This window comes from Ascaphus truei, unplaced genomic scaffold (genome assembly GCF_040206685.1).
Source record: "Ascaphus truei isolate aAscTru1 unplaced genomic scaffold, aAscTru1.hap1 HAP1_SCAFFOLD_1185, whole genome shotgun sequence".
Classification (NCBI taxonomy): domain Eukaryota; kingdom Metazoa; phylum Chordata; class Amphibia; order Anura; family Ascaphidae; genus Ascaphus; species Ascaphus truei.
The window spans coordinates 5,001-106,640 of NW_027454055.1; the positions used below are offsets into that span (position 1 = coordinate 5,001).

A 101,640-nucleotide genomic window follows, 5' to 3' on the forward strand; every position below is an offset into this window, starting at 1 on the left:
GCTCGCTCATTCTGTGAGTGTCACACTGTCACACACAGGGTCTCCCTCATTCTGTGAGTGTCACACTGTCACACACAGGGTCTCCCTCATTCTGTGAGTGTCACACTGTCACACACAGGGGCTCCCTCATTCTGTGAGTGTCACACTGTAACACACATGGGCTCCCTCAGTCTGTGAGTGTCACACTGTCATACACAGGGTCTCCCTCATTCTGTGAGTGTCACACTGTCACACACAGGGGCTCCCTCATTCTGTGTCACACTGTAACACATAGGGCGTCCCTCAGTCTGTGTCACACTGTAACACATAGGGGTCCCTCATTCTGTGAGTGTCACACTGTCACACACAGGGTCTCCCTCAGTCTGTGAGTGTCACACCACGGTCACACACAAACTCAGTCTGTGAGTGTCACACTTTCACACACAGGGTCTTCCCTCATTCTGTGAGTGTCACACTGTCACACACAGGAGCTCCCTCAGTCTGTGAGTGTCACACTGTCACACACAGGGGCTCCTCAGTCTGTGTCACACTGTCACACACAGGGTCTCCCTCATTCTGTGAGTGTCACACTGTCACACACAGGGGCTCCCTCATTCTGTGAGTGTCACACTGTCACACACATGGGCTCCCTCAGTCTGTGTCACACTGTCACACACAGGGGCTCCCTCATTCTGTGAGTGTCACACTGTCACACACAGGGGCTCCCTCAGTCTGTGTCACACTGTCACACACAGGGGCTCCCTCATTCTGTGAGTGTCACACTGTCACACACAGGGGCTCCCTCAGTCTGTGAGTGTCACACTGTCACACACAGGGGCTCCCTCAGTCTGTGAGTGTCACACTGTCACACACAGGGGCTCCCTCATTCTGTGAGTGTCACACTGTCACACACAGGGCTCACTCAGTCTGTGTCACACTGACACACAGAGGCTCCCTCAGTCTGCGAGTGTCACACTGTCACACACAGGGGCTCCCTCAGTCTGTGAGTGTCACACACAGGGTCTCCCTCATTCTGTGAGTGTAACACACAGGGGCTCCCTCATTCTGTGAGTGTCACACTGTCACACACAGGGGCTCCCTCATTCTGTGAGTGTCAACACTGTCACACACAGGGGCTCCCTCAGTCTGTGTCACACTGTCACACACAGGGGCTCCCTCAGTCTGTGAGTGTCACACTGTCACACACAAGGGGCTCCCTCAGTCTGTGAGTGTCACACTGTCACACACAGGGGCTCCCTCATTCTGTGAGTGTCACACTGTCACACACAGGGGCTCCCTCAGTCTGTGTCACACTGTCACACACAGGGGCCCCCTCAGTCTGTGAGTGTCACACTGTCACACACAGGGGCTCCCTCAGTCTGTGTCACACTGTCACACACAGGGTCTCGCCTCATTCTGTGAGTGTCACACTGTCACACACAGGGGCTCCCTCATTCTGTGAGTGTCACACTGTCACACACATGGGCTCCCTCAGTCTGTGTCACACTGTCACACACAGGGGCTCCCTCATTCTGTGAGTGTCACACTGTCACACACAGGGGCTCCCTCAGTCTGTGTCACACTGTCACACACAGGGCTCCCTCATTCTGTGAGTGTCACACTGTCACACACAGGGGCTCCCTCAGTCTGTGAGTGTCACACTGTCACACACAGGGCTCCCTCAGTCTGTGAGTGTCACACTGTCACACACAGGGGCTCCCTCATTCTGTGAGTGTCACACTGTCACACACAGGGGCTCACTCAGTCTGTGTCACACTGACACACAGAGGCTCCCTCAGTCTGCGAGTGTCACACTGTCACACACAGGGCTCCCTCAGTCTGTGAGTGTCACACACAGGTCTCCCTCATTCTGTGAGTGTAACACACAGGGGCTCCCTCATTCTGTGAGTGTCACACTGTCACACACAGGGGCTCCCTCATTCTGTGAGTGTCACACTGTCACACACAGGGGCTCCCTCAGTCTGTGTCACACTGTCACACACAGGGGCTCCCTCAGTCTGTGAGTGTCACACTGTCACACACAGGGGCTCCCTCAGTCTGTGAGTGTCACACTGTCACACACAGGGGCTCCCTCATTCTGTGAGTGTCACACTGTCACACACAGGGGGCTCCCTCAGTCTGTGTCACACTGTCACACACAGGGGCCCCCTCAGTCTGTGAGTGTCACACTGTCACACACAGGGGCTCCCTCATTCTGTGAGTGTCACACACAGGGGCTCCCTCATTCTGTGAGTGTCACACTGTCACACACAGGGGCTCCCTCAGTCTGAGTCACACTGTCACACACAGGGGCTCCCTCAGTCTGTGAGTGTCACACTGTCACACACAGGGGCTCCCTCAGTCTGTGTCACACTGTCACACACAGGGGCTCCCTCAGTCTGTGTCACACTGTCACACACAGGGTCTCCCTCATTCTGTGAGTGTCACACTGTCACACACAGGGTCTCCCTCATTCTGTGAGTGTCACACTGTCACACACAGGGGCTCCCTCATTCTGTGAGTGTCACACTGTCACACACAGGGGCTCCCTCAGTCTGTGAGTGTCACACACAGGGTCTCCCTCAGTCTGTGAGTGTCACACTGTTACACTGCCTGCGCTAGCTGTCACCAGCACGGTATGTTAGCAGACTCCTTGTTTCACGCTCTCTCTCGCACGTTTAGATAAGAGGTGCTTATCTCTCGCACGTTTAGATAAGAGGTGCTTATCTCTCGCACGTTTAGATAAGAGGTGCTTATCTCTCGCACGTTTAGATAAGAGGTGCTTATCTCTCGCACGTTTAGATAAGAGGTGCTGCCGGAGAGTGCAGTATGGAAGGGAGATAAATAAATGCCAAATAAGGCAGAGAGACAGAGTTACACCAGGGGAAGGGACCGGCTATCCAGGCATCCAATCGTCTAAATAACTTCCTGGAACGGCCTCGTACGGCGTCCAAACATTTCTGCATGTATTCAATAGCCCTTCCCATGATTTCTACCACTAACTATTCTTCCTCCCTCACTGTGAGGGGCAGTTCAGGCAGTGTCGGTGCCAGGTGTCCAGTATTGAACCGGACTGTCCTGTATTTGGACACTCTGTCCAGTAAAACAGAGGTAATACTGGACATGTATGTGTCCGGTATTACCTCTCTGGACATGTATGTGTCTGGTATTCCCTCTCTGGACATGTATGTGTCCGGTATTACCTCTCTGGACATGTATGTGTCCGGTATTTGCCTCTCTGGACATGTATGTGTCCGGTATTGCCTCTGGACATGTATGTGTCCGGTATTACCTCTCTGGACATGTATGTGTCCGGCATTGCCTCTCTGGACATGTATGTGTCCAGTATTGCCCTCTCTGGACATGTATGTGTCCGGTATTGCCTCTGGACATGTATGTGTCTCGTATTACCTCTCTGGGCATGTATGTGCCTGGCATTGCCTCTCTGGACATGTATGTGTCCGGTATTACCTCTCTGGACATGTATGTGTCCGGTATTACCTCTCTGGACATGTATGTGTCTGGTATGACGTCTCTGGACATGTATATGTCCGGTATTATCTCTCTGGACATGTATGTGTCGGGTATTACCTCTCTGGACATGTATGTATCCGGTATTACCTCTCTGGACATAGTGACCTGACTGGCTTGGGGGGCCATGGGATTTCCCAGAGCAGGGCTGTTGCTAAGGGGACGGAGCAGCTTGCTCCATCCTGATTGGCTGCATTACCAGGCAGCAGCAGCCAATCAGGAGGTGGTGTCAGGAGCGTGGGGGTGGGGACAAGGAGAAGAGGAAACCACATGGAGCAGAGAGAGGGGTGTGTGTATGTCTCGTACGCGTCACACCTTTCACCATTGTGTACAGTATTTTTGGAGAAGCCACCTGGCCAGCCTATATGTGTGTGAGGGGAAGTTTAGTGCAGTGCTGGGGTATATATGTGTGTGTGAGGGGCAGTTCAGGCAGTGCTGGGGTATATATATGTGTGTGAGGGGCAGTTCAGGCAGTGCTGGGTATATATATGTGTGTGGGGGGCAGTTGAGGCAGTGCTGGGGTATATATGTGTGTGAGGGGCAGTTCAGGCAGTGTTGGGGTATATATAGGTGTGTGAGGGGCAATTCAGGCAGTGCTGGGGTATATATAGGTGTGTGTGAGGGGCAGTTCAGGCAGTGCTGGGGTATATATGTGTGTGAGGGGCAGTTCAGGCAGTGCTGGGTATATATATGTGTGTGAGGGGCAGTTCAGGCAGTGCTGGGGTATATATATGTGTGTGAGGGGCAGTTCAGGCAGTGTTGGGAGTATATATATGTGTGCTAGGGGCAGTTCAGGCAGTGTTGGGGTATATAGGTGTTTATGAGGGGCAGAGGTTATATATCTGCAGGAGGGGCTGTTACTGACAGCACTGAGGTACAGCTGCATGTAAGGGGCGGTTACTTCCTAGCAGTATTGGCACAGCACTCCGGCCATACCCAGCATATTACTTTGTTTAGTTTCTGTGCGCAAAGTCTCCTGACTTTTATTTTTTTAATCTCCGTTGGGCAACCTTTCAACTATGCGCTCTTAAAGAGAGACAGAGAGACAGAGAGACAGAGAGAGAGAGAGACACTGAGAGACACTGAGAGACACTGAGAGACAATCAGACACTGAGAGACAGAGACAGACACTGAGAGACAGAGACAGAGAGAGACACTGAGAGACAGACAGACACTGAGAGACACTGAGAGACAGACAGACACTGAGAGACAGAGACAGACACTGAGAGAGAGAGACACTGAGAGACAGAGACAGACACTGAGAGACAGAGACAGACACTGAGAGACAGAGAGAGGCCTGGCAGTGTTAACCCTCTCCTGCATGGAGGTTGCATTACTGGACTTTGTTTCGTTGTATAACGTTCCTATATATTTGGGACGTTCTGTGCCTCATATTAAATCCATATTTCTTTCTCTACCCGCCCTGCAAACCTCAGAGCTCCTGAGCCGGAGGAAAGCGCCAGAGGCTGAATTGTTTACCAGTTGGCAGCTCACCATTGCATTATATTCCAGCTCACGCACTGGCAGTATAACATTGTGTCTCTGCAGCTCACCATTGCATTATATTCCAGCTCACGCTCACACACTGGCAGTATAACATTGTGTCTCTGCAGCTCACCATTGCATTATATTCCAGCTCTCGCTCACGCACTGGCAGTATAACATTGTGTCTCTGCAGCTCACCATTGCATTATATTCCAGCTCTCGCTTACGCACTGGCAGTATAACATTGTGTCTCTGCAGCTCACCATTGCATTATATTCCAGCACTCGCTTACGCACTGGCTATTTATTGTGTAAATAATAACACACAGAGATATAATAACACGCAGAGCGATATAATAACACGCAGAGCGATATAATAACACACAGAGATATAATAACACGCAGATTATATAATAACGTGCAGAGCGATATAATAACACGCAGAGCGATATAATAACACGCAGAGCAATATAATTATACGCAGGACAATATAATAACACGCAGAGCGATATAATAACACACAGAGATATAATAACACACAGAGATATAATAACACGCAAAGCGATATAATAACACGCAGAGCGATATAATAACACGCAGAGAGATATAATAACACACAGAGTGATATAATAACACGCAGAGCGATATAATAACACGCAGAGCGATATAATAACACGCAGAGAGATATAATAACACGCAGAGTGATATAATAACACGCAGAGCGATATAACACGCAGAGCGATATAATAACACAGAGCGATATAATAACACTCAGAGCGATATAATAACACACAGAGATATAATAACACGCAGAGCGATATAATAACACGCAGAGCGATATAATAACACGCAGAGCGATATAATAACACACAGAGCGATATAATAACACACAGAGCGATATAATAACACAGAGCGATATAATAACACTCAGAGCGATATAATAACACGCAGAGAGATATAATAACATGCAGAGAGATATAATAACATGCAGAGAGATATAATAACACGCAGAGCGATATAATAACACGCAGAGAGATATAATAACACGCAGAGAGATATAATAACACGCAGAGCGATATAATAACACGCAGAGCGATATAATAACACGCAGAGCGATATAATAACACGCAGAGTGATGTAATAACATGCAGAGCGATATAATAACACAGAGCGATATAATAACACGCAGAGCGATGTAATAACACAGAGCGGTATAATAACACGCAGAGCGGTATAATAACACAGAGCGGTATAATAACACAGAGCGGTATAATAACACAGAGCGGTGTATTACTTTATAATGGGGCTAGCATTGACTACTAGAAGTGCTACTTCTCACTGCGCGGAATCAATATCATCCCTTCTTTGTTCACGTGAAAGCGTGTGATCTGGTGAGCTTAGCCAACAGCCATTACACGCATGATCTCCAGTCACGTGTTACATTACAGCAAAGCCGTGTCGCCTGTATTTTACGTGGGGCTAAGTCATATTTAGGCTGTAAATAGAAAGAAGGAAACATTTCACTGAGAAATCCAAATTTTGTTTGTTTAAAATATTAAAAGAGGAGGAATGGCAGGTTTTAAATGAAAAGTAGGGGTACGGCCGGTGTGAAAATTACATTTTTTTAGCCCTTTATCCCCCAGGCCAGGGGACGGCCAACGCCAGTCCTCAAGGGCCACCAACAGGTCAGGTTTTCCAGATATCCCTGCTTTAGCACAGGTGGCTCAATCAGTGGCTCAGTCGAAGACTGAGCCACTGATTGAGCCACCTGTGCTGAAGCAGAGTCTGATTGAGCCACCTGTGCTGAAGCAGGGACTGATTGAGCCACCTGTGCTGAAGCTGGGATATCCTGAAAACCTGACCTGTTGGTGGCCCTTGAGTACTGAAGTGGGCCGCCCCTGCCCCAGTACCATCGCATGCCACTGATAGTTACTGATACCTGGGTCGAATTGGGAATGTCTTCTAACGGCGTGTTTGTTTCTCTCGTGTCCCAGGAGTGACCGTGTCCCGCTGAGGATGCCTCCTCTTCTTGTCCTGCACCTCCTCCTCTCGTCCTTCCCCTCGCTCCTTCACTCCGCGGCCGCCCCTTTCTCCGGGCAGCAGCAGCACCCCATCCCGGACCCCTGCTACGACGAGCATGGCTTGCCCCGGCGCTGCGTGCCCGAGTTTGTCAACGCGGCCTTCGGCAAGGAGGTCCAAGCGTCCAGCACCTGCGGTCGCCCGGCCACACGCCAGTGCGACGCCTCTGACCCGCGCCGGGCCAATCCCCCCTCCCACCTCACCGACCTCAACACGGCCGGCAACATGACCTGCTGGAGGTCGGAGAGCTTCCCCCGGCACTCGCCGCAGAACGTCAGCCTCAGCCTCGCGCTGGGCAAGAAGTTCGAGGTGACCTACGTGAGCCTCCAGTTCTGCTCTCCCCGGCCCGAGTCGGTGGTCATCTTCAAGTCTATGGATTACGGCAAGAGCTGGGTGCCGTATCAGTACTACTCGTCCCAGTGCCGCCGGTTGTACGGCAAACCCAGCCGCGCAAGCGTCACCAAGCAGAACGAGCAGGAGGCGCTGTGCACGGACGGTCACACGGACCTCTACCCGCTCACCGGCGGGCTCATCGCCTTCAGCACCCTGGACGGGCGACCCTCCGCCCAGGACTTCGACAGCAGCCCCGTGCTGCAGGACTGGGTGACTGCCACGGATATCCGGGTGGTCTTCAGCCGCCCGCACCTGACGGGGAGCAGGGACGCCGAGGTGGCAGAGGAAGGGCCCGGCTTCTTCTACTCGGTGGGCGAGTTCCAGGCGGGCGGCAGGTGCAAGTGCAACGGGCACGCGTCCCGCTGCGGCAAGGACAAGGACGGACGGCTGGTGTGCGACTGCAAGCACAACACGGAGGGGCCGGAGTGCGACCGGTGCAAGCCTTTCCACTACGACCGGCCGTGGCAGAGAGCCAACGCCCGCGAAGCCAACGAGTGTATGGGTGAGTACCTGGCAGCATTGCCGGCTGGCGTCCGCCTATTCCATAGTTGGGTTAAGTTGGTAATAGGAGAATGACCTTGAAATAGTAGTGCGCGCATGTAACAGCTTCCCAGGAGAGATGGGCAGAGGCGGATGATGTGTTCAACGTTGTTTGGGTAGCACAGAGGGAGGATAATGGTGTCTTCGTGGGGCCAAATGTTTTACAACATGTAGAGTTAAAGGGCTAGGTGGGTGGTATGTGTGATAACTTCCGCTAATCTCTACCCCCCTGTATAATATGGTGAGATCTGGGGTATAGAGGACGCCCTGGATCAGGTGAATTAACTTACAGGTAAGGATCCCCTAACTTCTATAGTGATAGACTAGTAGTTGAGGTTGAAATGATATCTTTTCATCAAGATAAATGTACTTGTGGGTACGATGTGGGATTTATATATGGAGTAACACAGGAGGGAGCGGGAGGGAACGGGAGGGAGCGGGAGGGAACGGGAGGGAGCGGGAGGAGCGGGAGGGAATGGGAGGAGCGGGAGGAGCGGGAGGGAGCGGGAGGAGCGGGAGGAGCACCTACTCCCTCTCCCTCCTGTATACATACCCCCTACTCCCTCTCCTCCTGTATACATACCCCCTACTCCCTCTCCTCCTGTATACATACCCCCTACTCCCTCTCCTCCTGTATACATACCCCCTACTCCCTCTCCTCCTGTATACATACCCCCTACTCCCTCTCCTCCTGTATACATACCCCCTACTCCCTCTCCCTCCTGTATACATACCCCCTACTCCCTCTCCTCCTGTATACATACCCCCTACTCCCTCTCCCTCCTGTATACATACCCCATCCTCCCTCTCCCTCCTGTATACATACCCCATCCTCCCTCTCCTCCTGTATACATACCCCCTACTCCCTCTCCTCCTGTATACATACCCCCTACTCCCTCTCCCTCCTGTATACATACCCCATCCTCCCTCTCCCTCCTGTATACATACCCCATCCTCCCTCTCCTCCTGTATACATACCCCCTACTCCCTCTCCTCCTGTATACATACCCCCTACTCCCTCTCCTCCTGTATACATACCCCCTACTCCCTCTCCTCCTGTATACATACCCCCTACTCCCTCTCCTCCTGTATACATACCCCCTACTCCCTCTCCCTCCTGTATACATACCCCCAACTCCCTCTCCCTCCTGTATACATACCCCCTACTCCCTCTCCCTCCTGTATACATACCCCCTACTCCCTCTCCCTCCTGTATACATACCCCCTACTCCCTCTCCTTCCTGTATACATACCCCCTACTCCCTCTCCATCCTGTATACATACCCCCTACTCCCTCTCCCTCCTGTATACCTACTCCCTACTCCCTCTCCCTCTCCCTCCTGTATACATACCCCCTAATCCCTCTCCCTCCTGTAGACATACCCCCTACTCCCTCTCCCTCCTGTATACATACCCCCTTCCCGCTCTCCCTCCTGTATACATACCCCCTACTCCCTCTCCCTCCTGTATTCATACCCCCTACTCCCTCTCCCTCCTGTATACATACCCCCTTCCCGCTCTCCCTCCTGTATACATACCCCCTACTCCCTCTCCCTCCTGTATTCATACCCCCTACTCCCTCTCCCTCCTGTATACATACCCCCTACTCCCTCTCCCTCCTGTATTCATACCCCCTACTCCCTCTCCCTCCTGTATTCATACCCCCTACTCCCTCTCCCTCCTGTATACATACCCCCTACTCCCTCTCCCTCCTGTATACATACCCCCTACTCCCTCTCCCTCCTGTATACATACCCCCTACTCCCTCTCCTCCTGTATACATACCCCCTACTCCCTCTCCCTCCTGTATACATACCCCTACTCCCTCTCCCTCCTGTATACATACCCCTACTCCCTCTCCCTCCTGTATACATACCCCTTACCCCCTCTCCTTCCTGTATACATACCCCCTACTCCCTCTCCCTCCTGTATACATACCCCCTACTCCCTCTCCTCCTGTATACATACCCCCTACTCCCTCTCCCTCCTGTATACATACCCCCTACTCCCTCTCCTCCTGTATACATACCCCCTACTCCCTCTCCCTCCTGTATACATACCCCCTACTCCCTCTCCTTCCTGTATACATACCCCCTACTCCCTCTCCCTCCTGTATACATACCCCCTACTCCCTCTCCCTCCTGTATACATACCCCCTACTCCCTCTCCTTCCTGTATACATACCCCCTACTCCCTCTCCCTCCTGTATACATACCCCCTACTCCCTCTCCTTCCTGTATACATACCCCCTACTCCCTCTCCCTCCTGTATACATACCCCCTACTCCCTCTCCCTCCTGTATACATACCCCCTACTCCCTCTCCCTCCTGTATACATACCCCCTACTCCCTCTCCCTCCTGTATACATACCCCCTACTCCCTCTCCCTCCTGTATACATACCCCCTACTCCCTCTCCCTCCTGTATACATACTCCCTACTCCCTCTCCCTGCTGTTTTACTACATGGAAGAAAGGACCAAGATGGTGACCCAGCCGTTTCTGCTGAACATTTACATATAGGATTTATATAAAATCCCAATAGAACATTTGTCAATGACGTCTTATTATAAGGGGTTACGTTCCCTCCTGACCCCAGCATGGTACACAGGGACACCGCGTTCCCCGCTGCAGCACAGACAGGAACACCGCGTTCCCCTCTGCAGCACAGACAGGGACACCGCGTTCCCTGCTGCAGCACAGACAGGAACACCGCGTTCCCCGCTGCAGCACAGACAGGAACACCGCGTTCCCTGCTGCAGCACAGACAGGGACACCGCATTCCCCGCTGCAGCACAGACAGGAACACCGCGTTCCCCGCTGCAGCACAGACAGGAACACCGCGTTCCCTGCTGCAGCACAGACAGGGACACCGCATTCCCCGCTGCAGCACAGACAGGAACACCGCGTTCCCCGCTGCAGCACAGACAGGGACACCGCATTCCCCGCTGCAGCACAGACAGGAACACCGCGTTCCCCGCTGCAGCACAGACAGGGACACCGCGTTCCCCGCTGCAGCACAGACAGGAACACCGCGTTCCCCGCTGCAGCACAGACAGGGGCACCTCGTTCCCTGCTGCAGCGGGAAGGGGAGTCAGACAGGCAAAACATTGTGTGCCCGTACAAAATGTGACCCCTTGCCTGTGCTGCCAGAGGCGCCAGACATGCAGTGCGTGCTCCCATTAATAGTTACTTACCCAGAGCGCCGCCAATAGATAACACACTGATACACACAGACACTGATACACACATTAACACAGACATTAACACATACACAAATACATTGATACACACACATTAACACACTGAGACACATACTGTACTGATACAAAGACCCACAGATACTGATACATACAAATGAATACACTGATGCACACACTAACACAATGATACACACTAAGACACAAACACTGATACAGAGATACAATATTAACACCTTGAGAGACAGATTAACAGACTGATACACACATTAACACACTGAGATACACAGATACTGTCAGTATCTGTGTGTCTAGGTGTGTGTATCAGTGTATATGTGTGTATCAGTATCTGTGTATCTCGGTGTGTTTGTGTGTATCAATGTCCATGTCTGTGTTAATGGGTGTGTGTATCAGTATTCATTTATATCAGTATCATACAGATCCAAATAATACACTGATACACATTAACACAATGATACACAGAGACACTGATATGCACACGCATTGATACACTGATACACAGCTACAGACACAGTAACACACTGAGACACATAGATACTGATACAGACACATTAACACACTGATACACACAGACTCTGTCTAATATACACACATATGAATACACTGCTACACACTAATACGCCCAGCCTAAAAACAAACACCCTGATATATACTGCACTACACACCAATTGGTACACTCCTCCCAGATACACACACATGATATACAGGCATACCCCGCATTAACGTACGCAATGGGACCGGAGCATGTATGTAAAGCGAAAATGTACTTAAAGTGAAGCACTACCTTTTCCCCACTTATTGATGCATGTACTGTACGGCAATCGTCATATACGTGCTTAACTGATGTAAATAACACATGTGTAACAGGCTCTATAATCTCCCCGCTTGCGCACAGCTTCGGTACAGGTAGGGAGCCGGTATTGCTGTTCAGGACGTGCTGACAGGCGCATGCGCGAGCTGCCGTTTGCCTATTGAGCGATATGTACTTACTCGCGAGTGTACTTAAAGTGAGTGTTCTTAAACCGGGGTATGCCTGTACTGTTATATATATACACTGTTGGCAGGGGAAGGCCGAGCTGCTGGCAGGGCTGAGCGGGGCACACACTCTCCCCCTGCCTTCTCTCCCTGTGACAGGGCTGAGCGGGGCACACACTCTCCCCCTGCCTTCTCTCCCTGTGGCAGGGCTGAGCGGGGGCACACACTCTCCCCCTTCTTTCCCTGTGGCAGGGCTGAGCGGGGCACACACTCTCCCCCTGCCTTCTCTCCCTGTGGCAGGGCTGAGCGGGGGCACACACTCTCCCCCTGCCTTCTCTCCCTGTGGCAGGGCTGAGCGGGGCACACACTCTCCCCCTGCCTTCTCTCCCTGTGGCAGGGCTGAGCGGGGGCACACACTCTCCCCCTGCCTTCTCTCCCTGTGGCAGGGCTGAGCGGGGCACACACTCTCCCCCTTCTCTCCCTGTGACAGGGCTGAGCGGGGCACACACTCTCCCCCTTCTCTCCCTGTGGCAGGGCTGAGCGGGGCACACACTCTCCCCCTGCCTTCTCTCCCTGTGGCAGGGCTGAGCGGGGCACACACTCTCCCCCTGCCTTCTCTCGCTGTGGCAGGGCTGAGCGGGGCACACACTCTCCCCCTGCCTTCTCTCCCTGTGGCAGGGCTGAGTGGGGCACACACTCTCCCCCTGCCTTCTCTCCCTGTGGCAGGGCTGAGCGGGCACACACTCTCCCCCTTCTCTCCCTGTGGCAGGGCTGAGCGGGGCACACACTCTCCCCCTGCCTTCTCTCCCTGTGGCAGGGCTGAGTGGGGCACACACTCTCCCCCTGCCTTCTCTCCCTGTGGCAGGGCTGAGCGGGCACACACTCTCCCCCTTCTCTCCCTGTGGCAGGGCTGAGCGGGGCACACACTCTCCCCCTGCCTTCTCTCGCTGTGGCAGGGCTGAGCGGGGCACACACTCTCCCCCTGCCTTCTCTCCCTGTGGCAGGGCTGAGTGGGGCACACACTCTCCCCCTGCCTTCTCTCCCTGTGGCAGGGCTGAGCGGGCACACACTCTCCCCCTTCTCTCCCTGTGGCAGGGCTGAGCGGGGCACACACTCTCCCCCTGCCTTCTCTCCCTGTGGCAGGGCTAAGCGGGGCACACACTCTCCCCCTTCTCTCCCTGTGGCAGGGCTGAGTGGGGCACACACTCTCCCCCTGCCTTCTCTCCCTGTGGCAGGGCTAAGCGGGGCATACACTCTCCCCCTTCTCTCCCTGTGACAGGGCTGAGCGGGGCACACACTCTCCCCCTTCTCTCTCTCTGTGGCAGGGCTGAGCGGGGCACACACTCTCCCCCTGCCTTCTCTCCCTGTGGCAGGGCTGAGCGGGGCACACACTCTCCCCCTGCCTTCTCTCCCTGTGGCAGGGCTGAGCGGGGCACACACACTCCCCCTGCCTTCTCTCCCTGTGGCAGGGCTGAGCGGGGGCACACACTCTCCCCCTGCCTTCTCTCCCTGTGGCAGGGCTGAGCGGGGCACACACTCTCCCCCTGCCTTCTCCCCCTGTGGCAGGGCTGAGCGGGGCACACACTCTCCCCCTGCCTTCTCTCCCTGTGACAGGGCTGAGCGGGGCACACACTCTCCCCCTTCTCTCCCTGTGGCAGGGCTGAGCGGGGCACACACTCTCCCCCTGCCTTCTCCCCCTGTGGCAGGGCTGAGTGGGGCACACACTCTCCCCCTGCCTTCTCTCCCTGTGACAGGGCTGAGCGGGGCACACACTCTCCCCCTGCCTTCTCTCCCTGTGACAGGGCTGAGCGGGGCACACACTCTCCCCCTTCTCTCCCTGTGGCAGGGCTGAGCGGGGCACACACTCTCCCCCTGCCTTCTCTCCCTGTGGCAGGGCTGAGCGGGGCACACACTCTCCCCCTGCCTTCTCTCCCTGTGACAGGGCTGAGCGGGGCACACACTCTCCCCCTTCTCTCCCTGTGGCAGGGCTGAGCGGGGCACACACTCTCCCCCTGCCTTCTCTCCCTGTGGCAGGGCTGAGCGGGGCACACACTCTCCCCCTGCCTTCTCTCCCTGTGGCAGGGCTGAGCGGGGCACACACTCTCCCCCTGCCTTCTCTCCCTGTGGCAGGGCTGAGCTGGGGCACACACTCTCCCCCTGCCTTCTCTCCCTGTGGCAGGGCTGAGCGGGGCACACACTCTCCCCCTGCCTTCTCTCCCTGTGACAGGGCTGAGCGGGGCACACACTCTCCCCCTGCCTTCTCTCCCTGTGGCAGGGCTGAGCGGGGCACACACTCTCCCCCTGCCTTCTCTCCCTGTGGCAGGGCTGAGCTGGGGCACACACTCTCCCCCTGCCTTCTCTCCCTGTGGCAGGGCTGAGCGGGGCACACACTCTCCCCCTGCCTTCTCTCCCTGTGGCAGGGCTGAGCGGGGGCACACACTCTCCCCCTTCCTTCTCTCCCTGTGGCAGGGCTGAGGGGGGGCACACACTCTCCCCCTGCCTTCTCTCCCTGTGTCAGGGCTGAGCTGGGGCACACACTCTCCCCCTGCCTTCTCTCCCTGTGGCAGGGCTGAGCGGGGCACACACTCTCCCCCTTCCTTCTCTCCCTGTGGCAGGGCTGAGGGGGGGCACACACTCTCCCCCTGCCTTCTCTCCCTGTGGCAGGGCTGAGCGGGGGCACACACTCTCCCCCTTCTCTCCCTGTGACAGGGCTGAGTGGGGCACACACTCTCCCCCTTCTCTCCCTGTGACAGGGCTGAGCGGGGTACACACTCTCCCCCTTCCTTCTCTCCCTGTGGCAGGGCTGAGCGGGGCACACACTCTCCCCCTGCCTTCTCTCCCTGTGGCAGGGCTGAGCGGGGCACACACTCTCCCCCTGCCTTCTCTCCCTGTGGCAGGGCTGAGCGGGGGCACACACTCTCCCCCTGCCTTCTCTCCCTGTGGCAGGGCTGAGCGGGGCACACACTCTCCCCCTGCCTTCTCTCCCTGTGGCAGGGCTGAGCGGGGCACACACTCTCCCCCTTCTATCTCTCTGTGGCAGGGCTGAGCGGGGCACACACTCTCCCCCTGCCTTCTCCCCCTGTGGCAGGGCTGAGCGGGGCACACACTCTCCCCCTGCCTTCTCTCTCTGTGACAGGGCTGAGCGGGGCACACACTCTCCCCCTTCTCTCCCTGTGACAGGGCTGAGCGGGGCACACACTCTCCCCCTGCCTTCTCTCCCTGTGACAGGGCTGAGCGGGGCACACACTCTCCCCCTGCCTTCTCTCCCTGTGGCAGGGCTGAGCGGGGGCACACACTCTCCCCCTTCTCTCCCTGTGGCAGGGCTGAGCGGGGCACACACTCTCCCCCTGCCTTCTCTCCCTGTGGCAGGGCTGAGCGGGGGCACACACTCTCCCCCTGCCTTCTCTCCCTGTGGCAGGGCTGAGCGGGGCACACACTCTCCCCCTGCCTTCTCTCCCTGTGGCAGGGCTGAGCGGGGCACACACTCTCCCCCTGCCTTCTCTCCCTGTGGCAGGGCTGAGCTGGGGCACACACTCTCCCCCTGCCTTCTCTCCCTGTGGCAGGGCTGAGCGGGGCACACACTCTCCCCCTGCCTTCTCTCCCTGTGACAGGGCTGAGCGGGGCACACACTCTCCCCCTGCCTTCTCTCCCTGTGGCAGGGCTGAGCGGGGCACACACTCTCCCCCTGCCTTCTCTCCCTGTGGCAGGGCTGAGCTGGGGCACACACTCTCCCCCTGCCTTCTCTCCCTGTGGCAGGGCTGAGCGGGGCACACACTCTCCCCCTGCCTTCTCTCCCTGTGGCAGGGCTGAGCGGGGGCACACACTCTCCCCCTTCCTTCTCTCCCTGTGGCAGGGCTGTGGGGGGGCACACACTCTCCCCCTGCCTTCTCTCCCTGTGGCAGGGCTGAGCTGGGGCACACACTCTCCCCCTGCCTTCTCTCCCTGTGGCAGGGCTGAGCGGGGCACACACTCTCCCCCTTCCTTCTCTCCCTGTGGCAGGGCTGAGGGGGGGCACACACTCTCCCCCTTCCTTCTCTCCCTGTGGCAGGGCTGAGGGGGGGCACACACTCTCCCCCTGCCTTCTCTCCCTGTGGCAGGGCTGAGCGGGGGCACACACTCTCCCCCTTCTCTCCCTGTGACAGGGCTGAGTGGGGCACACACTCTCCCCCTTCTCTCCCTGTGACAGGGCTGAGCGGGGTACACACTCTCCCCCTTCCTTCTCTCCCTGTGGCAGGGCTGAGCGGGGCACACACTCTCCCCCTGCCTTCTCTCCCTGTGGCAGGGCTGAGCGGGGCACACACTCTCCCCCTGCCTTCTCTCCCTGTGGCAGGGCTGAGCGGGGGCACACACTCTCCCCCTGCCTTCTCTCCCTGTGGCAGGGCTGAGCGGGGCACACACTCTCCCCCTTCTCCCCCTGTGACAGGGCTGAGCGGGGCACACACTCTCCCCCTTCCTTCTCTCCCTGTGGCAGGGCTGAGCGGGCACACACTCTCCCCCTGCCTTCTCTCTCTGTGACAGGGCTGAGTGGGGCACACACTCTCCCCCTTCCTTCTCTCCCTGTGGCAGGGCTGAGGGGGGGCACACACTCTCCCCCTGCCTTCTCTCCCTGTGGCAGGGCTGAGCGGGGGCACACACTCTCCCCCTTCTCTCCCTGTGGCAGGGCTGAGCGGGGGCACACACTCTCCCCCTGCCTTCTCTCCCTGTGGCAGCGCTGAGCGGGGCACACACTCTCCCCCTTCTCTCCCTGTGGCAGGGCTGAGCGGGGGCACACACTCTCCCCCTGCCTTCTCTCCCTGTGGCAGGGCTGAGCGTGGGCACACACTCTCCCCCTTCTCCCCCTGTGACAGGGCTGAGCGGGGCACACACTCTCCCCCTGCCTTCTCTCCCTGTGGCAGAGCTGAGCGGGGCACACACTCTCCCCCTGCCTTCTCTCTCTGTGGCAGGGCTGAGCGGGGCACACACTCTCCCCCTTCTCTCCCTGTGGCAGGGCTGAGCGGGGCACACACTCTCCCCCTTCCTTCTCTCCCTGTGGCAGGGCTGAGCGGGGCACACACTCCCCCCCTGCCTTCTCTCCCTTTGGCAGGGCTGAGCAGGGCACACACTCTCCCCCTTCTCTCCCTGTGACAGGGCTGAGCGGGGGCACACACTCTCCCCCTGCCTTCTCTCCCTGTGGCAGGGCTAAGCGGGGCACACACTCTCCCCCTGCCTTCTCTCCCTGTGGCAGGGCTGAGCGGGGCACACACTCTCCCCCTGCCTTCTCTCCCTGTGACAGGACTGAGCGGGGCACACACTCTCCCCCTTCTCTCCCTGTGACAGGGCTGAGTGGGGGCACACACTCTCCCCCTGCCTTCTCTCCCTGTGGCAGGGCTAAGCGGGGCACACACTCTCCCCCTGCCTTCTCTCCCTGTGGCAGGGCTGAGCGGGGCACACACTCTCCCCCTGCCTTCTCTCCCTGTGGCAGGGCTGAGCGGGGGCACACACTCTCCCCCTTCCTTCTCTCCCTGTGGCAGGGCTGAGGGGGGGCACACACTCTCCCCCTGCCTTCTCTCCCTGTGGCAGGGCTGAGCTGGGGCACACACTCTCCCCCTGCCTTCTCTCCCTGTGGCAGGGCTGAGCGGGGCACACACTCTCCCCCTTCCTTCTCTCCCTGTGGCAGGGCTGAGGGGGGGCACACACTCTCCCCCTGCCTTCTCTCCCTGTGGCAGGGCTGAGCGGGGGCACACACTCTCCCCCTTCTCTCCCTGTGACAGGGCTGAGTGGGGCACACACTCTCCCCCTTCTCTCCCTGTGACAGGGCTGAGCGGGGTACACACTCTCCCCCTTCCTTCTCTCCCTGTGGCAGGGCTGAGCGGGGCACACACTCTCCCCCTGCCTTCTCTCCCTGTGGCAGGGCTGAGCGGGGCACACACTCTCCCCCTGCCTTCTCTCCCTGTGGCAGGGCTGAGCGGGGGCACACACTCTCCCCCTGCCTTCTCTCCCTGTGGCAGGGCTGAGCGGGGCACACACTCTCCCCCTTCTCCCCCTGTGACAGGGCTGAGCGGGGCACACACTCTCCCCCTTCCTTCTCTCCCTGTGGCAGGGCTGAGCGGGCACACACTCTCCCCCTGCCTTCTCTCTCTGTGACAGGGCTGAGTGGGGCACACACTCTCCCCCTTCCTTCTCTCCCTGTGGCAGGGCTGAGGGGGGGCACACACTCTCCCCCTGCCTTCTCTCCCTGTGGCAGGGCTGAGCGGGGGCACACACTCTCCCCCTTCTCTCCCTGTGGCAGGGCTGAGCGGGGGCACACACTCTCCCCCTGCCTTCTCTCCCTGTGGCAGCGCTGAGCGGGGCACACACTCTCCCCCTTCTCTCCCTGTGGCAGGGCTGAGCGGGGGCACACACTCTCCCCCTGCCTTCTCTCCCTGTGGCAGGGCTGAGCGGGGCACACACTCTCCCCCTTCTCCCCCTGTGACAGGGCTGAGCGGGGCACACACTCTCCCCCTGCCTTCTCTCCCTGTGGCAGAGCTGAGCGGGGCACACACTCTCCCCCTGCCTTCTCTCTCTGTGGCAGGGCTGAGCGGGGCACACACTCTCCCCCTTCTCTCCCTGTGGCAGGGCTGAGCGGGGCACACACTCTCCCCCTTCCTTCTCTCCCTGTGGCAGGGCTGAGCGGGGCACACACTCTCCCCCTTCTCCCCCTGTGACAGGGCTGAGCGGGGCACACACTCTCCCCCTGCCTTCTCTCCCTTTGGCAGGGCTGAGCAGGGCACTCTCCCCCTGCCTTCTCTCCCTGTGGCAGGGCTAAGCGGGGCACACACTCTCCCCCTGCCTTCTCTCCCTGTGGCAGGGCTGAGCGGGGCACACACTCTCCCCCTGCCTTCTCTCCCTGTGACAGGGCTGAGCGGGGCACACACTCTCCCCCTTCTCTCCCTGTGACAGGGCTGAGTGGGGGCACACACTCTCCCCCTGCCTTCTCTCCCTGTGGCAGGGCTAAGCGGGGCACACACTCTCCCCCTGCCTTCTCTCCCTGTGGCAGGGCTGAGCGGGGCACACACTCTCCCCCTGCCTTCTCTCCCTGTGACAGGGCTGAGCGGGGCACACACTCTCCCCCTTCTCTCCCTGTGACAGGGCTGAGCGGGGGCACACACTCTCCCCCTTCTCTCCCTGTGGCAGGGCTGAGGGGGGGCACACACTCTCCCCCTGCCTTCTCTCCCTGTGGCAGGGCTGAGCGGGGGCACACACTCTCCCCCTGCCTTCTCTCCCTGTGACAGGGCTGAGCGGGGCACACACTCTCCCCCTTCCTTCTCTCCCTGTGGCAGGGCTGAGCGGGGCACACACTCTCCCCCTTCTCTCCCTGTGACAGGGCTGAGCGGGGGCACACACTCTCCCCCTTCCTTCTCTCCCTGTGGCAGGGCTGAGCGGGGCACACACTCTCCCCCTGCCTTCTCTCCCTGTGGCAGGGCTGAGCGGGGGCACACACTCTCCCCCTTCCTTCTCTCCCTGTGACAGGGCTGAGCGGGGCACACACTCTCCCCCTGCCTTCTCTCCCTGTGGCAGGGCTGAGCGGGGGCACACACTCTCCCCCTTCCTTCTCTCCCTGTGGCAGGGCTGAGCGGGGCACACACTCTCCCCCTGCCTTCTCTCCCTGTGGCAGGGCTGAGCGGGGGCACACACTCTCCCCCTTCCTTCTCTCCCTGTGGCAGGGCTGAGGGGGGGCACACACTCTCCCCCTGCCTTCTCTCCCTGTGGCAGGGCTGAGCGGGGGCACACACTCTCCCCCTTCTCTCCCTGTGGCAGGGCTGAGCGGGGGCACACACTCTCCCCCTGCCTTCTCTCCCTGTGGCAGGGCTGAGCGGGGCACACACTCTCCCCCTTCTCCCCCTGTGACAGGGCTGAGGGGGGGCACACACTCTCCCCCTGCCTTCTCTCCCTGTGGCAGGGCTGAGCGGGGCACACACTCTCCCCCTTCTCTCCCTGTGACAGGGCTGAGCGGGGTACACACTCTCCCCCTGCCTTCTCTCCCTGTGGCAGGGCTGAGCGGGGCACACACTCTCCCCCTTCTCCCCCTGTGACAGGGCTGAGGGGGGGCACACACTCTCCCCCTTCTCTCCCTGTGACAGGGCTGAGTGGGGCACACACTCTCCCCCTTCTCTCCCTGTGACAGGGCTGAGCGGGGTACACACTCTCCCCCTTCCTTCTCTCCCTGTGGCAGGGCTGAGCGGGGCACACACTCTCCCCCTGCCTTCTCTCCCTGTGGCAGGGCTGAGCGGGGCACACACTCTCCCCCTGCCTTCTCTCCCTGTGGCAGGGCTGAGCGGGGGCACACACTCTCCCCCTGCCTTCTCTCCCTGTGGCAGGGCTGAGCGGGGCACACACTCTCCCCCTTCTCCCCCTGTGACAGGGCTGAGCGGGGCACACACTCTCCCCCTTCCTTCTCTCCCTGTGGCAGGGCTGAGCGGGCACACACTCTCCCCCTGCCTTCTCTCTCTGTGACAGGGCTGAGTGGGGCACACACTCTCCCCCTTCCTTCTCTCCCTGTGGCAGGGCTGAGGGGGGGCACACACTCTCCCCCTGCCTTCTCTCCCTGTGGCAGGGCTGAGCGGGGGCACACACTCTCCCCCTTCTCTCCCTGTGGCAGGGCTGAGCGGGGGCACACACTCTCCCCCTGCCTTCTCTCCCTGTGGCAGCGCTGAGCGGGGCACACACTCTCCCCCTTCTCTCCCTGTGGCAGGGCTGAGCGGGGGCACACACTCTCCCCCTGCCTTCTCTCCCTGTGGCAGGGCTGAGCGGGGCACACACTCTCCCCCTTCTCCCCCTGTGACAGGGCTGAGCGGGGCACACACTCTCCCCCTGCCTTCTCTCCCTGTGGCAGAGCTGAGCGGGGCACACACTCTCCCCCTGCCTTCTCTCTCTGTGGCAGGGCTGAGCGGGGCACACACTCTCCCCCTTCTCTCCCTGTGGCAGGGCTGAGCGGGGCACACACTCTCCCCCTTCCTTCTCTCCCTGTGGCAGGGCTGAGCGGGGCACACACTCCCCCCCTGCCTTCTCTCCCTTTGGCAGGGCTGAGCAGGGCACACACTCTCCCCCTTCTCTCCCTGTGACAGGGCTGAGCGGGGGCACACACTCTCCCCCTGCCTTCTCTCCCTGTGGCAGGGCTAAGCGGGGCACACACTCTCCCCCTGCCTTCTCTCCCTGTGGCAGGGCTGAGCGGGGCACACACTCTCCCCCTGCCTTCTCTCCCTGTGACAGGGCTGAGCGGGGCACACACTCTCCCCCTTCTCTCCCTGTGACAGGGCTGAGTGGGGGCACACACTCTCCCCCTGCCTTCTCTCCCTGTGGCAGGGCTAAGCGGGGCACACACTCTCCCCCTGCCTTCTCTCCCTGTGGCAGGGCTGAGCGGGGCACACACTCTCCCCCTGCCTTCTCTCCCTGTGACAGGGCTGAGCGGGGCACACACTCTCCCCCTTCTCTCCCTGTGACAGGGCTGAGCGGGGGCACACACTCTCCCCCTTCTCTCCCTGTGGCAGGGCTGAGGGGGGGCACACACTCTCCCCCTGCCTTCTCTCCCTGTGGCAGGGCTGAGCGGGGGCACACACTCTCCCCCTGCCTTCTCTCCCTGTGACAGGGCTGAGCGGGGCACACACTCTCCCCCTTCCTTCTCTCCCTGTGGCAGGGCTGAGCGGGGCACACACTCTCCCCCTTCTCTCCCTGTGACAGGGCTGAGCGGGGGCACACACTCTCCCCCTTCCTTCTCTCCCTGTGGCAGGGCTGAGCGGGGCACACACTCTCCCCCTGCCTTCTCTCCCTGTGGCAGGGCTGAGCGGGGGCACACACTCTCCCCCTTCCTTCTCTCCCTGTGACAGGGCTGAGCGGGGCACACACTCTCCCCCTGCCTTCTCTCCCTGTGGCAGGGCTGAGCGGGGGCACACACTCTCCCCCTTCCTTCTCTCCCTGTGGCAGGGCTGAGCGGGGCACACACTCTCCCCCTGCCTTCTCTCCCTGTGGCAGGGCTGAGCGGGGGCACACACTCTCCCCCTTCCTTCTCTCCCTGTGGCAGGGCTGAGGGGGGGCACACACTCTCCCCCTGCCTTCTCTCCCTGTGGCAGGGCTGAGCGGGGGCACACACTCTCCCCCTTCTCTCCCTGTGGCAGGGCTGAGCGGGGGCACACACTCTCCCCCTGCCTTCTCTCCCTGTGGCAGGGCTGAGCGGGGCACACACTCTCCCCCTTCTCCCCCTGTGACAGGGCTGAGGGGGGGCACACACTCTCCCCCTGCCTTCTCTCCCTGTGGCAGGGCTGAGCGGGGGCACACACTCTCCCCCTGCCTTCTCTCCCTGTGACAGGGCTGAGCGGGGCACACACTCTCCCCCTTCCTTCTCTCCCTGTGGCAGGGCTGAGCGGGGCACACACTCTCCCCCTTCTCTCCCTGTGACAGGGCTGAGCGGGGGCACACACACTCCCCCTGCCTTCTCTCCCTGTGACAGGGCTGAGCGGGGCACACACTCTCCCCCTTCCTTCTCTCCCTGTGGCAGGGCTGAGCGGGGGCACACACTCCCCCTGCCTTCTCTCCCTGTGGCAGGGCTGAGGGGGGGCACACACTCTCCCCCTGCCTTCTCTCCCTGTGGCAGGGCTGAGCGGGGGCACACACTCTCCCCCTTCTCTCCCTGTGGCAGGGCTGAGCGGGGGCACACACTCCCCCTGCCTTCTCTCCCTGTGGCAGGGCTGAGCGGGGCACACAATCTCCCCCTGCCTTCTCTCCCTGTGGCAGGGCTGAGGGGGGGCACACACTCTCCCCCTGCCTTCTCTCCCTGTGGCAGGGCTGAGCGGGGGCACACACTCTCCCCCTTCTCTCCCTGTGGCAGGGCTGAGCGGGGGCACACACTCTCCCCCTGCCTTCTCTCCCTGTGGCAGCGCTGAGCGGGGCACACACTCTCCCCCTTCTCTCCCTGTGGCAGGGCTGAGCGGGGGCACACACTCTCCCCCTGCCTTCTCTCCCTGTGGCAGGGCTGAGCGGGGCACACACTCTCCCCCTTCTCCCCCTGTGACAGGGCTGAGCGGGGCACACACTCTCCCCCTGCCTTCTCTCCCTGTGGCAGAGCTGAGCGGGGCACACACTCTCCCCCTGCCTTCTCTCTCTGTGGCAGGGCTGAGCGGGGCACACACTCTCCCCCTTCTCTCCCTGTGGCAGGGCTGAGCGGGGCACACACTCTCCCCCTTCCTTCTCTCCCTGTGGCAGGGCTGAGCGGGGCACACACTCCCCCCCTGCCTTCTCTCCCTTTGGCAGGGCTGAGCAGGGCACACACTCTCCCCCTTCTCTCCCTGTGACAGGGCTGAGCGGGGGCACACACTCTCCCCCTGCCTTCTCTCCCTGTGGCAGGGCTAAGCGGGGCACACACTCTCCCCCTGCCTTCTCTCCCTGTGGCAGGGCTGAGCGGGGCACACACTCTCCCCCTGCCTTCTCTCCCTGTGACAGGGCTGAGCGGGGCACACACTCTCCCCCTTCTCTCCCTGTGACAGGGCTGAGTGGGGGCACACACTCTCCCCCTGCCTTCTCTCCCTGTGGCAGGGCTAAGCGGGGCACACACTCTCCCCCTGCCTTCTCTCCCTGTGGCAGGGCTGAGCGGGGCACACACTCTCCCCCTGCCTTCTCTCCCTGTGACAGGGCTGAGCGGGGCACACACTCTCCCCCTTCTCTCCCTGTGACAGGGCTGAGCGGGGGCACACACTCTCCCCCTTCTCTCCCTGTGGCAGGGCTGAGGGGGGGCACACACTCTCCCCCTGCCTTCTCTCCCTGTGGCAGGGCTGAGCGGGGGCACACACTCTCCCCCTGCCTTCTCTCCCTGTGACAGGGCTGAGCGGGGCACACACTCTCCCCCTTCCTTCTCTCCCTGTGGCAGGGCTGAGCGGGGCACACACTCTCCCCCTTCTCTCCCTGTGACAGGGCTGAGCGGGGGCACACACTCTCCCCCTTCCTTCTCTCCCTGTGGCAGGGCTGAGCGGGGCACACACTCTCCCCCTGCCTTCTCTCCCTGTGGCAGGGCTGAGCGGGGGCACACACTCTCCCCCTTCCTTCTCTCCCTGTGACAGGGCTGAGCGGGGCACACACTCTCCCCCTGCCTTCTCTCCCTGTGGCAGGGCTGAGCGGGGGCACACACTCTCCCCCTTCCTTCTCTCCCTGTGGCAGGGCTGAGCGGGGCACACACTCTCCCCCTGCCTTCTCTCCCTGTGGCAGGGCTGAGCGGGGGCACACACTCTCCCCCTTCCTTCTCTCCCTGTGGCAGGGCTGAGGGGGGGCACACACTCTCCCCCTGCCTTCTCTCCCTGTGGCAGGGCTGAGCGGGGGCACACACTCTCCCCCTTCTCTCCCTGTGGCAGGGCTGAGCGGGGGCACACACTCTCCCCCTGCCTTCTCTCCCTGTGGCAGGGCTGAGCGGGGCACACACTCTCCCCCTTCTCCCCCTGTGACAGGGCTGAGGGGGGGCACACACTCTCCCCCTGCCTTCTCTCCCTGTGGCAGGGCTGAGCGGGGGCACACACTCTCCCCCTGCCTTCTCTCCCTGTGACAGGGCTGAGCGGGGCACACACTCTCCCCCTTCCTTCTCTCCCTGTGGCAGGGCTGAGCGGGGCACACACTCTCCCCCTTCTCTCCCTGTGACAGGGCTGAGCGGGGGCACACACACTCCCCCTGCCTTCTCTCCCTGTGACAGGGCTGAGCGGGGCACACACTCTCCCCCTTCCTTCTCTCCCTGTGGCAGGGCTGAGCGGGGGCACACACTCCCCCTGCCTTCTCTCCCTGTGGCAGGGCTGAGGGGGGGCACACACTCTCCCCCTGCCTTCTCTCCCTGTGGCAGGGCTGAGCGGGGGCACACACTCTCCCCCTTCTCTCCCTGTGGCAGGGCTGAGCGGGGGCACACACTCCCCCTGCCTTCTCTCCCTGTGGCAGGGCTGAGCGGGGCACACAATCTCCCCCTGCCTTCTCTCCCTGTGGCAGGGCTGAGCGGGGGCACACACTCTCCCCCTTCCTTCTCTCCCTGTGACAGGGCTGAGCGGGGCACACACTCTCCCCCTGCCTTCTCTCCCTGTGGCAGGGCTGAGCGGGGGCACACACTCTCCCCCTTCCTTCTCTCCCTGTGGCAGGGCTGAGCGGGGCACACACTCTCCCCCTGCCTTCTCTCCCTGTGGCAGGGCTGAGCGGGGGCACACACTCTCCCCCTTCCTTCTCTCCCTGTGGCAGGGCTGAGGGGGGGCACACACTCTCCCCCTGCCTTCTCTCCCTGTGGCAGGGCTGAGCGGGGGCACACACTCTCCCCCTTCTCTCCCTGTGGCAGGGCTGAGCGGGGGCACACACTCTCCCCCTGCCTTCTCTCCCTGTGGCAGGGCTGAGCGGGGCACACACTCTCCCCCTTCTCCCCCTGTGACAGGGCTGAGCGGGGCACACACTCTCCCCCTGCCTTCTCTCCCTGTGACAGGGCTGAGCGGGGCACACACTCTCCCCCTGCCTTCTCTCCCTGTGACAGGGCTGAGCGGGGGCACACACTCTCCCCCTGCCTTCTCTCCCTGTGACAGGGCTGAGCGGGGCACACACTCTCCCCCTGCCTTCTCTCTCTGTGACAGGGCTGAGCGGGGCACACACTCTCCCCCTGCCTTCTCTCCCTGTGGCAGGGCTGAGCGGGGCACACACTCTCCCCCTTCTCTCCCTGTGGCAGGGCTGAGCGGGGGCACACACTCTCCCCCTTCCTTCTCTCCCTGTGACAGGGCTGAGCGGGGCACACACTCTCCCCCTTCTCTCCCTGTGGCAGGGCTGAGCGGGGCACACACTCTCCCCCTTCTCTCCCTGTGGCAGGGCTGAGCGGGGGCACACACTCTCCCCCTGCCTTCTCTCCCTGTGGCAGGGCTGAGCGGGGCACACACTCTCCCCCTGCCTTCTCTCCCTGTGACAGGGCTGAGCGGGGCACACACTCTCCCCCTTCCTTCTCTCCCTGTGACAGGGCTGAGCGGGGCACACACTCTCCCCCTTCCTTCTCTCCCTGTGACAGGGCTGAGCGGGGCACACACTCTCCCCCTTCTCTCCCTGTGGTAGGGCTGAGTGGGGCACACACTCTCCCCCTGCCTTCTCTCCCTGTGACAGGGCTGAGCGGGGGCACACACTCTCCCCCTGCCTTCTCTCCCTGTGGCAGGGCTGAGCGGGGCACACACTCTCCCCCTGCCTTCTCTCCCTGTGACAGGGCTGAGCGGGGCACACACTCTCCCCCTTCCTTCTCTCCCTGTGACAGGGCTGAGCGGGGCACACACTCTCCCCCTTCTCTCCCTGTGGCAGGGCTGAGCGGGGGCACACACTCTCCCCCTGCCTTCTCTCCCTGTGACAGGGCTGAGCGGGGCACACACTCTCCCCCTTCTCTCCCTGTGGCAGGGCTGAGCGGGGCACACACTCTCCCCCTGCCTTCTCTCCCTGTGACAGGGCTGAGCGGGGCACACACTCTCCCCCTTCTCTCCCTGTGGCAGGGCTGAGCGGGGCACACACTCTCCCCCTGCCTTCTCTCGCTGTGGCAGGGCTGAGCGGGGCACACACTCTCCCCCTTCCTTCTCTCCCTGTGGCAGGGCTGAGCGGGGCACACACTCTCCCCCTTCCTTCTCTCCCTGTGACAGGGCTGAGCGGGGCACACACTCTCCCCCTTCTCTCCCTGTGGTAGGGCTGAGTGGGGCACACACTCTCCCCCTGCCTTCTCTCCCTGTGACAGGGCTGAGCGGGGCACACACTCTCCCCCTGCCTTCTCTCCCTGTGGCAGGGCTGAGCGGGGCACACACTCTCCCCCTTCTCCCCCTGTGACAGGGCTGAGCGGGGCACACACTCTCCCCCTTCTCCCCCTGTGGCAGGGCTGAGCGGGGCACACACTCTCCCCCTTCCTTCTCTCTCTGTGGCAGGGCTGAGCGGGGCACACACTCTCCCCCTTCTCTCCCTGTGGTAGGGCTGAGTGGGGCACACACTCTCCCCCTGCCTTCTCTCCCTGTGGCAGGGCTGAGCGGGGCACACACTCTCCCCCTGCCTTCTCTCCCTGTGGCAGGGCTGAGCGGGGCACACACTCTCCCCCTTCCTTCTCTCCCTGTGGCAGGGCTGAGCGGGGCACACACTCTCCCCCTGCCTTCTCTCTCTGTGGCAGGGCTGAGCGGGGGCACACACTCTCCCCCTTCTCTCCCTGTGGTAGGGCTGAGTGGGGCACACACTCTCCCCCTGCCTTCTCTCCCTGTGGCAGGGCTGAGCGGGGCACACACTCTCCCCCTGCCTTCTCTCTCTGTGGCAGGGCTGAGCGGGGCACACACTCTCCCCCTGCCTTCTCTCCCTGTGACAGGGCTGAGCGGGGCACACACTCTCCCCCTGCCTTCTCTCCCTGTGGCAGGGCTGAGCGGGGCACACACTCTCCCCCTGCCTTCTCTCCCTGTGGCAGGGCTGAGCGGGGCACACACTCTCCCCCTGCCTTCTCTCCCTGTGGCAGGGCTGAGCGGGGCACACACTCTCCCCCTGCCTTCTCTCCCTGTGACAGGGCTGAGCGGGGCACACACTCTCCCCCTTCCTTCTCTCCCTGTGACAGGGCTGAGCGGGGCACACACTCTCCCCCTTCCTTCTCTCCCTGTGACAGGGCTGAGCGGGGCACACACTCTCCCCCTTCTCTCCCTGTGGTAGGGCTGAGTGGGGCACACACTCTCCCCCTGCCTTCTCTCCCTGTGACAGGGCTGAGCGGGGGCACACACTCTCCCCCTGCCTTCTCTCCCTGTGGCAGGGCTGAGCGGGGCACACACTCTCCCCCTGCCTTCTCTCCCTGTGACAGGGCTGAGCGGGGCACACACTCTCCCCCTTCCTTCTCTCCCTGTGACAGGGCTGAGCGGGGCACACACTCTCCCCCTTCTCTCCCTGTGGCAGGGCTGAGCGGGGGCACACACTCTCCCCCTGCCTTCTCTCCCTGTGACAGGGCTGAGCGGGGCACACACTCTCCCCCTTCTCTCCCTGTGGCAGGGCTGAGCGGGGCACACACTCTCCCCCTGCCTTCTCTCCCTGTGACAGGGCTGAGCGGGGCACACACTCTCCCCCTTCTCTCCCTGTGGCAGGGCTGAGCGGGGCACACACTCTCCCCCTGCCTTCTCTCGCTGTGGCAGGGCTGAGCGGGGCACACACTCTCCCCCTTCCTTCTCTCCCTGTGGCAGGGCTGAGCGGGGCACACACTCTCCCCCTTCCTTCTCTCCCTGTGACAGGGCTGAACGGGGCACACACTCTCCCCCTTCTCTCCCTGTGGTAGGGCTGAGTGGGGCACACACTCTCCCCCTGCCTTCTCTCCCTGTGACAGGGCTGAGCGGGGCACACACTCTCCCCCTGCCTTCTCTCCCTGTGGCAGGGCTGAGCGGGGCACACACTCTCCCCCTTCCTTCTCTCTCTGTGGCAGGGCTGAGCGGGGCACACACTCTCCCCCTTCTCTCCCTGTGGTAGGGCTGAGTGGGGCACACACTCTCCCCCTGCCTTCTCTCCCTGTGGCAGGGCTGAGCGGGGCACACACTCTCCCCCTGCCTTCTCTCCCTGTGGCAGGGCTGAGCGGGGCACACACTCTCCCCCTTCCTTCTCTCCCTGTGGCAGGGCTGAGCGGGGCACACACTCTCCCCCTGCCTTCTCTCTCTGTGGCAGGGCTGAGCGGGGGCACACACTCTCCCCCTTCTCTCCCTGTGGTAGGGCTGAGTGGGGCACACACTCTCCCCCTGCCTTCTCTCCCTGTGGCAGGGCTGAGCGGGGCACACACTCTCCCCCTGCCTTCTCTCTCTGTGGCAGGGCTGAGCGGGGCACACACTCTCCCCCTGACTTCTCTCCCTGTGACAGGGCTGAGCGGGGCACACACTCTCCCCCTGCCTTCTCTCCCTGTGGCAGGGCTGAGCGGGGCACACACTCTCCCCCTGCCTTCTCTCCCTGTGGCAGGGCTGAGCGGGGCACACACTCTCCCCCTGCCTTCTCCCCCTGTGGCAGGGCTGAGCGGGGCACACACTCTCCCCCTTCTCTCCCTGTGGCAGGGCTGAGCGGGGCACACACTCTCCCCCTTCTCTCCCTGTGGCAGGGCTGAGCGGGGCGCACACTCTCCCCCTTCTCTCCCTGTGGCAGGGCTGAGCGGGGCACACACTCTCCCCCTTCTCTCCCTGTGGCAGGGCTGAGCGGGGCGCACACTCTCCCCCTGCCTTCTCTCCCTGTGGCAGGGCTGAGCGGGGCACACACTCTCCCCCTTCTCTCCCTGTGGCAGGGCTGAGCGGGGCACACACTCTCCCCCTTCTCTCCCTGTGGCAGGGCTGAGTGGGGCACACACTCTCCCCCTGCCTTCTCTCCCTGTGGCAGGGCTGAGCGGGGCACACACTCCCCCTGCCTTCTCTCCCTGTGGCAGGGCTGAGCGGGGCACACACTCTCCCCCTGCCTTCTCTCCCTGTGGCAGGGCTGAGTGGGGCACACACTCTCCCCCTTCTCTCCCTGTGACAGGGCTGAGCGGGGCACACACTCTCCCCCTTCCTTCTCTCCCTGTGGCAGGGCTGAGCGGGGGCACACACTCTCCCCCTGCCTTCTCTCCCTGTGGCAGGGCTGAGCGGGGCACACACTCTCCCCCTGCCTTCTCTCCCTGTGGCAGGGCTGAGCGGGGCACACACTCTCCCCCTTCTCTCCCTGTGGCAGGGCTGAGCGGGGCGCACACTCTCCCCCTTCTCTCCCTGTGGCAGGGCTGAGCGGGGCACACACTCTCCCCCTTCTCTCCCTGTGGCAGGGCTGAGCGGGGCGCACACTCTCCCCCTGCCTTCTCTCCCTGTGGCAGGGCTGAGCGGGGGCACACACTCTCCCCCTTCTCTCCCTGTGACAGGGCTGAGCGGGGCACACACTCTCCCCCTTCTCTCCCTGTGGCAGGGCTGAGCGGGGCACACACTCTCCCCCTTCTCTCCCTGTGGCAGGGCTGAGTGGGGCACACACTCTCCCCCTGCCTTCTCTCCCTGTGGCAGGGCTGAGCGGGGCACACACTCCCCCTGCCTTCTCTCCCTGTGGCAGGGCTGAGCGGGGCACACACTCTCCCCCTGCCTTCTCTCCCTGTGGCAGGGCTGAGCGGGGCACACACTCTCCCCCTGCCTTCTCTCCCTGTGGCAGGGCTGAGCGGGGCACACACTCTCCCCCTGCCTTCTCTCCCTGTGGCAGGGCTGAGCGGGGCACACACTCTCCCCCTTCTCTCCCTGTGACAGGGCTGAGCGGGGCACACACTCTCCCCCTTCCTTCTCTCCCTGTGGCAGGGCTGAGCGGGGCACACACTCCCCCCCTGCCTTCTCTCCCTTTGGCAGGGCTGAGCGGGGCACACACTCTCCCCCTTCTCTCGCTGTGACAGGGCTGAGCGGGGGCACACACTCTCCCCCTGCCTTCTCTCCCTGTGGCAGGGCTAAGCGGGGCACACACTCTCCCCCTGCCTTCTCTCCCTGTGGCAGGGCTGAGCGGGGCACACACTCTCCCCCTGCCTTCTCTCCCTGTGACAGGGCTGAGCGGGGCACACACTCTCCCCCTTCTCTCCCTGTGACAGGGCTGAGCGGGGGCACACACTCTCCCCCTGCCTTCTCTCCCTGTGGCAGGGCTAAGCGGGGCACACACTCTCCCCCTGCCTTCTCTCCCTGTGGCAGGGCTGAGCGGGGGCACACACTCTCCCCCTGCCTTCTCTCCCTGTGACAGGGCTGAGCGGGGCACACACTCTCCCCCTTCTCTCCCTGTGACAGGGCTGAGCGGGGGCACACACTCTCCCCCTTCTCTCCCTGTGGCAGGGCTGAGGCGGGGCACACACTCTCCCCCTGCCTTCTCTCCCTGTGGCAGGGCTGAGCGGGGGCACACACTCTCCCCCTGCCTTCTCTCCCTGTGACAGGGCTGAGCGGGGCACACACTCTCCCCCTTCTCTCCCTGTGGCAGGGCTGAGGGGGGGCACACACTCTCCCCCTTCCTTCTCTCCCTGTGGCAGGGCTGAGCGGGGCACACACTCTCCCCCTTCTCTCCCTGTGACAGGGCTGAGCGGGGGCACACACTCTCCCCCTTCCTTCTCTCCCTGTGGCAGGGCTGAGCGGGGCACACACTCTCCCCCTGCCTTCTCTCCCTGTGGCAGGGCTGAGCGGGGGCACACACTCTCCCCCTTCCTTCTCTCCCTGTGACAGGGCTGAGCGGGGCACACACTCTCCCCCTGCCTTCTCTCCCTGTGGCAGGGCTGAGCGGGGGCACACACTCTCCCCCTTCCTTCTCTCCCTGTGGCAGGGCTGAGCGGGGCACACACTCTCCCCCTGCCTTCTCTCCCTGTGGCAGGGCTGAGCGGGGGCACACACTCTCCCCCTTCCTTCTCTCCCTGTGGCAGGGCTGAGGGGGGGCACACACTCTCCCCCTGCCTTCTCTCCCTGTGGCAGGGCTGAGCGGGGCACACACTCTCCCCCTTCTCTCCCTGTGGCAGGGCTGAGCGGGGGCACACACTCTCCCCCTGCCTTCTCTCCCTGTGGCAGGGCTGAGCGGGGCACACACTCTCCCCCTTCTCCCCCTGTGACAGGGCTGAGCGGGGCACACACTCTCCCCCTGCCTTCTCTCTCTGTGGCAGGGCTGAGCGGGGCACACACTCTCCCCCTTCTCTCCCTGTGGCAGGGCTGAGCGGGGCACACACTCTCCCCCTGCCTTCTCTCCCTGTGGCAGGGCTAAGCGGGGCACACACTCTCCCCCTGCCTTCTCTCCCTGTGACAGGGCTGAGCGGGGCACACACTCTCCCCCTTCTCTCCCTGTGACAGGGCTGAGCGGGGGCACACACTCTCCCCCTGCCTTCTCTCCCTGTGGCAGGGCTAAGCGGGGCACACACTCTCCCCCTGCCTTCTCTCCCTGTGGCAGGGCTGAGCGGGGCACACACTCTCCCCCTTCTCTCCCTGTGACAGGGCTGAGCGGGGGCACACACTCTCCCCCTTCTCTCCCTGTGGCAGGGCTGAGGGGGGGCACACACTCTCCCCCTGCCTTCTCTCCCTGTGACAGGGCTGAGTGGGGCACACACTCTCCCCCTTCTCTCCCTGTGACAGGGCTGAGCGGGGGCACACACTCTCCCCCTTCTCTCCCTGTGGCAGGGCTGAGGGGGGGCACACACTCTCCCCCTGCCTTCTCTCCCTGTGGCAGGGCTGAGCGGGGGCACACACTCTCCCCCTGCCTTCTCTCCCTGTGACAGGGCTGAGCGGGGCACACACTCTCCCCCTTCCTTCTCTCCCTGTGGCAGGGCTGAGCGGGGCACACACTCTCCCCCTTCTCTCCCTGTGACAGGGCTGAGCGGGGGCACACACACTCCCCCTGCCTTCTCTCCCTGTGACAGGGCTGAGCGGGGCACACACTCTCCCCCTTCCTTCTCTCCCTGTGGCAGGGCTGAGCGGGGGCACACACTCCCCCTGCCTTCTCTCCCTGTGGCAGGGCTGAGGGGGGGCACACACTCTCCCCCTGCCTTCTCTCCCTGTGGCAGGGCTGAGCGGGGGCACACACTCTCCCCCTTCTCTCCCTGTGGCAGGGCTGAGCGGGGGCACACACTCCCCCTGCCTTCTCTCCCTGTGGCAGGGCTGAGCGGGGCACACACTCTCCCCCTGCCTTCTCTCCCTGTGGCAGGGCTGAGCGGGGGCACACACTCTCCCCCTTCCTTCTCTCCCTGTGACAGGGCTGAGCGGGGCACACACTCTCCCCCTGCCTTCTCTCCCTGTGGCAGGGCTGAGCGGGGGCACACACTCTCCCCCTTCCTTCTCTCCCTGTGGCAGGGCTGAGCGGGGCACACACTCTCCCCCTGCCTTCTCTCCCTGTGGCAGGGCTGAGCGGGGGCACACACTCTCCCCCTTCCTTCTCTCCCTGTGGCAGGGCTGAGGGGGGGCACACACTCTCCCCCTGCCTTCTCTCCCTGTGGCAGGGCTGAGCGGGGGCACACACTCTCCCCCTTCTCTCCCTGTGGCAGGGCTGAGCGGGGGCACACACTCTCCCCCTGCCTTCTCTCCCTGTGGCAGGGCTGAGCGGGGCACACACTCTCCCCCTTCTCCCCCTGTGACAGGGCTGAGCGGGGCACACACTCTCCCCCTGCCTTCTCTCCCTGTGACAGGGCTGAGCGGGGCACACACTCTCCCCCTGCCTTCTCTCCCTGTGACAGGGCTGAGCGGGGGCACACACTCTCCCCCTGCCTTCTCTCCCTGTGACAGGGCTGAGCGGGGCACACACTCTCCCCCTGCCTTCTCTCTCTGTGACAGGGCTGAGCGGGGCACACACTCTCCCCCTGCCTTCTCTCCCTGTGGCAGGGCTGAGCGGGGCACACACTCTCCCCCTTCTCTCCCTGTGGCAGGGCTGAGCGGGGGCACACACTCTCCCCCTTCCTTCTCTCCCTGTGACAGGGCTGAGCGGGGCACACACTCTCCCCCTTCTCTCCCTGTGGCAGGGCTGAGCGGGGCACACACTCTCCCCCTTCTCTCCCTGTGGCAGGGCTGAGCGGGGGCACACACTCTCCCCCTGCCTTCTCTCCCTGTGGCAGGGCTGAGCGGGGCACACACTCTCCCCCTGCCTTCTCTCCCTGTGACAGGGCTGAGCGGGGCACACACTCTCCCCCTTCCTTCTCTCCCTGTGACAGGGCTGAGCGGGGCACACACTCTCCCCCTTCTCTCCCTGTGGCAGGGCTGAGCGGGGGCACACACTCTCCCCCTTCTCTCCCTGTGGCAGGGCTGAGCGGGGCACACACTCTCCCCCTTCTCCCTCTGTGACAGGGCTGAGCGGGGCACACACACTCCCCCTGCCTTCTCTCCCTGTGGCAGGGCTGAGCGGGGGCACACACTCTCCCCCTGCCTTCTCTCCCTGTGGCAGGGCTGAGCGGGGCACACACTCTCCCCTTGCCTTCTCTCCCTGTGACAGGGCTGAGCGGGGCACACACTCTCCCCCTTCCTTCTCTCCCTGTGACAGGGCTGAGCGGGGCACACACTCTCCCCCTTCTCTCCCTGTGGCAGGGCTGAGCGGGGGCACACACTCTCCCCCTGCCTTCTCTCCCTGTGACAGGGCTGAGCGGGGCACACACTCTCCCCCTTCTCTCCCTGTGGCAGGGCTGAGCGGGGCACACACTCTCCCCCTGCCTTCTCTCCCTGTGACAGGGCTGAGCGGGGCACACACTCTCCCCCTTCTCTCCCTGTGGCAGGGCTGAGCGGGGCACACACTCTCCCCCTGCCTTCTCTCGCTGTGGCAGGGCTGAGCGGGGCACACACTCTCCCCCTTCCTTCTCTCCCTGTGGCAGGGCTGAGCGGGGCACACACTCTCCCCCTTCCTTCTCTCCCTGTGACAGGGCTGAGCGGGGCACACACTCTCCCCCTTCTCTCCCTGTGGCAGGGCTGAGGGGGGGCACACACTCTCCCCCTGCCTTCTCTCCCTGTGGCAGGGCTGATAGGGGGCACACACTCTCCCCCTGCCTTCTCTCCCTGTGACAGGGCTGAGCGGGGCACACACTCTCCCCCTTCCTTCTCTCCCTGTGGCAGGGCTGAGCGGGGCACACACTCTCCCCCTTCTCTCCCTGTGACAGGGCTGAGCGGGGGCACACACACTCCCCCTGCCTTCTCTCCCTGTGACAGGGCTGAGCGGGGCACACACTCTCCCCCTTCCTTCTCTCCCTGTGGCAGGGCTGAGCGGGGGCACACACTCCCCCTGCCTTCTCTCCCTGTGGCAGGGCTGAGGGGGGGCACACACTCTCCCCCTGCCTTCTCTCCCTGTGGCAGGGCTGAGCGGGGGCACACACTCTCCCCCTTCTCTCCCTGTGGCAGGGCTGAGCGGGGGCACACACTCCCCCTGCCTTCTCTCCCTGTGGCAGGGCTGAGCGGGGCACACACTCTCCCCCTGCCTTCTCTCCCTGTGGCAGGGCTGAGCGGGGGCACACACTCTCCCCCTTCCTTCTCTCCCTGTGACAGGGCTGAGCGGGGCACACACTCTCCCCCTGCCTTCTCTCCCTGTGGCAGGGCTGAGCGGGGGCACACACTCTCCCCCTTCCTTCTCTCCCTGTGGCAGGGCTGAGCGGGGCACACACTCTCCCCCTGCCTTCTCTCCCTGTGGCAGGGCTGAGCGGGGGCACACACTCTCCCCCTTCCTTCTCTCCCTGTGGCAGGGCTGAGGGGGGGCACACACTCTCCCCCTGCCTTCTCTCCCTGTGGCAGGGCTGAGCGGGGGCACACACTCTCCCCCTTCTCTCCCTGTGGCAGGGCTGAGCGGGGGCACACACTCTCCCCCTGCCTTCTCTCCCTGTGGCAGGGCTGAGCGGGGCACACACTCTCCCCCTTCTCCCCCTGTGACAGGGCTGAGCGGGGCACACACTCTCCCCCTGCCTTCTCTCCCTGTGACAGGGCTGAGCGGGGCACACACTCTCCCCCTGCCTTCTCTCCCTGTGACATGGCTGAGCGGGGGCACACACTCTCCCCCTGCCTTCTCTCCCTGTGACAGGGCTGAGCGGGGCACACACTCTCCCCCTGCCTTCTCTCTCTGTGACAGGGCTGAGCGGGGCACACACTCTCCCCCTGCCTTCTCTCCCTGTGGCAGGGCTGAGCGGGGCACACACTCTCCCCCTTCTCTCCCTGTGGCAGGGCTGAGCGGGGGCACACACTCTCCCCCTTCCTTCTCTCCCTGTGACAGGGCTGAGCGGGGCACACACTCTCCCCCTTCTCTCCCTGTGGCAGGGCTGAGCGGGGCACACACTCTCCCCCTTCTCTCCCTGTGGCAGGGCTGAGCGGGGGCACACACTCTCCCCCTGCCTTCTCTCCCTGTGGCAGGGCTGAGCGGGGCACACACTCTCCCCCTGCCTTCTCTCCCTGTGACAGGGCTGAGCGGGGCACACACTCTCCCCCTTCCTTCTCTCCCTGTGACAGGGCTGAGCGGGGCACACACTCTCCCCCTTCTCTCCCTGTGGCAGGGCTGAGCGGGGGCACACACTCTCCCCCTTCTCTCCCTGTGGCAGGGCTGAGCGGGGCACACACTCTCCCCCTTCTCCCCCTGTGACAGGGCTGAGCGGGGCACACACACTCCCCCTGCCTTCTCTCCCTGTGGCAGGGCTGAGCGGGGGCACACACTCTCCCCCTGCCTTCTCTCCCTGTGGCAGGGCTGAGCGGGGCACACACTCTCCCCTTGCCTTCTCTCCCTGTGACAGGGCTGAGCGGGGCACACACTCTCCCCCTTCCTTCTCTCCCTGTGACAGGGCTGAGCGGGGCACACACTCTCCCCCTTCTCTCCCTGTGGCAGGGCTGAGCGGGGGCACACACTCTCCCCCTGCCTTCTCTCCCTGTGACAGGGCTGAGCGGGGCACACACTCTCCCCCTTCTCTCCCTGTGGCAGGGCTGAGCGGGGCACACACTCTCCCCCTGCCTTCTCTCCCTGTGACAGGGCTGAGCGGGGCACACACTCTCCCCCTTCTCTCCCTGTGGCAGGGCTGAGCGGGGCACACACTCTCCCCCTGCCTTCTCTCGCTGTGGCAGGGCTGAGCGGGGCACACACTCTCCCCCTTCCTTCTCTCCCTGTGGCAGGGCTGAGCGGGGCACACACTCTCCCCCTTCCTTCTCTCCCTGTGACAGGGCTGAGCGGGGCACACACTCTCCCCCTTCTCTCCCTGTGGTAGGGCTGAGTGGGGCACACACTCTCCCCCTGCCTTCTCTCCCTGTGACAGGGCTGAGCGGGGCACACACTCTCCCCCTGCCTTCTCTCCCTGTGGCAGGGCTGAGCGGGGCACACACTCTCCCCCTTCCTTCTCTCTCTGTGGCAGGGCTGAGCGGGGCACACACTCTCCCCCTTCTCTCCCTGTGGTAGGGCTGAGTGGGGCACACACTCTCCCCCTGCCTTCTCTCCCTGTGGCAGGGCTGAGCGGGGCACACACTCTCCCCCTGCCTTCTCTCCCTGTGGCAGGGCTGAGCGGGGCACACACTCTCCCCCTTCCTTCTCTCCCTGTGGCAGGGCTGAGCGGGGCACACACTCTCCCCCTGCCTTCTCTCTCTGTGGCAGGGCTGAGCGGGGGCACACACTCTCCCCCTTCTCTCCCTGTGGTAGGGCTGAGTGGGGCACACACTCTCCCCCTGCCTTCTCTCCCTGTGGCAGGGCTGAGCGGGGCACACACTCTCCCCCTGCCTTCTCTCTCTGTGGCAGGGCTGAGCGGGGCACACACTCTCCCCCTGCCTTCTCTCCCTGTGACAGGGCTGAGCGGGGCACACACTCTCCCCCTGCCTTCTCTCCCTGTGGCAGGGCTGAGCGGGGCACACACTCTCCCCCTGCCTTCTCTTCCTGTGGCAGGGCTGAGCGGGGCACACACTCTCCCCCTGCCTTCTCCCCCTGTGGCAGGGCTGAGCGGGGCACACACTCTCCCCCTTCTCTCCCTGTGGCAGGGCTGAGCGGGGCACACACTCTCCCCCTTCTCTCCCTGTGGCAGGGCTGAGCGGGGCGCACACTCTCCCCCTTCTCTCCCTGTGGCAGGGCTGAGCGGGGCACACACTCTCCCCCTTCTCTCCCTGTGGCAGGGCTGAGCGGGGCGCACACTCTCCCCCTGCCTTCTCTCCCTGTGGCAGGGCTGAGCGGGGCACACACTCTCCCCCTTCTCTCCCTGTGGCAGGGCTGAGCGGGGCACACACTCTCCCCCTGCCTTCTCTCCCTGTGGCAGGGCTGAGTGGGGCACACACTCTCCCCCTGCCTTCTCTCCCTGTGGCAGGGCTGAGCGGGGCACACACTCCCCCTGCCTTCTCTCCCTGTGGCAGGGCTGAGCGGGGCACACACTCTCCCCCTGCCTTCTCTCCCTGTGGCAGGGCTGAGCGGGGCACACACTCTCCCCCTGCCTTCTCTCTCTGTGGCAGGGCTGAGCGGGGCACACACTCTCCCCCTGCCTTCTCTCCCTGTGACAGGGCTGAGCGGGGCACACACTCTCCCCCTGCCTTCTCTCCCTGTGGCAGGGCTGAGCGGGGCACACACTCTCCCCCTGCCTTCTCTCCCTGTGGCAGGGCTGAGTGGGGCACACACTCTCCCCCTGCCTTCTCTCCCTGTGGCAGGGCTGAGCGGGGCACACACTCCCCCTGCCTTCTCTCCCTGTGGCAGGGCTGAGCGGGGGCACACACTCTCCCCCTGCCTTCTCTCCCTGTGGCAGGGCTGAGCGGGGCACACACTCTCCCCCTGCCTTCTCTCTCTGTGGCAGGGCTGAGCGGGGCACACACTCTCCCCCTGCCTTCTCTCCCTGTGACAGGGCTGAGCGGGGCACACACTCTCCCCCTGCCTTCTCTCCCTGTGGCAGGGCTGAGCGGGGCACACACTCTCCCCCTGCCTTCTCTCCCTGTGGCAGGGCTGAGCGGGGCACACACTCTCCCCCTGCCTTCTCCCCCTGTGGCAGGGCTGAGCGGGGCACACACTCTCCCCCTTCTCTCCCTGTGGCAGGGCTGAGCGGGGCACACACTCTCCCCCTTCTCTCCCTGTGGCAGGGCTGAGCGGGGCGCACACTCTCCCCCTTCTCTCCCTGTGGCAGGGCTGAGCGGGGCACACACTCTCCCCCTTCTCTCCCTGTGGCAGGGCTGAGCGGGGCGCACACTCTCCCCCTGCCTTCTCTCCCTGTGGCAGGGCTGAGCGGGGCACACACTCTCCCCCTTCTCTCCCTGTGGCAGGGCTGAGCGGGGCACACACTCTCCCCCTGCCTTCTCTCCCTGTGGCAGGGCTGAGTGGGGCACACACTCTCCCCCTGCCTTCTCTCCCTGTGGCAGGGCTGAGCGGGGCACACACTCTCCCCCTGCCTTCTCTCCCTGTGGCAGGGCTGAGCGGGGCACACACTCTCCCCCTTCTCTCCCTGTGACAGGGCTGAGCGGGGCACACACTCTCCCCCTTCCTTCTCTCCCTGTGGCAGGGCTGAGCGGGGGCACACACTCTCCCCCTGCCTTCTCTCCCTGTGGCAGGGCTGAGCGGGGCACACACTCTCCCCCTGCCTTCTCTCCCTGTGGCAGGGCTGAGCGGGGCACAAACTCTCCCCCTTCTCTCCCTGTGGCAGGGCTGAGCGGGGCGCACACTCTCCCCCTTCTCTCCCTGTTGCAGGGCTGAGCGGGGCACACACTCTCCCCCTTCTCTCCCTGTGGCAGGGCTGAGCGGGGCGCACACTCTCCCCCTGCCTTCTCTCCCTGTGGCAGGGCTGAGCGGGGGCACACACTCTCCCCCTTCTCTCCCTGTGACAGGGCTGAGCGGGGCACACACTCTCCCCCTTCTCTCCCTGTGGCAGGGCTGAGCGGGGCACACACTCTCCCCCTTCTCTCCCTGTGGCAGGGCTGAGTGGGGCACACACTCTCCCCCTGCCTTCTCTCCCTGTGGCAGGGCTGAGCGGGGCACACACTCCCCCTGCCTTCTCTCCCTGTGGCAGGGCTGAGCGGGGCACACACTCTCCCCCTGCCTTCTCTCCCTGTGGCAGGGCTGAGCGGGGCACACACTCTCCCCCTGCCTTCTCTCCCTGTGGCAGGGCTGAGCGGGGCACACACTCTCCCCCTGCCTTCTCTCCCTGTGGCAGGGCTGAGCGGGGCACACACTCTCCCCCTTCTCTCCCTGTGACAGGGCTGAGCGGGGCACACACTCTCCCCCTTCCTTCTCTCCCTGTGGCAGGGCTGAGCGGGGGCACACACTCTCCCCCTGCCTTCTCTCCCTGTGGCAGGGCTGAGCGGGGCACACACTCTCCCCCTGCCTTCTCTCGCTGTGGCAGGGCTGAGCGGGGCACACACTCTCCCCCTTCTCTCCCTGTGGCAGGGCTGAGCGGGGCACACACTCTCCCCCTGCCTTCTCTCCCTGTGACAGGGCTGAGCGGGGCACACACTCTCCCCCTTCCTTCTCTCCCTGTGGCAGGGCTGAGCGGGGCACACACTCTCCCCCTGCCTTCTCTCGCTGTGGCAGGGCTGAGCGGGGCACACACTCTCCCCCTTCTCTCCCTGTGGCAGGGCTGAGCGGGGCACACACTCTCCCCCTGCCTTCTCTCCCTGTGACAGGGCTGAGCGGGGCACACACTCTCCCCCTTCCTTCTCTCCCTGTGACAGGGCTGAGTGGGGCACACACTCTCCCCCTTCCTTCTCTCCCTGTGGCAGGGCTGAGCTGGGGCACACACTCTCCCCCTGCCTTCTCTCCCTGTGACAGGGCTGAGCGGGGCACACACTCTCCCCCTTCTCTCCCTGTGGCAGGGCTGAGCGGGGCACACACTCTCCCCCTGCCTTCTCTCCCTGTGGCAGGGCTGAGCGGGGGCACACACTCTCCCCCTGCCTTCTCCCCCTGTGGCAGGGCTGAGCGGGGCACACACTCTCCCCCTGCCTTCTCCCCCTGTGGCAGGGCTGAGCGGGGCACACACTCTCCCCCTTCTCTCCCTGTGGTAGGGCTGAGCGGGGCACACACTCTCCCCCTGCCTTCTCTCCCTGTGGCAGGGCTGAGCGGGGCACACACTCTCCCCCTGCCTTCTCTCCCTGTGGCAGGGCTGAGCGGGGGCACACACTCTCCCCCTGCCTTCTCCCCCTGTGACAGGGCTGAGCGGGGCACACACTCTCCCCCTGCCTTCTCTCCCTGTGGCAGGGCTGAGCGGGGGCACACACTCTCCCCCTGCCTTCTCCCCCTGTGGCAGGGCTGAGCGGGGCACACACTCTCCCCCTTCTCTCCCTGTGACAGGGCTGAGCGGGGCACACACTCTCCCCCTGCCTTCTCTCCCTGTGGCAGGGCTGAGCGGGGCACACACTCTCCCCCTGCCTTCTCTCCCTGTGGCAGGGCTGAGCGGGGCACACACTCTCCCCCTTCTCTCACTGTGGCAGGGCTGAGTGGGGCACACACTCTCCCCCTTCCTTCTCTCCCTGTGGCAGGGCTGAGTGGGGCACACACTCTCCCCCTGCCTTCTCCCCCTGTGGCAGGGCTGAGCGGGGCACACACTCTCCCCCTGCCTTCTCTCCCTGTGACTGGGCTGAGTGGGGCACACACTCTCCCCCTGCCTTCTCTCTCTGTGGCAGGGCTGAGCGGGGCACACACTCTCCCCCTTCTCTCCCTGTGGCAGGGCTGAGTGGGGCACACACTCTCCCCCTGCCTTCTCTCCCTGTGACAGGGCTGAGCGGGGGCACACACTCTCCCCCTTCTCTCCCTGTGGCAGGGCTGAGCGGGGCACACACTCTCCCCCTGCCTTCTCTCCCTGTGGCAGGGCTGAGCGGGGCACACACTCTCCCCCTGCCTTCTCTCCCTGTGGCAGGGCTGAGCGGGGCACACACTCTCCCCCTTCTCTCCCTGTGACAGGGCTGAGCGGGGCACACACTCTCCCCCTTCTCTCCCTGTGGCAGGGCTGAGCGGGGCACACACTCTCCCCCTTCCTTCTCTCCCTGTGGCAGGGCTGAGCGGGGCACACACTCTCCCCCCGCCTTCTCTCTCTGTGGCAGGGCTGAGCGGGGGCACACACTCTCCCCCTGCCTTCTCTCTCTGTGGCAGGGCTGAGCGGGGCACACACTCTCCCCCTGCCTTCTCTCGCTGTGGCAGGGCTGAGCGGGGCACACACTCTCCCCCTTCTCTCCCTGTGACAGGGCTGAGCGGGGCACACACTCTCCCCCTGCCTTCTCTCGCTGTGGCAGGGCTGAGCGGGGCACACACTCTCCCCCTTCTCTCCCTGTGACAGGGCTGAGCGGGGCACACACTCTCCCCCTTCTCTCCCTGTGACAGGGCTGAGCGGGGCACACACTCTCCCCCTTCTCTCCCTGTGGCAGGGCTGAGCGGGGCACACACTCTCCCCCTGCCTTCTCTCCCTGTGGCAGGGCTGAGCGGGGCACACACTCTCCCCCTGCCTTCTCTCCCTGTGACAGGGCTGAGCGGGGCACACACTCTCCCCCTGCCTTCTCTCGCTGTGACAGGGCATGAACGGGGGCACACACTCTCCCCCTGCCTTCTCTCGCTGTGGCAGGTCTGAGCGGGGCACACACTCTCCCCCTGCCTTCTCTCTCTGTGGCAGGGCTGAGCGGGGCACACACTCTCCCCCTGCCTTCTCTCCCTGTGGCAGGGCTGAGCGGGGGCACACACTCTCCCCCTGCCTTCTCTCCCTGTGACAGGGCTGAGCGGGGCACACACTCTCCCCCTGCCTTCTCTCGCTGTGACAGGGCTGAGCGGGGCACACACTCTCCCCCTTCTCTCCCTGTGGCAGGGCTGAGCTGGGGCACACACTCTCCCCCTGCCTTCTCCCCCTGCCTTCTCCCCCTGTGGCAGGGCTGAGCGGGGCACACACTCTCCCCCTTCTCTCCCTGTGGCAGGGCTGAGCTGGGGCACACACTCTCCCCCTGCCTTCTCCCCCTGTGGCAGGGCTGAGCTGGGGCACACACTCTCCCCCTGCCTTCTCCCCCTGTGGCAGGGCTGAGCGGGGCACACACTCTCCCCCTTCTCCCCCTGTGACAGGGCTGAGCGGGGGCACACACACTCCCCCTGCCTTCTCTCTCTGTGGCAGGGCTGAGCGGGGCACACACTCTCCCCCTGCCTTCTCTCCCTGTGGCAGGGCTGAGCGGGGCACACACTCTCCCCCTGCCTTCTCTCTCTGTGGCAGGGCTGAGCGGGGCACACACTCTCCCCCTGCCTTCTCTCCCTGTGACAGGGCTGAGCGGGGCACACACTCTCCCCCTGCCTTCTCCCCCTGTGACAGGGCTGAGCGGGGGCACACACTCTCCCCCTGCCTTCTCTCGCTGTGGCAGGGCTGAGCGGGGCACACACTCTCCCCCTTCTCTCCCTGTGGCAGGGCTGAGCGGGGGCACACACTCTCCCCCTGCCTTCTCTCCCTGTGGCAGGGCTGAGCAGGGGCACACACTCTCCCCCTTCCTTCTCTCTCTGTGGCAGGGCTGAGCGGGGGCACACACTCTCCCCCTTCCTTCTCTCCCTGTGGCAGGGCTGAGCGGGGGCACACACTCTCCCCCTGCCTTCTCTCGCTGTGGCAGGGCTGAGCGGGGCACACACTCTCCCCCTTCTCTCCCTGTGACAGGGCTGAGCGGGGCACACACTCTCCCCCTGCCTTCTCTCGCTGTGGCAGGGCTGAGCGGGGCACACACTCTCCCCCTTCTCTCCCTGTAACAGGGCTGAGCGGGGCACACACTCTCCCCCTTCTCTCCCTGTGACAGGGCTGAGCGGGGCACACACTCTCCCCCTTCTCTCCCTGTGGCAGGGCTGAGCGGGGCACACACTCTCCCCCTGCCTTCTCTCCCTGTGGCAGGGCTGAGCGGGGCACACACTCTCCCCCTGCCTTCTCTCCCTGTGACAGGGCTGAGCGGGGCACACACTCTCCCCCTGCCTTCTCTCGCTGTGACAGGGCATGAACGGGGGCACACACTCTCCCCCTGCCTTCTCTCGCTGTGGCAGGTCTGAGCGGGGCACACACTCTCCCCCTGCCTTCTCTCTCTGTGGCAGGGCTGAGCGGGGCACACACTCTCCCCCTGCCTTCTCTCCCTGTGGCAGGGCTGAGCGGGGGCACACACTCTCCCCCTGCCTTCTCTCCCTGTGACAGGGCTGAGCGGGGCACACACTCTCCCCCTGCCTTCTCTCGCTGTGACAGGGCTGAGCGGGGCACACACTCTCCCCCTTCTCTCCCTGTGGCAGGGCTGAGCTGGGGCACACACTCTCCCCCTGCCTTCTCCCCCTGTGGCAGGGCTGAGCTGGGGCACACACTCTCCCCCTGCCTTCTCCCCCTGTGGCAGGGCTGAGCGGGGCACACACTCTCCCCCTTCCTTCTCTCTCTGTGGCAGGGCTGAGCGGGGGCACACACTCTCCCCCTTCCTTCTCTCCCTGTGGCAGGGCTGAGCGGGGGCACACACTCTCCCCCTGCCTTCTCTCGCTGTGGCAGGGCTGAGCGGGGCACACACTCTCCCCCTTCCTTCTCTCCCTGTGGCAGGGCTGAGCGGGGCACACACTCTCCCCCTTCCTTCTCTCCCTGTGGCAGGGCTGAGCGGGGGCACACACTCTCCCCCTTCCTTCTCTCCCTGTGGCAGGGCTGAGCGGGGGCACACACTCTCCCCCTGCCTTCTCTCGCTGTGGCAGGGCTGAGCGGGGCACACACTCTCCCCCTTCCTTCTCTCCCTGTGGCAGGGCTGAGCGGGGAACACACTCTCCCCCTTCCTTCTCTCCCTGTGACAGGGCTGAGCGGGGCACACACTCTCCCCCTTCCTTCTCTCCCTGTGACAGGGCTGAGCGGGGGCACACACTCTCCCCCTTCCTTCTCTCCCTGTGACTTCTTAACATGACACCTCGCCCGCCTCCCTGAACAGATGCTGCAATTAGCACCAATTAAAGGAATCCTCTCTGGTCTTGGCGGGGGGTCCTTTCTCACAATGTGCTCCACTCAGCCGAAAGGGAACCATCTGGGTGGGAGGCCGCAGCCACTACTGGCCACGGGAGCGAGAGTCTGGCACTGGCCACGGGAGCGAGAGTCTGGCATTGGCCACGGGAGCGAGAGTTCTGGTACTGGCCACGGGAGCGAGAGTTCTGGTACTGGCCCACTATCCAGACAGTCTGAACTGTGAGGCAATGATGATGGTGAATGTTATTTTATAAAAGTGTTTATACATTTAACCTCTGATGGGGAGGAATCCTCTTTAAAAAAGGAAATCTTTTGTTTTATTATACGCCGCCTTTGATTGCCTTTATTGAAATCGAATTACCGAAGCTGCCGCTCGATTCGTTCTCCCGTGATCGGTTAGCAAAGATCCTGCTTCCCCCAGGGTTCACTTAATGGCCGCCTTTCAGTTTCAACCAATCCTTCAGCCAGTGTAACTCAGCAGCTACCATGTATTCTTCTATTACTAAGGTAACATTATCTATTGTTACAGTTTGCAGCTCAAACTGCTGGGAACATTGGCAACAAATGATCGCAAACAGGAAAGTGTTGCAAATTTCTTGCACTGCTGGGGAGGCGAGCTAACCCTGCTATAGAAAACAAAGAATGCTCGGTGTAACTCGTTAAAAATGGCATTAAAAGTTGAATAAAACATTTTTTTAAAAGTAGTATTCTTTAATACTAAAGAATGATTTATTTAAAAATACACACGTGTTGGATATTGCGGGCATTGCTCCTTTAGAAAGCCGTTTACAAATAAAAAGTAGTGGTACTCTCTTTGCCCCCTGACACCATCGCACTTGGATCACTCCCCTACATGGCGATTCAGCGATGCTCTGCAGATCTCCATGGCGGTTGAAAAGAGCAATGCTCTGCAGAAACAGAATCCCACCAGAAGGTGGCGTCCCGGGGATTAATAGGATGACCACCTAGAATGGGCCATTAATACGTGTGCTCACTCGGGGGGCCCCTAGCAAGGTTACCAAACGCATTACAGGTTAATAGGACTAATGAACCACTCCCCTGGGTCACTGGGGGGCCGAGCGAGCCAGGGACCGCAGCACGGCAATGCCCGAGTGCCTTATTGCTTCATACTTCCTCTGCCAGCAACGCACGGATACACAAGCATCGGTGGAAGAGTAACCACCACTTTGTTACTTTGGGAGTAGCACTAGGTTTTTAGTTACAACCCCACAGCACCGCTACTTTCTGTACTGACAGTCGGCATACAGCGCTATACAGGTACTCCTCGCTCTCCGACGCTTCACTTTACAACGCATGGCATATCCAACGCCACCCTACGGGCCGTTATCCGACGCCTGAATGCGCTATCCAACGCCACCCTACGGGCCGTTATCCGACGCCTGAATGCGCTATCCAACGCCACCCTACGGGCCGTTATCCGACGCCTGAATGCGCTATCCAACGCCACCCTACGGGCCGCTATCCGACGCCTGAATGCGCTATCCAACGCCACCCTAAGGGCCGCCATCCGACGCCTGAATGCGCTATCCAACGCCACCCTACGGGCCGTTATCCGACGCCTGAATGCGTTATCCATCGCTCGCCGCCACCGATTAACACGGGACTCACTTTACACCGGTTTCACTACCCAACGCCACTTCCAGAACGGGTTTCGTTGGATAACCGAGGACCGCCTGTATAAGGGGGAAAAGTGATATTTCTGCCCCCTGTGCATGGGACACCCACGCTCCTATTTAACACGCTGTAAAGCCGCGTCCCCGCGCTAGACAAGCTACAAGCACCGGAATTTGATGGGACTTATCTAAGCTCCACCGAGATTGGAGAATGTCACGAATAAATCTATATTCAAACACGCTCCCGTCCCTGAAATAGCCCTCCCTCTCTCCAGAAACCCCAAACATAATGTTTCAGGCTGTGAGACGGGGTTGGTCTTTCACTGGGTGACCTGCTTGCAAACGCTTAAAGTTGCACCAATGTTCTTTGGCGGGGGAAGAGAGGGCAGACTTTGCACGGCTTGCGAACTAGGAAGAAAAGTTTGCACATTTCTTATATCTACTTTATATCACTCATGTTTCACTAGCAGACGTGCCATCGCCCCGAATTTCAGAGGGTCTCGCTGATTTGGAGTCAGTGTCACAATTGGTTTTTTTTTATCATAGACATCAATGAGAATGTCACTGATAAAAAAAAAAATCAGCACTTTTCCATTAAAATACCATTTTTTGTTCCGGAACTTCCCCCAAATAGTTGACATCTCTGTAGCTGGTTAGTAAAAAGTGCCCGGAGGGGAGGTTTGGAAATTAGGAGGAATTGGACATTATAAAGGTCGTTTAAGGACAAATAAGGAGTTATCCCCGTGTGGAATATAATGAAAAATGGAGCGACGCTCAGTGTGAATATCCAGTGGCGTGAAAACGTATACAGCAGGAGAGGCCAACTCATACTGCTACCAACAGGCCAGGTTTTCAGGATATCCCTGCTTCAGCACAGGGGGGTGCAGACGAAGACTGAGCCACTAATTCCGCCGCCTGTGCTGAAGCAGGGATATGCTGAAAACCTGACCTGTTGGTGGCCCTTGAGTACTGGAGTTGTCCACCCCTGGTATACAGTAACCTAACCCTTTGAGTGCCAGACACAAGTGCCACCGGTCTTCCCGGATCGCAACCACGTAAACCGCTTGCGTCAGCAATTCCCCGCGGTCGCCCCCCCGGGAGAGAGGGGTCCACTTCCGTTTCGATCGCCCTCGACGCTCCGCCATCTCCCCCTGCATGTGTATAGCGCGACCTGCCCCCCCCCCCCGCACCTCGTATAAATGGCGTTCGCTGTGCAACGTCAGGCACTCCAGCGGTTAAACCCGTGCGCCGCCCTGACCATTGTTCGGGATTGTAATGTCCCCGAGAGACGAGGAGACTTTGGCGACAACAGAGAAAATGAACCTTCCAGGCCCACCCTTCAAAAAAGCCCTACAGAATTTATGACGGCCGTTAAGGACATGGCAGATCCACTTTGAATATTTGAAGTGCTTTTAATTTCGCCCATCGATCCCCCTGGGTCGTTAAAGCCAGAACCATTAAGTACTGTAGTACTGGGGGAACAGCAGGTTCGATATCTCCATGGGCCCTCCTAATGTCCCCCTCCCCCCCAGGGACTGGACGCCTCCACTACTGGTCACCCTGCCACTCGCCTCCTGGGTGCCTGAACAAATTGCTCCTCTCCTGGGATGCTAAATCTTTTTACCCTGACATGTTAATGAATTTCCCCGCCGCTGTGTGTCTGGAAAAACTCTCACCTTCTGCCGGGGCTTTTCAGGAAGGGGAGAGGGGAAAGGGTAGGGGGGCCTCGCAGGCAGAAGGAAATCTTGTTTTCATTATCCGGGCGTTAAAATAGTCACAGAGGTGGGGATGGGGATGGGGGAGATGGGGATGGGGGGGTGTAGGAGGTGTGGGCCCGCACTGCTGACTTTTTATATTACACATGTGGCTTGTGAAGCAATCAGGTTCCTAACAGCTGTAAAAAGGGCCCGAAATTGGAAATGAGTTTAACAGGGCAGGCGTTGGTGCGGGTGTACACTGGCGCTGGCATAGGCTCCATATTATCACAGTGTTGCACTGTGTATGAAGGACCAGACGTAGTGTCGCAGAGATGTCCCCCCCCCCAAGAGCTGACAATCACCCCTGGTCTCTGGCTCTCCTCCCCTCTCGTTTCTGGCCCCTCTCCGTTCATTCCTGTCCCTGCCTTCCTCCCCACTGCTGACCTCCCCAGCACCTGGCGCTGTGGGGTGCTCAGAACACCCAACATCTGGACCACAGACCCGACACACACACGAATATACAGACATATACACAGACAGACACTGAGATGTATATACAGGCACGCACATATCTATATACTGTATGTACATACTGACGGATTTAGGACTATATATATATATATATATATATATATATATATATATATAGGCATATACATCTAAATATACAACACATACATATATGCATATATCTGTATCTACACATTATATATATATATATATATATATATATATATATATATATATATACAGTATATATTCCATACTTGCAGGGTCATATGGTCTTGCTGTACAAGGCATGACTAACGTGACCCAGTTTTTAAAAACAAAAAAAGAAAACAAACACAAAATGTAGCATAAGTAGCAAAAAAAATCAGTACATTTTTTTTAACATAAAAAAACAATAAAACCAGAAAAATATGCACGAAAATTCGCGAACCAACACTTGTTTTCGTGCACAGAGAAAGATAATGCGTCTCTATAATACACTACATATACTGTACCTCTATTAGTATATAGTGTGTGCGTGTATATTTCACTTCCTACTATATATATATATATATAAATGTAACACCATGCACAGACATGCAGCTTGTTAAACTCCATCATCATATAAAGAAATAATTGCATATATACATTTATGTGCACAAAGCCACACACACAGAAGACATTTAAACAGACACACATGGACAAGTACACACAAACACAGGTGTGCTTTGCCAAACATGCTGCCACAAAGGCAGACTGACAGACATATACACACACAGGCTGCAAGTGGAGGGCCGGGCAGCCAGCGCGGTGTGAGAGCGGCTTTTAACATACCTGCTCCGTATATAAATATACATTTACAGGTTTTATGTGTAAGAGGAGGGGGGGATGAGGGAGAGGGGAGGGGTAGAGGAGGATAGGGGGGGAGAGAAAGATGGGCGGAATGAGGGGAGGTTGGGTGGAAAGGAGGGGGGCTGAGAGATGGGAGGGTGAGGTGGGGGGGATGAGGAGTGGAGGAGAGGTGGGGGGGGAGAGGAGGTGGGGAGGGGTGGGGAGGGGTGGGGGGAGAATGGAAGGGGGAAGAGGGGAGGCTGGAGGGGAGGGGGGAGAGGAGGATGGGGGGGAGGATGGGTGGAAAGTAGGGGGGTAGGAGATGGGGGGTGAGGAGTGGAGGAGAGGCAGAGGAGAGGTGGGGGAGGGGGAGGAGTGGAGGAGAGGTGAGGTGGGGGAAGAGGAGGTGGGGAGGGGTAGGAGGAGGGGGGAGGGAAGGAGAGGAAGAGTGGAAGGGGGGGAGAGGGGACAGGGGGAGAGCCTGTGTTTCTGCTACAGACACCAGGGCATATGTATCATAGTGACATCCTGTGTCCATTATCAGGCACAGCCAGGACTTGGCCAGTGGAAAGGCTCTGCGCTGAACAAGTGGGGCACAGCGTCTACCTTTTTTCGACCCATCCACCCTTGCTCTAACCCAGCAGTTCCCAGCCTGTCTTACACTGTGCTCCCCCTGCTAGAAAATATGAGTTCCCCGAATACCTAATTAATCTTATTGTCGACTGATGAGACCATCGCTACCAGACTGTGTGACCGGTCCCAGGCAGGATAGTGTCCTGAGCTTGTGGGGGTAACACACGCTTAATAAGACCCCAAACTGCCCCTCAGTGTGTACAGGCAGCATGGGGGGGGGGGGGGGGAAGTACAGCTCTCCCTCACTGCGGGTGCTTCCAAAGTCACGTCCCACAATGCCTTGCTGCTGTGGATGCAAAGCATTGTGGGGAGCGACTTTGGAAGCTCCTGCTGTGACAACTATACCCCCCCACACCAAGGTGCAGTTTGGGGCCTAAGTGTGCAGTCCCCACACGGGCTGAAGACCCTGCTATATACTGCCTGGGATCCGCCATTTCAGATTTCCTTGTCCGTACCCACTTGGAGACCCCTCACAAACTCCTAGGGGTCCCCGAGCCCCCTGTTGGATAGCCAGCAGGCGGGTACACCTTGTGCCACAATGAATTTCTGGGGCCCTGCCTCCCAGGGCTTTGCGGTGATTGGCAGTTACAACCTGTATCTGCCAGGATGCCGGCAAGTCCCAGAATCCCTTGCAGCAGCACGAGACTCCCGGACGTTAAGTCGATGCTGTGCTGGTGGGCATGATTTCATTTGTGAAACTCCTTGTTTTTAATTACAAATAATACAATGCTGAAGTAAAAGATGAACAGCTACAGTTTAATATTAATATTCAGAGCAGAACCAAAAGGTGCAACTCAATCCATATTAACCCAGAGTAAAAGGCCAGAAGAGGCACAGGCCTATATCTGTACTAAGTAGTTTGTCAGCCATAAGACACCTACTAGGCCATTGACTTGATTGTACTGTAATGTGCCTTCTAGCCCCAAAAGGCGTCTTATACAAGAAGGCTGCTTAGTAAACATGGCCCGTAATCAATAAGATCAAATGTGGCAAAAAATAATAGAACAGAAAAGTTAACACTTACTTATGTATGTGTATCAGTGCATGTATGTGTGTATGTATCAGTGTGTGTGTATCACTGCATGCATGTGTATCACTGTATGTATGTGTATCACTGTATATATGAGTGTATGTGTATATCAGTGTATGTGTGTATCAGTGTGTGTGTGTATGTGTGTGTATCACTGTATGCATGTGTATGTATGAGTATATGTGTGTATCAGTGTATGTGTGTATAAGTGTGTGTGTGTGTGTCTGTGTCACTGTATGCATGTGTGTATCACTGTATGCATGTGTATCACTGTATGTGTGTGTGTATGTGTGTGTATCACTGTATGCATGTGTATGTATGTGTATCTGTGCATTAGTGTATGTATGTGTATGTATGAGTATGTGTCGGTGTGTGTGTGTCGGTGTGTGTGTGTGTGTGTGTCTGCCCTGTGTGTATCAGTGTGTATGTGAGTGAGTTTGCTCTGTGTGTATCAGTGTGTGGGTGTGGGTGTGTGAGTGTGTGTGAGTCAGTCTGCCCTGTGTGTATCAGTATATGTGTGTATGTGAGTGAGCTTGCTCTGTGTGAATCAGTGTGTGTGTAAGTCAGTCTGCCCTGTGTATCAGTGTGCGGGTGTGGGTGTGTGTGTGTGTGTGTGTGTGAGTCATTCTGCCCTGTGTGTATCAGTATATGTGTGTATGTGAGTGAGTTTGCTCTGTGTGAATCAGTGTGTGTGTAAGTCAGTGTGCCATGTGTGTATCAGTATATGTGTGTATGTGAGTTAGTTTGCTCTGTGTGAATCAGTGTGTGTGTAAGTCAGTCTGCCCTGTGTGTATCAGTATATGTGTGTATGTGAGTGAGTGTGCCCTGTGTGTATCAGTATATGTGTGTATGTGAGTCAGTCTGCCCTGTGTGTATCAGTATATGTGTGTATGTGAGTGAGTTTGCTCTGTGTGAATCAGTGTGTGTGTAAGTCAGTCTGCCCTGTGTGTATCAGTATATGTGTGTGTGTGTAAGTCAGTCTGCCCTGTGTGTATCAGAATATGTGTGTATGTGAGTGAGCTTGCTCTGTGTGAATCAGTGTGTATGTGAGTCAGTGTGCCCTGTGTGTATCAGTGTATGTATGTATGTGAGTCAGTCTGCCCTGTGTGTATCAGTATATGTGTGTATGTGAGTGAGTGTGCCCTGTGTGTATCAGTATATGTGTGTATGTGAGTCAGTCTGCCCTGTGTGTATCAGTATATGTGTGTATGTGAGTGAGTTTGCTCTGTGTGAATCAGTGTGTGTGTAAGTCAGTCTGCCCTGTGTGTATCAGTATATGTGTGTGTGTGTAAGTCAGTCTGCCCTGTGTGTATCAGTATATGTGTGTATGTGAGTGAGCTTGCTCTGTGTGAATCAGTGTGTATGTGAGTCAGTGTGCCCTGTGTGTATCAGTGTATGTATGTATGTGAGTCAGTCTGCCCTGTGTGTATCAGTATATGTGTGCCTGTGTCAGTATACTATCAGTGTATGTATCTATGTATACATGAGTAAATGGATATATGAGCACGCCCTACAATAACATGCTTTGTCCTTTATGGCCATAGATTTGCCCCTATAACCTGTGGGCCTTTGATCCCCCGCCCGACATTGACCCTGTCCCTCTGCGTCTCTCCCGCAGCCTGCACCTGTAACCTGCACGCCCGCCGCTGCCGCTTCAACATGGAGCTGTACAAGCTGTCGGGACGCAAGAGCGGCGGCGTGTGCCTAAACTGCCGACACAACACGGCGGGGAGGCACTGCCACTACTGCAAGGAGGGCTTCTACAGGGACGTCAGCCGGCCCATCTCAGAGCGCAGGGCGTGCAAAGGTGAGACGGCCTGCAGAGGTCTCCAGCAGGGGACGGGGTAAAGGGAGCAATGCAATGAGGCCGGGGTTTGCAGGATATCCCAGCTTCAGGGCCTCTGGTTGAGCATATGGAGCGAGCCTCTGCACTGGCAGGCAGCCCCCCTCAATTGAGTGGGTCTCCCCATACAGCACCTCATTGGGAGGGAGTCCTGTTTGTTTCTACTGTCTCACTCATCGAGTGGCAATGTTCACTCATTGGGAGTAAGTGCAACTCATTGGAAAGCAGCCTCACGTATTTTGAGCGAGTCCCCCTCACTGGAAGGCTGTGTCACCCACATAGAGCAAGTCTCACTCAACTCAACTCAACGCACCCCACTCAACACAAGTCTCATCTGGAGCGAGTCTAGCTCATTTCAAATAAGTCTCTTCGGGAGAGCAGCTTCCCTCACTGGGAGTAAGTGTCACTCACCGGAAAGCAGCCTCGCTCATTTTTAGCCCCACGTGGCCTTACAGACCTGTTCTCCATCTAGGAATTCTTAACCCCGTGGTTACATGTACCCATGCGGGAACCTCTCACCCCCACACCCACTTCGACTGAGCCACTGATTGAGCCACCTGTGCTGAAGCAGGGATATCCTGTTGAGGACTGGTGTTGAGAACCCCTGCCCTAAGCATCCTATTCTACATTCCCCGAGGCAGCCGGGCCGTTTTCAGGTGGAATTCCTCATCCACTTCAATGAGAAATTTCTGCCGAAAATCGCCCGATCACCCACTACGCAGCATACAGCATTTACCCCCAAATCCCTCTGCATCCCCTCCACCTTGTCACACTCCCTCCCCCTTTCTCTCTCTTTTTCCTAATTTCCTAACACGGTTTTTTTTTTCCACCGTTAAAAACGAAAACTCCTGGAAAGAATTTCCCCCCCTTCTTTCTCTCCCCCCTTCTTTCTCTCTCCCCCTTCTTTCTCTCCCCCCCTTCTTTCTCTCTCCCCCCTTCTTTCTCTCTCCCCCCTTCTTTCTCTCTTCCCCCCTTCTTTCTCTCCCCCTCCCCCCCTTCTTTCTCTCCCCCTCCCCCCCTTCTTTCTCTCCCCCCCCCTTCTTTCTCTCCCCCCCTTCTTTCTCTCCCCCCCCTTCTTTCTCTCCCCCCCCTTCTTTCTCTCCCCCCCCCCTTCTTTCTCTCCCCCCCCTTCTTTCTCTCCCCCCCTTCTTTCTCTCCCCCCCCTTCTTTCTCTCCCCCCCCTTCTTTCTCTCCCCCCCCTTCTTTCTCTCCCCCCCCTTCTTTCTCTCCCCCCCTTCTTTCTCTCCCCCCCCCCTTCTTTCTCTCCCCCCCCCTTCTTTCTCTCCCCCCCCCTTCTTTCTCTCCCCCCCCTTCTTTCTCTCTCCCCCCCCCCTTCTTTCTCTCCCCCCCCCCTTCTTTCTCTCCCCCCCCCCTTCTTTCTCTCCCCCCCCCCCTTCTTTCTCTCTCCCCCCCTTCTTTCTGTCTTCTCCCCCTTCTTTCTCTCCCCCTCCCCTTCTTTCTCTCTTTCCCCCCCTGTCCCATAACAAGGTGGCAATTAGTTTCTGGTAATGAGCCTTAACGCGCTCCCCTCCCCCTCTCCGGCTCACGCTTGCCAGTTTGCTATTGGTGAAATGATTGCACCAGCTGTGCACTTTGGGCTCTGTCTAAATTCCTCCCATTTTTCACACGGAAAATGCAACTTTCTCCTGTAAACAGCTGCAGCTGAGGGAGCTGGTGCGAGAGGGTCTACAAACAGCTGCTCGAGGGTCTCCCACATTATAATGTTTTTCCTTGTGTACTGAGCTTTCCAAACCTCACCGGTCTCTTCTTCACGTGTACAGAGCTTGCCAAAACTCACAGGTCTCTTCTTCACGTGTACGGAGCTTGCCAAACCTTACATGTCTCTTTTTCACATGTACGGAGCTTTCCAAACCTCACAGGTCTCTTCTTCACATGTACAGAGCTTTCCAAACCTCACCGGTCTCTTCTTCACGTGTACAGAGCTTGCCAAAACTCACAGGTCTCTTCTTCACGTGTACGGAGCTTGCCAAAACTCACAGGTCTCTTCTTCACATGTACGGAGCTTGGCAAACCTCACAGGTCTCTTCTTCACATGTAAGGAGCTTGCCAAACCTCACAGGTCTCTTCTTCATGTGTACAGAGCTTCCCAAACCTCACAGATCTCTTCTTCACGTGTTCGGAGCTTTCCAAACTTCACAGGTCTCTTCTTCACGTGTACGGAGCTTGCCAAACCTCACAGGTCTCTTCTTCACGTGTATAGAGCTTTCCTAACCTCACGGGTCTCTTCTTCACGTACACAGAGCTTTCCAAACCTTACAGGTCTCTTCTTCACATGGGTCCCAAAGACTTCCAGTAATATCCCAAACAATGTGTCCTCCTGCTGCTCGATACTCTCCCGTGATCAACTGACCAACTACAGCATACAAAACACAAAGATAGAGCACATAGAGAGACACAGACAATAAAGAGGAATAGGGCTTTATGTAAAAGAATAGACAAGTTAAAAACCTACAGATATAGTATTATTAAATGATCCCCCCCCTCCCCCCCCCACACAGGATATGATGGCATAGCCAGAACTTCCAGGGGGGAGATGTTCTTGTATCCCAAAGCATTAGAGTCCCAAGCAATGTCCCGGTTCTTTTTGGGGAAAGCTGCCACTCGCATGCAGTAGCTGTACTGCCGATGTTAGCGACCTCGTGGGTGGGGGATGGCGTCGGGCGTCTGTCGTCACAGCGTCTGATGTTTCATAGAACGTGATGAACCAAGACCTCAGCGCGTTTCGCGTCGTATGATGCTTCATCAGGGGGGTCTTCTTCACATGTGCAGAGCGTTCCAAACCTCACAGGTCTCTTCTTCACATGTGCAGAGCGTTCCAAACCTCACAGGTCTCTTCTTCACATGTGCAGAGCGTTCCAAACCTCCCTGGTCTCTTCTTCACATGTACAGAGCTTTCCTAGCCTCACAGGTCTCTTCTTCACATGTACAGAGCTTTCCAAACCTCACAGGTCTCTTCTTCACATTTACAGAGCTTTCTAAACCTCACAGGTCTCTTATTCACATGTACAGAGCTTTCCAAACCTCACAGGTCTCTTCTTCACATGTACAAAGCTTTCCAAACCTCACAGGTCTCTTCTTCACATGTGCAGAGCCAGCCAAACTTCGCAGGTCTCCTCTTCACATGTACAAAGCTTTCCAAACCTCACAGATATCTTCTGGACAGACAGGATATTCACCCTCTAAACTACTTCACTAAAAACCTGAATTAAAAAATGGGCTTGTTTGCAATGAAACTGCTAATTGATCTCCTCATACATTGCGTAACTTTGTAAAGAGCTTTTCCCAGAGCACAGAACAGTTAAAGTTTCCGGTTATAGAAGATGGCTTTGAACAAATCAGTATTATATATATCAGATCAACACCACGTTCAAAAAAGAAGGTTACCTTCTTTTATATGTTGATCCCTTTTATATGTTGATCCCTTTTATATGTTGATCCCTTTTATATGTTGATCCCTTTTATATGTTGATCCTGTATGTTGGTTTTCCCCAAGTTCAACCTTCCATTTTGGTTTTTATTGTACTCTCACCATCTTGACACTTCTGCCCAGCGATAGTCTTCCTTTCTTGCAGTATGTCTGCTACAAGTCCACTTTACCATGGCCCCCCAAAGGGAGCGACACTAGATGTTATATGACCTTCAGGGAACGTCATGAGGTGTCTTCTCATGTCTAGTGTTGATGGCAGCCTCGGCTCTCTGAGACCCACAGCTGCGATTGGACCAGCAGAGGTGGGCTTCCTCTTCCATTCCTGCAGCCAATGGCAGGTCAGACCCAAGAACCAGAATGTCCGAGGTACTCTTCTACTATGGACAGCCCTCCAAGAGAAGCCTTGGCTCCAGAATCACTCGCTCATCTTCCCGTCTGCTCGGAATTCTCATGGTGCCTCTTGCCAAGTTGTCTGGAGCATCTGAAAATTGGGGGATTCATTCATCAAAAATCTCTGGGGGCCAAAACTGGCACGAAGCAAATAAATCAGCACCAGATTTACCAAAGGAAACCAATGTCCTGAGGGCGACAGAGCATGTTTCTGTACTAAAGCCGGACTCGTTTGTTTTGTTCTGCTTCTGTATTCTCACCAGTTTAGCCGAATGGAGATGACACGTGAGCACCTTCCATATCTATAGGTGAACACAGAATGCTGTATGTTCATGCATATGGTGGTGCCTAAGGATGTCATCATACCCACACCCCGTGTAACATGTGCAGCTGGTAGGTCTGCGAGAGGGGAGGGCATATAGATCTGATTGCGCCTATATCTCTTTCAGCCTGTGACTGCCACCCGGTGGGAGCAGCTGGTAAAACCTGCAACCAGACCACGGGTCAGTGCCCGTGTAAGGATGGCGTGACCGGCCTCACGTGTAACCGATGTGCCAAGGGATACCAGCAGAGCCGCTCGCCCATCGCTCCCTGTATCAGTGAGTCCTTCCCACCTCCCAACCCACGAGTAATGTGCCCTTCTACTATCCCGCGTAACCCCCTCTCTCCTGTATAGACGACACCCCCTCTCCTGCCTCGTGTAACCCCCTTCTTATTCCGTGTAACCCCATTCCTATCCCCTGTAACCTCTCCCTATCCCATGTAACCCTCTCCCTATCCCCTGTAACCTCTCCCTATCCCCTGTAACCTCTCCCTATCCCCTGTAACCTCTCCCTATCCCCTGTAACCTCTCCCTATCCCCTGTAACCGCTCCCTATCCCCTGTAACCCCATTTTCCTCTCCCATGTGATCCTCGCCGTCCCGTCCAACCCACCCTCCTGCCCCAATGCACGACAGGCCTCCCTGGTGGCAAAAGGGGTTAAGAAGACACTGGTTATTCACCCAAAGTCTCTTTATCCCCCCAGAAATCCCAGCAGTGGTCCCAACCCCAGCGCTCCCGAGTACAGAGGAGCCAGCTGGTAAGTTATCTGCTTCTCTTCTCAGGGTGGCCACCGCTCCGGGTTTGACCTGGAGACTGCGGGTTCCAGGTGCTCACCTCCGGGCCCGTCAATCTCCACATGGCGGCATCTCCGGTATTCTGCTCCTTCAGATTTCAGTGTTTCCCCTGCAGCTCCTTTCAACGTCCTGTGACATTTATATATTATACCACGCCATGCAGGAATTGAACCCGTGATCGTTTCTTATACCACTCCACCACTCTAAGCACCACACCACGGTGTGGATGGGCGGTTATCCTCTTTAATCAACCCTATGGTTGTTTGGAAGGTATATTCCAATTGGGGGATGGACTGCACTCTGTAGTATATGTTAAGTTTGTTTAACGAGTCAGTTTCATCACATGTAGCAGGTAGAGAATTGCACTAGCATATGAAGTATCATGGGTTCAATTCCGCAGGGTGTAGTATAATTGATATATTATTGTATTATATACTTTATTATAATCCACCAGGCAGGGAGCGGACCCTTGGTTGTTTCATATACCAGACCACTGCTCTAAGCACGACACCACAGAGGGAAATGGAGCATCAGGTGTTATCTGATGTAGTAGGCTATAGTACAGGTCTCACTACTACTGAGGTTTACTTCAGGCTGGGTCCCCAGTAAATGCTGCAGCGTGCGCTACACGAACAAGACCCGCCCCTCAATGTACCTTGGCGCACGTTTGTCAGCCGCGCTCTATGACAAGTTTTTGCAAAGACAACAAAATTGTCTTTTCAACTTGTGAAGGGGGGGGGGGGGCTAGACACGCCGCCCCCACCCCCTCCCCCACTGGCGGTTCCGCCAATAAGGGCGAAACAGCTGCGTGAGGTTATGGCCACGCCAGAGAAGCTATATGTTAGGATTGTGGTGCAGAGAAGCTGTATGTTAGGATTGTGGTGCAGAGAAGATGTATGTTAGGATTGTGGTGCAGAGAAGCTGTATGTTAGGATTGTGGTGCAGAGAAGATGTATGTTAGGATTGTGGTGCAGAGAAGATGTATGTTAGGATTGTGGTGCAGAGAAGCTGTATGTTAGGATTGTGGTGCAGAGAAGATGTATGTTAGGATTGTGGTGCAGAGAAGATGTATGTTAGGATTGTGGTGCAGAGAAGATGTATGTTAGGATTGTGGTGCAGAGAAGCTGTATGTTAGGATTGTGGTGCAGAGAAGATGTATGTTAGGATTGTGGTGCAGAGAAGATGTATGTTAGGATTGTGGTGCAGAGAAGATGTATGTTAGGATTGTGGTGCAGAGAAGCTGTATGTTAGGATTGTGGTGCAGAGAAGATGTATGTTAGGATTGTGGTGCAGAGAAGCTGTATGTTAGGATTGTGGTGCAGAGAAGCTGTATGTTAGGATTGTGGTGCAGAGAAGATGTATGTTAGGATTGTGGTGCAGAGAAGATGTATGTTAGGATTGTGGTGCAGAGAAGATGTATGTCAGGATTGTGGTGCAGAGAAGCTGTATGTTAGGATTGTGATGCAGAGAAGATGTATGTTAGGATTGTGGTGCAGAGAAGATGTATGGTAGGATTGTGGTGCAGAGAAGATGTATGTCAGGATTGTGGTGCAGAGAAGCTGTATGTTAGGATTGTGGTGCAGAGAAGCTGTATGTTAGGATTGTGGTGCAGAGAAGCTGTATGTCAGGATTGTGGTGCAGATAAGCTGTATGTTAGGATTGTGGTGCAGAGAAGCTGTATGTCAGGATTGTGGTGCAGAGAGCTGTATGTCAGGATTGTGGTGCAGAGAAGCTGTATGTTAGGATTGTGGTGCAGAGAAGCTGTATGTTAGGATTGTGGTGCAGAGAAGCTGTCTGTTAGGATTGTGGTGCAGAGAAGCTGCATGTTGGGATTGTGGCGCAGAGAAGCTATATGTTAGGATTGTGGTGCAGTTTTATTCAGCATGATTGGTGATTTCCTTATTGTTTCTGGGGGCGCGGCGAGGTGGCGAGTAGCTTTTTTGGTTGGGGCGCGTAGCTTTTTGGGTAATTTGTCAATTTGTATAATTGATATATTATTGTATTATATACTTTATTATAATCCACCAGGCAGGGAGCGGACCCTTGGTCGTTTCATATACCAGACCACTGCTCTAAGCACGACACCACCGAGGGAAATGGAGCATCAGGTGTTATCTGATGTAGTAGGCTATAGTACAGGTCTCACTACTACTGAGGTTTACTTCAGGCTGGGTCCCCAGTAAATGCTGCAGCGTGCGCTACACGAACAAGACCCGCCCCTCAATGTACCTTGGCGCACGTATGTCAGCCGCGCTCTACGACAAGTTTTTGCAAAGACAACAAAATTGTCTTTTCAACTTGCGAAGGGGGGGGCTAGACACGCCGCCCCCACCCCCTTCCCCCCCTTGCGGTTCCGCCACTAAGGGCGAAACCGCTGCGTGAGGTTATGGCCACGCCAGAGAAGCTATATGTTAGGATTGTGGTGCAGAGAAGCTGTATGTTAGGATTGTGGTGCAGAGAAGATGTATGTTAGGATTGTGGTGCAGAGAAGATGTATGTTAGGATTGTGGTGCAGAGAAGCTGTATGTTAGGATTGTGGTGCAGAGAAGCTGTATGTTAGGATTGTGGTGCAGAGAAGCTGTATGTTAGGATTGTGGTGCAGAGAAGATGTATGTTAGGATTGTGGTGCAGAGAAGATGTATGTTAGGATTGTGGTGCAGAGAAGCTGTATGTTAGGATTGTGGTGCAGAGAAGCTGTATGTTAGGATTGTGGTGCAGAGAAGATGTATGTTAGGATTGTGGTGCAGAGAAGCTGTATGTTAGGATTGTGGTGCAGAGAAGCTGTATGTTAGGATTGTGATGCAGAGAAGATGTATGTTAGGATTGTGGAGCAGAGAAGATGTATGTTAGGATTGTGGTGCAGAAAAGATGTATGTTAGGATTGTGGTGCAGAGAAGCTGCATGTTGGGATTGTGGTGCAGAGAAGCTGTATGTTAGGATTGTGATGCAGAGAAGATGTATGTTAGGATTGTGGAGCAGAGAAGATGTATGTTAGGATTGTGGTGCAGAAAAGATGTATGTTAGGATTGTGGTGCCGAGAAGCTGCATGTTGGGATTGTGGTGCAGAGAAGCTGTCTGTTAGGATTGTGGAGCAGAGAAGATGTATGTTAGGATTGTGGTGCAGAGAAGATGTATGTTAGGATTGTGGTGCAGAGAAGCTGTCTGTTAGGATTGTGGTGCAGAGAAGCTGCATGTTGGGATTGTGGTGCAGAGAAGCTGTATGTTAGGATTGTGGAGCAGAGAAGATGTATGTTAGGATTGTGGTGCAGAGAAGATGTATGTTAGGATTGTGGTGCAGAGAAGCTGTCTGTTAGGATTGTGGTGCAGAGAAGCTGCATGTTGGGATTGTGGTGCAGAGAAGCTATATGTTAGGATTGTGGCGCAGAGAAGCTATATGTTAGGATTGTGGTGCAGTTTTATTCAGCTTGATTGGTGATTTCCTTATTGTTTCTGGGGGCGCGGCGAGGTGGCGAGTAGCTTTTTTGGTTGGGGCGAGTAGCTTTTTGGGTAATTTGTCAAGCTCTGGTCATGACATCACGTAGCGTCCCATTGCCATGGCAACACGGCATCATTTGATGCCCCTTTGCCGTGACGCCACACCGCCATGCTCACCGCAGTTGGAGGGGAAGTTGCAGCAGGATGCCGGTAGACGCCGCCGCAGCACACCGCCAAGTAAGGGAATTTGTACATTTTCTCCGGGTTGGCCATCAATTGAAGGCGGCCACCCTTCCTCTTCTGGATGACTGGAAGGGGTGGGGGGGGGGGGCGTAAGGGACTCTCGTTTGAACGCAACCCTTGAAAGTTAACACCGCTGCCAGGTTTCTCCGTCGGGAGGAAGACGGAGATGCCAAAACGTTTTAAAGCGAGCATCAAAACGTTGGGATCTCCCCCCCCCCCCCCCCACTTCTCCCTTCTTCTTTCTTTCTGCTTTTTCCTGAAAGAAAGAGAGAAGCCAGCGAGGAGACACGTTTTCCAGGCGGCAAGCCAGAGAATATGCCAGGCCACGGGGGGTGAAGTGCCGGCAGACCCAAGGGTTAACCGCGGCTGGCGTCTCTCCCTAGGTTCGAGGGAAGGCGTAGGCGTGACGGAGGGGGACAGGGGAAAGGGGATATTCGGGGTGAGGTGGAGCATTGGAGGACAAGGAGATGCTGTGGTTGCGGATTCCTGTCCCAGAATCCTCTGCTTGCCTCCTCACGGTGAGGGCAGGGAGATGCTGAAGCTTCACCTGACCCCCATCTGCCATATTGTTCTATCCCGGGCAGCAGGGATCCTCTCCCAGGCCCAGGAGGAAGCTTTCAATGCAGCTGCCGGCATGTGAAGAGATCTACATTTTTTCAATCATCTTTTTATTTATTTTTTAACTTTTCCATAGTGAACAAAAGCTTTGGAGGGTTATCATAATCTTTATTTAATGTCTTTTGGTGATAAGACTGTTTGTCAGTCTTCAAAGCCACCAGTTGATTGCTGGGGTTGCTCTAGTGTGTGTGTGTGTGTGTGTGTGTGTGTGTGTGTGTGTGTGTGTGTGTGTGTGTGTGTGTGTGTGTGTGTGTGTGTGTGTGTGTGCGAAGTAATTACAAAGCCGTCGTTAATCAAGCAGATAAACGGACGTAGCGCATATGTTTGAATAATTCAGGGTTCCCAGAGAAAAAGCGAAACAGGTTGATTTTTCTCCGGTTACAAATAAGTCAGACAGTTACTTTACAGGGGGGTAACAAATGACACGAGAAGTTATTTTTTTGGAGGGGACTGCCCCTTCCCAAGCTTGGCTTGGCTGTGGGGGAGCGCAGTGCAGCCGCTGCCCCCCCTGGGGGACCCCTCTCTGTTACGGGCGGGGGTTATTATCGCAGGGCAGCTCTTTCCCCGCAGTCACGCGGCTGACGTTGGCGTTTCGTCTCTCTCTGATGTTCCGTGTGAGGGGGCGGCTGGTCAGGCTTCTTACACGGAGCATTTCTGTGGTCGGGAAATATTTTCCCCCTGGTAATTTTTCTTTTCCACATTTTTTGGTTTTGTTTATCTGGCTAGTCGGACAGGTTTGGGGAGGCCCGCGCTCTCGCACGCACGCGCTGCGCTCTCGCACGCGCGCGCTGCGCTCTCGCACGCGCGCGCTGCGCTCTCGCTCGCACTCAGGCGCTGCACTCTCACACTCGTACACACACTCAGCGCTCTTACAGTCATACACACACTTGGCACTCTGACCCTTGTACTGTACACACTCGGCGCTCTCTCTCTTGTAAACACTCAGAACTCTTTCACACATACTCCATGCTCTCTCTTGTACACACCCTCAGCGCTCTAACCCATGTACACATACTCCATGCTCTAACTCTCGCACACACTCAGCGATAATACCCTTACACGCCCGCTCTGCGATATTACTCTTGCACGCGCATTCAGCGACATTACTCTTGCACACACGCGCTCAGCAACATTACTCTCACACACACACACACACAGCGAAACTACTCGCACACATGCGCTCAGCGACATTACTCTTGCATACGCGCTCAGCGACATGACTCTCGCACACACACTCAGCGACATTACTCTTTCACACACGCGCTCAGCGACATTACTCTCACACACACGCTCAGCGACATTACTCTCACACACACGCTCAGAGACATTACTCTTGCACACATGCGCTCAGCGACATTACTCTTGCACACATGCTCAGCGACATTACTCGCACAAAAGCGCTCAGCGGCATTACTCTCGCACACACGCTCAGTGACTACTCTCGCACACACATGCGCTCAGCGGCATTACTCTTGCACACACGCATTCAGCGACATTACTCTTGCACACACGCATTCAGCAACATTACTCTTGCACACGCGCTCAGCGACATTACTCTCGCACACACACTCAGTGACATTACTCTTGCACACGCGCTCAGCGACATTACTCTTGCACACACGCTCAGCGACATAACTCTTGCAGACGTGCTCAGCGACATTACCCTTGCACACATGCTCAGCGAGATTACTCTTGAACACACGTGCTCAGCGACATTACTCTCGCACACACATGCTCAGCGACATTACTCTTGCACACAAGCGCTCAGCGACATTACTCTCGCACACACGCGCTCAGCAACATTACACTCGCCCACACGCGCTCAGCTACATTATTCTCGCACACACAGGCTCAGCTAAATTACTCTTGCACACACACGCTCAGCGACATTACTCTTGTAGACGTGCTCAGCGACATTACCCTTGCACACACATGCTCAGTGACATTTCTCTTGCACACACACGCTCAGCGACATTACTCTTGCACACACACGCTCGGCGAGATTACTCTCGCACAGACACACTTAGCGACATTACTCTTGCACACACACACTCAGCGACATTACTCTGGCACACACACACTTAGCGACATTACTCTTGCACACACACACTCAGCGACATTACTCTCGCACATACATGCTCAGCAACATTACTCTCGCACACACACGCTCAGCGACATTACGCTAGCACACACACGCTCAGCGACATTACTCTTGCACACACACACACACACTCAGTGACATTACTCTCGCACATACACACAGCGACATAACTCTTGCACACACTCAGCGACATTACTCTCGCACACACACGCTCAGCGACATTACTCTTGCACACACACGCTCGGCGACATTACTCTCGCACAGACACACTTAGCGACATTACTCTTGCACACACACACACACACTCAGCGACATTACTCTCGCACACACACTTAGCGACATTACTCTTGCACACATACACTCAGCGACATTACTCTCGCACATACACGCTCAGCAACATTACTCTCGCACACACACGCTCAGCGACATTACTCTTGCACACACACGCTCAGCGACATTACTCTCGCACACACACACACTCAGCGACATTACTCTCGCACATACACACTTAGCGACATTACTCTCACACAGACACGCTCAGCAACATTACTCTCGCACACACACGCTCAGCGACATTACTCTTGCACACACACGCTCAGCGACATTACTCTTGCACACACACGCTCAGCGACATTACTCTTGCACACACTCAGCGACATTACTCTCGCACACAATCAATATTTTTTTTATAGCGTGTAAGTGTAATGCATAACATAGAAAAATACAGTGAAATTAAAAATGACGGTGTATTGAGCCCCCACATTTTCACAAGGAGAGCCCCAGTAATTTGCCGTAGGATTCCAGGTTCCTGGGCGGGACAAGGTCTCCCCCAGATGGGATAATGAGGCCCCCGCCTCCCTGGGTTTTCCTGCTCGGCAGGCAGGGAGGAGACCTGCTCGGCTCTATTTGCATTGACATTTTTTGCGAGGTTCACCTCTCATTTTCTGAAACCGAATCTCGCGGCGGGGAGGAAATAATTATCCACATTAACCCCTCGGGCGCTGGGCGGGAACGCATTGCTGCTGGCCCCATCCAGCGCGGGAGAGAAAGAGAGCAGTGTTTATACATTAAATGCTGCACTTTATAGTGGTGCGGAGTATCTCTTGGCACTGCCAGTCATGTTATAAATCTGTTGTCTTAAAGACATTTCTACCCCTCCGCTGGCAGAACAAAGAGGTTCAGAGTCCCAGCGAGGGCTGCTGACGGGGCAAATATTAAGGAAGCACAAACATAACAAGCGATATAATAACACGCAGAGCGATATAATAACACGCAGAGCGATATAATAACACGCAGAGTGATATAATAACACACACAGAGATATAATAACACGCAGAGCGATGTAATAACACGCAGAGCGATATAATAACACGCAGAGTGATATAATAACACACACAGAGATATAATAACACACAGAGCGATATAATAATACGCAGAGAGATATAATAACACACAGAGAGATATAATAACAGGCAGAGCGATATAATAATACGCAGAGAGATATAATAACACACAGAGAGATATAATAACACGCAGAGTGATATAATAACACGCAGAGTGATATAATGACACGCAGAGTGATATAATAACACACAGAGTGATATAATAACACGCAGAGCGATATAATAACACGCAGAGCGACGTAATAACACACAGAGCGATATAATAACACGCAGAGCGATATAATAACATGCAGAGCGATATAATAACACGCAGAGCGATATAATAACACGCAGAGAGATATAATAACACGCAGAGCGACATAATAACAAGCAGAGCGATATAATAACACGCAGAGAGATATAATAACACGCAGAGCGATATAATAACACGCAGAGCGATATAATAACATGCAGAGCGATATAATAACACGCAGAGCGATATAATAACACGCAGAGAGATATAATAACACGCAGAGCGACATAATAACAAGCAGAGCGATATAATAACACGCAGAGAGATATAATAACACGCAGAGCGACATAATAACATGCAGAGCGATATAATAACATGCAGAGAGATATAATAACATGCAGAGAGATATAATAACACACTGAGCGATATAATAACAGGCAGAGCGATATAATAACACGCAGAGAGATATAATAACAGGCAGAGAGATATAATAGCATGCAGAGAGATATAATAACACACAGAGCGATATAATAACATGCAGAGAGATATAATAACACACAGAGCGATATAATAACATGCAGAGCAATATAATAACACACAGAGCGATATAATAACATGCAGAGAGATATAATAACACACAGAGCGATATAATAACATGCAGAGAGATATAATAACACACAGAGCGATATAATAACATGCAGAGCAATATAATAACACACAGAGCGATATAATAACATGCAGAGAGATATAATAACACGCAGAGCGATATAATAACATGCAGAGAGATATAATAACACGCAGAGCGATATAATAACATGCAGAGCGATATAATAACATGCAGAGAGATATAATAACACACAGAGCGATATAATAACATGCAGAGAGATATAATAACACACAGAGCGATATAATAACATGCAGAGCAATATTTTTACCACACTGATACACACACGTACACTTACATTAATACACACACATTAACACACTGATACACACACTAATACACTTACATTAATGCACTGATACACACACATTACCTCACTGATACACACTTATACACGTACATTAATACATGGATAAACACACATTAAAATACGGATACACTCACATTAATACACTGATACACACACAGATACACTGATGCACATCAACATTAACACACTGATACACACTGATACACACTGATACCACATTGATACACAGACACCCATATTAACACACTGATACACACTGATACACACTGATACACACCAATACACACCGATACCACATTGATACACACCGATACACACTGATACACAGACACTGACACCCATATTAACACACTGATACACACCGATACCACATTGATACACACCGATACACACTGATACACAGACACTGACCCCCATATTAACACACTGATACGCACCGATACCACATTGATACACAGACACTGACACCCATATTAACACACTGATACACACTGATACACACCGATACACACCGATACCACATTGATACACAGACACCCATATTAACACACTGATACACACCGATACCACATTGATACACAGACACTGACACCCATATTAACACACTGATACACACAGAAACAAAGTACAGACACACTGATGTACACGGTGATACAGCGTTGCGCACGTACACATTATACTTTTGATGACATGTGCAATGTGTTACAGGACACTCTCGCAGTGACACGTTACAGGACACTCTCGCAGTGACACGTTACAGGACACTCTCGCAGTGACACGTTACAGGACACTCTCGCAGTGACACGTTACAGGACACTCTCGCAGTGACACGTTACAGGACACTCTCGCAGTGACACGTTACAGGACACTCTCGCAGTGACACGTTACAGGACACTCTCGCAGTGACACGTTACAGGACACTCTCGCAGTGACACGTTACAGGACACTCTCGCAGTGACACGTTACAGGACACTCTCGCAGTGACACGTTACAGGACACTCTCGCAGTGACACGTTACAGGACACTCTCGCAGTGACACGTTACAGGACACTCTCGCAGTGACACGTTACAGGACACTCTCGCAGTGACACGTTTCAGGACACTCTCGCAGTGACACGTTACAGGACACTCTCGCAGTGACACGTTACAGGACACTCTCGCAGTGACACGTTACAGGACACTCTCGCAGTGACACGTTACAGGACACTCTCGCAGTGACACGTTACAGGACACTCTCGCAGTGACACGTTACAGGACACTCTCGCAGTGACACGTTACAGGACACTCTCGCAGTGACACGTTTCAGGACACTCTCGCAGTGACACGTTACAGGACACTCTCGCAGTGACACGTTACAGGACACTCTCGCAGTGACACGTTACAGGACACTCTCGCAGTGACACGTTACAGGACACTCTCGCAGTGACACGTTACAGGACACTCTCGCAGTGACACGTTACAGGACACTCTCGCAGTGACACGTTTCAGGACACTCTCGCAGTGACACGTTACAGGACACTCTCGCAGTGACACGTTACAGGACACTCTCGCAGTGACACGTTACAGGACACTCTCGCAGTGACACGTTACAGGACACTCTCGCAGTGACACGTTACAGGACACTCTCGCAGTGACACGTTGCAGGACACTCTCGCAGTGACACGTTGCAGGACACTCTCGCAGTGACACGTTTCAGGACACTCTCGCAGTGACACGTTACAGGACACTCGCAGTGACACGTTACAGGACACTCTCGCAGTGACACGTTACAGGACACTCTCGCAGTGACACGTTGCAGGACACTCTCGCAGTGACACGTTGCAGGACACTCTCGCAGTGACACGTTGCAGGACACTCTCGCAGTGACACGTTACAGGACACTCTCGCAGTCACACGTTGCAGGACACTCTCGCAGTGACACGTTTCAGGACACTCTCGCAGTGACACGTTGCAGGACACTCGCAGTGACACGTTACAGGACACTCTCGCAGTGACACGTTGCAGGACACTCTCGCAGTGACACGTTGCAGGACACTCTCGCAGTGACACGTTGCAGGACACTCTCGCAGTCACACGTTACAGGACACTCTCGCAGTGACACGTTACAGGACACTCTCGCAGTCACACGTTGCAGGACACTCTCGCAGTGACACGTTGCAGCTGCAGTCCCACTGACTCCAGCGCTGGTTAATCAGCACGATACAAGGTGATCCGTCCCCTCGCAGCCTAACTCTGGCTCCTTAACGAGCAGAGAGCTGATTACTGTACCTGCCTGTGCCCGGCGCTCGCCTGGCATGTGACAGGATTTCCAGTGTCACCCTGGCACAGGTCCCTGGCACACTTTGCCCCCTCCACCCTAGAACAGATGGCCCAGAGCTTCCACAGCAGGGGGGGAGGGGGTTCTGCCTAATTTCTTTGGTCCAATAGACCCCGGACCCCCGGATGCTTAGAATTAACCCTTCGTCTGCTCAGCAGAGACCTGAGGTGCATATGTCAAGAGCGCTTTCAATTCACTCTTGCGCTGCCAGTCACAATAACTACAGTATATTCATTATATATATATAGTAATGGAGTCCGGGCACATAATAACCGTAATAATCCAAAAGACTGGAGCGGGGCTTCTGCTAACGGACTAAACTGTACGGGGTACGAGGGCCATCAAAGCCGGCACACAGGAACAAGGCTCCAGCGGGAAGCTGGTAAAGGTGCCTTATTGCATGTGAGTGAGTGAGTGAGTGAGTGAGTGAGTGAGTATGTGTATATATATATATACACACAGTGGTTGACAAATCACCAAAAAATCTACTCGCCACACAAAAAAATCTACTCGCCACCTAGTACCAAACGTGTGCTGCTTGGGCCAATATTTACTCGCCCGGGGGTTAAATCCACTCGCCCGGGGCGAGCAAATGTATAGGTTTGTCGAACACTGTATATATATATATATATATACACACACACACACATACAATAAGCCACATATATATATATATATATATATATATATATATATATATATATATATATTATACACATATACACAGTATATACAGCATATTTATATATATATATATATATATATATATATATATATATATATATATATATATATAGAATCAAATGCACAGCCGGCACACCATATGCAAGTAAATAAGTTTTGGTGCTTATCCCATAAAGCAATAACAGACCATACGATACCGGTTGCAACACGACATCAAGGGACAGCACGCAGGTAAGTAAATCATGAATTTTCTATATTTGATAGAAGACACAAAAAACGACGTTTCGGTCCCCCAGTGGGACCTTTCTCAAGGTGGTGCGTCACCTTGAGAAAGGTCCCACTGGGGGACCGAAACGTCGGTTTTTGTGTCTTCTATCAAATATAGAAAATTCATGATTTACTTACCTGCGTGCTGTCCCTTGATGTCGTGTTGCAACCGGTATCGTATGGTCTATATATACTGTATATATATACACATACAATAAGCACCTTGATATATATAGGTGATAGTGGGTGAAAGGCAGGGTTGCAGACCTGTCTAAGACATGTGAATGTGCTCACAAGTGATATTCTTTATTGGCTATATGCTAACAGTGGAGGTTTTTTGTCGCCTTTTCAACCCACCATAAATTAAAATGTATATGGTGAACCTACCCAGCCTAGAAATATTGCAAAGCAAGTACAGGAGGGCCCCACTAATACGGCGGGTTCCGTTCTGAGGACCCGCCGCAAAGCGAAAATCGCCGGCAATGCGCGACAGAAGGAAACCCCTCCGTTCCGCGCATGCGCGACCCCGGGCCGGTCCGTTCTGCACATGGCGGCGACGTGGCGGCCCCATTCTCGGCACCGCCGTATTGGCGGATCGCCGAAAAGCGGGGTCCTGCTGTATAAACCAAAATCACACTGATGATACCCATCAAGGTTGAAACATGTCTGTGAGTGGTTTGACTTGCTTTGCTAGTCCCATGCTGTGTTTAAAAGCTGTGTGAACGGCGATGCATCAGCTTAAATGGGCTCCATGTGAATGGATATTCCAGGCAAAAGGTGACACATTGTGTGCTCATTTGCATGTCATTTCCCAGAATCCCTTGCTGCAGTGGGAGCACTGTATGCTAGGTGATAATGGTTGAAAGGCAGGGGTGCAGACCTGTCTAAGGCTGGGGCCATAGAAGGGGAAGCAGGGCTGGACCGCGCTGACGCTGAGGCTCGCCTGCTGAAATCTGCGCGATTTCATGCCCATGCCGGCGAGCCAGCGGGCGCGATCGGAGGCGGGGCAGTGATGTCGCTGGGCCAATCACCCGCGACGCACCGACGTCAAAGTCACGGCGCCGTGACGTTGACGCTGCTCCGCGCTGATTGGATGTTTTCAGCCGACAGCGCTCTGAAAAACAGCTTGGCTGTCGGCTGAAAAATCCAGCGCCTCAGCACGCCTGCGGACGCTCGCGTGAGCCCCCTCTCAAGGCATCCTCATGGAGGATGCAGGGGCTCAGCGCGGAGCGTCCGCACGGCTCAGCGCTGCCTGTCCTTCTATGGACTCGGCCTAAGACATGTGAATGTGCTCACAAGTGACATTCTTTATTGGATATATATATTTGTGTAAATAAATATGTGTATGTGTACATATATGTGTGTACAGATAGATATACTAGAAATAATCTCTCTCCTCCCCCCCCATGTTTAACAGGTTTATAACTGCCTGACATCTTACCCCGATAACAGCAGCAGTAGTTTCTATATAAGCCCCTCTGAGCACTGAGATGTTAACTAATTGTTACCGTCTTGTTATTAGATTGTGAGCAGTACTGCAAGCCGCCCAAAGGCAACTACAAGATCAACCTGAAGAAATACTGCAAGAAAGACTACGGTAAGGACCGCTGTACGCTTCTCTGGGAGGGAGAGCAGACAAGGATTCTGGGTAGTGACATGTAAATGAGCACACTTGGCGTGTCATATTTGAGCTTCCTATCCATTTTAAACATGGACGTTTCCCTGGAGCCCTTCCCTGCTACAGGAGTGTGTACAGCAAAGTGCAAAGTCAGAAAACCCACTCAGAGACAGGTGTTTTACCTTAAATTGAGCATGTTTACTGATTGTGCAAAAAATAAAGAGGATGCCTTGTTAGCCGTTCTGGCACAATAGGGGTTAAAGGCAAGTAGCATTTTATGCTTAAAGGGTTAACCGGCTTTATCAGCTGTAACCTGTGGATCCCGCCAACAATGGTTTTTGTGTCACTGTGCAAGAAATAAATGATGCATGGAAGTGTGGAGACATACCCACTCTCACTTTATAATGCAGAGGTCAGTATGAGTGCAAGGGGTCAGTGAGAGAGTGTGGTTGCAGGGGTTTGTATGAGTGTAAGGGGTCAGTGAGAGAGTGTGGGGGCATGTGTCAGTATGCATGCAGGGGTCAGTGAGAGAGTGTGGGTGCAGGGGTCAGTGAGAGAGTGTGGGTGCAGGGGTCAGTGATAGAGTGTGGGTGCAGGGGTCAGTGAGAGAGTGCGGGGGCATGTGTCAGTGTGCATGCAGGGGTCAGTGAGAGAGTATGGGTGCAGGGGTCAGTGAGAGAGTGCGGGGGCATGTGTCAGTATGCATGCAGGGGTCAGTGAGAGAGTGTGGGTGCAGGGGTCAGTGAGAGAGTGTGGGTGCAGGGGTCAGTGAGAGAGTGCAGGTGCAGGGGTCAGTGGGAGTGCGGGAGCATGTGTCAGTATGCATGCAGGGGTCAGTGAGAGAGTATGGGTGCAGGGGTCAGTGAGAGAGTGCGGGGGCATGTGTCAGTATGCATGCAGGGGTCAGTGAGAGAGTGTGGGTGCAGGGGTCAGTGAGAGAGTGTGGGTGCAGGGGTCAGTGAGAGAGTGCAGGTGCAGGGGTCAGTGGGAGTGCGGGAGCATGTGTCAGTATGCATGCAGGGGTCAGTGAGAGAGTGTGGGTGCAGGGGTCAGTGAGAGAGTGCGGGGGCATGTGTCAGTATGCATGCAGGGGTCAGTGAGAGAGTGCGGGGGCAGGGGGCAGTGAGAGAGTGTGGGTTCAGGGGTCAGTGAGAGAGTGTGGGTGCAGGGGTCAGTGAGAGAGTGTGGGTGCAGGGGTCAGTGAGAGAGTGTGGGTGCAGGGGTCAGTGAGAGAGTGTGGGTGCAGGGGTCAGTGAGAGTGCGGGAGCATGTGTCAGTATGCATGCAGGGGTCAGTGAGAGAGTGTGGGTGCAGGGGTCAGTGAGAGAGTGTGGGTGCATTGGTCAGTGAGAGAGTGTGGGTGCAGGGGTCAGTGAGAGTGCGGGAGCATGTGTCAGTATGCATGCAGGGGTCAGTGAGAGAGTGCGGGTGCAGGGGTCAGTGAGAGAGTGGGTGCAGGGGTCAGTGAGAGTGCGGGGGCATGTGTCAGTATGCATGCAGGGGTCAGTGAGAGAGTGTGGGTGCAGGGGTCAGTGACAGAGTGTGGGTGCAGGGGTCAGTGAGAGAGTGCGGGTGCAGGGGTCAGTGAGAGAGTGGGTGCAGGGGTCAGTGAGAGTGCGGGGGCATGTGTCAGTATGCATGCAGGGGTCAGTGAGAGTGCGGGAGCATGTGTCAGTATGCATGCAGGGGTCAGTGAGAGTGTGGCGGCAAGGGTCAGTGAGAGAGTGTGGGTGCAGGGGTCAGTGAGAGAGTGTGGGTGCAGGGGTCAGTGAGAGAGTGCGGGGGCATGTGTCAGTATGCATGCAGGGGTCAGTGAGAATGGTTGCAGAGGGCTGTATGAGTGCAGTGGTCAGTTTGTGTGTGTGTCAGTGTCTTTGAATTTTATGGGATCAGTGGGTGTGTGTGTGTGTGTGTGTGTGTGTGTGTGTGTGTGTGTGTGTGTGTGTGTGTGTGTGTGTGTGTGTGTGTGTGTGTGTGTGTGTGTGTGTGTGTGTGTGTGTGTGTGTATATTTATACACACATTACACTCACCACTGAATATTCAGAGACACTGACACACATATACACAATATTAATATACACAAGCATAAACTTTTAAGGACATTAATACAATGTAAACCAATTACACATATATATATATATATATATATATATATTTAAATAAATAAACACCTCTACACATACACACATACTGTATATAGACAGCAGGCTACATGTTTTGTGCCTTCTATACCGCATAAGGTTGGGCACCTATGTGCTGTCCTTGTACTGACAGTGTTTCGATATTCCAGGTCCCTCTAGCAGTGAAGGTGTTAAATGAGGAACAGAGCAGTGAGGGGGGGGGGGAGGGAGAGGCAGCTGGGTTATAAAAGGACTCTGTCCACATTAGGGTGAGAGAAGGAGGGGGGGGAGAAACGCTCTCGCCTGTTAATTCATGGGACTGTCTCATCCCGCCTCTCTCTTTCTCAAATGCCCCTCTCCCTCTCTTTCTTTTCACTCGACCCTTTCTCCGTCTGCCAGATATGCTAAAAAGGATATCTCCTTCAAAAAGAGGCCGCCAAAAAAATAACGCTACCCGTGGGAGGGAACGCTATGCTAATCAGATGCTAATTCTCACCTGGCTGCACTGCCATTGGCCGGCGGCTGATGGCCCCTAATCAGTATGACACGGTCACCATTCATCCTGAGCGCGGAGGGGAAGCGGACACATTGATGTATGGCAGGGCCTCTTGGCTTGTGGAGAATAGAGAAGGCGTTATGGATCTGCGAGACGAGAGAGCCTGAACCAGGCCTCCCCAAGCTGTCCTTGTCAGCGAGACAAAGACCCCTGGCTGATAAATGGAGGTTTTGGATGTGGGGGGTAGCGATCTTCTACCATAACCTCATTCACGGTCACCTCCCCTTGTCCTAACGAGAGACAATGTGTGTGCTTGGGATGGGGTTTTCCAATTCTCGGTTGGGTTGTATATCTAAGGTGCTGTCTTGGCGAGTTGCAGCGCTGCCTCGCTGAGCCTGCAGGCGATATGTTCCCCGGGGACATGGGGTTATGGGCAGGATTTATCCTGGTACGTGAGAAGACTTGTCCTTACGGAAGATGCTTGGAGATTATTGGCGAGACCTCACCCAGTCCAGTGTTCAGTTCTGGAGACCGTATCTCCGGGATGACATACATAAACTGGAGATTGTGCAGGGAAGGGATGCTGAAATGACACATGGTCTACAGCAGGGGTGCGCAAAGTGGGGGGGGGGGGAGCGCGCAAAGTGGTGGGGGCACGGCTGTTAGGGAGGCCCCGCGCTTCCCCCGAAAGCAATTAAAATAAATGGCGAGGATCGCACGAGGCTTCTGCAACTTCTTACTTCCCTTGCCTTCCAGCGACGTGTCTCCATGGCAACCCAGCGTCAAATGATGTTGCAGGGTCACGTGACATCACGTTGCCATGGCAATGCGATGTCACATGACCCCGCGACGTCATTTGACGCCGGAGCTGTGCAGGGAGGGGCGGGGGGGGGGCGTGAGCCGGAGCAGAGAGGAGACAGTGGGGCGCATGTAGGAAACTTTGCGCGCCCCCGGTCTACACTGTAACACTGATCATGAAAGACTAACGGACCTTCATATATACACTGTAACACTGATCAGGAAAGACTAACGGACCTTCATATATACAGTGTAACACTGATCAGGAAAGACTAACGGACCTTCATATATACAGTGTAACACTTATCAGGAAAGACTAACGGACCTTCATATATACAGTGTAACACTGATCAGGAAAGACTAACGGACCTTCATATATACACTGTAACACTGATCAGGAAAGACTAACGTACCTTCATATATACAGTGTAACACTGATCAGGAAAGACTAACGGACCTTCATATATACACTGTAATACTGATCAGGAAAGACTAACGGACCTTCATATATACACTGTAACACTGATCAGGAAAGACTAACGGACCTTCATATATACAGTGTAACACTGATCAGGAAAGACTAACGGACCTTCATATATACACTGTAATACTGATCAGGAAAGACTAACGGACCGTCATATATACACTGTAACACTGATCAGGAAAGACTAACGGACCTTCATATATACACTGTATCACTGATCAGGAAAGACTAACAGACCTTCATATATACACTGTAACACTGATCAGGAAAGACTAACGGGCCTTCATATATACAGTGTAACACTTATCAGGAAAGACTAACGGACCTTCATATATACAGCGTAACACTGATCAGGAAAGACTAGCGGACCTTCATATATACACTGTATCACTGATCAGGAAAGACTAACGGACCTTCATATATACACTGTAACACTGATCAGGAAAGACTAACGGACCTTCATATATACACTGTAATACTGATCAGGAAAGACTAACGGACCGTCATATATACACTGTAACACTGATCAGGAAAGACTAACGGACCTTCATATATACACTGTATCACTGATCAGGAAAGACTAACAGACCTTCATATATACACTGTAACACTGATCAGGAAAGACTAACGGGCCTTCATATATACAGTGTAACACTTATCAGGAAAGACTAACGGACCTTCATATATACAGCGTAACACTGATCAGGAAAGACTAGCGGACCTTCATATATACACTGTATCACTGATCAGGAAAGACTAACGGACCTTCATATATACACTGTAACACTGATCAGGAAAGACTAACGGACCTTCATATATACACTGTAACACTGATCAGGAAAGACTAACGGACCTTCATATATACACTGTAACACTGATCACGAAAGACTAACGGACCTTCATATATACACTGTAACACTTATCAGGAAAGACTAACGGACCTTCATATATACACTGTAACACTGATCAGGAAAGACTAACGGGCCTTCATATATACAGTGTAACACTGATCAGGAAAGACTAACGGACCTTCATATATACACTGTAACACTGATCAGGAAAGACTAACGGACCTTCATATATACAGTGTAACACTGATCAGGAAAGACTAACGGACCTTCATATATACACTGTAACACTGATCAGGAAAGACTAACGGACCTTCATATATACAGTGTAACACTGATCAGGAAAGGCTAACGGACCTTCATATATACAGTGTAACACTGATCAGGAAAGACTAACGGGCCTTCATATATACACTGTAACACTGATCAGGAAAGACTAACGGACCTTCATATATACACTGTAACACTGATCAGGAAAGACTAACGGACCTTCATATATACACTGTATCACTGATCAGGAAAGACTAACAGACCTTCCTATATACACTGTAACACTTATCAGGAAAGACTAACGGACCTTCATATATACAGTGTAACACTGATCAGGAAAGACTAACGGACCTTCCTATATACACTGTAACACTTATCAGGAAAGACTAACGGACCTTCATATATACAGTGTAACACTGATCAGGAAAGACTAACGGACCTTCCTATATACACTGTAACACTTATCAGGAAAGACTAATGGGCCTTCCTATATACACTGTAACACTTATCAGGAAAGACTAACGGACCTTCATATATACAGTGTAACACTGATCAGGAAAGACTAACGGGCCTTCATATATACACTGTAACACTTATCAGGAAAGACTAACGGACCTTCCTATATACACTGTAACACTGATCAGGAAAGACTAACGGACCTTCCTATATACACTGTAACACTGATCAGGAAAGACTAACGGACCTTCATATATACACTGTAACACTTATCAGGAAAGACTAACGGACCTTCATATATACAGTGTAACACTTATCAGGAAAGACTAACGGACCTTCATATATACAGTGTAACACTGATCAGGAAAGACTAAGGGGCCTTCATATGTACAGTGTAACACTGATCAGGAAAGACTAACGGGCCTTCATATATACAGTGTAACACTGATCAGGAAAGACTAACGGACCTTCATATATACAGTGTAACACTGATCAGGAAAGACTAACGGACCTTCATATATACACTGTAACACTGATCAGGAAAGACTAACGGACCTTCATATATACAGTGTAACACTGATCAGGAAAGACTAACGGACCTTCATATATACAGTGTAACACTGATCAGGAAAGACTAACGGACCTTCATATATACACTGTAACACTTATCAGGAAAGACTAACGGACCTTCATATATACAGTGTAACACTTATCAGGAAAGACTAACGGGCCTTCATATATACAGTGTAACACTGATCAGGAAAGACTAACGGACCTTCATATATACAGTGTAACACTGATCAGGAAAGACTAACGGGCCTTCATATATACAGTGTAACACTGATCAGGAAAGACTAACGGGCCTTCATATATACAGTGTAACACTGATCAGGAAAGACTAACGGACCTTCATATATACAGTGTAACACTTATCAGGAAAGACTAACGGACCTTCATATATACACTGTAACACTGATCAGGAAAGACTAACGGGCCTTCATATATACAGTGTAACACTGATCAGGAAAGACTAACGGGCCTTCATATATACAGTGTAACACTGATCAGGAAAGACTAACAGACCTTCATATATACAGTGTAACACTGATCAGGAAAGACTAACGGACCTTCATATATACACTGTAACACTGATCAGGAAAGACTAACGGACCTTCCTATATACACTGTAACACTGATCAGGAAAGACTAACTGACCTTCCTATATACACTGTAACACTGATCAGGAAAGACTAACGGACCTTCATATATGCACTGTAACACTTATCAGGAAAGACTAACGGGCCTTCATATATACACTGTAACACTGATCAGGAAAGACTAACGGGCCTTCATATATACAGTGTAACACTGATCAGGAAAGACTAACGGACCTTCATATATACAGTGTAACACTGATCAGGAAAGACTAACGGACCTTCATATATACAGTGTAACACTGATCAGGAAAGACTAACGGACCTTCCTATATACACTGTAACACTTATCAGGAAAGACTAACGGACCTTCATATATACAGTGTAACACTGATCAGGAAAGACTAACGGACCTTCCTATATACACTGTAACACTTATCAGGAAAGACTAATGGGCCTTCCTATATACACTGTAACACTTATCAGGAAAGACTAACGGACCTTCATATATACAGTGTAACACTGATCAGGAAAGACTAACGGGCCTTCATATATACACTGTAACACTTATCAGGAAAGACTAACGGACCTTCCTATATACACTGTAACACTGATCAGGAAAGACTAACGGACCTTCCTATATACACTGTAACACTGATCAGGAAAGACTAACGGACCTTCATATATACACTGTAACACTTATCAGGAAAGACTAACGGACCTTCATATATACAGTGTAACACTTATCAGGAAAGACTAACGGACCTTCATATATACAGTGTAACACTGATCAGGAAAGACTAAGGGGCCTTCATATGTACAGTGTAACACTGATCAGGAAAGACTAACGGGCCTTCATATATACAGTGTAACACTGATCAGGAAAGACTAACGGACCTTCATATATACAGTGTAACACTGATCAGGAAAGACTAACGGACCTTCATATATACACTGTAACACTGATCAGGAAAGACTAACGGACCTTCATATATACAGTGTAACACTGATCAGGAAAGACTAACGGACCTTCATATATACAGTGTAACACTGATCAGGAAAGACTAACGGACCTTCATATATACACTGTAACACTTATCAGGAAAGACTAACGGACCTTCATATATACAGTGTAACACTTATCAGGAAAGACTAACGGGCCTTCATATATACAGTGTAACACTGATCAGGAAAGACTAACGGACCTTCATATATACAGTGTAACACTGATCAGGAAAGACTAACGGGCCTTCATATATATAGTGTAACACTGATCAGGAAAGACTAACGGACCTTCATATATACAGTGTAACACTTATCAGGAAAGACTAACGGGCCTTCATATATACAGTGTAACACTGATCAGGAAAGACTAACGAACCTTCATATATACACTGTAACACTGATCAGGAAAGACTAACGGACCTTCCTATATACAGTGTAACACTTATCAGGAAAGACTAACGGACCTTCATATATACAGTGTAACACTGATCAGGAAAGACTAACGGGCCTTCATATATACAGTGTAACACTGATCAGGAAAGACTAACGGGCCTTCATATATACAGTGTAACACTGATCAGGAAAGACTAACGGACCTTCATATATACAGTGTAACACTTATCAGGAAAGACTAACGGACCTTCATATATACACTGTAACACTGATCAGGAAAGACTAACGGGCCTTCATATATACAGTGTAACACTGATCAGGAAAGACTAACGGGCCTTCATATATACAGTGTAACACTGATCAGGAAAGACTAACAGACCTTCATATATACAGTGTAACACTGATCAGGAAAGACTAACGGACCTTCATATATACACTGTAACACTGATCAGGAAAGACTAACGGACCTTCCTATATACACTGTAACACTGATCAGGAAAGACTAACTGACCTTCCTATATACACTGTAACACTGATCAGGAAAGACTAACGGACCTTCATATATGCACTGTAACACTTATCAGGAAAGACTAACGGGCCTTCATATATACACTGTAACACTGATCAGGAAAGACTAACGGGCCTTCATATATACAGTGTAACACTGATCAGGAAAGACTAACGGACCTTCATATATACAGTGTAACACTGATCAGGAAAGACTAACGGACCTTCATATATACAGTGTAACACTGATCAGGAAAGACTAACGGACCTTCATATATACAGCGTAACACTGATCAGGAAAGACTAACGGACCTTCATATATACAGCGTGTAGGATTAAAGGGAGTGGGGGGATAAAGAAGAACAGAAGCAGAAAACACAGAGGTGTTCTCAAAAGAGTTCCCTTTGTCGCACCCCGCCAGAAAAGGGTCATATATAACTTTTATTAATATTAAAGGTGAAGGATTACATGAAAAAGATATCACCGTATAAGTATGAACAGTGATTAAAAGAATATACAAAGTGTAAGGACGGCGTGGCCACCACAGCGTCTTCATTTAACTGGTGTAAATAGCGCCCGCGTAGGAAGCCGTAGATTGAGTAGACGTTATTAATGTGACAAATACCATCACAATGGGAGACAATGTGGCATCGGTGGCCGATGATGATGATGATGATGGTATATAGATCGCATGACACGCTAAGGTGGCGCACGTGAATGAGATCCCCTGATAAGAGGGGCCACCAAGCCACGAGCAAACTATGGGGATGAGACCCACATCATGTATTGCAAACTAGTTTGTCTTCTTTGCTCTCCCATCAGTTGCATATTTAATAAATGTGCTACATCTTGTTCCCCGCCCCGGGGGCCCGTTATGGGGTCTCTCTGCATCTTGTCTCACGGGATGTGCCTCTTTCTCTCTCTCGTTGTTATAACTGCCTCCTTCCTCCAGGGAGCGCCACTGGTATTTTATACGTTCGGGTGGGGTTTTATGATCAATTTGGTAATAGCGCTGTCCTCCGCCCTTTGTTCCCACATAACGTACGGCAGGGGAAGCCTCGTAGGCACGTATAAATACGTTTAATAACGTCGGCAGCAATGCCAACGAGGATCCATCAATGTAACCAAGAGGTGGCTCAGGGGCGAAGGTATTAAAGTCACTCCTAATAAGTGCGCCGTGTAACAACGATACATATAGCAATAAGTTGCAATGTAACACAATGGTACACTAATACCTCTGTATCTTGATATAACCAATAGTCTGGTTGATTAGTGACTAGTAAGTCAATGAAAGGTCCACATAGATAGTCAAAGTAATATAAAAGCTAAACTAGACCTGAATACGTGTTCCTCACAGTATCCCTGCGCTGCCTGTGTCTGGGTGTTTTCCATACCTTAGCTCACCGTGTGCACCCACCATTCTCTATTATTAGTTTGCTATCACCTTGGGCTGCTAGTTAGGTGATTGAGTTGATCATTAGCCTCTCCGTGTCCTTGTCGAGAGGGGGAATAAGAATGAAACTTTCAAATGTAGCAAGGGTTTTTTGTTACCAGGCGCAGGAGGGGCCGCGTATTCCAGAGGAAGAGGAGAGCTGGAACAAGAGGCCGCTCTCTGACGCTGGAGGGTGGGAGGCTCGGGGGAGGTGTGAGGAAGTAACCGAAAGGGTGGTGGATGCATGGAATAGTGTCCCAGCAGAGGTGATAGAGGCCAATGCAGCAAGGGAATTCACACGTGTGGGATAGACACAAGGTTCTCCTAAATATGATAGGGCCGAGGATCCGATAGGGTCTGAGGTGTGACAGCGAGTGGGAGAATGGGCAGACGCGGTGCGACACGAGGTTCTAACACGAGATTCTAGCTTCCTCCGCTTCCCCTGTTCTTAGCTGTAGCAGATAAAGCCAGATACTATATATGAACAAGTGGGAACCCTTATGGGTTTAGAGTATCATTTGACCACTTGAGAGATCATAATATAAATAATATCTGTGGTTGCTCTTTGTAATATATATGTGTGTGTGTGTGTATATATGTGTGTGTGTTTGTCTGTGTGTGTGTGTGTGTGTGTGTGTGTGTGTTTGTGTGTGTGTGTATATATACACATACATACATACCTGCATTACTCTTACAATTCCATTAATATATCTTACTCGAAATCAATCATCGACATTCCTTGTATATTATTTATCTTGTGAGAATAAGGAGGGTGCAATAAAGAGAGCACGTATGGGTCATTGATTTATTATTATTTAATCTCCCTGACATCAGCACTCCAAAAAAACGGAACATCCCAAACGCTGCTAATTTATCATTATTTAATAATGCTAATTATCATTATTTATTTACATGGCGCCAGCATAATCTGCATTGCAGTACAGTGATTGGGTGAACACAATAGCAGCAACATTGCAACATTGACATACACTGGTGCAGTAGGTGGGGTGGGTTCTTGTCCAAGGAGCTTACACTCTATAACGAAGGTAGATGCAAGATTTGAGAGCCTCTAGTCTTAGGTAGCTAATCCCTTACAGTCAGAAGCAAAATGCCTTGTTGGCAGTGAAGGGGTTAGGGCAGGGGTGGGCAACTCCAGTCCTCAGGGGTCACCAAGTGGTCAGGTTTTGATGATATCCCTGCTGCAGCAATGCACAATGACCGAGCCACTGATTGAGCCACTTGTGCTGAAGCAGGGATATTCTTCAAACCTGACTGCACCAATCAGTCCTTGACTGAGCCACCTGTGCTGAAGCATGGATATCCTGAAAATCTGACCTGTTGGTGGCCCTAGAGGACTGGCGTTGTCCAGCCCTGGGTTAAGGGAATAGGAACACCGCCCGCCTAGCAGTGTACCATAAGAGGAAGCCGATTTATTGGTCACTGGTTTATAAACCTTTAGCTGCAAGAGGGGCCAGCAATGCATCTACGGCTCCCCCAGCAAAGAGACAACAGCTTCACAGCACATTGAACACAGCCTTACAGTAGCTTCCAGCCTTCATTGGACATTCCCCTCTCACTCTCTTTCTTCCGCAGTGGTCCAAGTGAACGTCCTGGAGATGGAGATGGTGGGATCCTGGGCGAAGTTCACTGTCAATGTGCTCTCCGTGTACAAGTGCCGAGACGACCGGGTAAAACGTGGGGACAACTTTCTGTGGATCCACATCAAGGACCTGTCCTGCAAATGCCCCAAGGTCCTACTGAGCCGCCGGTACCTGGTGATGGGCAGCACTGAAGGACCCGGAGAGAGGCCAGGACTCACGGCAGACAAGAACAGCCTGGTCATCCAGTGGAGGGACGCGTGGACCAGGCGCCTCCGGAAACTTCAGCGCAGAGAGAAGAAAGGGAAGTGCGTGAAACCGTGAAGGACGTCACGAGGGCGAGGACTTTAAGAATTCTGTATATACAAGACCTAATGCTTGGAACAATGGACATCTTGGGCGTCTCCGAGGATTGACGGGTCCCCCAACAGGAGGGGTGTTGAGAGTGCAGTCCATGCAAGATTTACTTACCTGGAGCGGGACATCTTCTTGGAGGACCATAGACTTGTGTCGCCCACTGAAGCAAAAGTCATTACATTAATAATCCATTACTAGGCCTAAAACAATGGGAGAACGTCCCACTCACATACCTGCTGACTAACTGCATGTTAATAGTGTGGTAAGGATCCAGTCAAGGGTTTGCTGACAGCAAACATGATATTTTTATATTCATGATAGAAGCAGAGGATCACGGGAAAGACCATGCCAGTCACCAATTCTACTAAACAAATTGGGCCATATTTACTATAGACACCTTACAGCCCATTAACTTTTCCACTTCCATAAAGGGCCATATTTAGTGAGCCGTGCTGAATGGTGCCTTATGGCATAGCACAGCGTACTGAATATGGCCTGATATAATTTGACACAGGCCTTAAACAAGTGGCTAATTGGGTTGATTTTGGCCAGTGACGTATTGTGTTGCCAGAGGTTATCTGGAAAGCTCTGAAAAATTCTTGAAGACTGAGGTTTGAAGTGATGTGAATATGGCCAGAGCCCCATTTACATAACGTTAGCCATTCCATGTCTTTCTATGCAGATCCCGAGGTCTGATACTTTAGTGCAGCCCTCATTCTGTACTTGTGCCATCCTAATAACCCATTGCCCCAGAATAAGAAGCATACTGCCGTTACTCTCGCTTCAACCGGTCTGCAGACCGGGACTCTATTATCCTCCTACATTAGTCTTCCGTCTCTCTACAGCACATCTCTTCAATTAGCTTTCCCACCTTCAACGACCTGCAGAGCATTGTACAGTGACCCAGTCTCTGCCAAAGAATATAATGCAGCATCTCTCTCTTAACTCCTGCCCTGGGCAGAAAGCCATGTAGGGCAGCAGAGCAAAGGACTATGGAACGCAGATGCCCACCGAGTGTGTAAAAAATTGTTCTGATATGCAAAATAGTGTAACATATGAGATGGGTACGTTACCTTGTGTTATTATGCGTCCGATTAAAACCTGGTCATTGCTGCGGGGGCCTGAAACGCAAAGCGCAGCCGTGGGTCGCAGGTCTCTGCGGCAGTGGAGTGGTGACTAACATTTCTTGTGTGTTTTGTAGTAATACACGCCTAATTTTAACCCGCCTGGGTACTTATAAGTGCTATATGTGTTCAGTATGTAAAAAATGTATGTAGATTCCATGTCAGCTCACCTCCTACGCCACCCCGAACCCCTTTCTGCTCCCATTCTCCGTCCACTTTTATACCAAACTCAATGCATCTGCAAGAGATACACAGTGTCTCCTCTAGGGATGGACAGCTTAAAGGATGTTTGGGGGGGGGGGGTGTACAGAGCTGATCACCCATAAAACTGCGGCCCATATTTACTAAGCTGGTTTTGGCCAAAACATTGATTTAAATGGGCTGGTAGGTGTCTCATGGCTTAGCAAGGCTTAGTAATTGGGCCCCGGTCTTATGGCTGATCTAGTCTGTATTCCTCCGGCCATTCTTTAAATATGGGCCTGGATGTCTCAGGGGAGGGATATGACAATATCTAGCCTGTGACCTCTAGGTCTGGTCATCTTAAAATGCTGACCAGGAAACCTGTAGGATGGGTCGACTGACGCATCTCCTCTAGGACAGCACAGCTTTTATAATGGGTGCAGATATATTAACCTGGCCATCTCTACACTTGGACAACTTGGGGGGTGGCCGCAGAGGCATTGACCGGTCGTCTGTAGGGTTAGTCGGCTTTAGCAGTGGGTGCAGTAACTTGACCGATCACCTCTACAACGGGACATCCAATTGGATGGATGCAGATTTACTAAACCAGCTACCTCTAGGACTGATCAGCTTAGTGGGTGGGTGGGTGCGGAAGCTCCTGAGGTCACCATAGAGGTCAGACATAAATCCGCTGCTCCCCGCTCTGTACGTGTTCTGTGTATAGCAACAGAGCTTAGCACGGCAAGGTGTCAAGGAGTTCTGAGCACTGCCATACATCCTACTAGAGTGCTATCATGCTACAGGGCACACACATCCTGGGGAGTCGGTGTGTCCCCTCGCTTCCTCTTGTGTTAAATGCCTTCTGTAGCTCAGTGCTCCTGTTGCCAACTTCAGTAACCCCTTCCCTGCCAGAGAAAACCTCTGGCAGCAACGGTGTTAACTCCCAACCCTGCAAAGGATTGTGGGTCTGATTACCCCTTTTATGCATGACCATAAGTGGTTAATTATTGTGGTCTCCTTAGGCCCAGCTCCTGAGTGCCTTATTGCATCCTGTGCATTACAGCTGTAGGACCCATACACATTTAGTAAATGAACATGTCCTGATGATTTCCCAAACCATGGCTTCCCCCAGCTTAAGCACCTGTGTTATTGCCTGTGTAATAAAACGATTACATACGCCAGGAGTGGCCAACTCCAGTCCTCAAGGGCCACAAACAGGTCATATTTTCAGGATATCCCTGCTTCAGCAAAGAGTGAGCCACCAATTGAGCCACCTGTGCTGAAGCAGGGATATCCTTAGGGACTGACCTGTTGGTGACCCTTGAGGACTGGACTGGGCCACTCCTGACCTAGAGTCATTACCACATCCTAAATTCAAACATAGGTATGGATATCCGCGCTGGTGCTGACCCCCGTGCTGCAATCCGCAGGTAGTACCCCAATATCCCCTAATACAGTGAGCTGCCAGATGGGAACTCCCCGTGACATAGAGTGATAGAAAGCACGAAGCGCGCCGAGGAGACGTGCGCTAAAAGGGTTCTATTGATTTTTTTTTAAAAGCCCTCTAAAGGACAACAAATCTCTGAAAAAAATGACACATGCCTATAATACAGAGCAAAACGTGCACATGTGCAAACCCGGGAGGTCAGAGTGCACAGCTGGCGGATGATGTAGCAGTGGGTCCGGACCAAGTGCGAAACGCGTGTAGGTCCCGTGAGGTTGCTGCGCACATTCCGATTGGCTGAGCTGTGTACCGGTGCAGAGATGTTTAAACACCATGCACAGCTGATGGTGTTCATGGTCGGGACCCACTGCTACATCACCCGTCAGCTGCGCACATTAACCATCCATCTTCCACTTTGCAGATATGTACATTTGGCTATATATTCTATGTATGTTTCATTTTTTATATATTTATATTTGTTGTCTTTTAGCTGGCTTTTGTAAATCAATACAAGCCTTTTCCCCAGGCGTATCCTCAGTGCGCTTTGCGCTTTCTTACAGGCGAGATTCCCTCTTTGCGTTGGGTTTGGAGCAGGCTCCAGCCTTATACACACCTTTCCCACATGGGAACACATTTAATAAAAAGATTTATCTGACCTTCCTCCTGGTGAACGCTGTTTTCTTTGTGTAAGGATAATAATGTGCTCTGTGTATCAAGGCCCAGCGTCGCCTCATTAACACTGAAGGTATCCTCCTCACTGGAGAAGATCATGCTTTTTCTTACAGCGCTGACAATATACACAGTGCTGCACATAGAATATTGGAGGGACAGTGAGCTCCTAGTCCCAGAGACCAGTCTCCTTTCGCCACCTTGAGAACCAATGGAAGATAAAGAAACTAGCCCACGGCAGATTGATACTGGGATGTGAACAGGTTTCACCCACTTCAAAGACAGCGTTGTAACCACTGAGCCACTCTGTCAGTCCATGTCGAGTTGAATGGGGCTTATATCTTCCCTTGCCAGGAGAAGACCCCTTGTGGGCGCCTTTGTACTAACCAGAAATGTCTCGATCTGCTCCATCCACGTAAGTATTTTTTCTCATTGTTTTGTCTCCCAGAAATGGGCTGCGCTGGGCAAACCCATGTGGGCGGGATGTATTCAAAAGAATGGTTCCAGGCGTCCAAAAACAGGAACATGTCCATCAAAAACGAGTTCAACCTGGTGTAACCCCTCAAAATACTGTCACTGGCGTTAACGCAGAATGAAGGTGCTATGTATAAACCCCAAAAATATATTTGACGCAGCGCGGATGTTTCATTGTATAGGTGACCAAAATGGATTCTTTTCACAGTATAGCTACTATAATGTGACACTAATAATGTATATGTACTAACAGGAAATAAGAAAAGGCACATCTTCCCCGGCTTTCATTGAAATTACACCATCGTGTATTAGACACGACGCGTCAAACGTCATTTCAACTAACAGCGCGTCACGTGTTAAGACGTCGTACAGCGCACGTTTGACGAAGGTTTGTATTAGCGCAGAAACGTTGGCGCACAATTGAAAAAAAGAAATCCATAGCATCTTAGTACGCCCGTCCCAGAGGGTTTGGGAACGTAGGGACGGGCTTTTAATCCGGAAAAAAATATATTGTTTTCGGTAAAAAAAAAATTGTCGAAGTCAAAAAAATGTGTCCAAGTTCCCCTTTCAGCTGGATTTAATGTCACCTAAAGAAAATAGTGGGGGGAGGAGGGGGGGGGGGTAATTTCTAAGAGTGGCCAACTCCTGCCCTCAAGGGACACCAACAGGTCAGGTTTTCAGGATATACCTGTTTCAGCACGGGTGGCTCAATCAGTGGCCACTGCTGGAGCCACCTGTGCTGAAGCTGGGACTGGTTGAACCACCTGTGCTGAAGCTGGGACTGGTTGAGCCACCTGTGTGGAAGCAGGGATATCCTGAAAACCTGACCTGTTGGTGGCCCTTTAGAACCGCCGTTGGCCCCCCTGCTCTCGTCTATCACGTTTTCCAATTTTGATATTTCTTTCATCCTCTCGATTTCTCCGAATGGCTTTTTCCTCAATACTTAGCATTATTTCCTACGCAGAGAGGAGAGAGGTAGGAGAGGGGGGATGAAGTGAGGAGAGAGGTAGGAGAGGGGGATGAAGTGAGGAGAGATGGGGACAGAAAAACAGGTGGAAAGATAAAATGTGGAGACCTTATACAACGGGAACGAGGGAGAGGAGAGACGAGGGGGGAACGTTCAAGGGAAGAGAGTGAGAGAGAACAGATTTGAAGGGGATGAGAAGGTCATTCATCACATTATCATCAGCCGCACACCTGCGCTCGGGAGCCGGCGGGTGGACAGAGGGTGACCGGGGAGAGAGGGAGGAGTGGAACAGATTCACGCAGTGACTGTGACAGAGTGGGGTACACAGGGAATGCTTAGTGTCCTACGCAGTGAGGGGAACAGCCTTATGTATATATCTTTATATAGCGTCATCTATGTACATAGCGACAGAGCAGTAACACAGCGTTACCAGGTGTTCAGTATTGAACAGGACTGTCCTGTATTTCAACACTCTGTCCAGTAACAAATTAGAGGTAATACTGGACATGTATGTGTCTGGCATTATCTCTCTGGACATGTATGTGTCCGGTATTACCTCTCTGGACATGTATGTGTCCGGTATTACCTCTCTGGACATGTATGTGTCCGGTATTACCTCTCTGGACATGTATGTGTCCGGTATTACCTCTCTGGACATGTATGTGTCCGGTATTACCTCTCTGGACATGTATGTGTCCGGTATTACCTCTCTGGACATGTATGTGTCCGGTATTACCTCTCTGGACATGTATGTGTCCGGTATTACCTCTCTGGACATGTATGTGTCCGGTATTACCTCTCTGGACATGTATGTATCCGGTATTACCTCTCTGGACATAGTGACCTGACCGGCTTGGGGGGCAGCGGGATTTCACCGAGCAGGGAGAGAGCAGGGCTGTTGCTAGGGGGCTGCAGCCAATCAGGAGGAGGTGTCAGGAGCCTGGGGGTGGGGCCCAGGAGAGGAAGAAACAGCATGGAGCGGGGAGAGATGAGAGGGGTGCGCGTGTGTCAAATGCATCGCACCTTTCACCATTGTGTCCAGTATTTTTGGAGAAGCCGCCTGGCCGCCCTAGCTACACACGGACACAATAATATAACAAATATTGGGAATACGCGCTTCAGACATAAAACTAACATCAGCAAAAGGAGTTCCTGCCCCAAAGAGCTTACAATCTAAGTGCTAAGTAGGGAGAACTTGCACAGGCGGTAGGAGGGTATTTTGACACGGGTGTATAACGTGACCGCAGGGTGCCCTAGCACCTCGCTGTAGTGACGCAGCGCACACGGGAATGGGGCGTCCTGCCTGGGTTTGTGCCGGGGTGGCGTGCCCGGGCCCCACCTCGGTTTCCTCGCCTCGCTGTAGTGACGCAGCGCACACGGGAATGGGGCGTCCTGCCTGGGTTTGTGCCGGGGTGGCGTGCCCGGGCCCCACCTCGGTTTCCTCGCCTCGCTGTAGTGACGCAGCGCACACGGGAATGGGGCGTCCTGCCTGGGTTTGTGCCGGGGTGCCGTGCCCGGGCCCCACCTCGCCCCCGTGCACTTTCCAGGGTCTGAGAAGTCATTTCTCAGCAGGCCATAAAAGCGGAGGAAGTGTCAGGCCCGGCGGTGCGGTGAGCTCCGGGCCGGGATGTTAGCCAGCGCTCTGCAGAGCAGGCCCGGCGGTGCGGTGAGCTCCGGGCCGGGATGTTAGCCAGCGTTCTGCAGAGCAGGCCCAGCGGTGCTGTGAGCTCCGGGCCGGGATGTTAGCCAGCGTTCTGCAGAGCAGGCCCAGCGGTGCTGTGAGCTCCGGGCCGGGATGTTAGCCAGCGTTCTGCAGAGCAGGCCCAGCGGTGCTGTGAGCTCCGGGCCGGGATGTTAGCCAGCGTTCTGCAGAGCAGGCCCGGGGGGGAGCGGCGCAGCAATGCTCTGCATCGGGGAGTGGCTCAGCTCTGCAATGCTCTGCATCGGGGAGCAGCTCTGCATCGGGGGCAGCTCTGCAATGCTCTGCATCGGGGAGCGGCTCAGCTCTGCAATGCTCTGCATTGGGGAGCAGCTCTGCATCGGGGGCAGCTCTGCAATGCTCTGCATCGGGGAGCAGCTCAGCTCTGCAATGCTCTGCATCGGGGAGCGTCTCAGCTCTGCAATGCTCTGCATCGGGGAGCGGCTCAGCTCTGCATCGAGGAGCGTCTCAGCTCTGCAATGCTCTGCATCGGGGAGCGGCTCAGCTCTGCAATGCTCTGCATCGAGGAGCGTCTCAGCTCTGCAATGCTCTTCATCGGAGAGCGGCTGAGCTCTGCAATGCTCTGCATTGGGGAGCGGCTCTGCAATGCTCTGCATCGGGGGCAGCTCTGCATCAGGGAGCAGCTCTGCATCGGGGAGCAGCTCTGCAATGCTCTGCATCGGGGAGCAGCTCTGCAATGCTCTGCATCGGGGAGCAGCTCTGCAATGCTCTGCATCGGGGAGCAGCTCTGCAATGCTCTGCATCGGGGGCAGCTCTGCATCGGGGAGCAGCTCTGCAATGCTCTGCATCGGGGAGCAGTTCTGCATTGGGGAGCAGCTCTGCAATGCTCTGCATCGGGGGCAGCTCTGCATCGGGGAGCAGCTCTGCAATGCTCTGCATCGGGGAGCAGCTCTGCAATGCTCTGCATCGGGGAGCAGCTCTGCAATGCTCTGCATCGGGGAGCAGCTCTGCAATGCTCTGCATCGGGGAGCAGCTCTGCAATGCTCTGCATCGGGGAGCAGCTCTGCAATGCTCTGCATCGGGGAGCAGCTCTGCAATGCTCTGCATCGGGGAGCAGCTCTGCAATGCTCTGCATCGGGGAGCAGCTCTGCAATGCTCTGCATCGGGGAGCAGCTCTGCAATGCTCTGCATCGGGGGCAGCTCTGCATCGGGGAGCAGCTCTGCAATGCTCTGCATCGGGGAGCAGTTCTGCATTGGGGAGCAGCTCTGCAATGCTCTGCATCGGGGGCAGCTCTGCATCGGGGAGCAGCTCTGCAATGCTCTGCATCGGGGAGCAGCTCTGCAATGCTCTGCATCGGGGAGCAGCTCTGCAATGCTCTGCATCGGGGAGCAGCTCTGCAATGCTCTGCATCGGGGAGCAGCTCTGCAATGCTCTGCATCGGGGAGCAGCTCTGCAATGCTCTGCATCGGGGAGCAGCTCTGCAATGCTCTGCATCGGGGAGCAGCTCTGCAATGCTCTCATAGACACACACACAGACTCTGAGTGTAACAGATTTGGGGTCTCCCTGAGCGCGTTCCCCCCCCCCCCCCCGACACCCCCTTTTTCTCCCTAGTGTAGCCCTGTATCGGAAGGACGGGCCCGTTTCAGACCCCTCCGGGCAGCGAAAGGTTTACCCCCGGAGTCCTGCAGGGGCCGCGAGGGACAGCGTCCGTGGGGGAGGCACCTGCGGGGTTAATGCTCGCGGTTTTCCTGGCGGGTGTTGGGGGGGGAAGGGGGGACAGGTGCAGAGGGGGGGGACAGGTGCAGGGGGGGGAGAGGGGGGACAGGTGCAGGGGGGGGGGACAGGTGCAGGGGGGGGAGGGGGGAGGACAGGTGCAGGGGGGGGGCTGTTTTATTCCCTTTCATTCCGAGGGGAAGAATTGAGCCTTGTGGCTGGGACCGGATTCCTCCCGTTCTTCTCATCGCTGCCAGTAACCCAACGCCAGGATAAAGGGGCCGCCCTCCCCCCCGGGGCCGCCCTCCCCCCCCCCCCCCGGCCGCCCGCGCTCACACCTGCACTCTGACAGCTCCTTGGAAACAGGCAGACCCCTTACTTTATATTTCAGTTACGCTCCTAATACACAGACATCAGGGACACACACCTCTCACCCCCTCCTAATACACAGACATCAGGGACACACACCTCTCACCCCCTCCTAATACAGAGACATCAGGGACACACACCTCTCACCCCCACCTAATACACAGACATCAGGGACACGTACCTCTCACCCCCTCCTAATACACAGATGTCAGGGACACGTACCTCTCACCCCCTCCTAATACACAGATGTCAGGGACACGTACCTCTCACCCCCTCCTAATACACAGACATCAGGGACACACACCTCTCACCCCCTCCTAATACACAGACATCAGGGACACACACCTCTCACCCCCTCCTAATACACAGACATCAGGGACACACACCTCTCACCCCCTCCTAATACACAGACATCAGGGACACACACCTCTCACCCCCTCCTAATACACAGACATCAGGGACATGTACCTCGCACCCCCTCCTAATACACAGACAGCTGGGACATGTACCTCTCGTCTCCTAATACACAGACATCTTTCTGCACTAGCAGAGAAAGGGTTAAGAAATTGATGCTCTGTTGTGAGTCTGCCTGTGCATTTTTGACCTGCTCAGGATCTGGCCGTGGTCACATGTCCTGTTTTGATTGGCTGGCCGTGCGTCCACCCCCGGGAGATGCAGCCATCTTGGAAACTGATCAGATGTTTTGCCCTAAATGAGGCAAGAATGTGCAAATAACAGAGCCGGAAAAGTTCAAACTGCGGCTGTTTGCAGAGCAGAGCGTGACTGCCGAGCGGGGCGGAGTGCAGCACAGGGGACCACGCCGTGTGCAACGGGAGGGAGCTACGTTACTGTATATCACACATACACACAGTATATCACACACACACACAGTATATCTCACATACACACAGTATATCTCACATACACACAGTATATCTCACATACACACACAGTATATCTCACATACACACAGTATATCTCACATACACACACAGTATATCTCACATACACACACAGTATATCTCACATACACACACAGTATATCTCACATACACACAGTATATCTCACATACACACACAGTATATCTCACATACACACAGTATATCTCACATACACACACAGTATATCTCACATACACACAGTATATCTCACATACACACACAGTATATCACACACACACACACACACAGTATATCTCACATACACACACAGTATATCTCACATACACACACAGTATATCTCACATACACACACAGTATATCTCACATACACACAGTATATCTCACATACACACAGTATATCTCACATACACACACAGTATATCTCACATACACACAGTATATCTCACATACACACACAGTATATCTCACATACACACAGTATATCTCACATACACACACAGTATATCTCACATACACACAGTATATCTCACATACACACACAGTATATCTCACATACACACAGTATATCTCACATACACACACAGTATATCACACACACACACACACACACACACACACACACAGTATATCTCACATACACACACAGTATATCTCACATACACACACAGTATATCACACATACACACACAGTATATCTCACATACACACAGTATATCTCACATACACACAGTATATCTCACATACACACACAGTATATCTCACATACACACAGTATATCTCACATACACACACAGTATATCTCACATACACACAGTATATCTCACATACACACACAGTATATCTCACATACACACAGTATATCTCACATACACACACAGTATATCACACACACACACACACACACACACAGTATATCTCACATACACACACAGTATATCTCACATACACACAGTATATCTCACACACACACACAGTATATCTCACACACACACACACAGTATATCTCACACACACACACAGTATATCTCACACACACACACACAGTATATCTCACATACACACAGTATATCACACACACACACACACAGTATATCTCACATACACACAGTATATCACACATACACACACAGTATATCACACACACACACACACACACAGTATATCTCACATACACACAGTATATCTCACATACACACACAGTATATCACACACACACACACACAGTATATCTCACATACACACAGTATATCTCACATACACACACAGTATATCTCACATACACACACAGTATATCTCACACACACACAGTATATCTCACACACACACAGTATATCTCACATACACACACAGTATATCTCACATACACACAGTATATCTCACATACACACACAGTATATCTCACATACACACACAGTATATCTCACATACACACACAGTATATCTCACATACACACACAGTATATCTCACATACACACTGTATATCACACATACACACAGTATATCTCACATACACACAGTATATCTCACATACACACACAGTATATCTCACATACACACACAGTATATCTCACACACACACAGTATATCTCACACACACACAGTATATCTCACATACACACTGTATATCACACATACACACAGTATATCTCACATACACACAGTATATCTCACATACACACAGTATATCTCACATACACACAGTATATCTCACATACACACACAGTATATCTCACATACACACACAGTATATCTCACATACACACAGTATATCACACATACACACACAGCATATCTCACATACACACAGTATATCTCACATACACACAGTATATCTCACATACACACACAGTATATCTCACATACACACAGTATATCACACACACACACACAGTATATCACACATACACACAGTATATCTCACATACACACACAGTATATCTCACATACACACAGTATATCACACACACACACACAGTATATCACACATACACACAGTATATCACACATACACACACAGCAAATCTCACATACACACAGTATATCTCACATACACACAGTATATCTCACATACACACACAGTATATCACACATACACACACAGTATATCTCACACACACACACAGTATATCTCACACACACACACAGTATATCACACACACACACATAGTATATATCACATACACACAGTATATCTCACATACACACACAGTATATCTCACATACACACAGTATATCTCACATACACACAGTATATCTCACATACACACAGTATATCTCACATACACACACAGTATATCTCACATACACACACAGTATATCTCACATACACACACAGTATATCTCACATACACACACAGTATATCTCACATACACACAGTATATCTCACATACACACAGTATATCTCACATACACACACAGTATATCACACATACACACACAGTATATCACACATACACACACAGTATATCTCACATACACACAGTATATCTCACACACACACACACACAGTATATCTCACATACACACAGTATATCTCACATACACACAGTATATCTCACATACACACAGTATATCTCTCACACACACACAGTATATCTCACATACACACACAGTATATCTCACACACACACAGTATATCACACATACACACACAGTATATCTCACACACACACAGTATATCTCACATACACACAGTATATCACACATACACACACAGTATATCTCACATACACACAGTATATCACACATACACACAGTATATCTCACATACACACAGTATATCTCACATACACACACAGTATATCTCACATACACACACAGTATATCTCACATACACACAGTATATCTCACATACACACACAGTATATCTCACATACACACAGTATATCTCACATACACACAGTATATCTCACATACACACAGTATATCACACATACACACAGTATATCTCACATACACACAGTATATCACACATACACACAGTATATCTCACATACACACAGTATATCACACATACACACAGTATATCTCACATACACACAGTATATCTCACATACACACAGTATATCTCACATACACACAGTATACCACACATACACACAGTATATCTCACATACACACAGTATATCACACATACACACACAGTATATCTCACACACACACAGTATATCTCACATACACACAGTATATCACAGATACACACACAGTATATCTCACATACACACAGTATATCACACATACACACAGTATATCTCACATACACACAGTATATCTCACATACACACACAGTATATCTCACATACACACACAGTATATCTCACATACACACAGTATATCTCACATACACACACAGTATATCTCACATACACACAGTATATCTCACATACACACAGTATATCTCACATACACACAGTATATCACACATACACACAGTATATCTCACATACACACAGTATATCACACATACACACAGTATATCTCACATACACACAGTATATCACACATACACACAGTATATCTCACATACACACAGTATATCTCACATACACACAGTATATCTCACATACACACAGTATATCACACATACACACAGTATATCTCACATACACACAGTATATCACACATACACACAGTATATCACACATACACACAGTATATCTCACATACACACAGTATATCTCACATACACACAGTATATCACACATACACACAGTATATCTCACATACACACACAGTATATCTCACATACACACAGTATATCACACATACACACAGTATATCTCACATACACACAGTATATCTCACATACACACAGTATATCTCACATACACACAGTATATCACACATACACACAGTATATCTCACATACACACAGTATATCACACATACACACAGTATATCACACATACACACAGTATATCTCACATACACACACAGTATATCTCACATACACACAGTATATCTCACATACACACACAGTATATCTCACATACACACAGTATATCTCACATACACACACAGTATATCTCACATACACACAGTATATCTCACATACACACGGTATATCTCACATACACACACAGTATATCTCACATACACACACAGCATATCTCACATACACACACAGCATATCTCACATACACACACAGCATATCTCACATACACACAGTATATCTCACATACACACAGTATATCTCACATACACACACAGTATATCTCACATACACACACAGTATATCTCACATACACACACAGTATATCTCACATACACACAGCATATCACACATACACACACAGCATATCTCACATACACACAGTATATCTCACATACACACAGTATATCTCACATACACACACAGTATATCTCACATACACACACAGTATATCTCACATACACACACAGTATATCTCACATACACACACAGTATATCTCACATACACACACAGTATATCTCACATACACACACAGTATATCTCACATACACACACAGTATATCTCACATACACACAGTATATCACACACACACACACAGTATATCACACATACACACAGTATATCACACATACACACACAGCATATCTCACATACACACAGTATATCTCACATACACACAGTATATCTCACATACACACACAGTATATCACACATACACACACAGTATATCTCACACACACACACAGTATATCACACACACACACATAGTATATATCACATACACACAGTATATCTCACATACACACACAGTATATCTCACATACACACACAGTATATCTCACATACACACAGTATATCTCACATACACACAGTATATCTCACATACACACAGTATATCTCACATACACACACAGTATATCTCACATACACACAGTATATCTCACATACACACACAGTATATCTCACATACACACAGTATATCTCACATACACACAGTATATCTCACATACACACACAGTATATCTCACATACACACAGTATATCTCACATACACACAGTATATCACACATACACACACAGTATATCTCACATACACACAGTATATCTCACACACACACACACAGTATATCTCACATACACACAGTATATCTCACATACACACAGTATATCTCACATACACACAGTATATCTCTCACACACACACAGTATATCTCACATACACACACAGTATATCTCACACACACACAGTATATCACACATACACACACAGTATATCTCACACACACACAGTATATCTCACATACACACAGTATATCACACATACACACACAGTATATCTCACATACACACAGTATATCACACATACACACAGTATATCTCACATACACACAGTATATCTCACATACACACACAGTATATCTCACATACACACACAGTATATCTCACATACACACAGTATATCTCACATACACACACAGTATATCTCACATACACACAGTATATCTCACATACACACAGTATATCTCACATACACACAGTATATCACACATACACACAGTATATCTCACATACACACAGTATATCACACATACACACAGTATATCTCACATACACACAGTATATCACACATACACACAGTATATCTCACATACACACAGTATATCTCACATACACACAGTATATCTCACATACACACAGTATACCACACATACACACAGTATATCTCACATACACACAGTATATCACACATACACACACAGTATATCTCACACACACACAGTATATCTCACACACACACAGTATATCACACATACACACACAGTATATCTCACATACACACAGTATATCACACATACACACAGTATATCTCACATACACACAGTATATCTCACATACACACACAGTATATCTCACATACACACACAGTATATCTCACATACACACAGTATATCTCACATACACACACAGTATATCTCACATACACACAGTATATCTCACATACACACAGTATATCTCACATACACACAGTATATCACACATACACACAGTATATCTCACATACACACAGTATATCACACATACACACAGTATATCTCACATACACACAGTATATCACACATACACACAGTATATCTCACATACACACAGTATATCTCACATACACACAGTATATCTCACATACACACAGTATATCACACATACACACAGTATATCTCACATACACACAGTATATCACACATACACACAGTATATCACACATACACACAGTATATCTCACATACACACAGTATATCACACATACACACAGTATATCTCACATACACACACAGTATATCTCACATACACACAGTATATCACACATACACACAGTATATCTCACATACACACAGTATATCTCACATACACACAGTATATCTCACATACACACAGTATATCACACATACACACAGTATATCTCACATACACACAGTATATCACACATACACACAGTATATCACACATACACACAGTATATCTCACATACACACACAGTATATCTCACATACACACAGTATATCTCACATACACACACAGTATATCTCACATACACACAGTATATCTCACATACACACAGTATATCTCACATACACACACAGTATATCTCACATACACACAGTATATCTCACATACACACGGTATATCTCACATACACACACAGTATATCTCACATACACACACAGCATATCTCACATACACACACAGCATATCTCACATACACACAGTATATCTCACATACACACAGTATATCTCACATACACACACAGTATATCTCACATACACACACAGTATATCTCACATACACACACAGTATATCTCACATACACACAGCATATCACACATACACACACAGCATATCTCACATACACACAGTATATCTCACATACACACACAGTATATCTCACATACACACACAGTATATCTCACATACACACACAGTATATCTCACATACACACACAGTATATCTCACATACACACACAGTATATCTCACATACACACACAGTATATCTCACATACACACACAGTATATCTCACATACACACACAGTATATCTCACACACACACACAGTATATCACACACACACACACACAGTATATCTCACATACACACAGTATATCTCACATACACACAGTATATCTCACATACACACACAGTATATCTCACATACACACAGTATATCTCACATACACACAGTATATCTCACATACACACAGTATATCTCACATACACACAGTATATCTCACATACACACAGTATATCACACATACACACACAGTATATCTCACACACACACACACACACAGTATATCTCACATACACACAGTATATCTCACATACACACAGTATATCTCACATACACACACAGTATATCTCACATACACACAGTATATCTCACATACACACAGTATATCTCACATACACACAGTATATCTCACATACACACAGTATGTCTCACATACACACAGTATATCTCACATACACACAGTATATCTCACATACACACAGTATATCTCACATACACACAGTATATCTCACATACACACAGTATATCTCACATACACACAGTATATCTCACATACACACAGTATATCTCACATACACACACAGTATATCTCACATACACACACAGTATCTCACATACACACACACAGTATATCTCACATACACACACAGTATATCTCACATACACACACAGTATATATCACATACACACAGTATATCTCACATACACACAGTATATCTCACATACACACAGTATATCACACACACACACACAGTATATCACACACACACACACACAGTATATCTCACATACACACAGTATATCTCACATACACACAGTATATCTCACATACACACACAGTATATCTCACATACACACAGTATATCTCACATACACACAGTATATCTCACATACACACAGTATATCTCACATACACACAGTATATCTCACATACACACACAGTATATCACACATACACACACAGTATATCACACATACACACACAGTATATCTCACATACACACAGTATATCTCACACACACACACACAGTATATCTCACATACACACAGTATATCTCACATACACAGTATATCTCACATACACACAGTATATCTCTCACACACACACAGTATATCTCACATACACACACAGTATATCTCACAACACACACAGTATATCACACATACACACACAGTATATCTCACACACACACAGTATATCTCACATACACAGTATATCACACATACACACACAGTATATCTCACATACACACAGTATATCACACATACACACAGTATATCTCACATACACACACAGTATATCTCACATACACACACAGTATATCTCACATACCACACAGTATATCTCACATACACACAGTATTCTCTCACATACACACAGTATATCTCACATACACACAGTATATCTCACATACACACACAGTATATCTCACATACACACAGTATATCACACATACACACAGTATATCTCACATACACACAGTATATCTCACATACACACAGTATATCTCACATACACACAGTATATCTCACATACACACAGTATATCTCACATACACACAGTATATCTCACAATACACACAGTATATCTCACATACACACAGTATATCTCACATACACACAGTATATCTCACATACACACAGTATATCACACATACACACAGTATAGACTCACATACACACAGTATCTTCACATCACACACCACTGTATACTCACAACACACACT

At 53.9% G+C, this 101,640-nt stretch overlaps 1 protein-coding gene across 1 annotated transcript; it reads left to right on the forward strand.

The window, feature by feature from the left end:
- The first annotated feature begins 6,993 nt into the window (after positions 1-6,993).
- On the forward strand, positions 6,994-84,588 carry LOC142475357 (netrin-3-like). The gene is made up of 6 exons (XM_075581271.1): positions 6,994-7,968; positions 52,419-52,607; positions 56,931-57,080; positions 57,507-57,560; positions 71,394-71,468; positions 83,047-84,588. Exons 1-6 carry the CDS (start codon positions 7,011-7,013, stop codon positions 83,373-83,375), a joined length of 1,755 nt encoding a protein of 584 aa, XP_075437386.1. The 5' UTR covers positions 6,994-7,010; the 3' UTR covers positions 83,376-84,588.
- Positions 84,589-101,640: the final 17,052 nt, after the last annotated feature.

Bases quoted from the DNA above. Each gene is read 5' to 3' on its own strand.
- LOC142475357 (XM_075581271.1), top strand. From the start codon at position 7,011: ATGCCTCCTCTTCTTGTCCTGCACCTCCTCCTCTCGTCCTTCCCCTCG. The intron at 57,081-57,506 runs GTGAGTCCTTCC...TTATCCCCCCAG, and splicing joins GCCCATCGCTCCCTGTATCA to AAATCCCAGCAGTGGTCCCA. The intron at 57,561-71,393 runs GTAAGTTATCTG...TCTTGTTATTAG, and splicing joins GAGTACAGAGGAGCCAGCTG to ATTGTGAGCAGTACTGCAAG.